Source organism: Vicugna pacos, chromosome 16 (assembly GCF_048564905.1).
Source record: "Vicugna pacos chromosome 16, VicPac4, whole genome shotgun sequence".
NCBI classification, from domain to species: domain Eukaryota; kingdom Metazoa; phylum Chordata; class Mammalia; order Artiodactyla; family Camelidae; genus Vicugna; species Vicugna pacos.
Genome location: NC_133002.1, coordinates 62,821,889 through 62,923,095, shown reverse-complemented (window position 1 = coordinate 62,923,095; position 101,207 = coordinate 62,821,889). Strand labels below are relative to the sequence as shown.

Genomic DNA, 101,207 nt, shown 5'->3' with positions numbered 1-101,207 from the left:
GGCTGTGAGCCTGGGAGGACTTGCTGCTGGGGCCAGGGCTCCCTTCTCTGCTGGGCAGTGGATGGAGTGAGCAGCCAGGGGGCTGATCCACTGACCACACCACTAGGACACTGCTGTGGTGGGGTGACAGTGCCCTGAGTGCCACCAACAGAGACAAGGAGAAGCCCACGCTGAGCACAAGCCCCTCCCCAACCTTGAGGGGTGCTCAGAGGTAGAAGGTGCAGGCCCCCCAGGCCTGATGGTGGGCGCCTGGCCTCAAGGCTAAACCAGGCCCTCCCCTTCTGTCTCTTTCTGTGGTTTAACTGGAGGTCTCCTATCAACTTTATCTGGAAGGAACCAGATAAAGTTCCCAACCCCTTGTCCCAGAGCCCTTCCAGAAGCCTGGTGTCCAAGAGGCCTCATTACAGACAAAGGATACCTGGGGCCACCAGAAGCTGGATGAGGCAGGAAGGAGCCCCCCAGAGCCCTGCCCACACCTGGATTTCAGACTCTGGCCTCCAGAACTGTGAGAGGCAAATTTCCACTGCCTTAAGCCCCCCAGTTTGTGGCCATACGTTACGGTGGTGCCAGGACACTCTCACAACAAAGAAATGTTATACTTCGCAGTAGAAAGTGGTATTGCTAATCAAAGTGGCATTTCTGTAAAATAAAAAGAAACCCTAATATAGAATGTATTTAAGTGCAACTATGCATGTTTTGGTGGTGAGCACCCAGAAATCACAATTGAAATGTAAACTGAACCTTAGAGAAGCCGCTCTCAAAATTCATCATTTTCTTCTATGGCCTCACTGCTGGGAAAATCCACCCAAAATATAAATGGGAGCACCAAATTGTGTCCCAGCTGTTTGTAATTCTCTTTTCAAGCATCTAGATTCAAAATAAATTATGTACAATTATGTCTTCAATTGCCCTGTGACAACTCCTGCAAAGCAGAATAATTTCCTAGACAGAGAGCTTCAACTGTGATGAGGAGTGATCTGGGCAAACACTGAATTTTGGAGAAAATGTTTATTACAGGCTTGATGATAGTTGTTTTGCCAAAGACACGGAGATGTAGAAGCTCCCCTTTCCCAGAGAAACCCTGTCATCTAAGCAGATGTGGATTTGAGAAGTGGGCCTGAATGAAGCTGCTTGTGTGCGGGAACCGGGGAGAGGCTCTGAGCCGTGGAGCTGTCGAGCTGTCGTGGGGGCGGGACCCTGTGCTCATTGTGTTCATCCCCTGCCCTGGACATACCTGGACTGCAGGTGTCTGGGTGGGAGGCGGAGATAGGACGGGCACAGTGAAGGTGGAGACCAGATGGCTCGCTGGGCAAGGAGCTCAGGGCCGGACGCTCCTGCCTCCGTGGCCGCTTGTGTTAGAACAGGACCGCGTGCCAGCTCCTCCTTATCCGGTGACGGGCCGTGTCCCGGAGCTGTGTGCCGGCGGCTCTGTGTGTCCTCGCGGGAGAGTCTATACATTCATTTGACCCTCGGACAACGCAGGCTTTAGGTGCAACGACCCTCCACACAGTCACAAATCCGCGAGTAACTTATAGCTGCCCGCCCATCCGCCGGATCTGCGGTTCTGCAAACGTGGATCCAACCAACCACGGTCGTGCAGTCTGTGGCGTTTTCCATGAAAACACTCCGCTGCTGAGAGGCCCCGCGTTGTCCAGGGGCACCGGTACTCCCATTTCCCCACTTCTGTCCACTTTGCTGTTTTTGCGTACATTGTACTAGCATATCTGTTAAAAAAACCCATAATGCACTGTTATTTTTACAGAGATACTGATGGATACTTTTACCAGTTAAAAATGAAACGGCTCTTACATTTACTTTAATTTCCCTGATTTCTGGGAGGGCTCAGTTACCGTGGGCGTCTGGGTCCTGTCTGCTCCTGAGGGTCCCTTTGAATCGTCGCCCCCATGGGGCTCAGTGTCCTGGGGGTCTGCTTCGTCCCCAGCAGGTGGTTCCCGCCCTCAGGCCCGCCCCGCCCCGCCCCGCCCCGCCCCGCCCCCGCAGACGAGGTCCCGCCCCCAGACCAGGCCCCGCCCCAGACCGCCCCGCCCCGTGGACGTGACGCTCTCGGCGCTCGCTCCCCGCCCTGCCAACCCCGGTGGATGCTCTCGGCGCTCCGCGGCTCCCTGGCTGCGCGCGCAGGCGGTGGGCCTCTTGCTTCCGGCCGCGGCGGCCTCGGCGCTGGCGAGACGGACCCCGGCGGCCGGCCTCCCCGAGCGGCATGCGGCGCTGAGGCGCGGCGGACCCCGCGGCGGCGCCATGAACCTCCTGCCCTGTAACCCGCACGGCAACGGGCTGCTCTACGCCGGCTTCAACCAGGACCACGGTGAGGAGAGCCCCCGGCGGCCCGGCCCTCCTGCCGCCGCCGCTCCGCGCGGGGTCCCGCCCCTCGGCCGGTCGCGCCCCGGGAGGGCACCCGGGGCCTGGCTGCTCGGCGCCCGCCCCGGCCCCCCGCTCCGGGCCGCGCTCCCGCCCGTCCGACGGGGAGGGTTTTCCGGGGGGCTGTCGGGCCTTTCCGGCTGGGTCGGGGTCTTAGCCCTCGTGGCGCCGCGCCCGCGCGCCCGGGACCGCGTCCGCCGAGGTCCTCACCTTTTCTGTGGGCCTGGATGGAAAGCGTCGCCGGCCGCACTCTCTCCTTGTGCCGAGTGGAAATTGAACTGTCCAGCACGCCGCTGGGGCCAAGGCAGTTTTCGCGTTTCCGAGTCGGGCGGGCCGCGGGGCCGCGCCCCACGTTCACCCGAGAAGGGGACTCGCGTCTCGGCTGCTCGACTTCGCTTTGGTAGCTGCTTGAAAGAGAACCCCAAAGCAGGAGCTGCAGGACGCGTGTTTGTAGGGGTGGTTTGGGGAGATTTTAGCAGAGCGGGAGCGGGTCGCTTTGGCTCTTGGGGTGCTGACTGCGAGGTTCTGACTGTGGCGTCCCAGGAGCCGAGGCGAGGCGGCCTTTTCATTCCGGGAGGAGCCCTGAGGTCAGGAAGGGTCCTTGGAGGGGCTGGGCTGGGCTGTGCTGGGGACCGCCAGCGCTTGGTCCCACTGCGGGGCCAGCGGGGTGCTCCTTGGGGGCCGGATGTTGGACCTCGGGCAGTGTGTGGCCAAAGACTTTGGCGCTTGATTTCCTGAGGAGGGCCAGTAGGTTTCTTTTCTTTTCTTTTTCTTTGTTTAAAACAAGTTTTGGTAAAATTGAGAACTCTTTAAGGAGTTAACAGCGATATAGCAACTCCTTAAGAAATGTGCTTTCAGTAGACGTGACTGGTGATAGTGATGGAGGGGAGAGGCAACTCTGAAAAACACACACAGAAGCAAAAAGCTTATTGACTCCGAGGCCATTAAATGCAAAATCTTTTACATCTGTGTTAGTGCCAAACGAGGGACCTTTGTATTAAGTTTCAGCGTAAAAATTGAGTCACAGAATGATGCTAATTATTTTGGAAACCAGTGAAGTTTATGACGTCATTATAAAGTTCCCATCAAAGATTATTTTAAAAGTACAGCTTTGGCTTTTAAATGGATATATTCCGTTGTCTGAAAAATCTGTTTTCACTTTCCTAAAACCACGTTATTTCATTGCAACAAATAACAAGTAAAGCTTATAGTATTGTTGAAAAAAATATGCTTTTATACTTAAACTCCTGGTTACTGTTAGGTTAATTTCCTATAATGTAAATTTATGCTAGATTGTTGAGTTCATTACATTTTTTTACTTATACTGATTTTTAATTTTTACTTAGCATTTTTTGCACTCTTGTTGCAACTTCAGGTTTAGAAATCATTTTTAAAAGAACATTTGCTCATAATTTTAAATTGTTCAAACTTTTGACTGGTTTTCTCCTAAAGATAATGTGCATTACAATTTTCAAGATTCCTGCATGTTAATATGAACGTTTCTGTCGTCTGGGTGCCTGCTTCTCTTTCTCTTCCTTCCCATGGGAGCCCTGGGTGTTTGATTACATACACCTTCCCTGTTCACTGGCTTGTCCTGCCTGGACCAAGCCTGGGGCCACAGGCTGACCCGGTGGGCAGGCTCTTCTGTGGTTCTGGAGTATGGGTGAGGAGTATTTGCATGTGGATTGCACGTGCTCACGTGGAAGGACGCCCTGGAGTGATTCTGATGCTCTGTTGCCAGGCGGCTGCCCCAGGGGTGTGCTTGGCATCAGCTGCTGGGTTGGGACTTTTCTGTGGGAAAAACTTGTTCAGAGAGTAGGAACGGGAAGATTAGTGCCAGCTTCTGTGTGATAACCTAGTAAAGTCAATTCATCAATCCCTCCCACCAAATAGCGAGGATAATCCCCAGCCTGTGTGGAGAGCGGTTTCCAGTCTTCCGTTGTCTATAGGGCCCTTTCTTGTAGCTTTTGTGTGAAGTACAGTGTTCTTACATAAAGTGCATGTGTCCTGAGCACTCAGCCTGAGGAATTTTCCAACTGAACACACCTTCTATGGCACCCAGGTTAGGAACCAAATACCCACCATCCTGTGCCCCTTCCCACCACCTCTCAATCTAAGGTCCAACGACCTAGATTAGTTTTGCCTGTCTCTGTACTTTATTTCTGTTTCTTGCTTTTTCACTCTGTCATGTTTGTGAGATTTTTTCCATGTTGCTGAACGTAATTGTAGGTCGCTGTCATTGATGTGATGTTTCTTTGTGACTGTGTCACAGTTCGTGTATCCATTCTACCATCGGTGTGCATCGGGTGGTTTCTAGTTTGGGGCTGTTCTGAGCATAGCGGTGCTTCCGCGAGTGCTTGCAGTGTCTTCCCTGAACACAGATCGTTGTCCCTGGGAGGCAAGTGCGCCTAGGGCAGCACTGACAGCCTGCTGGCACGGACAGCTCCACTGGCTGCAGCGCTTCACCCGCCTCCAGCAGGCCCATGCGTCCCTGGGCCTCCGCACCCACCGTGCCCGTGGCATTTTCCAGCCTGTTGGCCGTTCTGGTGGATGCGCGGTGGGTCTCACTGTGGTGTCTGTGCGGCTGTGTCTGCATTTTCCTGACTCAGTGTCTTTACTGACCGTTTGGATGCTCTCTTCTGTGAACCGTCCAAGTCTTTTTGCTTGTTTTTCTATTGGGCTCCTCTGTCCAGATTATGTGGTTCCAGTAAACAAAGAGGGAGTTACAGCCCAGAGTAAATTAGAGATAATGAGTGACACCTCACTCTCCAGTGAGTGTCTGACTGCAGGCGCAAGTAAAGTGCACCTCAGAGCCTGAGAGCTGATCGTGCAACGGTCTCCCCTCCTGGGGAAGCGGCCTGGTCCTTGTGGTCTAATAAGTAACTTGGACAAAAAACAGAAACATGCTTTTCACATTGGGAGGGTGGCTGATAGGATAGAGTAGTGTGGTCCCAACGCTGGAACGTGGATCGGGACCAGAGGAGAGACCCTGAGGGCGGCTCTGACAAGTCAGACCTGTGGAGCGGTCACGCTGTGAGGGGCCAGGCTCTGCAGCCTATCCTGTGAAGATCGTTGGAGGGTTTGGTTTTTCTCCTTCCAGCCACAAGCCTCATTGAATCAGCACTTGGACATGGTGACATTTAAGGTCACACTTAGGGAATGAAGTCCAGGTCACAGGACCATCTTGAAGTTTGAGTGTCTCTTTCCTAATGGTGCCTTCAACTGAACCATGAACAGTCTGTTGTGTGAACTGGGATGGTGACTCCTGTGCCGGGTTCAGGGAGTCAGGGTTAGTGACAAGGGGGAGTATGGTCATGGAGACCTCAAGCTGCCTTCTGAAAGGCCATCCCGTTGTGGCCCGTTTCCCCTTCCCCACTGGGTGTGCCCACACCTTCTGGGGTTGCACACTTTGTGGCTGTTCTCCAGGAGATGGGGGCTTTCTTGTTTGTCACTGTGCCTCTAGGACTCGGTACCTGACACAGCCCGGCAGAGATGTGTTGGGAACTGAGAGGCCTGTGTGAGCACCGGAGGCAGCACTGGAGGGAGATGCCAGGCGGCAGAGTGGCTGGTGCAGGTGGCTGGAGTTAGGGGTGGGGCAGAGCCTGGTGCCCCACAGGGCCTGGTGGGGGAGGTGGAGCCAGACTGGGGAGGTGGAGCCAGACTGCGAAGGCTCCTTTTGCTGGTACGCGCGCAGCCTCTGACCCCAGTGTAGGGGAGTCGTTTGTGTGGTGGAGAGGCCGCTTCCTCTGGACCCCCTGCTTGTGCCGCTCAGGCCTGGGGAGCCCGTCGTCCAAGCTGAGAGCCCAGCAAGGTGCTTACCGTGTCTCTCTCACTTTAGGGTGCTTTGCATGTGGGATGGAGAATGGATTCCGCGTGTATAACACCGACCCGCTAAAGGAGAAGGAGAAACAAGGTAAGAGAGATCGGAATTTCTGGGCTCCTCCTCTTTCCTGGTCCTCAGAATCTAAACTGTATCCTGCAGGTGGGGGGGCTGATTGTGAGATGTGAGTGGGGTTCGTGGCCCGCCGTCAACGCGGACAGGGCTGTCCTGGGGCCAGGGCACAGGGGTGGGTCAGCGGGCTCTCCTGTGAGGCTAGCCCTGCGGGCCCTGCGGAGGGGACATGCCCCCCTCCCGTCCAGTGTCAGCCTTGGGAGAGCGCTGGGAGGGCTTTAGCCACGCACATAGGACTCTGGCTCTTAAAATGACCCACGTTTAGAAAATACTATTCTTAGCAATAAATTACAGTTGCTTATGTTGATGTATTTCAGTGTCTTAAATTATGTTTTCATGGATTACAAGTTTTCAGTGCTGGAATCAGGAATTCTCTTGGTGAAATAAAATAATGGTGGTTATATTCCCATTTGACAGGAAAGACGTGTAATTTATGGGTAGAATCTTTGCAGTTACTTCTACTTCATATTTTTCTCAAGCTTTTAGTGTTTCCTGGTCCTTACCTGCCAACAGGTGAACAAATCTCATAGTCATAGACAATGAAAAACATCCTTTTTCTTCCTGCAGTTGTGCTTTGGTTTTTATTCAGTGTGCAGGCTGTATTTTTCTTTCCTTTTTCTTTTTTCTTTTTTTTACCCTTAATATGGATTTTATTCTGTTGATGAAGGCTGTATTTTCTGGTGCTGGAACTGTTTCTCCTCTGTAGGAGGAAGTCACTGAATGCTGGGCTCCCCCCTCAGGCCCCTTCTGTTTTGACAACTAATGGCAGTGGACCCCCTTTGCCAGGTCAAACCTCCCACACAACTGTGTGTGTAAAACAGTGAGTGGTGCTTTGTGTCTAGGGGTTTACTTTGTAAGCTGATGTCTGTAACTTTCATTTACTAGAGGAAGACAGAGTAGCCCAGTAGAGAGGGGTGCAGACTCTGCACCCACACTGTTTAGATCCCAGTCCTGCCCTGTCCCTGTCGGATTGCTGTGTAACCTTGGGTAAGTTCCTCACCTTCACTTGGCCTCAGTTTCTTCATGTGTAGAAGTGAGGATGACAAATGTCTACGTCCTCAGGCTGCTGTAAAGATAGGTGAGTTAGGACACGTGAGGCACGCAGGTGGGAGCCTGGCAGACACCCCATTGGTGCGTCAGTGTTTCTCTACGAGGGTGGTCCGTGGGCTAGAGTCACCTCCCGTCAGTCTAGCCGGCTTCTACTCTTTATTTTGTTCTCGTGGCATAGTGAATTAAAACAACTCTGCTTTATACAGAAAAATAGTTACAAAATATTTTGAGAAAGGTTAACTTGCAAATTTCAGGATACTTTTTACTTAAATTGATCCAGAAACCTAGTAGTTACAGACTTAAGTTTCGTGGAATCATTAGTAGCATATTAACAACTGTTTCTTAATTAATGAAATGTTTTTGATAAACCTTGGACTTCCTAGAAAAATAAGTCACAGTGCTGTGTGTGTTCCCTTTCCCTGCTCAGCTGCACTGAGTCTGGGACAGGCACTTGCGAGCTCCTGGTGAATTTGACAGGGACCCGACGGGGCCATGCGGTTCTTACTGGTGGTGCATTTAAGAACCTCCTGTGTGCACTTGCAGGTTAGCTGCTGCTGCATTTCTGGTGGCTGACTCAACAGAAGATCTGCAGAAGACTTGACCTTGTTCCTTTTTTTATCTGTGAGCTTGCTCTCCTGAACAAGGAATGAACTGTGCCTGCGTTGTGGGCTCATCTCCGGGGTGCCTGTGGCTGTGAGAAGGGGCCTTGGTGATGGGTGGTGAGCAGGCGCCTCATGTGGGTGTGCCCACCACAGCACGCGAGCCGGCAGTGCCGGGAGTCGTCTTGGGCGTTCTGGGCCTGCGTGGAGGTAGCTTTCTCCTTTGAGGTGTTATGGGTCCGGCGTCTTGTGCTCAGAGCAGCACGGCCCTGCTTAAGGAAGGCGTGGAGCCCTGGGAGCACAGCTGTGTGTCCGTGCAGGGTGCTGCGGGTCTGGGTGTAGACTCACACACACACCCTCCAAGCACCTACTAGAAGGGAGGGTCACATCATAATCTGAACGCAGATGTGTCGGGGAGATACATCTGGATAAAGTGCTATATCCAGCGGTTGCAGAAATAAAGGAGTACCTGTAAAAAGTCAGTTCTGCTCTTCGTTCAGAAGCACAACCGTCTGAATCCTGAAGGTGACTGGAGCTGCTATAGCCCCGGCTTGGGGAGCTTGCAGGGCACCAGTAGGGGCAGCGGGGTCCAGAGGCGTCCCCTGGTCTTCAGCAGCACTCACCTTCCCCTCTGTGCGGCCAGTGCTCACGCTTAGGACAATGGCAGCCACGAGCAGGGGCAGAAGGACCCTGAGGCCCGGGGGGGAAGCTGTGACAGGCGGGGCAGCGGGCAAAGCTCTCCTTCCCGGGCCTCTGGGTTCTGCGTGGGATGCAGTGGTGAGGAAGGTGGGTGCCAGGTGTCTGGAGCCTGTTTCGTGTCCTCCTGGATCTGTCTGCTGTGCGGCCCATGCGGCCAGGGGCGTCTGGAGAAGCAGACGTTGTGGAGCATGCCCACCTGCAGCAACTCGCCCGCGGCCCTCTCAGGACCAGCCCTTGGGGCCTGGGGCGTGGAGGCTCTGGTGGCAACCTCAGGCCTCCCTTTGGGAGACCCTGCCTCTCCAGCAGCAGGAGGTGGGGGTCAGACACCCTCAGGTGCTGTGGAAGGTGCTCTCTGGGGTGGCGGCCGCTGTGGGGCTGGGGCTTAGACGTGCTCCCTGACTCTCCTGGATGTGGGGTCTCCCTTTGACGGCTTCTGCTCTTCCCCAGAAAGCCTCTTGTGCCCATTTCTCTGCCTCTTTGGTTGATGCTGAGAAAGCTGCTTTATTTTTTTTTTCTTTCCAGAGTTAAATCTCAGAGACCAAAGGTGTTTACAGTGGTCAGACTGCTTGTTTGTCTTAACTCCTAACTCTCAACATCTTTGTAATCTTGATATTGATGTGTTTTTGAATTGCATCTGAGTCAGCCAGAAATAGGCACTAAGGTAAAACAAAATAGTTCTGATTTCATAAAATACTGGTTTTTCTCTTAGAAAGAGACTTAGAGAAAAATTACAGACTGTATCATTTAAATTAAAACTTTTAAAAAACTTTACAATGGAACATATTATGCTTTTAACAGAAAATTTAGGTGATGTCTTCACGCGAAGTACTTCAGCTTCACACCCTGTCTGGTGGGTTCTCCGTCTGGGTCACACTTTGAGGCTGATGCCTGCTGGCCCGTCTTCATCCTCCTGTGAACGTGGTCACATCTCGCTAAAGGAGTGACTCACTGCCTTTAGAACCCGAGAAGACTTACGATGCTGACAAATCCAGCATTAATAAGTTTGAAGCCTCAGTGCTCACGTAGTGTTGTTTATAAAAGTGTTAAATGTTCTCCTTTGGCTGGATCGTATTTAAACAATATGTGATTACCTTTTGGTATGATTCACAGGTTTCTCTTAATAGATTTGATTCTAGAACTTACTGAACCTGCACTGGGGAAACGGTTATACTCCTACTGGGTCCCACAACTCTTCGTCTTGCAAAACTGAAAGTCTGTCCCCATCAAACACTGACTCTTCCTCCCCCAGACCATGGCAACCACCATCCTACTTTCTGTCTCTATGAATTTTTTTTTAATTGAAGTACCGTCAGTTACAGTGTGTTAATTTCTGGTGTACAGAACAATGTCCCAGTCATGCATATACATACCTATATTCGTTTTCATACTCTTTTTCATTAAAGGTTATTACAAGATATTGAACGTAGTTCCCTGTGCTATACTGTAGAAACTTTTTTTTAAATCAATTTTTATATATAGTGGCTAACATTTGTAAATCTCAAACTCCCAAATGCATCCCTTCCCACCCCCTTTCCCTGGTAACCATAAGATTGTTTACTATTTACTATGTCTGTGAGTCTGTTTCTGTTTTGTGGATGAGTTCATAGTGTCTGGTTTTTTATTTTTGGATTCCACATATAAGTGATATCACATGATATTTTTCTCTCTCTTTCTGGCTTCATTTAGAATGACGATCTTTAGGTCCATCCCTGTTGCTGCAAATGGCATTGTTTTATCATTTTTATGGCTGAGTAGTATTCCATTGTATAAATATATCACATCTTCTTTATCCAGTCATCTGTCAGTGGACATTTAGGTTGCTTCCGTGCCTTGGCTATTGTAAATAATGCTGTTATGAACATTGGGGTGCATGTATCTTTTCAAATTAGAGTTCCCTCCGGATATATGCCCAGGAGTAGGATTGATGGATCATATGATAAGTCTGTTTTTAGTTTTTTGAGGAATCTCCATATTGTTTTACGTAACAGCTTCACCAAACTACATTCCCATCAGCAGTGTAGGAGGGTTCCCTTTTCTCCACAGCCTCTCCAGCATTTGTGGACTTTTGAATGACAGCCATTCTGGTGATACCTCATTGTAGTTTTGATTTGCATTTCTCTGATAATTAGTGATATTGAGCATTTTTCCATGTGCCTATTGGCCATTTGCTTGTCTTCATTGGAGAACTGTGTTTAGGTCTTCTGCCCATTTTTGGATTGGGTTGTTTGTTTTTTTCTTATTAAGTTGTATGAGCTGTTTATATATTCTGGAAATTAAGCCTTTGTCAGTCACATCATTTGCAAATATTTTCTCCCATTCAATAAGTTGTCATTTTGTTTTGCTTATGGTTTCCTTTGCTGTGCAAAAGCTTATAAATTTAATTAGGCCCCATTTGTTTATTTTTGCTCTTATTTCCTTTGCCTGGGTAGACTGTCCTAGGAGAATATTTCTAAGATTTATGTCAGAGAATGTTTTGTCAATGTTTTCTTCTAGGAAGTTTATGGTATCTTGTCTTATATTTAAGTCTTTAAGCCATTTTGAGTTTATTTTTGTGTATGGTGTAAGGGAGTGTTGTAGCTTCATTGATTTACATGCTGCTGTCCAGTTTTTCTAACACCATTTGCTGAAGAGGCTGTCTTTATTCCGTTGTATATTCTTGCCTCCTTTGTCAAAGATTAGTTGACCATAGGTCTGTGGGTTTATTTCTGGGCTCTCTGTTCTGTTCCATTGATCCATATGTCTGTTTTTATGCAAGTACCACACTGTTTTGATTACTGTAGCTCTGTAGTGTTGTCTCAATTCTGAGAGGGTTATTCCTCCAGCTTCATTCTTTTTCTTCAATATTGCTTTGGCAATTCTGGGTCTTTTGTGATTCCATATAAATTTTAGGATTATTTGTTCTAGTACTATAAAAAATGTCCTGGGTAATTTGATAGGGATTGTATTGTATCTGTAGATTACCATGAGCAGTATGGCCATTTTAACGATATTGATTCTTCCCATCCAGGAGCATGGGATATCTTTCCATTTCTTTAAGTCTTCTTTAGTTTCCTTAATCGGTGTTTTTTAGTTCTCCATGTATAAGTCTTTGACTTCTTTGGTCAGATTTGTTCCTATTTTATTGTTTTGGATGCAATTTTAAAAGGGACTTCTTCTTTACTTTCTTTTCCTGCTCATTCATTGTGAGTAAAGAAATAAATTGGCTTCTGTGCGTTAATCTTGTACCTGCTGCCTTGCGGGATTCTTCTGCCAGCTCTAGTGGTTTTGTGTGGGGCTTTTAGAGTTTTCTACATATGGTATCATGCCATCTGCATGTAGTGACAGTTTTACCTCTTCTCTTCCAACTTGGATCCCTTTTATTTCTTTTTCTTGCCTGATTGTTGTGACTAGGGCTTCCAACACTGTTTTGAATAGAAGTGGTGAGAGTGGACATCCTTGTCTTGTCTTGGGTTTTAGTGGGAAGGTTTTCAGTTTTTCACCACTGAGTACTATGCTGGCTGTAGGTTTGTTGTAAATGGCTTCTATTATGTTAAGATATGTTCCCTCTGTACTCACTTTGAATTTTATCAAATACTTTTTCTGCATCTATTGAGATGATCATGTGGATTTTGTCCTTTCTTTTGTGGATGTGGTATATCACGTCGATTGATTTGTGTATGTTGAACCATCCTTGTAACCCTGGAATGAATGCAACTTGATCCGGTGTATGATTTTTTTTATGTGCTGTTGGATTCTGTTTGCTAATATTTTGTTGAGGATTTTTGTGTCTATGTTCATCAGTGATACTGGCCTGTAATTTTCTTTTTTGCTAGTGTCTTTGTCTGGTTTTGGTATCAGGGTAATGGTGGCTTCATAGAATGAGTTTGGGAGTATTCCCTCCTTTTCAATCTTTTGGAAGAGTTTGAGAAGGACCGGTATGAGTTCTTCGTATGTTTGGTAGAATTCCCCAGTGAATTCCCCATCTGATCCTGGACTTTTGTTTGCAGGGAGATTGTCTCTATGAATTTGACTCCTCCAGGGACCTCATATAAGTGGAGTCACACAGTATTTGTCCTTTTGTGATGGCTTACTGCACTTCATATAATGTCCTTAAGGTTCATCCATGTTGTTCCATATGCCAGAATTTCCTTTTTTAAGGCTGAATAATATTCCACCATGTGGATGGACCGTGTTTTGTTTGCCCCTCAGTAGATGTTTGGATTGCTTCTACCTCTTTGGCTGTTGGGAATAATGCTGCTGTACACACGCATGTGAAAATATTTCTTCACAACCTTTCTTTCAGTTCTTTTGAATATATACCAGCAAGTGGGATTGCTGGTTCATGTGGGAGTTCTTGTTTTATTTTTTAATTTTTCGAGGAACTACCTTACTGTCTCCGGTAGCAGCTGCACCAGCAATGCTTAAGGGTTCCTATTTCTGCACATCTTTGCTTGTTAGTTTCTGGGGATTTTTGTAGTGACTGTCGTAATGGGTGTGGAAGGGTATCTCGTTGGTTTTGATTTGCATTTCTGTTATATTATTGATGTGCATTTTTTCGTAAGTGTCGGACACATACTGTCTTTAGAGAAATGTCTACTCAAATCCTTTGCCCGGTTTTTTAATCCAGATACTTGATTTTTCTGTTTTATTGTTGTTGGGTTGTAAGAGTTCATGTTTTTTTGATGTTAACCCCTTTCCAGGTATAGGATTGCAAACACCTTCTTCCATTCTGTAGGTTGCCTTTGCACGTTAAGTCCTTTAATGCACCAGAGTGTTTAAGTCTCACGTGGTCCCCTTTGTTTTTCCTTTTGTTGCCTGTGCTTCTGACATCATGTCCAGGTCCCGCATCATGAAGCTTTTCACCTTTGTTTTCTTCCAGGAGTTTTATGGTTTTGGGTCTTGCATGTAGGTCTTTAACCCATTTTGAGTTCATGTTTGTGAGGGGTAGGCCCCCTCTTGTGTGTGGGTGGAGAGCAGTCTTCCCGGCAGAGCTGCGACCTCTCCAGTCGTGAGCGTCCTCGAGGGAAAACCCAAGGCTCAGGGTTGACAGCGCTCGTCTCCCAGGCCTGGTGAGGGCCTTCAGGGGACAGGTGGCGCCTCTGTAGGTGGAGGCGTGTCCTGCACCTTGGGGTCCAGGACCCTGGGCCGGCAAGGGTCTGCAGCCACACGGCGAGCTGCGAGGGGTAAGGACTGGATCATTGAGGTTGTGGGGCTTGGACGGGGGCTCGTCCTGTCACAGCGGAGTCCCTGGGGTGGCCAGTGCGTCAGGATGTCAGGTCGTTTCTGTGGATGACGCTCAGTGCGGCGTCTCCTCCAGTTTCCACCAGGCCTTGGAGCGTACATTTCTCCTGGAGCGGGCGGGGGACTCTGGGACCATCTTGCGCAGCCCTGATGAATGGGCAGAGGTCGAGCTTAGGCTAATGTGATTCTTGGAGGTTTTGGTTCCTCTCTTGCGCTTTGTTGTGCCCTCCCTACCCCAGAGCTCGCGGTCGTGACAGGTGGCTGGGGGCTCAGGGACGAGGGTGCTGGTCCTCTCCTGTCCTGTGCACTGCCAAGGCCCCGTGGACGTTTGAGGGCACGTGGGGTGTCCAGAGGGGAAGGTGTTTGCAGTGATAGAGGAACCTCAGCTTTTACATCAGGGCTTTGGCAGCCTTTCTGAGAGCTCACCGATTTGGGGCACCTTAAGATGTGGTTTAGCTGTTTCATACCTTCTGCTGTGTTGCTGCTCAGGTGCTCCGGGTCCACACAGGACACAGGACACAGCCCTTGGTGACGGGGGCCGAGAAGTCCTAGCCAGTCCCCATCAGTTCCGACTGCTGATTAAAAATCACATGCTGACCGTTAGGTTTTTCCTTTCTTCTTTTTTTAATTGTAAATCTGCACCCTGATGTCTGGTTATCGTTGCAGAGTTTCTGGAAGGAGGAGTTGGCCACATCGAAATGCTCTTTCGCTGCAACTATTTGGCTTTAGTTGGTGGAGGGAAAAAGCCCAAATACCCTCCAAACAAAGGTAAAGTAGTCATGCGCGTGAGCAGTCACGTCTCGAGCTTCTCAGAATCTCTGAGGCCCTGAGATTGTGAAGGACTAGTCACTGGGGAAGAAGCGTCTGGAAAGAGAGGGTCTTTCCCGCTCCCGGGAGCAGAACTGCGGGACAAGGGTCCTCCTTCCCGTGGGCGCGGAGCACGTGCTCTGCAGTTAGTGTCAGCTGCACACGCGGCACCCCGAGCCCCGATCCTGTTTTGTTCTGGGAGTTCTTCTGCGGTTGGTATCCTGGGTCGTGAGTTCAGTTTGAAGCAAGGTGTGGGGAGGCTCTTTTCCTTCAGAGGAACACAGACAGGTCATCACGTAGAACAAGCCACAGACTCACAGAAACACACGACAAAGAACCACGTTGGCGCTGGGTCGAGGGGTGTTTTTCTTGGTGTGCGTGTGAGTCGCGTGCTCAAAGCGACGGCTTGTGTGAAGGGCATGGTCTTCTGAAGGGAAGGAGGAACAGACCCTTCACAACTGTGTAGCTGTGTAAGTAGGTACCACTGGGGGAAGAGGAAGAAACGTAGGAAAGGGGGGAGCCACAGGAGAGGTGCGGGTGGGCCCAGACCCCACGGACCTCGGTGCCAGCTGAGGCTGTGGTCGGGAAGAGTGCCATCGGGTCTGAGACACAGAGTGTACGGCTGGACATTCTCGTCCAGACTCCGAGGTTGTTGGCAGGAAGGGAGCCATGTTCGCTGAAAGAGGCTGGGGAGCGGAGCAAGTGTGCCTGTCGGGCAGATGCTGGAGAGAGGAGGGGTCGGGGTGGCCCTGGGACCAGTACAGACTGCTGGGCACCCCAGTGACAGGTTCCACAGTGTTGGGGCAGTGGAGACCACCCTCTCTCGTGGTTTGGCGGGGAGAGAAGGCATGTGGTGAGGGAGGGCCCCCCACAAAGAGTGAAGATGAGAGTGAGCAGGGCCTGCGTGGGCCCGTGCACGGGGAGCAGCCCGGGCAGCAGCGGGGACGGGGACTAGGCGGCCAGGGCCCGGCTGGCAGCTCTCAGTGGAGCCTTGGGGTCGTGTGGATGTCCTGTGGGAGGTGGAGCTGGAGGCTGGAGGGCAGGAAACCTGGCTGCTGTCCAGTCTTGCTAGCCTGGCCACACAGGCAGAGCCGTGGCTGTCGGTCCTGGAGAGGCCACCCAGAAGTGACACAGAGCACCATGCTGGGGCCGGGAATGGGTGCCTGACTTGGGGATGGGCAGGGAGTCCTGCTGCTGGGTCAGTCCTTGTCTTATGACTTCCAGTGACCACTGATCGTGGACAAGGTGGGGGGTGGGGAGCCTGGCCCGCCTGTGGCACTGATGGAGGAGGGGTCGCTGTTCCCCCCCAAGGACTGGATGACCTCTGGGGTATCTTTCATCTGTAACATCTTATTCTCAGTAAAAAAAAATTCCAAGACGTGAAAGAGCCTCAGAAGCTTTACTGACTCAGGAGAAAGCTACGTACTAACCAGATGTTTTGAGGAAACTTAAAGCTCTCTGTTGAGTGCAGTTTTTAAAGAACTCGGTCGTAACTCCTTTGTTCTTTCAGTGATGATCTGGGATGACCTGAAGAAGAAGACCGTTATCGAGATAGAATTTTCCACAGAGGTCAAGGCTGCCAAACTGCGGCGAGATAGGTAGGTTTGGCATCTGAGTTTTACAAGTGGGAGAGTTGCTTTCTCTGCAGATGGCCGAAATCATTTTACGTTGAAGGAAGAGACGTGTTCAGGGAGACGCTGTGTTAAAATGTGAGCCTAGTTCACGGCCAGAGGTGCAAGGGAGGCAGTGAGTTTCACTTGTATCTGGGGATGGCTCAGAGGTGAGCGGCTGGGGACAGCGCGGACCAGGGACTGAGTTTTGAACCTTGAACTGCCTCCCGCGTCCACGCGCACCCAAGTGCTGCCTCGTGTTTCAGTGTGAAGGGAGACTCGGGGACTCGCCCTGAGGTGGTGGTGCGGAGCCTCAGCTGGTGAAGGGAGCGGGTCTCAGCCGCACCTTCATGGCGTGAGGACAGCGTAGGCTTTTCATCGTATGTTGAGCAAAGCTTCATTCATTTGCATTTTAACTTGGTGTGATTCACATGTCATGCGTGGCTTTGGGCGGACAGTGCTGAGCACGGAGAGGTCCTTCCAAACGTCAGCACTTACGGGCTCGTGATAATGTGCGTCCTGCCAGCAGCTCGAGGGTCTTCCCCTCGCTCACACTTCTGGGTGAGCGAGACGTGCTGGGGTGTGTCCGGGTGGAATGTCACCTGTTCTTCTCGGTCTCTCCCCGGGAGGGACATCTGACGAGAGGGCCCTCACCCGTGAGGGGCTCTCCATGCTGAGTGCCAGCCTCTTGCCCGCGCTGCTTGCCAGCCCACTTCAGGAATGATCCTCTGTGTGTGCTAGTTCAAGTGCTGCTAAGTCTTAAAGCGATGAGAACAAAACTCACAGACTGTGAGTTTCACTCTCGGGGAGAGAAGTTCTGATGGTGATTTTTTTCTCTCCAGAATCGTGGTGGTTTTGGACTCAATGATCAAGGTGTTTACATTCACACACAATCCCCACCAGCTGCACGTCTTTGAAACCTGCTATAACCCGAAAGGTAAGAAGTCAGAGGAGGGGGAGCTGGAAACTGGCCAGGTCCCGCAGGCCTGTCTTACGCCGTAGCGACGGGGCCTGGGGACGTGGCTTCCCCCTTCGTCCCTCCACCTCGTCCAGGTGAACCTCCCACCGCCGCACCCTGCAGCCCGGCCTCCTCCGGGGGGTTCGAGACCTCGCCTCTTAGCAGAATCCAAGGGGCTCTCGGGGCTCTGTGGCCTGGCGCGGCCGCTCCAGCTCCGTGGGACCCCGGGGTCTGTGCTTCATCAGGTTCTGGGGCGTTTTCTTCCCTTTCTCTGCTGGAGGGAGAACTGCCTGGGTGACCTTGGTACTCACTGCATAGTCTTAATTTTCCTCTTAGAGTTTGGGGGCCTTTTGTCTCGGTTTGTTGAGGGATAATCTATGTAGAACTCGCTCAGTCACAGTACGCCATTTGACGACCTTTAGTCGTGAAAGTGGTGTAGCCCCCAGCGCGGTCCCGTCACCCAGAAGAGCTGCTTCAGGCGGTGCACGCTTGCCTTTCCACGAGTGCTGGTGTCGCTCTTCGATTCTGCCGCGGCTCTAGCGTGTCCGCACTGCTGCGTAGCGTCCACCAACGCCCCGCCGGGCCGAGCCCCGCCGGGCTTGGCTGCTGCGCACGTTCATGGACTAAGTCTTCGTGTGGATGTATGTTTTCAGTTTTCTCGGGTGACTACTGAGGAGTTCAGTTGCTGGGTCATCCTGTAATTAATTTTTAGATTCCACACACAGCATTTGTCTTTCTTTGACTTGTTTCAGTCAGTGTAACGCCCGCAGGCCCATCCATGTTGTTGCGAATGGCAAAATTTCATTTTTCTGGGTGGCCGAGTGGAAGTCCGTTGTGTATGTCTCTGCTCTGTGTCTTGACTGGAGCGTTTAGTCCACTTACGTTAAAGTCATGACTGATACGTGTTCTTGCTGCCACGTTAATTGTTTGGGATTGCTTTCTTAGTTCTTTTTTGTTCCTTTCTTCCTTTGTTTTCTTGTGATGTGATGACTGCCTTTCGTGTTATGTTCGGATTCCCTTCTCTCTGGTGTGTGTATCTACTGCAGGTTTTGGTTTGTGGTTGCCATGAGGTTCGCGTGTAGCAGTCTGTATGTCAGTATTTTAAAGTGCTGATCTCTTCATTGCAAACGCATTTGCACTCCCCTCTGCCCATAGTTCCTGTTTTTGACGTATTTTATGTTACTCTGTTTTGCGCTGCGTCCTTTAACTACTCGCAGCACAGGTCGGCGATTTTACTGCTCCCTCTCAGCCTTCGTGACTAGTGTGCTCGTGGTCGACCTCACTGCCTGCGCTGCAGGTTCTGCCTTTACGGCCCCGCTTGTCCATGAGCAGTTTCACGTTTCTCATCGTGGCCTTTAGAGAAGTTTCTTTACCATTTGTGTAAAAGCCCTTTTTTCTGCATAGGATTACCTTGGTACCTTTTTTTCATATATATATATCAAGTAAGTGTAAGATTTTTCCAGACTCTTTACTCTGTTCTGTGGTCTGTGTCTCTGTCCTTGCCACCCTGACTTCTGGAACTTCAAGATAGTTCTTGAAATTAGGCAGTATGAGTCCTCTAAGCGTGTTCCTGTGTTACAGGAATTTTTCTGGCTATTCTAGGGCCTTGTCTTTCTTGTAACTTTCAGCGTCAGCTTGTCTGCTCGAAACGCCTGCAGAGTGTGTAGTTGTGGCTGCACTGACTGGAGAGGATGCAGGTTCCGCCTGTCACAGGGCAGCTATGCACCGACCAGGTCTTTCTTTGGTTTTCCTTTGCCAGTTGCGAGAATCTTTCACACCTGCCATTAAACTATTCCTGCATATTTTGTTTTTTTATGTTATGGTTAATGGATTCAGTTTTAGATTTTACAATTTTGTATTCTTGGTGGCTGGCACCCCAGAGGTGGGACATTTGGTGAAGTTTATCCAGTAACAAGTTCAGCAAATATTTCTGATTATGACGCTGTCTCCCAGGAGGAAGCGTGCCTGGCCCCCAGCGCCCTGTCCAGTGACAGGACTGTGGACAGTTCTGACTTGGTTGCAGGACCTGGAGGGCAGGCAGAGGCTCCAAGCCGTCCTGAGTCCCTGACAGGCGTCTCCTCTCTGCTCAGGCCTCTGTGTCCTGTGCCCGAACAGCAACAACTCCCTCCTGGCCTTCCCGGGCACGCACACAGGCCACGTGCAGCTCGTGGACCTGGCCAGCACCGAGAAGCCGCCGGTGGACATTCCCGCCCACGAGGGCATCCTCAGCTGCATTGCTCTTAACCTGCAGGGAACAAGGATAGCGACCGCATCTGAGAAAGTGAGTGGGCGCCCCCACCCCGCCGGGGAGCGGCCCTCGCCCCACTGGGGAGCGCCCCCACCCCTCTGGGAAGCGGCCAGGCTCCCGCGTGGACTCTCGGGGCTGAGAACCAGCCCTGCCCTGAAGATCCTGTGCCTGAGACTCCTAGTTGGCACAGGGGGTCCAAAGTCACTTCACTTGGTTGCGCCCGTTTGGCACGTAACAGTGCTCCCTCTTCTCACCGGCTGTGTGAGTTACAGTTAAGATGCCATCTCCCTCCACAGTGAGTGAGCTGACAGCACCTGGGGCTCCGTGTCCGCCAGGGGCACGTGCGCCTGGGCCTGGGGTCTCCCCGACCCTGTCCTGAGCCATGCCCGGTGCTGTTGGCCGGCCGCAGAGCCCTGGTCCACTCGTGCTCACAAGCAGAGGGACAGCCGAGTTTCAGATGATGTGGGTGACCTGGGAGAGGGTTGGATGGGCTAATGTTTTTGTGAATATAAATCATTTCAAAAAACTAAAAGTTGTGAATCTTTGATAATGAAACACTTCACTGTTTTTCAAAGGGGACCCTTATAAGAATATTTGATACTTCATCAGGGCACTTAATCCAGGAACTGCGAAGAGGATCTCAAGCAGCGAACATTTATTGGTAAGAAGCACGTCGTTTTGCCCAGGAGGAGGCCTCTGCTCGGGCCTTGACGGGCCGTTGCGGCTGGGGGTCACCGCCTGTGAGGTGGGCGGGGCTGCTGTGCTGCCAGGGGTCGGGTTTCTTGCTCGCTTGTCACTGAGTCTGGCTTTTTATTAGGGGAACACACAAGGGCGGAGAGGCTGTTAGGCTCGCCACCATCCACCACCCTGCCTCAGCACTCGCCCGTGTGTGCGTTTGCTTCGTCTCCTCACCGTCCCGGCTTCCTCTCTGTAGCGTTTTAAGGCAAACGCTGGAGGCCTTGGTGACGCATCTGTAATCACTCCCGTCTCCTGTGAGACTGAACCGCTTGCTGTCGATGGTGGTTCCGCGCCCCACAGCGTCTGCAGCTCTGACAGGCCGGCCCTGCTCGGCAGGACCTCATGCTTTGCGTCTGTGGCCTTGGCACGTGTGGAGCTGCATTTGGGCCTGTGTGATGAAAATGTAATTAATTAGTACCTGGATTTGGTGCTTGTGCCCAAGGGGCCCTGTGGTCTGTCTGCTCGCAGGCCCCTCAAACCAGCCTGTTGATGCCCCCCTCCAGAGGGGCCACGGTGGCTGGAGGGGAGTTTTTCTCACCTGAGTGGCATGCTGGGATGGCCTTGGGAATCCCAGCTGCGTCTGCCCCAAGGAGGGCCAGGCCCTGGCTTGGACCCTCTGGTTCCGTGGTGAATGCTGTCGGCTCATTGAGGAGGCAGGTTCTTAAAGCTGCTGTCTGAGTGCGGGCCTGCTGAGGGCGGGGCTGGGCTCTTCTGCATCTGCCAGAGCCCAAGTTCCATCTGGTTTCTCTGCAGCATTAACTTCAATCAGGACGCTTCCCTCATCTGCGTGTCCAGTGACCATGGCACGGTGCACATTTTTGCAGCCGAAGACCCCAAAAGGAATAAGCAGTCTAGGTGGGTTTCCCAAACAAGGAGGGCTAAGTGTTGCTGGAGTGCCGGCAGATTCCACACGAGGCACTGTCGGGACCTCTTTCATGGTCATTCCTTTGATTTTCCGAAAACCAGTCCTTGGTGCTGGAACAGTGGCGTCATTACGTCCCCTGCCGTCAGCTCCTTGGAAAATGTCCGAGGAGGGTCGAGGCGCCTGCCCCCAGGATGGGCCTTGGTCCTGAACTCCCGCCGCTGCCCCCGTGCTTGCTGTCCAGGGAGTTACGTTGGTGGCAGGAGAGCCTCTGCCCTCCCGCTGCCCTTGGTGTCTAGTTTATTGTAAAGCCAGTCGTGATGGCTTAGCTTTCTTCATGAGAAAAATTAAAGTTAAAAGGGAAAGTGGAATTTAAATCATGAATGCTAATGTTACATTAAAGAGGGCTGTGTCTTTAACTTTGTTTTGTGAATGTAATTCATTCTTTTCTTGTTTTCCTAGTCTGGCGTCAGCCAGTTTCCTTCCAAAATACTTCAGTTCCAAGTGGAGTTTTTCCAAGTTTCAGGTTCCCTCAGGCTCTCCCTGCATCTGTGCCTTTGGAACAGAGCCAAATGCTGTCATTGGTAAGTGGTCCTTCTGGAGGGGAGTGGCCCCAGCTCCACCAGCCGCCCTTCCTCTCTCCAGGGCCCATGTGTCCCTCTCAGGGTCTGCACGCTCCTGCGCTCAGGTGTCCCAGGCAGGCGCTGGGGCAGATCATTTGGTTTTTGAACTGATGACCAGAGAGGGTTCCCCCCTGCCACTCTGCCTTAGTGAGCACAGCACCCCCAGGACGGGGTGCTTGGTTCTGTGTGGCCGGTAAGGATGGGGAGCCCGGCCACCCACAGGGCACCCGGAGCTGCTCAGCCTACGTGGAGCCGGTGCCATTCACCTCAGGCGGGCTGCAGGCTTTTAACCTTGAGTAAAATGGTATCCTTCTGTCCCAGCCATCTGTGCGGACGGCAGCTACTACAAATTCCTCTTCAACCCCAAGGGGGAGTGCATCCGGGACGTGTACGCGCAGTTCCTGGAGATGACGGATGACAAGCTGTGACGCTCCCTGGGCACCAAGCTCCCGGGCTGGGGCCGGGCTGGAAGACGGCCTGCGACCTTGGTCTCGAAGCCTCCCGTGGCCATCTGTTTCCTGAGCCAGGCTTCCATCTCCAGGGTCAAAGAACCTTCTTAGGGCACCATTGGACGCTCACGCCCAATGCTGGCTTTACCTTTAGTTCAGCTGTGACGCTCGCTTCTGCGGCTCCACCGCTTCCCCCGCTGCAGCTGGGGCTCCGCACACACTTCAGGGCGCTGAGAAAGGGAGGGACGGAGCGCAGGTTGTCTGTGGCGCCAGATTGCATCCTTCGACTGAGTCTGTCGTGGGGAAGTGAAAACACGCGTAGGTTAGCTTGCGCTTTCTCGCCGGATTTCAGTGGATGACAATCCCAGCGGCCTCAGAAGTGGGAGATGACAGCCTCTTCCCGCCTGAGCATGGAGAAAGGCAGAGAACCCAGGCCCGCACCTCCCGGGAGCACGTGCCCCCCCAGGAGCAGAGCCACGCACAGGCTTCACCAGTGGGGCCTGGAAGCAAGCGCCACTTAGGGTAGAGGCTGCGAAGGGAAGCGCTGGGCATCTCCACGACTGGCGCCTGCTTTCTGTCGCATCCGCCAGCCACCCACTCCCCCTCCCGAAGTCCGCACACTAACCTCCCGGGAGTGAAGGGCACACACTTTTCTTTAACGTTTGGTGACTAGAGTAGGTAACGGGCTCTATGTTGTTAGTGCTACCTGAGGTACATATTTAATTTTCTTAAATTCCTTTCAAACTTAATTTTGTGTTTTGATTTCAGGTTGCAAACGTTTAAAATCTGCAGCAGCAAGTTCTTGGTTTTGCCAGTTCCTTACTGTCATGTGATCAGCTAACTTTGTGGGTTTCAATGTAAAGTATGCATGTTACTTTTACGTGTATTTAATCATGAAATTTAATTTTGCACACTTATTTGTAATTTTTCTTTTAAATAAAAGTGACTAATTTTGTTGTACTCCGTACCCATCAAGGGAGAAGAATTGTATGTTACAAAACCAACCCGCTAGTTTTAGCCTCTCGTTGGACTGGAGGCTGCAGGCCCATTGCGCCTTCAGGCTGGACTGTCCAGGGCTGCATGGGGGTCAGGTGGACACTCTGCCCCTGGGGTGACAGCCTGGCTGGGGGAGCAGAGGGGAGAGGGATGTTCATTACCGGTTCCTGTTGGGCCTGATGGGGAAGAGCCGTCCCTTTGTGGGGACACCGGTGGTGTCGGGCCGCCCACCAGTGTCCACCTAACACTGGCCCAGTTCTGGGCCCAGGAGGAGGAGGGGTCCTTCACATTTACATCATCTCTGGTTTCTCTTTTCCCCAAACACAGTCCCTTCAGTGTGTCCAGACACGGGAAACGAGGGGAAAGCTTCGTAAAGGAAGTGTGAGCGTCGGTGCGTGGAGATGCTCAGGGCTGGGGGGACGCGAGGCTGGGCAGGGAGCTAGGCTGCTGGCCTGGGAGAGCCGGGCCCCGGCCCCAGGCTCCCTGCCCCCGAGAAGTGTCCACCACGTGGGAGCAGTGTCGCCTCCTTTGTGAAGTGACAGCAGGACACCCTGGATGCTGAGAGTGAGCCCTCCGGGCCTGTGCTGCGACGTGCAGGCTTTCTCTGGGGACAGTGGGCACACCTGTCTCGCCTGGGAGATGCCCAGAGGGGCAGCCAGGCCCCACTCCCGCCAGCCCTCGCTTTCCCACCTCGGTGGGTGTCGGCAGAGCAGTGCCTGCAAGGGGCTGTCAGGTGACCGTTCTGTGGTTCATTCAGGGCAGCGGGAGACTTGGTTTTGTTTGCAGCCTGACGAAGGGAGGGGGTGACTCTTGCCAGGCCTGAGTCTGCCGTCCAGGGCGTCCCTGAGCCCCACTTGCAGGCTGCGCTGGACAGGCTGGTGTGTTGCTGCCCCAGGTGTCAGTGTGAACATCCAGGAACCGCCTCCCGTGACCCTACTCTCCAGCCACGGGCCATGCCACCCACGGGCCTCTGATGTCTCGGCACCCGGCAGCCTCCCCACGGCCTGGGGCTGAGGCCTCTCCCTCCTCCCGCTGAAGCTTGTGCAGCCAGAGCTTTTCACACTTGTGTTTCCTTTTGCACCCAAACCAAGCCCAGCTTCCAGGTGAGTCACAGAGGTGACCGCATGCAGCTTGATCCCTGGCCGCATTCTTTCTGTGAGGGGCGTCTGACCGATGACAGCACTCCTGGGACCTGTGCTAAATTCTGCTCTTTGAAATGGATCAGAAAATACGTATGATCGAAATACAAATGTTCGTTATGAAACGGAAGAGGCCACACAGGCGGAAGCAGAAGACCGTGGTGCCGCGCCTTGTGGGGCCAGCAGCGTCCTCGGGACTGTCCTTTCACTCTACGCAACTCACGAGCGCATCAGGACACACCTGAATTGCCCAGAGATGCCCGTGTGTGTGTTCTGCTGTTTTAAACATTTTGGAAATGGGAATCCTCGTGCTTGCCCGCCTGTTTCTCCAGTAGCAGAACCACAACTGCCAGGCCGAGGGTCTGCGCCTGGAAGCCGGAACGTTCGCCGCCTCCCCTGCCGGGGATCCTGTCGGTGTCCACACCCTCACCCTCACCGGGACCAGCTCTGTGCAGAGTCCTCCTAATCTGACGAAGAAAGAGATCACCGACTTCTGTCACGCTGGACATTTCAGAATACGTTTGCTGGCCATCTGTAGTATTCTGTAAATCGCTTATTCAAGTCTGCCTGTTTTTCTGTTGGTATATTTTGCCTTTTTTGCTCATGAGAATCTCTTACATAACCACCCCTTGTCACTTTTTTCACTCTTTCAGTCTGAGGGTTTTTACTTCGCTGTGTTTGTACCTTGAGTTCTCAGGTGGTCTGATCCGTCAGCCTCGTTCTTCATGGTTTCTGGTCAGCTCGTGATTAAAACAAAGCGGCATTTTCACGGGGCACTGTTTACGGGTCTTGTTTTCACAGTTCACGTGGCGTGACCTCCAGGTGCGTAACGAGGTAGTGGCCCCGTGTCCCCCCACACTGGGCAGTCAGGCACCCGCTGCCTGTCCAGGTTCACGCCACGGTCCTGCCATCCCGTCCAGCTTAGCCCTCTTCTGGTTTGGATGAAGTTGTGCTTTGCTTGCCACTGTGGGCAGGAGCGCTCGTCAGCCGGGTCACCTGTTAGCTGCTGACGGACAGCACTGCTCCCGGAACAGCTGTGCTCTGCCTTCACAGCTCTGCTGATCTGAAGCACTTGTTTTCCAGGTGAGCTTTAAAGTAAATGTTAGAATAGCTAAAAATAAGCAAAATTTTATTGGAATCCCAAAAATGCAAAGACGATTGAGTCTCAGTGCTGAGGCACCGGGTGCTTCAGGATTTAGTCAGCGGCCGTGTGGGAACGCGCCCAGTGGCACGGGAAGCGTGATCCTTGGCATCTGCTGGTTTTTAAATGACGTGGAGCCCTTTGGTCTGCCTGGGCAGGCGCAGTAAGTCTCTTACGTTCTGGTTCTGTCCCGGAACGAGAGCTGGTGGATGAAATCACGGTTTGGAAACGACTTGTGTCTGTGTTTGGCTTTGTGTTCATCACATATGGGGCTTAAGGACCTTCTTGAATCTAGATTCATGGGTTTCACCAAATTTGTGAACATCTCAGCCATTATTTCCTCAAATAGTTTTTCTGCTCTTGTCTCTTCCCTGCTGGGTTTCGGGCACGTGTAGCACCTTCCACTGACCCACTGACTGGTCGCTGAGCTGGTCAGGGATTTTGTAGTGTTTTCTCCTGTTGTTAAGACGAGGAGAGTTTTTCCCTACCATCAACTCTCCTGTTACTGCCCACTCTGTGGTAAAGCCTGAACCATGTAACTGAAATTGGGGGTGAATCCATCAATTCTAAAACTGACAACTCCGAACTGCTCGTTGACAGAAGAGTCCCTCTCCGCCCCTGCGTGTTTGCAGCGCGCGAGGTGAAGTCTCTGGCAACCCTCCCGTCTGGGCCTTCTGGGAGCAGGGCCCCCGGAGTTTGCTCTGTTCTGTGTAAGAGTCACGGCAACGCGTCTAGTCCTTCGGGGTTGCCGCCTGGATGTTCCAATGGTACGCTGTAGATATTACGGATTCTGTTGTGTTTCTCTGAAGAAAGTAGATTTTTGCTTTGCTAAGTGTTTAACCACGCTGAACCGGCCCTGCCCGGGTGTGAGCGGGCGGGGCCGAGATGAAGGGGCAGGCGAGGTGCTCACGCTTGGCTTCCCGCTGCTGGGTGGGGTCACGTGCCTCCGCTGTGACTTCCGAACGTTCAGCCAGCCCTGCAGTCTGAGATGAGCCCCGACCTGGTCGCGGTGTGTTAGCTTTCTCCTGTCCCTCAGGGGCTGTGCATTTACTGCTGAATTCAGCTCACTGGTGTTTGTGGATGTGTGTGTAGAGAGACTCATCGCTGATTGTCTCGTAATGTTCCTGCCACACTGTGGCATCATGCATTTCAGGTTAGTAATTTTGTGGTTTGGGCATTAATTTTAAAATGATTAGGTTTATGCAGCTGCCACCAAATTATAAACACAAATGGATTTTAGCAAAAGCAAAAGACCTAAGGGACTGAGGAAACACCCAGTGAAATGCGCTTTCAGCAGCAGCGTCTGAGAGCAAAGCCCTCCTGGAGAGGCCGTTTCCCCCGGACGCCCAGGCCTCCAGCCAGGCCTCCAGCCAGAGCTCGAGTGAGGTCTTTATGATGCTGAGTTGGTCTTCCGGGGGAGTGAGCTGATGGCGTGGGTTACCCCAGAGCCCCTCTGGGGCAGGCACGGGCGGTGACTGTCGCGGTCTGGCCAGACACTATGGAAGACCATGTCTCGGTGACCTTCAAGCAGACACGTGACTCCAGAAAGTCACAGTGACTCCTAGGGGTTCCGACACCTGCTCGAGAGGCGGACTGCTGTCCACCCGGTCCAGCTGGCTGCCTGTGTGCTGACAGCAGCTTGTCCTCTCGGCGCCCTCTGGATGCGACCTGAAGACCACTGTTCCCACGAGCAGGCGCTCCCCGAGCCCCTTACATTCAAGGCCGCCTTGTCCTGTGAGTGGAGAATAAGAGCCACCATTAGGCTACGAGCGTGTGAGGTTTCTGTGCTCAAAACTGAGGCCAAAAACAAGTTACTGCCTCCACGGAAGGGACCGTCCACTGCTACTCCAGGCACAAGCTCTTCATGTAAAAGCGGTTTCGTGCTGAAGGTCTTTCGAAGATCACTGGAGGGCACTATTCAAAGCTTTCCGAAAATGGTCCCCAGAGGAGGGCTGAAGGCCGAAGCCACCCAGCCTCAGCCTCAGGGAGAGGCCCTCATCGCACCCGGGAAGGGTCAAGACCACCGGATCCGAGAACGGCGCCGAGCAGAGTGCAGGTGTCTCCTGGAGCTGCCCCGGGAAAGCTGCAGCGGCCACGTCCCAGTCTGTGCCTGCTCGGCAGGGGAGGGGGTGCACAGGGAGCCGTGCTGTGTGGGGAGGTGGCCCTGGGTTCCCCGACTTCTGCGTCAAGGCGCTCCCAGCCATGATGTGACGGGGCTGAGGCACAGGGGCCCGTGGTGGCCCGGCTTCCGTGTCCGTTCCCAGTCCAGGGTCCCCGCAGAGCCACTTGCCAGAGCAGGCGGCTGGCCTTGCTCTTGGCACTGGGACCCTGGGCAGACAGAGGCCTCCAGTGACCCCCATCTGGCACCCGACCCCTCGACCCCTGCAGCAACTCCTGGTGGCTGCACTGCGGCCCATCTGGAGACGTGTCAGCCTCATTATGGAAATCGTACTCGTACCTCCACCTTCTTCCAGGTAAAACTTGAAAAACTGTGATAAAACGCACATAAAATTGACCATTTGAGCCATTTTGAAGAGCACAGTTGATGCGTTAAGTCCATTCACAATGCTGTGCGGTCCACCTGGCCCAGACCCTCTCCTCACCCACAACGGAAGCCCTGCACCCATGGCGACACCCGCCCACGCTGTGGCTCTGGCTCTGTCCCAGGTGGGATCACCAGGTCAGACTGGCCCCCGTGCGGAGGGCAACCCGGGTCTGGCTTCCCACACGCAGGCACCCGCCGCCCCAGCGCTTCGCGTCTCAGTCCTCGCCGTCGGCCCTGGAGGCCGGCTGCGCATGTTCAGGCTCAGGCTGTCAGGCGAAGGTGAGTTTTCTTTTCTGTTCGATAAACCGTCGGGACCAAGGCCGCTGAGTCATGGGGCAGAACTTGCTGGCACCGCACTGGGCGTAGGTTTTCTTTATTTTCATTGAGCGGAAATTCTCGCAGTATTCAGCCCACCATTACAAAGTGCCAATCAGTGGCATCTCTTGTATTCAGTGTTGGGCAGCTACCACCTCCCTCTAGTTTCAAAACTTCATCCCCCAAAATCACCTCCTACCGACTAGGACATCACTCCCCACGTCCCCCATCTCCCTGTCTCCTGGTAGTGAGATGTGCTTCCTCCAAGGATCTGCACTGGCGTTAGTTCATTCTTTTTTATAGCTGAGTAGTATTCCATTGTATAAATACACCACATCTTCTTTATCCAGTCATCTGTCGATGGACACTTAGGCTGCTTCCATGTCTTGGCTGTTGTAAATATTGCTGCTATGAACACTGGGGTGCATGTGTCTTTTCAAATTAGAGTTCCTTCTGGATACATGCCCAGGAGTGGAATTCCGGGGTCATACGGTAAGTCTGTTCCTAGTCTTTTGAGGAATCTCCATACTGTTTTCCACAGTGGCTGCACCAAACTGCTCTCCCACCAGCAGTGGAGGAGGGTTCCCTTTTCTCCACAGCCTCTCCAGCATTTGTCATTTGTGCACTTTTGAATGATGGCCATTCTGACTGGTGTGAAGTGATACCTCATTGTAGTTTTGATTTGCATTTCTCTGATAATTAGTGATATTGAGCATTTTTTAATGTTTCTATTGGCCATTTGTATGTCTTCATTGGAGAACTGCTTGTTGAGGTCCTCTGCCCATGGTTTGACTGGGTTGTTTGCTTTTGATAGAAGAGCTGTCTGAGCTGACTGTGTATTTTGGAAGTTAGTCCCTTGTCAGCCACATCATCTGCAAATATTGTCTCCCGTTCCATAGGCTGTCCTTTGTTTTGTTTATTGTTTCCTTCCCTGTGCAGAAGCTTCTAAGTCTAATTAGACCCCATTTGCTTACTTTTGCTTCTGTTTCCATTACTCCACCAGACGGATCCAAAAAATACATCGCTGTGATTTATGTCCAAGACTGTTCTGCCTGTGTTTTCCTCTAGGAGTTTTACAGTCTCTGGTCTTACATTTGGGTCTTTAATCCATTTCGAGTTTGTTTTTGTACGTGGTGTTAGGGAATGTTCTAACCTCAGCCTTCTGCAGGCAGCGGTCCAGTTTGCCCAGCACCACTTGCTGAAGAGACTGTCTTTTCTCCGTTGTGTGTTCGTGCCTCCTTTGTCGTGGATTAACTGACCATGACTGTGTGGGGTTATTTCTGGGCTCTCTGTCCTGTTCCACTGATGTGTCTGGTTTTGTGCCGGTACCATGCTGTTCTGATCACTGTATCACTGACCCCCCCACCCTGATCGGAAGCACAGGAAAGCTGGACTCGGTGACAAGGCGTGGAGAGCCTCTGGCACGTGCTCTGGCACGCACCCCCTGGGAGAGGCTGACCCCGAGCCTCTCTGAGGCTTCTGCAGTCATGTCAGCCCCCGTATTTTTCACCTCCAGAATCTCTATTTCGTTTCTTTTATAAATTGTGTTTCTTGCCTGTTGCTCATACACTGTGCTGATTTCTCTCAGTTCTTGCTCCATGATTTCCATCAGCTCCGAGCGTGTTTGAGGCAAAGTCCCTGTGAAGTGCGTTCAATCTCAGGCTTTCCTCATGGATGGGTTCTGTCAAGGGTGGTTCCATGAATGACCCATAGTTTCCTGTGCCTTTCTGTATTTTGTAATTTTTGTCAACAACTGGACATTTTGAATACCGCAGCATGGCAACGCTGGAAGTGAGACGCCCCCTTGCGAAGGCTGCTCCTCTTGCCTGACGAGGGCTGTAGTCTTCCAAGGTTGAGTGACTTCCAAAGCGTCTTGCGAAGACTGTATTTCTTGTCATATGTGGTCACTAAAGTCTGTCCCTTTAGCTTGTGTTCAGCTAACATTAAAAAAAAAAAAAAAAAAAGGAAGCTCCTCTGCCTTCTACAATCCCCCAACCCCCGCTGCCACAGAAGCTACTTCAGCTGTGGGTGTTGAAATGATACCCAGACTGGGAACCAGGCCCTCTGCAAACTACCAGGCAGCTTCATATACACAGCTCAGAGTCTTGGTGGAAAAAGTCCCTTTTCCACCCTGGCCTCAGCAAGTCGTACCAGCAGCGTGGGATGCGGTCCCCATGGCTGCGTCCCGCAGGGCTGGATGAGGGGCTGGTAGCTGCCACATGGAATGCCAGAATTCACAGAAATGCACCAGAGTTCTCTGTCGGGCACTCCCCCGAAGTTGTGTCCTGGGTGCCCTAGTTCAAGACAAGTAATTCTGACACTTCCCACAGGCTCGGTCACCAGTCTGCGGGGACCGACCCCAGGAGCGTCCGGTCGGAAGGCTCTGACTTACAAACCCGACTTCTTGGCAAGCCTGCTCGGTCTGTTCACTCCTTCTTTAGTGAATGTTGACGGCTTGTGCACGTCAGGGACTTTGTCCCACCGGAATGTCAAATTCACGAGCATTTCCCACAGGGTTCCTGTGTCAGCGTCTTTGCAGGTGCGGGTGTCGTATGGAGCCTGGAGTGAAGGTTCCACGTCACGTGCTGCCTGGACTTCCAGTCCAGCTGGGAAGGCCTGGGACGGCCTGACGACGAGTCCCCCAGACTCTGCTCCTGCGATCGAGTCCCCGTCACACCTCCCTCTGAAACAGGCAGACCAGGTCCAGCTCCTGTTTGTCCCTGGGGAGGTGTTTCAGTTCCCACCAACTCATGGGACTGGTCCCCCTGTGGGCACGGCCCCCCACACTACAGAGCCTGCCTCCTGTGGCCCCCGTGTGACCTGGCCTGGCTCACAGTGTCCCCTTTCCTCAAGGTGTGAGAATATGGCCTGATGAACTGCCTACCGCCCGCCTCGTGCACCCAGCCGTGCCCGTGCGCGTGGGGTGGGAGCCGGGCCCCGTCGCCCTGGGGCTCCCCGTGACAGTGGTTGTCTGCACCCTCCTGTTTCCTCGGTCATTCCAGCTTGAGTTAACTTCTTTTTCAGTTTTCACCTATTTGCTATGGGTTTATCTCATTCTTTTCTAGTTTAAGGGAGAATCAGTTCTGGGCCTTCTTTCCTCATGTAAGCGTCTAGTGCTATAACTTCCCTGCAGATCCCGTGTCAGCTGCATTTCACATATCTGGTTGTGTTTTCATGTTCATTCTGTTAGCTGTTTTCTGATTCCCTTTGAGTCTTCCTCTTTGAATCATGGATTATTTTAAAATGTAGTGTCTAATTTCCAAACATTTGAGGATTTACAAAGTATCTGTTACTGATTTCTAGTTTAATTCCCTAACTGTCAGCATAATTCCGTGATCTTAGTTTTTTAAACCTTTTTTTTCCTGACCACGCTTTGGTCTGTGCTGGTGAACTTCTGTGTGCACTTGAAGGGAATGTGCGCCCTGGTGGGCGGAGTGCTCTGTTGTTGCCTGGGGTTGCCCAGGGCTCCTGTGTGCTGGCTGACGTTGGCCCCCTGTCTGGAACAGTGCTGAGTGTCTGGTGTAACGTGGGCCTGCGGCTCCTCCGGTTCTGCCGGAGCCTCGCGGAGCCGGCCTTCTGTCTGGCTGCCATGCCTTTCTGTATCAGTGGCGACCTGCCGCGCTTTGAAGTCGGCTGAGGGTGAAATAACGACTCCTGCTGTAGCGGCATCAGCTGGTGTCTTTCCCTCTCTGTGTTGACAGTGTCTTTGTGCGCAGCTTCCTGCAGACAGCTGTCGCTGGTCCTACGTTTTGATCCCCTTTCACTGGAGCTGAGAGCGGCTGCTGGGCCGGCTGGACGGACACCTACCCGCGCTGCTGGCGTCTGTTCGCTGCTCTCGTTCTTCATTTGAAAGCGTCACGCCGAGGCTTGCTGTTTTGCTTGCGTTTATCCTGGTCGGTGTTCTCTGCGCTCCTGGGCCTGCTGTTTGGTGCTGACGTTAGTCAGGAGAGATTCTCAGTCACTGTTGTCTCAAGTATTTCTTCTGTCCCTCCCTTTCTCCTTCTGGTGTTCCGCGCCGGTCCCGGGATGGAGTCCGCTCCCGAGTCTCTGCCCAGGAAGCCACAACTGCCCCGGGAAGTCCTCGCCCACCGTCTCCCCTGTCTTGGGGGCAGTGGTTCGCCGTGTCCCTGCCTCTGACAGATCCAAGAAGAGTCGCTGACTTTCAGGCTATTGAGCTGTTTACTTATTAGGACGAAGCGGCGACGTCCCAGCTCCTCACGTGTGGAAACTGAAAGTGAAGTCCCGCCTCTTTTACCAGGGCCTGCGGTCAGGTGCTCGGATACGGGGCCTGGCGTCGCGATAAGCTGAGCCTGTCCCACCGGGCACTGTCCTTCCACGTGTCTGGGAACCTTCCTTATTCGGAGCTCCACCCTGACATCAGTAGAGCCACCCCAGCTTTCTTGCGAGTGTTCGCTCGATGTCTCCTGCCTCCTGTCCTTTCACTTTGACCCCACCCATGTTATCCGCCTGACAGCCTCTTAACTGGGGTGTTCAGACCACCTATACTGAATGTAATCATCGGTAAGACCCCCCTGCACCACTGTTTCTGCTCGCCCCCCGCCCACTTTGGTTCCTGTCCCCTGCCTCCTTTGCATTACTTCACAGTCTGTGCAGCAATGCATCCTAATCCCCCTTGGCTGCTTATTCTGTCGGTGCAATGAGCTGTTGCACGGTGGTCGCAGCGCACAGTGCCAGCACCGCCACTTGCCGCCGCCGGCCGTCCTGCCTCCCGCGGGGCTGTCAGCGTGCGTGACGTTTACACACACTGAACACCCTAAAAGACAATGTTAGAAGTTTACACTGGAGCTTCAGAATATTCTAAAGAATTTAAGAGGAGAAACTAATTTACTGCGTTTGCTCAGAGGCCCATGGCTCCGTGGGCCTCCTTCACGCTGAAGTCCCAGAGTTCCTATTTCCCTTTTGCCTGAAGACCGGCCTTCAGCATTTCCTTCTGAGCAGCTCTCCTGGCTAAGAAGTCTCAGTTTTCCTTCATCTAAGACTGTCTTTCTTTCCTCCGCACTCCTGACGTCTTCTGCGGATACAGTATTCTAGATCGAGTTACCTGCAGCCCTTTCCGCCTCTTCTTGTCCCATGGCCTCCGCGGTTTCTGATGAGAAATCTGCACTCACACTGGTGTCACTCTGTGCAGCAGGTCACCGTCTTTTGCCGCTTTCAAGACAAAACACTTCAGGTTCAGCAGAGTCGGTGCTGTTTCTCCACATGGCTTTTCCTTGAGTTCAGCCTACCTGGGGTTCACTGAGCTTTGTGAATCTTTACATTCATCTTTTCCCAAACCTGAGACATTTTCAGGCATTATTAAAAAAAAATTTTTTAACATCAATCTTTCTCCTTTCGCTGGAATCCGTTAACCCAGAGTACTTAGATCTTTTTATATTGCCCCACAGTCCCTAAGGCTAAGGTTTGTTTCCAAACATTCTTCTGTTCATCCACTGAATTTTTCACTTGTTATTTTTAACCTCTATAACTTTTGGTCCGTACTTCATGGAGAATGGTCATAGTAATTAAAACCAAAACAGCTACATCTTTCTGATTGTTCCAACACGCTCAGGTCAACACCTGGTGATTTTCTTTCCCCATCAGACTCTCCTGGCTCTCTGTACCGCGTAATTCTGGACTGTGTCCTGCACGTTGTGAGCCTGAGTCTTATTAAAATCCTCTAGGGGATGCTGATTTATTTTTTTCAAGCAGGCAAACCACCTGTCTAGGTTCAGACTGGACGTGCTGACCTGCCTTCTGTGGGCTGTGGTTCTACGTCGGCTGTTTCCTGGGCTTGGCAGTGCTGTCTGGGGCCATCGTTACGGGAGTTCAGCAAGTAAGCCTTTGCCCTGCTTCCTCAGGTCAGTTCCCAGCATGTGCAGCTCCGGGTGAGCCAGGACGTCACACGGCATCAGGGGACCTTGCTCTGCCCACCTCTTGGCCTCTCTGGCTCCACACCTCCTGTGCCCCGGGGACCCCTTTTCCTGGCCCTTGGCCCACAGGCTCAGGTGTGAACCCCCCTGAGACACTGCACACTCCTTGGGGCCAAAGGAAAACATCTCTCCCTCCCACCCCCACCCCCTCTGGACTGGAGCCGCCCCTTTTCCCCTTCCTCTTCCCGGAGTCCCCAGTGCCCCTCACTGTGCCCACGGGGCCCTTTCCTCCTGGTCCCTCTGTGCACCCCCGACAGGCACTCCTGGAGTCCACACCAGGAGACGCCAGACAGAAAGCACTCAGGAAAATCTCCACCATCTCAGTTCTTCCAGGTTTAAACCCTGCTAGTTTTCTTCTCCGAGGGCCGAGACAGCTGCTTTCTTTGTTCTGTCAGCGGCCAAGTCCCGGGGAGAGTGTGCTTACAGCACCGGGACCTCAGAAGGACGTTTCTAACCCCAGAGATTCTATGCCTACAGGCCTGGTCCTCTCAGCAGAGGTCAGCTGAGAGCCATGCTGCACCTCCCCTTGCTGCGGCCATGAACACGGAGGCGGAGCGGGGCCCGTCCTGGACCAGGACTCCACAGGACGATGAGCTCGGGCCTGCGGGCCACAGTCGGCATCACCGCAAACTCGGGGGCGTCTCCCCTCCCTACTTAGGCCGCAGCTTACAGTCCGTGACTGCACACAGGCTCCCGAGCCCAGTGTCTTCCCACCAGACGGCGTGGCCCTCAGCGTGGCGCTCCCGCTGAGGTGCTCCTGCTGCGTGAAAACCTGTTACCAGAGTCACTGCACTGGTTCGTGTATCTGAAGTCCTCTTCCCTGCAACCAGCCTTTTTCCTGGATAAAGGGAGGCCATCCTGTTTGACTCGGTTTAACCTCAAGAAGGCAACACGAATGAATCACCAGTCGCTCTTCCCGAGCGAGACTGGGTTAAGACCTAGCGCATTTTAGGCACCGGGTGATGTAGAAAGGGCAGCACACCTGAAGACCAGGTGTGAAGGCATCCCTCTGATGGGAGCGTCTCTCAGCCGTGGGGGCTTCTTTCACGCACATGGACTGTCCCCTAGCCAGGGCGGGGGCTCTCCCTGGGAGCGCCCCTGGCACACAGTCAGCTGCACTCGGCTCCTGGGGGCCCGTGTCACCACATCCGGGGCCCCTCCAGGACACCAGTGGTCCTGGCCACTGGACGATCAACGTGTTAACAGTGTGGCAACTTCACCAGCCACGTGCCCCCTTAGAGAAGGTCCTTCTCTCACGGAGGACGATCTCGAGTTGTTGCAATGAGCTTTCTCAGGCCGAGGGGCAAATCTGCAGAAGAAATGGTAGCAGCAGCTTTAAAACTCCAACGTGGTGGACAGAAGCCAGCAGACGCTGTCATCCCTGCCTGAGGCCCAGGGCCTTTTCCACGTGCAAGCGCTCGGGCCCCTTCTCGTGGCCGAGCCTCCGAGCCTGCACGGCCGTCACCACAGCAGCGCCTTCGAATACTCGCACCAGCACGCTAGGCCTCGATGCTCAGAAAGGAGCACCACGTCTAAGAGCAGAAAGGCGGTGCCAGCGTGAGCTCACCACAGCGACAATGATACTCGATGCAGTTAAAATTGATAAAAATATTTTATTGAATTTCAGGACCTTGGTACTTTTAAAATTCCAAATCTTTGCACACAATCACCACTACACTCTCCAGAATAGTGGAGGTTAGGACGTGAAGATTGTCACTTGTCTCCTTGTCTCACACAGCACAGGAGTCCCGAGTCCTGACACCGCCCGCTTCGGACCATGACCTCCGCCTACCCTGCTGTTCCGGGAGGACGGCGTCGGGGTGGCGCGTGTGCGGAGCTCAGCCGTCCACGTGGAGGCTCCAGACGCGGGAGGAAGCTCAGTCCCTGGCGTGCGGATGCTCCCTGGAATGCGCCACCTCGCTCAGACCACACGTGAGTTTCCCTTTTGTATTTTTGTCTCGTTCCGGGCAGAGCAGCTGAGATGAAGTTTCTAGTCCCTCGGGGAGCTCAGAAGTTTGGCAAAGGTCAGAGCAGAGACTTTGAAACAAGACATTTAGGAACCGCCGCTGGGCGGCTGGGAGGGAGCGCGGTGCGGCAAGACGGCTGTAGCACCAGGGCAGGCTGGGCGGCGCCCGGAGTCGCGGGCTCTTGGGAATTCGGAGCCAGGATACGGTGGTTTGCTCATCTGTCTGTCCTGCCCTCTCCCTGACAGTCCTCAAGTTCTCCTTCTGCAGACGGGAGAGCGAGGCCCCCGGCCCGGGCAGAGGCTCCAGCTCCTTACGGCAGGTGCTGTCCGCTCTCCTTCAGTTTGGGAACTGGGTCCCTTTCTCACCTAAAACCCTGCAGCCGTCTCTCCCGCCCCATGAAGCCTGTATCTTTGGCTCAGGAATAACCAGCTGACAGACTGGGCCATGGTGGGGAGTGTCTCCGGGAGGGCCCAGGAGGTGTCGGCTCAGTGTCGCTGGGCCCTCTCCCCAAGGTGGTCCAGTCACCAACCTGAGCCCGTGGGCGGCAGCTGCAGGGCCGGGACACTCAGCAGTGACCCAACCCCCACACAGGACACAGCGCAATCCCAACTATTCTGCAAACTACAAGCCTTCTGAGTAAACAAACAAAAACACAAGTTCCAAGGTGCCTGTCAAGTGCCTGGGAGGTGGGACTGCCGCCCGCGCCCTAGGCCGCGAGTTAGCGTTCGCTACCGTCACACACGCGGTCTCATTCACGTGATGGTTTCGTCTTTATTTTTTAAATGGCTGAGTTATAAATCCAGCTAATGTGCAGTAATTTCATAATTTTAATATGCATTATCTGCAGTAACACTGTGACAGTGCCATACCGTGGATTGACACACAACACTTAGAACAGATTTATCATATTTGGTCTTCGGGTAAATCATAAATGTTTTAAAATCGCCTAAATATATCATTCTGAGCTGTTTCATTCCACCAGGAAAATACAGGGTTTTTTCCTCTCTTAAAAAAAATTAAATACCAAAATAACTACATTTAAATAAATAATGTTATGATGATGACATTTAAAAATTCACAATAGGGCCGAAGCCCTCTGTCTGCACGGCTGCTCAGCCCGGGCCCCGGGACAGGCGAGTGCTTCCTCCCGGAGGAGCGGGGCTGAGGCCGCAGGGCTCCTACCTCCCCTCTCACCTCGGTTTCCCTTCCTCTCGCTCTTGTTTTTCGTAGAAGAGACGGCAGCCTTGGTACTGGACTCAGTTCTGGAAGGTTGGTGGGGTTTCCTATTACACATCAGAGAGGGACCAGATGTTTCCCACGCTTTCCCGAAGGGCACCAGCCTCCGAGACCCTCATGTTAACGCACAGCTGGACGCCGTGCAGAGCTGGTGACGGCAGCTGCCACGGCCAGCGTGCCTCAGAGAGATCTGTGACAGGTTTGAAAAGGATGTGTGATAAAAGATCGAATCTTGTTTCCGATGAAGGAGGAATAGTTCTGCGGTTTTAAACATACACAATGCGCAGGAGACTTGTTTTACTTAGAGTGGAAAATTATGCCAGGGACACGTCAACACAAAGAAACAAACAACAAAAAGGAGCAAGAAAGAGACGGGTAAGTGCAGCCATTGGGTCACACGTGGCCAGCGGGCGTCTGTCTGCGTCTGTCCGTCCCACACACGGAAATGGAGGTGCATTAAATTCATCAGGCAACTGCTCTAACCGGGAAGATCTGCAGACGTCATCAAGTAGCTCCCTCTGACTTTAACGGGACAGACAAAAGTCAGTCATTCCATAGGCTGGAAACAAATAAAAACAAACGAAACTGTTGTTTCTTCCCCAAGTGAAATCCACACAAAAGGTCCCGTGTGATTCCGAATTTCCAGAGTAGAAGTGGAGTGATCTGAAATGTCAAAGACCCCGTTATTTTGTAAAGAATGAAAGTGCACCTCAAAGTACTCGAATTCCACATGTGGACAACAAAATACTGTCTGGTCTGCGGGTGGCAGGGCGGCTCCGGCCCAGCCCAGCAGGTCCGCTTGCACCGGGCACGTCCTCATGAGAAGGACCACGAGTCTCAGAGTTGAGAGCTAAGCGCGGGGCGGGGAGACGCCGCCAGGGCCTGGCTTCGATGTGGTTTGTTCAGGTGTGACTTGTCTTTAAATTAAGGAGTTTTAAGGCCACCTGGGTTTTGTGTTTTCAGTGCTGAGGTGAAGTCCAACCGCAGGGCCCTCCGCCCACCGAGAGAAGGCGCTCCGAGCGTCGGTGAGAGGCAGTGTCTCCTTTTGGCACCAGAGTTGACGAGGAGGAGGGCGCCCGGCGCTAGTTCTGGACGCCCTTCTCGCGTGCGGCTGCTGGCGGCGGGTCCACGCTCAGGGCGATGACGATGCTTTCGCCGTCCTCCGTCTTGACCCGCTTCAGCTCTGGCTGCTCCGCCGGGTCGCCGTTCTGGCGCTTGGTGGGCAGGGAGGCCGAGGCTGAGGCGTGGGTCGCCAGCATGTGCAGGGGGCTCGCCGCCGCTGTGGAGAGACGGGGGGGGGGGGGCGGTTAGAGCCCAAGCGCCTGTGAACCACAGACCAGCAAGGGTCCCATCCACAGCCGCCTCCTTCCCGCATCCAACCACGTGGGCGCCAAGCCCGGGGGATGGGAGGAGGCTCGCCCCTCCCTCTGCCTGAGCTTGGCTCGTCTCCATCTCTGACCTGGAGGACCCCACCTGCCTTATGCTCTGCACCCCTAGCTGAGCCCAGCAGACGAACCAAGAAAGCAGCCCCACACTTAGAAGTGCCACTTCCTCCAAGGCACTGGGATGTAGGCCTGGGCTGGAAGGAGCCTGGAGCCGACGGCACCCTGTCCGGCGAGACCCCTGCCCTCCCACCTGCCGTGCGAGCACTGACGGGGCGGGCACCCTGGCGGCGGGCGGCCCACTTGGGGGTCTCACCCACAGGAAGCCTGGCGTGCCCCGAAAAGCCTGGACGCCAACCCCCATCTCCCGAGCATGCGGACTCCCAGAGGGGACGCTCAGGTCTGCTCTGCTGCGTAAGAACTTCCACCAAACCCATGACCCCATGTATTTTAATTTTAGTATACTGCTTTAGTGGGCTGAGAGATTACAGCATTTCCTCCTAAGAAAAGAAGCCTGGAGCTGAACGGAGACACGAAGGAGGGCACGTGACGGGCAGCAGACAGGAAGCCCCAGGGCACAGGCTGTGGTCAGAGAAGGGGAGCCCTGACTGCCAGCACCTCCACTCTCACCTCCAACAGCCCCCTCTGATCATGGTCCCAGCAGGCTTGTGCAGGAATCTAAAACTCACGCAGGTTAATTACACCTCAGTGAAGCTGGAAAAAACCCACGTGGAAACGCAAGGGGCCTACAGTGACCAACACAACTTTTTATAAAGTGCCAAGTCGGAGGCCTGACGCATCCCGACTTCAAGACTTCTTACAAAGCCCCAGTAACCATGATGAGGCATCGGCCCTTGGACAGGCACGCAGATGGACCCAACAGAAAGGAGCACCTGGGCACAGACCACACACCTGCAGGGCAAGTGATTTTTGATGAAAGTACCAAGGCAATTCAGCGGAGAAAGGAAAGTCTTTTCAACAGACAGTGTTGAAACAACTTTGACTTTATACAAAATTAACTCAAAACGGGCCACAGACCTAAACGTAGGAGCTACAACTGTAAAACAATTAAAACAAAACAAAGGAAAAAAATCTTAGTGACCTTGCGCTTGACAATGACCTTTCACTTATATTGGGGTGGGGTGGGGTGGGGTGGGGGGTAGGAACAGAAATTAAAGGAAAAAAAATTGACAAACTGGGTTTTATAAAAGTGTAAACATTCTGTTCTTCAGGAGACTTGAAAACAAAAAGGCAAGCCACAGACCAGGAGAAATACCTGCAAAATACACATCTGACAGAGGACTTGTGTCCAGAGTGCATCAAACTCCTACCACGCAGTTGAAAAGGAAAACAACTCAATTTTTAAAGTGGGCAAAAGATGTGAACAGGCCTTGCACCACAGCATGTATTACGATGTGAAGTAAGCAAAAACGAGGGTGCCCAACACCAGTAATCACTAGGAAAATACAAGCTCAAGTCAATTAAAAACACCGGGCCAGCTGAAGGAAGACTGGGCACCCCACGCACCGGCGGGAGCGGAGATGCTGCAGCCGCCTCCGGAGGCCATCAGACAAGTCTCTGAAGTTAATCACCCCACCAGCGGGTGACGCGCCGCTCCCCTCAGGCGTTCCCCAAGCCCGTCTGACCACCGTGGGGAACGACCACTGGGATGACAACACACCATCACTGACTGTCCACTCAAAGCGGCCGGCACCGCCCGACAGCCACCTGCTGGCACCGGCCTGCATCCCGGCTGCCCCACCTCCCGACCTCTGAGGGGGATCAGCAGGTCCTACACTCAGGAACCGGTGAGTCCCGTGGGTCTTGACTCCCCGCACCCCGACAGCTGGAGACCAGGAGGGAGCCCCCGGGAGCCGGCTGCTGGGCAGACCGGACTCTGCACAGCGACAAGACCCCACTGTCTGCTGGCGCCTCCCGTCACCTGACCTGGCTGAGCAGTGCCGGGTTCCTGGGGCAGCTCCTCCGAGGCCAGCCATGCCTCAGGTCTGGAAGGGTGCCCTGGTGGGAAGCCCGCTCTGCAGCAGCCAGAGGGCATTATTCCTGGGCAGACAAGGCGCACAGGGATGTTGAGGAAAACCCAGCCCAAAGCAAACAGGACTGCCGGCATCTCTGGGAGACAAGTAAAGAACAGCCTGGGCAAGACCGCCCCTGCTCCTGCTGCCGCCCCCCCGACCCCCGCCGCAGGCCTGGATACGGGGACGCTGGCCTCTTGGTGGTTGGTTCCCAGTGGCCACAGGACCCAGGGACGACTCCCCATGGGAGGGGAGCCAGCGGGGTGGCTAAGGGGATGGAGGGAAGGAGGCGGGTCAGGGAGCCATCAGGCTTGCACACAGCTGTCCTGGTAACGTGGAAGAAATGGCAGGAAAAGACGCTAGGCTAATTAAGATGCAAACTGGGAACTGGACAGCAGGGCCGCACAGACCAGGCCCAGCCCTCTGGTGCCTCCAGGAGGGTGCAGAGGGCCCACCAGGCAGAGCCACAGAGCAGTGCTGCAGATGGACCGCCCTCTCTGTTGCACTGACTCAGAAGAGCATCCAAGTCATGGCTCCCCTCACGCCCCCAGCCCCCCACCCATCACTGCCGGCTGCACACTCATGAGACAACACCCGCCTGGGTCCTGGCTGGGCCAGCTACGTGCAGAAGCGACCTGTCAGGTCCTGGCCACTGGGTGACCACACAAGGGCAGCCTCGACCCCATCCACGACACCTGCTGGGCCTGGCCCGACAGCTTTGTGCTCACTGAAGCCCCTTCAGTGACACAGGGACAGAGAGAGACCCCACCTGTCGGGCAGCGGGGACCCTGGAGGCTAACAGCTACCCAAACACCGAGGTTGGACACCCTAAGAGCTGTTAGCCTCCAGCCTTGAAGGGAACGGGGCCCCTGACCTAGAGAGGATGCTGAGCACTGGCTCTGTACGCAGCCTCGCCATCTGGGAACAAAGGGACCGGCAGCTGGACCCTGGACAATGCGGGGCCTCTCATTCACCTCCACACTGACTCGCCAGAGTGGCTGCTGTGTCCCTTTCCTGCACAAGGGCCTGTGTGACACGGGGGCAGCATGCCTGCTGCCTGGCTTCATCCAGCTGGGCAGACACATCCCCACCGTGGAGGACACGGCAGAGACGCAGAGCCCTGGCCTAGTTTGGGAGCCGCAAACCTCTGGCTCGAATAAATGCTATTTCAGGAGGACAGAGCTGTCATAGACCCAGAGCAGGATGGAGTTAATGTAAGGTCAAAGCCTGAGAAACGATGTGAACGCAAGATGGGGCGGGCAGCTGTGGGCAGGGCCTGCTGTCTAGAGGAAGGGGTGCAGCGTGGGTCCTGGGCCATGCTCACAGTGACCTGAAAACCCCTAAGAAGGGTGACAGAAAGGAAAGGAGAGGACCAGGGCCGTGAGGAAGTCTGAAGAGTGGGAGGAGAAGTCTCAGCAGGAGACGTGCAGAGGGCGGCTCCAGGCCGCAAGGAGCAGTTGCAAGGCCAGCTAAGCTCCAAGCCCTGGACAACGCCGGGAAGCAGTTTAAGAAAGAACACGACCAACCATCACGGCGCTAGTGAGCCCTGCATGGGGACTGGTGACAGAGGTCGGAACCGGAGCCCGCCCCACAGCGGGACCTGTGCCCTCCCCTCCCCGTGCCTGCGGCGGCCAGACCCAAGCTCAGGGCCCTCTGTGCTAAGCGTGAGCTGGGCACGTGCCTGGGGGGACAGGCTTCCTCCCCCAAGACTGTGGGGCGAAGCCTCATGAGGCCGCCTGGGAAGGCCCCTGCAGAGCGGAAGACACCGGGCTCCCACTCGGGGACGCTCAGCCCTCGGCCTGGCCCCCGGCGCCCGCACCCACCTGTCCATCAGCTCGGTCTGGTGGGGAGGCACCTGTGGGGAGGAGAGGCTAAGCAGTGGCCAGACCACGGGGTCTTCTGTGAGCAGCCCCACACACTGCCAGGAAGACGTCCCACCGCGCGATGGCCTGGGCTCACTCCCAAGTTCAGGCGCTACACTGACGCGGAAGCCGCCAAAGGCACTACGAGAAAACCACAGGCCAGTCCCGACGGAGCCTGACAACCATCTCCAACAGAATGCCAGCAAACCGCGCTCAACACAAGTTAAGCGATCACACGCCAGCACCACGTGGGAAAGGGGGGTTCAACACACAAGCTTAACGGAACAGAGGGATCATCTCAACACGGAAAAGGCACGCGACGGAACTCGGCACTCGGCAAGTCAGGGACGGAAGGGAGCTCTCTCCACGCGGTAACCGAGCGACAACCCACACCCGAAGCCGCTCCCCCTCAAGGTCAGGATCAAGTCAAGGACGCTGGCCTCGGCCGCTGCTGGTCAACGCTGCACTGCAAGTGCCAGCAGGGCAACTGGGCAGCAAGGGGAACAGAAGGCGTCCGAACGGGAATGGACGCGACGCTCCCTCTGCTGGGAAATGACGGGACCTTTACAGGAAGAACATCCTAACAAGGCCACTAAGAAAGCCCCCAGGGTGGAGAGCTCATACAATCAACAAATGAACTCAGCAAAGCTGCAGGGTGTAAGATCAACATACAGTCAACGGCAGCCTTACACAGCAGCGACGAGTAATCTAGAAGGAAACTATGAAAATACCATTTAGAAAACCATTCAAAAGACACAGAGCAGAAAGAAATTTAACCACGGCTTAAACACTGCAAGACTCACATACTGAAAACCATAAAACACTGTTGAAAGAAATCAAAGGCCCAAACAAACAGAAAGACATTCCGCACTCAAGGACCAGAGGACTTAACACCGTCGGGACGGCAGGACCACCCCAAACCACCTGCACAGTCATACCGCCCCTACCAGAACCTCACTTCTGATCTAAAACTTCCCCTGGAGCTGTAAGGTGTCCCGAGTAGCCAGAACACGCCTGAAAAAGAACAACGCACACCTCCCGATTTCAGACCTCCCTGCAAAGCTACAGCAGTCACAGCAGCGTGGCTTTGGCACAAGGACAGACACAAAGATCAATGAACTAGAACTGAGACATAAACCCACACACCGGAGGTCAACTGATTTTAACAAGGGCGCCAAGGCCACTTGGTGGGAGAGCACCGCCTCCCACAGGTGGTGCTGGGGCAGCTGCACTTCCATGAGCAGAAGGAAGAGGCCGGGCCCTCACCTCACACCACGTGCAAATAAATTAACTCCAAATGGATCGAAGACCTAGACATGACTCAACTGTAAAACTCCTAGAAGGCACAGGGTAAGTGTAAGTCTTCACGACCTCGGATTTGGCTTTGGACTCTTAGATATGCACCAGAAGCACCCAGAAACAACGGGAAAATAAGTTGGACTTCATCAGAATTAAAAACTTCTGTGCATCAGAGACACTATCAAGAAACAACAAAGTATATAAAATAGATAAACAAGTTCTTCTGTACAGCACAGGGAGCTATGTTCAATCTCACGCAGTAACCTATAATAAAAAAGAACATGAAAACAAGTATATTTATGTGTATGTATGGCTGAAACATGCTGTACACCAGAAATTGAGACACTGTGAACTAGCTGTACCTCAATAAAATTTTCTTTAATTAAAAGAAGAAGGTCCTATGGCATGTACAGAGGATTACTCTCAGTACCTCACAATGGCCTACCATGAAAAAGAACATGGAAGGGAATGCATACGTAAATGAATCACTATGCGGCACACCAGAAATGGACCCAACACTGTAAGTCGACTTACTTCAGTAGCAGTCAAAAAAGACACCGTCAAGAAAGTGAAGAGACGACCCACCGAGTGGAAGCAAGCACCTGAGACCACACACAGGCTCCCCGGCTTTTCCCAAGTCCCTCTGTGCCACTTTGCTTTTACGGAAGACCCGCGTTAGTACCTGTTTCCACTGATGGAAAGACATCCAGATGGGGTTTTCACTTCTAAGGAAACAGGGGAAATGCTGTGCAGGGAGCTGGGCGAGAGGCAGCGGCGCCCCAGCAGAGAGGGACACCACCATGCTGCTGCCGGGGACCACGTGCAGCAGCGCAGCCTCCAGCCACTGCAGCTGTGAAGCACGCCTGTGCTCTGCCTCGGCTCTGCATCCATTAGCAAGACGTGTCCTCAGGTTTCACAGGAACCCCTTACTTTTGGATGGCAGGGAAAACCTGTATTTGATCAGGACCTAGTATCCAAAATATATAAAGAGCTCCTACAACTAAACAACAGAAAGACAAATAAACCAATTAAGAAAATGGTCGAAGAATGTAGACGCTTCTTCAAGTGTTGGAGAGGATGTGGACCAATCAGGACCCTCACACTGTCACTGAGGATAGAACGGAAAACGTAGCCACTGTGGAAAACAGTTCGGTGGTCGCTAAACAAACACGGAATTGCCACATGACTCAGCAATTCCACTCCCAGGTACGTGCCCAAGAGAAATGACAGCAAGGACTAAAACACGCCTGTACACGAACGGTCGTCGTTCCCAGCAGCCAGAAGGTGGAAACAGCCCAACTGCCCATCACCTGACGAAGGAACAAACGTGACGGAAACGTCCTCAGCCAGGGACTGGCGTACTGACACGTCAAGCCCGCCCGTGACGACCAAGTTACTCACAGAAAGAAGAATGAGACCCAAACGGTTTTTAGTTACTTTGGAGACACGGGGCTTGAGGAAGAAAGCACTTTAAACAGGCAACTGATTGTAAATTTCTCAACTTATCCACAGGTTGCCGTGTGTTACCTGTGATTTAAAAACAAAAACTTCTCAATGGTTAGCCTTCCCTAGAAAACGTTCCAAATCCTTCCTTCCACGATACTTGGGTGGGCAGGGTGAGAACCGCGATCACATGCGGCCCCACAGTCTCCACCCCGTGTAAGCTCAGGTAGGCATCAGAGGTCAACATAATTAAGCCCCCTGTTCCGAACCCTCTCTCCAAGAAAGTCAGCTTGGGCCAGCAGCTTCTGATTCCACCACGTGAGGTCCTGTGGGTCCCTGGATCAGGACAGCGCGGCAGCGTGACAGCCCACACGCCTGGACGTCAGGCACTCCCAATGTGGGCCCACAGTGCACGCGTCTGAACACCAACCCCAAAGACCCCAAACTCCCGGCGACTTACAGCCAGCTGGACTCCTGCCCTTCACACGGCTCCCTGGGACCAAGCGGAACGCGGGTCTCTGGGCTCTGGGTTAAAAGCCAAGCTCCCTCAGTCTCATCTGCGTCAGAGCGCCAGGCTTTCAGAGCCAAGAGCACGGGAGAGCGGCAGCCCCTGCTTCCACTGCCACAGGCTCAAGCACACCCAGCCGCCCCCCGGGGAGGGCACTGCCAGCGGGAAGGGCAGCTGTGACAGCCCCCAGGACATTTCAGAAGTTCGGGTCTGTCGCCACCCCTCAGGCTGCTTCCAGGCCACCCAGAGGTCCACAGAAGGTGGGAGCAGTGGCCCCTCGAGGTGTGCAGACGCATCTCTTCAGATGGTTCCTCCAACCGGAGTCCCAGGGCCCGGTCCCACCCCCACTTTCCGGTCTCCGAAGGATCATGCACTTTCCTACAGTCTGGAAATGCAAACACTTCTTCACACAAAAATTAAAACTTAATACTCAGAACCCAAATGCTCTTCATAAAAGGAGAGCAGAGAGAGGGCACTGCTTACCGCTGTTCACCTGCCCGTGGACGGCGGCGGGGACTGGCACCACATGAGTCCCATTCTGCGTGACAGTTTTTACTGGAAGCTGGTGCTGACCTAGAGGTGCCTGCTGCACTATAGTGACCGTCTGCACAGGGGCGGCCGGGGACGTCTGGATGAGCCGGCCGGCGGCACCGAGGGTGGCGTGGCTAACTGCAGGAATAGGTTCCACTTTCACTGAATTAAAACAAAAGGGAAAGAGAAGAAATGACACCAACTGGCGTCACAGGGAAGCGCACAGGGGCCCGCGGAGCTGCGCCAGCACGAGGTCAGGGCCGTGGCTGGGAGGGCGAGCGGGCGGCCGGGGCAGCCGGCTTCTCAGCAGTCGCTCACCTTTCACTTCTCTGTGGTCTCCGTTCTCCTGCGGCTCTGCCTTGGGCGGGGCCAGCACGGCCGCCTGAGCGACCACGGCCTGCCCGGCAACGCTGTGGGTGCTCGCGGGGGCCAGCGCAGCCACGCTGGTGACGGACACCGCCGGGATCTGGTGGACGACATGAACCGTCTGCACGACGGGCTGCTGGGGGGGGGTGGTGGTCGCGGGGGCGGCAACAGCGTAGGTGACGGGCTTGACCGTGGGCGGCAGTGGTCGCTGCACGGCGATTAGGACAGGCTGACCGGACAGAGGCGAGCCTGCCGAGGATGGGGCGGGAGTGAGGCTCGTCACCCGAGCCAGCCAACCCAGCCCCACCGGCAACAGGCAGACTGATGTCGGGAAACAGGACGGGGCCCTTTTCACCCGGTGGTGCCAGAGTCACTCGGGTATTTCATGGGGATGCTCGAGTCTAACGCTATGACCCCCGCCCTGCTGAGGTGTCTCACCACCTCTCCCCAGTAGAGAGGAGCCGCCCACCCAGGCCTGAAGGAGGCGCTGTGCTGGCCAAGGTCAATGCCTCCGGCTTTCGCTGCGTGGACAGCTCGGGGACAGAGCCAGGGCCACCATCAGCAGCGAGCCTCTGCTCTTTCTGCTTTGGGCGTCTGGCCTGGGCTCAGAGTGACGGGAAAGGCCCCAACCTGGGTGCGGGCGGGAGCATCACCAGCACAACCAGCAAATCCAATACATCAAAACGCACGTTCTGCCAGCCAGCCCGGAACCACAGTGGAATGACTCGGACACATTTCCACACTTCTTTTTTTTCGTTCCCCAGGGCACATATTTTTATCCTACATGGTGGCTTTGTAAGCACACTGAAAAATGCTCACTTACTTGTTACAGAGACATTTTTTGCTGCCAATCAATGTCTAGTTTGTCTAATTATGTTATTTCTTTTGAGGGGAATCTTTTCACATTTTTGAATGATGAAGCAGATAACTGACAAAATAGGTTAACTCTAAATTTTTCAGGTACCTGCACTAGAGTCACAGAAAAGAACGTTCACAGATCTTTCCCCAGTGCTACTAGCTTCTCAGAGCCTACGAAAGAACACTCGAGAAAGCACCTGCAGAAAGCACCAGGCATGAGGCAGGAAGGAACCAGGGCCTCCCCTCTGTCTTGGACGAGCCTGCTCACCTGCCTGACTCCCCCGCCACCTGCCCCTGCACATCTCACCTGGAGCGCTCTGGGCGAACCGTGCCTCCTGGATGACAGCGAGTTTGGGCTGGGCGGCACCTGGCTCGGGCTCCAGGGGGGCCGGCGAACCCTCCCTCGACAGGCTCTCGGGGGTCTGGGCGCCACTGGAGTGAGCAGACAGCACTCCAGCATGGTTGGGAGAGGCTGGAGCACTTCTGTGTTACCAAAAAGATGACAGCGGAGTTTTACAGTTAAAGCCCTCATAAAGCTGCCTCATTTAAAAAGTGCATTTTGCAAAAAGGGATGTCATCTGTCTTCTGCCAACCAACTACACATCTATAAGTCTGACTTTCTCTGTGAACACCTGATACCTGAGACAGACACTCAGTGAGACTGGCTGGACTATGACACAGCCACTGTGCCCAGGCTCTGCTGCTCCAGCTCCGCACAGGCTGTGCAGCCTTGGGCTGGACCGGCTGCCCTCCACCCAGCTCCCTCCCACAGTCAGGCAGCCGGGCCGGCAGTATGTGCGCCGGCTGGGGCTTAAAACTCATGTCAGAGTCATTTCATTTTTTGTTTGTTTAAAAACAGTATCTATTAATGAAGCTAAAAATATGTAATTTTTAAATCAGGCAATTAACATTGCATACACCAATCTTGACTTAAAGCAGCTAAGAGGTAGCTTTAAAGAGCTTTTCACATCCCAAGGAAAAGGCAAAAACACTGTCCATCAGCGTGGCACTGTTACATTGCCAACTCGTCATACTGACAATGTGCATTCAACAAAGCAACAGTTGTTACATGGGAATGGATTTAAGTAAAACTTTACATCAGAATTGTTTCAGACCACTAGAAACAAAAATACATGGGTAGCATCCAACAGTTTTTTCAAATCCCATCCCAACCTTTAATCAAAATGCATTTGGTGATTTCTTCATTTTCAAAAGGAAAATCTACCAATACATCAAAGGTAAACTCACTGAGCATTAAGTGGGGTCTGTGTGCTTGTCTTGTCCTTACCTAGACGAGAGAGGTCCCAGAGGGGTTCTAAAGCAGGGCACGCCCCTAGGCCGTCTTTTCCTAAAAGCCTGCTCTATTAATTTGCTTTCAGAGGCGGGGTCTATCCTCCAGAATGAGCCTTTGCCTGGTTCTTCCTGGGAACGTGGTACTTTGATGAAATAACGATTCAGAGAGAGATTGTGGCGAATTGAATTCTATGAAACATAAAAAAATACGTAGAATTCATATACTTCTTTGCTGAGAAATAAAAACGCACCCCAATTCTCGTGCCCTGCCAAGCCGCAGCTCTGCACTGGAAGGAGGCGGCCCTCCCTGAAGTGTGGGGGGCTACAGGCGGGACCGCGGCTGGGACCACTCAGCCCGGGGGCTTCTGCAGAGGAGAGGACACCAGGATGCCGGCAGGGTGACAGCGTGGCAGAGTGGGCACCTGAGTAGGGAGGGGAACTGGGGAATGGGGGGGGGCAGGGGCTATTCCAACAGGGGAAACATCAACTTCCACCTTTCTTCCAGGTAGGAAGACAACGACTATCACTGGTCACCTGATCTTTCCTGCTGACCTCTCCCTGTCTGGAGCCGAACAGAGCCAAGATCAGCCAAGATCAGCATTCCTTTAAGATACTTTTTGAAGCACAAAGTTAGCTTAGAGAATCTGTCATAGCCGTTAGAATGAATTAACCCAGCAGAAGGTATCTGGCAAACCAGCAGAGGAGAAGGATCAGCCAGAGTGAGAAGCACCACTGACACCCCTGCAGTGAAAGAACTCCCACGCGCTTTACTTCTCTGATCCTCAGAGTAACAGTGTGAGGCACAGAAAAGAAATCTCTCTCAATTCCTAAGTCCATTCTTCCACCACAGAAAGCTCTGATCTGAGCAGAGCTCCCAAATCCTGAGGCCTTGGAAATGTCAGGAAAAGCTGGATGAAAGCCATGCGTTCAGATCATTCTGTGCACTTACATTAATGTTCAAGTTTAAAAGTAATAAATGAAACTGTTAAAAGTTTCAACTCAAACTAAAATTTGGGGCTATCCAAAAGTCATTTCTAAATCCCTCGATTAACTTTCTGACAGAACTGCTAGCCATGACCTAAAATTCTGACTGGCCAGAGGTGGCTCAGAAATCAAAACACGCCAATACCACTATACAGCCAACCCAAGGGACTGCCCTCTGGACATCAGTCCCTCCACTGGCAGCACCTCCTCATGCTGGCTGGGCCGTGTCTGTGACTTGTGAGACTGTTTATAACGTGTCATACGAGAGTGGGGATATTTTAATAACCACAGATACTTGCTATAATGTTTTATCAGAGTTCAGCTGAAAACCAGCCAACAGCTCTCTACCCACTCCTCCAAAGAAGACTGGCTCCTACTGCTGCCCCATCAAGACAGAGAAGGCCATCCTCCTCCAGCCGCACTCAGACCTTCTGAGTGTGGAGCAGAAGGCGGATTCCAGGACCGCGGGCTGAGAAAAGCACGCCCAGACGAAGACACTGAAGGACACTCTGTGTGACAGGTGTGAAGCCGGCGCCCAGCAGGAAGGAGCTCAGGAGTGACTGCCAAGCCCCGGCGCTGGACGACCCAGACACCGGGCTGCGCTGACCGAGGCACAGTGGCCCCAGTGCGTGCCGTCAGGAGGAAGCGTGGAGGTGAGTGCTACTGCAGGGGATGGGGCGCCAGGATTTCTACCCTGCTCCATTACCCCTCACACCCCCAACAGGCTGTCCAGTAAGTTCGAAGATCGGGGAGCTGGAGCTTCTGTTCTGAAAGTGGGAAAGAACCCAGGCTGGGCCTTGACAAGAGAGACGACCTTCCTCTCCACCCTCACAGCCTCATAAATGGTCACCATGACCCTCCAGCCAGCATGACTCTAGAAAACAGGACATAACAGGAGACAAGGAACAGAAACACAAAGTAACTGTGTTTCTAAGGTAATTGGAGGCCTTTGTAACTTGATCAAACCAAGCTACACGCATTAAAACCACACCGATGCAGATTCCAGCAATTCAGGAAGTATTAGGAGGTACTTAGAGAAGGTGGGTTATTATTTAAAACTAAAAGTGAAGAAAAAGACCCTTCCTGACCTGACTCACTCCCTGGGAGACTGAGGCGGGAAGAGGCTGCCCTGTAGCCCCCACTAGTCTTTAAGAAGAAACCTCATGAGGCACAGGCTCAGCCCCACACGGGTGTCAGGAAGCACAGGGCGCGTGACCGCAAGGGCAGTGCCAGGCTCTGCAGAAACACTCACCCCTCTTACAGCCCAGCCCACCGGCATTTCAAGTCATCAGAAGCCCTCACACAGTGAGCCGCCCCACCAGCACCGAGCCCTCACCTGCCCGCACCTGGGGGCTATGTCCCACCTGCAGTCCCCAGACATGGACAGACGACCATCTGCTTCTTGTGTTACATTTTCTTCGAAGCACAAGTGCACTGTTACAGATTAAACACAGTGGGTCCCGCTAGGATGTACCGTACAATGCGTTAGGGACCTGCCAGGTAGCTGGGCACGGAAGTGCTCTCCAAATCCAGCATCTCTCTCCCGGCCAGCTAAGAACAAGAGGGCAGACGGGGAAGGCTGCATCTTGTACCTTCTACAACTAAAACCCTTACATGACTGCAGACTTTTACAAAGGAAATATTCAGGATCTGACTGGTGCACTATTTTTATTAGAACATAGTATATGTTCTGTCTCCCTTCGGTTAAACAGAAAACGGTTACCACCCCCCACCACTCACATCACCTGGTTATGCTTATGGGTCAACAGAAACACTTTTCAAAGGATCATTTACTCATTAAGCCTCAAAGGAATTCTGTAGCCATTCCAGGTTACTCAATGAGTTAAATCATGGATGTCTTTTTCCTTTCATTGCACTTTTACCGCTCCATGCGGCAAACAACCCTTCCCTGTGCTGACTTAGCAAGGCCCTACGAGCCATGCAGTAAGTGACCACACACAATGCGGACACACAGAACGGGGAGCACACACACAATGTAAGGGTGTAAACATTTAACCTAAACAATGGAACAAATGCACCAATTTCAAGGTGTCCTCTGAGGAGGCCACGGTTCACAGACACCCTAGGAACAGGCTGGAAGGACAGCTGGACGAGCAGGTCCCATTTAAGCGGGCAGTGCTGTGTCCATCTGTCTTAGATGCTGGCCAGCTGGAGACGATGTCTTTTGAAGAAAGGGTTCCTTGGTAAACCAGTTTGAAAACCATCCCTGTCCAAAATTCAAAAGGCTACAAGCGTCAGGTGTGGATGAGGAAGACAGGCGCATGCCAAGGGACAGGGTGCACTGGCTTTTCAGCCCTCCCTCACTCGAGACACACGGAACGAACTGCCCTGGTCAGAGAGAAGCCTCTCCGGCGACCGGAGCCTGCCCCGGCCGTGGGGACCGTGACAGGGAGAGACAGAGACTGGGGTTTCTCCAGAGCCGCGCCTGCTCCCACCCTGCACAAGAGGCCTGCAGCCTGCCCTCTGCACAGCAGCTCAGTCCCCTCGGCCGCCAACCGCACCTGCGAGACCCGCAGCAGCGGCCTCAGCAGCGAACTGAAACCGACCCACCTGCCAGCCCTTGTCCGCCGTCCGGTAGTAGGGGTAGTTTTTAGTGATGTGCGTGTAAATCCCATTCAGGGTGAGCTGTCTGTCAGGCGCCATCGTGATTGCTTGTACGATTAATTGTGCATAGGAGTAAGGTGGCTTTGAGTCATCCTGCATTTAAGTCAAAAGAAGTAAAGAAGTTATCAAAATTTTTACTAAACTTGCCGAAATTCAGGAGTCTCGATGTTTTTAAGCATTCCTGTGATAATGCTAAGTTTTCCTTCCTACAAAAGTAATATAATTTAATGGGAAAGCATTTGGAAAATTTGGAAGAAGCAAAAGAAGGTGTGCACACAGCATAAAAAAAGAACAGTAAAATCACTTCAGGAGAAAGTCAAAATGGCAAAAACGAAAAGAACAAGAAAACGAGGAAAGCTGCCTGACCTCAGGAGAGTCTAGATCAACACCCCCACACCACATGGGTCCAGCGGTCACCTGGAGGGCTGGCACGGCTCCGGGGCCTCAGAGGGCCTCGCATGCAAGGATGATGAGCACCACAGCACCAGAGGGACACGCTTAGAACCACTGAGCTCTCCTCCTGTGAGAAAGCCCTGCGCCCAGGTGAGCCCCAGGAGCCAGACTCAGGTTGCCACCCCAGGGGCCGAGGCACCTGGGCAGATTGTTCAGGTGTGCGGGGGTGGGGGTTGCGCACATCCCTGGTCCCCGCGTGCTCAGAGCCGCCAGTGGCTCCTTGCCACTGTGACGAGTCAGACCCCATATGCTCTGCACGGACAGGAACCACCCACAATCCCACACCCACTAGTAAACAGCCAGGGCCTGCCCCCCTGGTCTCCCTGAGCGCGTGCATGCTGGGCTCCTGGACGCGGGGCACAGGGAAGGGAGGGTGGAGCTGAAGCCCCCGCAGGCCAGAGCAAAGCCCTCCTCACTGTGCTTACGCTGTTTGGGGGGATTTCCTTGTTATCTTTTTCCCATACATTTCAATTTTTTTAAGCTTTTTTTTTTTTAATGAAAAATGTAACACAGAACAGCCCATAACACATCCATATCAGCTGAAAACAAACTTCTATAAAGTGAACAGAAGTACAGCCAACAGTGGGCTGAGAGAGAACACAGCCCACATCCCAGGAGCTTCCCTCGGCCCCTCGGCCCCTCCCTCCGAGAGGCCACCTCTGTTCCTGACCTTTCATACTGATCACGGTCGTGCTGACTGACCTTTTACCATCTAAGAAACATCTGAAACAATTCCACTTAGTTCTGCCTAGTGGACAGAGGTGAAATCCCACCGAGGGCGCCCTCCGTGTCTGCCCCTGCCTGGCACCCCGTGCCGAGGCTCCTGGCAGGGGCGGCTCATCCCCACGACTGTGCTGTGTCCTCGCAGGTGAACCCAGCACGTTTTATAAATGTGTCCTCAGAGGAACACTTCTCAGCACTGCATCCAGGGTGCTTCCAATGAGCAACATGGTGCATGACACCCCAGCTCAATCACTCTTTCCTCACAGGGCACTTAGACTGCTCTCAGTTTTCCGTGACCTTCTGTTGGAGATGTGCGTCCACTTCCCCCAGATGAAGTCCTAGCAGGGACACGACTGGGTCAAAGGGTGGAAGCAGGCAGGTCCCCTGTGGGCATCTACAGTGACCGTCAAGAAGGGGACTCGTGAGCGTCTGCACGCAGACGAGCGTAAGAGGGCCTTCAGACGCGGGTGTGTGCAGCCTTCAGCACTTGGGGGGGGGCAGGACTGAGCCCAGGGACGTCCTCGGACACCCCAGTGAGGATGAAGGGTTCAGGACCTGGGCCCCAGTGGCTGCTGGGGAGAATCCAGTTCTGAGCGACTGCAGGAAAGCACCTGCGAGACTGCGTCCATGCAGATGTCAAGTGAGGACAGATGGCAACCCGGTGGCCCAGGGGGTCTGTTCTGCGGTTGTAAAACATTTACCTTTGGGCTGTCTCCACCTGAAGCTTCCTTCTCGTTTTCTGGCTGTGAGCTGTCGGCCATTAAGTTGAGGTCAGATGGTATCACACGGCCCATTTTGTATCCCGAAGACCCTGCTCCCCGGGGGCTGGATGGGCAGGAGTTTGCAGCACTGTGGGAAGAAAGGTTGTTCCCGTCAGTCTATGACAGAGCACACATCACACCGTGTTTCAGTAACTGGCTCTTATTTCAAGGAAAACAAACTCAAAAAGTAAGCATTTCCCGTGGAAAAATGGACTCCCTTTTTCTCTGTGAAATTTAATATCACCCCAAGAAATCAGGTATTTGCTGCCCCTAGTGTCATCTTAGGAACTTACAGGACATAGAGTGGAATGTGAGGCCAGGGTTCAAGCTGGCAGAGGGGCTGAGCGCTGCCCCCCGCCCCGTCCTCCAAGAGCTGAGGACAGGCTGGGACGAAGGACACAGCATCCAGCAGCACCAGAAAGGCCAGGGAGAGCCTTGGGGGGCGGGGGGACAGGATGCACAGAAGGGGGTGAGGGGACGAGGCCGGGGACACACACACACGGGCAGGCGCAAGAGGGGCCACAAAACACCAGCAATCAGACACTGGAGCCCGTCCTTAAACGTGCACTTTCTCCCACAAGACAGGGCTGGGCTGTGACGCTGAGAATGTGAGGGTTCTCATCTCTGCTGCCGAAGGCCACGTTCATTTGTAATGATTCACCAAGTCACACATTCACCCTATGCGCCCCTTTCTGTACAGTGTTACACTTTAAAAAAGAGAACAAGCCACTGAAATGGAAGGAAACCAAGGTAAGACTGTGCAGAAATCCAGTAAATATACGACAGTGTGTATGGTTCCCCTCACTTGTGCTTTGGGTAAAAAAAAAAAAGACAAGTGTTGCAAATGTATAGATATTTTCTGGGAAAAATTCCTAAGAACAACTCAACATCAGAAAACCAAACAACCCGATTTAAAAAGTGGGCAGAAGAATTGAACAGAAATTTCCCACAGAGGAAATGCAGATGGCCGCCGGGCACATGAAAGGCGCTCTACACCACTAGTCATCAGGGACACACAAATCAAAACCACAATAAAGTATCACTTCGCATCTGTCAGAATGGCTGTCACCAGAAAGAACACAAATAACAAATGCTGGCGAGGACGCGGAGAAAAGGGAGCCCTCATGCACTGCTGGCGGGAACGTAAATTGGTGCAGCCACAGTGGAGAACAGTGTGGAGGTTTCTCAAAAAGCAGAAGCAGAACTACCATATGAGCTTCCAGTTGTGGGGGTACACACACACACACACACACACACACACACACACACACATACCGCCACCAAAACCCCCCACTATTTCTAAAAGATGTATGCACCCCAGTGTAAACAGCAGCAATATTTACAACAGCCAAGACATGGAAGCAGCCTAAGTGTCCATCCACAGACGATGGGATAAAGAGGATGTGATGTATACATACAATGGAATACTACTCAGCCAGAAAAACTGACAACAGAACGCCATTTACAGCAACATGGATGGACTTGGAGGCATTATGCTAAGTGAAGTAAGTCAGACAAAAACACATACTGTACGATATCACTTACATGTAGAATCTAACAAATACAACAAACTAACGAATATAACAAAAAAGGAGCAGACTTGCAGACACAGAGAACAAACCAGTGGTTACCAGTGGGGGAGGTGGAAAGGGGGAGGAGGGAGGGGAGGCACAAACTACTGGGTGAGGCAGGCTCGGATGTGCTGCACAACACGGGGAATCCAGACAGTATTCTGTAATAATGGTGAATAGAAAGTAATTTTTATAAGTATGCATATATATACCCACACACATACATATATACTTTTAAAAACACCTAAGAAACTGTGGTCTTCTCCAAAAACCTGATCTGGAAAGGAGGGTCCGGCAGGTGGAGCGACATACTGCACCCGGCACTCTGCAGCCCCGCTAGCCCCTCCACGAGTGCGTGTCAGCAGCATCCACACTTGAGCGCCCACTGCGGGCCAGGAACGCCTCTTAAAGCAGCGGAGAGAAGGGAACAAGACAGCAAGACCGCTCAGAGCTCAGCTCCATGACCTGAAACCCAGCTGACACGGGCGGAATGTGGACGTGTGGCAGGAAGGTGACCCCACTGGCCGGACAGTGGGTTTGAGAAGGCAGGTGGGCGCCACGCCCCAGGCTGTTGGAAGCTGGGGCCACACTCGGGCTCTCCCTCTGCTGAGGGGCAAGCAAGGACAAGAGGGAGACGAAGCTAGGTGAGGAGAGGCGGGGTCAGGAACTGACCAAAATCCTAAGAGTTCCAACCACCCCTGCTTCCCTGAGCGCCCAGGGACCGTCTCCACGTGGCTGTGCAGGGTCTCGGTGGCCTGATTCCAAGGCTGCTGCTTCCACCGTGGGCCGCCGTTCCACTTGGGTAAACACTGGCTTGTGCCCCTTCCTGGGTGAACTCCACACTGCTCACACAATGCCGACTACAAGTCTGGCCACAGGGCTGCTGGCTTTTGCCCGCCCACTGACGCACTTACTGCTTGGTCCACCTGGTCCCACGTGAACAAATTCGACTAAGTGGGAGAGGCAGAGGCAGCATCCTTGGCAGAGCAGCTGCGGCCGGAGTGGAGAAGGGGCCCGACCATGGACTCGACTCGGGGCCAAGCAGGGCCAGCAGCCAGAACCGTCCTGACACTCTCTGCAGAGTCCCTTCCAGAAGGCCTACCGTTGACACTGGTTTTTAAGAGGATAAACAGAAGTGTCAATTGAAAGCTACAACCCAGAGCTGCTGGCACTCCCTCCGTGCCCTCTTTGCTCTGATGCACACAAGGTCAGCCTGAGTGGAAGAGGCGAGGCCTTCCCACCTCGCAGCCATGTCCTGTGGACACACCGGACAGCAGGAGCTCGGCCCCTGAGAAAAGTAAATGTGTTCGTCTCACACCTAAGTCTAACATCACTCACACTGAAGAAGATGCCCTAATACGTACTCTGTGCTTCTAAGACCAATGGAACAGAAGAGGACTGACTGGCCCGAGCCCACCCCACGGTCACAGCGGACCCAGGGGGACAGCGGAGCCCTGCCTCAAGCACAGTCCAGCTGGCTCCAGGCGCGTGTCCATGGGTCCCGGGGCGGCCCTTGACTCGACTCTCAGCTGCCGTGCCCTTAAGCCTGGCACAACAGAACCACCTCACGCTGGGTTCCGTGCTGGAGAGTTTGCCTGGAAGCCACCATCCTCCACTTCCTGAGGCTCCCAGTCTCTTTTAGGACCTCAGGACAAACACAAGTTTGTCACTTCACTGTTGTCAGACTCAGTAATCCAAAGTGTAAGTCATCAGGATTTACACGAAACTGCAGCAAACCAAGATGCAACTGAAAACCCCTCTCAAACTTTAGACCAATATGACAAATCTTCTACCCCTTCAACTTATATTTAAATAAAAAGAACCCAAAAGCAAAAATCCAGGAACATTTGGGAGCTGTGCTTCATACACAGGGAACTGAGAAACCAAACAATATTCTAAGTGCCCTCAGCACCCGCACTCCACGCAGATCAGCATCAGGAAGGAGAGAGGGCCGGCCACGCACTGCTGCCTTCACTGTGACTGACGGCTTCTCAAAGCCCCAAGGCAAGAGGCAGGGAGGAAACCTGGACCGGGTGCACCCACAGTGACTTCTGTCCGCCCCAGAAGCAGCTGTACCTGATGGTTCCCGTGGGGGAGGGGAGGGGGCTGATGAGGTGGGCCATGGTGTCTGGAATGTTGATGGTCAGGGGCGAGATGTGAGCCTGCACCGGCTTCACCGGCGACTCGGGCGCCTCCTGCTTCTCCCTCTTCTCGCTGGACAGAGCGGTGAACGTTATCTTGATGTTTGTGCTCGGGAACCGGAACGTGCACCTGAAAGAGAAGAGCCGACTGTCAGTGCCCACCTGCCGGGTGGGGGCGAAGGTCCCATCCCAGCGGGTCGCAGGACTCACATGTCCCCAGATGCACTGGGGCCTCGTCTTGTGTGCCAAGCTCACCTCACGTGTTATAAGTCACTTAACGAGTGAAACCACAAATGAGGCCTGTCATGACTTAAAAACAGCGGTAAGCAGAAACATTCAGACCAGCCAAATGGGGGGGGGTATACTGGACTCAAAAATGACTCACATACCGCTTAATTTGATCATTCCTTTTAAAATTAATAAACACATATACCTACATCATTAAGCAACAAGTTTTGTGGCTGTTTCTTATTTAAGAAAGACTATTCTTTTTCTTGAAAAAAAAAATCCAACCCCCTTTTCACTGAGCAAACAAAAGCCAGAGATAATAAATTTTGGAGGAAAAGGTTTACCATTTAACACTCTGGTTCACCTTTAACATAGCTTCCTTGACAAGACTCAGATGTGTACGTATTTTAAGTAATGCAAGCCAAACACCTTCAAAGAATAAAAATTTAAAATAGCTGCACAGACCATGGCCTCCAAGTCTCAATGCCACATCCAGCTGAACAGAGCCTGACCTGTGCACATACGAATGGCCCAACCACCAGCCACCCGCTGGTGCTCAGCTGACCTCTGGGCTTCCATCCCAGGCACCTGCCTCAGTGGCCAGCTCTGCCCACCGCCCTGCCCTACCTGGTTCCTGCCAGGCAGGGTCCAGCAAGTGGAGGTCACACCCTCCAGGTGTGGTCCCACGCTCTAGCTGGGTAGAAAAGACGCCACTGGGCAGGTTTCGACACTACCTCCCTTGACTCCACCGCCAGGAGCAGAACCAGATGGGCACGGGGCCCGCCCCTATTCCTTGTCCCAGGGCTCCTTCTCAGTCCTGTGTGCCCTCTCCCCCACACCCCCCCAACCCAGCACACTAGGCCAGACCACAGCCTCTGTGCCTCTCCATCCATACCCACTCCCCAGCTGAGCTCATCCAGGCCTATGACCTTCAATTCCCCACAGGCCCGCATGACCCCAAAAGCCACACTTCCTGCTCTCTGGACCCCGTGTCCCCACCGGACCCCTCCCCAGTGCTCTCTCTGACAATGAATGGAGCCACCCAGCTGCTCCGGCCAGAAATGCAGGATTCACTCCAACCACCTGCTGAGCTGTCAGCTTCACCTTCAAAACACACCCACATCAGAAATGAGACTGTCTGCTTTGCACTGAAAAGACAAGCTACCTTCTTGCATTATGCACCCTCTAGGAGAGAATTTTTACAAATCACATATCCCACAAAGGACTCAAGTCCAGACTGGTGAAGATCTATTTAAAGACAGCAGCAAGAAAACAGACAGTCCACTTAGAAAATGTGCGAAAGACTCGAGAACCCACTTCATCAAAGACACAAAGATGTCAAACAAACACACGAAGCGACGCTCACCCTCACTAACCATGATGGCGGAGCAAACTTAAAGCTTGGCGTGCCTTGAGGACAGGCAGGATCTGGAAGTCTGACGCCACCAAGTGACCGGGGCGGGGGGGTGTGTGGCGGAAGAGCTCGCTCCTGCAGTGCTGGTGGTGTGGCAAACGGTGCGGCCACCTGGGAAGTCAGCGCGGTTTCCCACGAAGCTAGACACACACGTATCACACGACCAGGGAACCGCACTCCCGGGCACTTTCCCAGGAGAGACGCGCACTGGTGCTCAGAGGACTGCACACAAATGTGCACAGCGCCTTCATTCCTAGCAGCCCCAACCTGGGAACTACCTGTGTCCTTCAGCGGGAGACACTGTGCCTCGTCCACGTCACAGAACGCAGCTCGGCAATAAAAAGGATCAAACAACCCGTACAACAACCACTTTGCAGGGCACCGTCCTGGGTGAAAAAAGCCAGTCCCCAAGTTACAACCTGTGTGTTATAAGATTCCATCTATATAACACTCTCAAAATCACAAAAAAATGGTGGCCAGGGGCTGGGGGGAAGGGCATGTGTCCCCAAAGAGGCAGCACCAGGGAGTCCTCTGTCATGGAACCATCCACAGCCCCATCATCACACAGTCACAGGAAACTGTACACGTGACAACATGTTAGAGAAGCACAAAGACACACCAAAAAAAAAAAATCAATGTAAAAACTAGTGGGAGAAGCCGTGTATCTACAGCCCCAAACCCCCAGTGCCCACACCTGCACCCCACGTGCTCCTGGTGGTGGTTCTCAGCCCCCAGGGACACCGGGCAGTGTCTGGAGGCAGGCTGTGGGATCGGGAGGTGCACTCCTGGCGTTGGGTTGGGGGAGGCCAGGCGGGGCCGCTGCTAACCCCACAGTACGTGGTGACCTGTCACAAGGAGGCGCCCCTGGCCCGCCCTCCCCTGCCGCTGGCCTCTGATGACACCTCCTGCCTGGTCTGTCTGCACTCAGGTTCCCACCCCATTCCGTCTGCACCAGGAGCCAGGGTGCAGGGTGTCCCTGAAACATCAGTGTCGTCCAAAGATACAAAACCTCAGAGGGACAGCCAGCCTGTCTCTCCCGCCCTCAGGCACAGCCCCCAGCTCAAGGTCCTCCCATGAGGTCCCCAGGGTGCTGTTCTTCCTCCCCTTCCAAGCCCAGAGGCTCCCACCCCATTGCCCTGCCTCCTGTTCATTCCTCCCTTAGTTCAGTGCCCAGGGGCCCCTCCCACCCCTCACTGCTGCCCTCATCTTCATTCCACTCTGGCCACCGACTCTGGTTAACCTCCTGCTGCCTGTTGTCACCGCCAGAGAATGCCACCTCCGTGAGAACAGAGCGCTTGCCCGGGGGGAACCTGCCCCTACGGGGGGCCAGCCAGTCCCTCGACCACACAGAGAAGGCCCTCAGCACACACTCGGGGCACACGTGCAAAGTGCTAAGTGTACATGAAAAAGGTAATTAAAATAAGCAAACCACACGAATAAAACAAACGAAGAGCTCACAATTAAATCCCTGCACCTGTCACAGCATCAGACTTGAGAGATCAGCTCCAGGCTCAGAGAAGGTGAGGTCGAGCCCCCAGGCCTTAGTTTCCAGCATGACGTATCCGACAGTCACGGGGGAGAGGAAGGGTGCTCCTGACTCTCACGTCTGCACTCCCAGCCCTGTCCTCAGACTACCCGGCCGTTAGAATGAGCCCGGTCACGCGACACTAGGGCCTCCCGGCCCGCAGAGCCCAGTTTTACCTGTGCCCACAAAACAGGTGACGGCATCTCCTTCTGAGTGTCGGAGGATTAATTCACATATTTAGCAAACACTCAAATGTTGACTGAAATGAAAAAACCAAACTACCTTCAGCCCCACTGTGAGATGTCAACACTTACTTTTCCTACAGTCAGACGCCCGCCCTCCACGGTCCCCAAGAACTCAGAGAAACCCGCCTCCACCAGAGAGCAGCGCACACCTGCCGGTCCTCACGCACTGCGCACCACCCCATGGGACGCGGGGATGGGGGCCCCTCTCCCCCGAGGGCCCCTCCCTGTCCCGAGGGGCTTACTTCTGTTTTTCACAAATCAGGGCCACAGCCCCCATGCTGGCCCCAGTGCCGCCCACAGCGACCCTTCACACACACACACAGTCGGCCGGGCGCTACCTCAGACTAGCACCGCCACACCCATGGCATCCCTCTCTGCCTCCTTTCCCCAAAGCTCCCAATTACAGACGACCGTTGCCGCCATGGCACCAGCGCCGCCCGTAAACCTCGGGCCCCAAGGGCACGGGGCGTCAGGCCAGCTGCTGACAGCCCGTGAGCGTGTCCTGGCCATCAGTGGACACTGCTGCCCCCGATAGGTGAGAACAGTGTCTCTGTGCTTGCATTAAGAGTGAACTTCTCATCTCACACGAAACGTGAAACACAGTCAAAAGCTACCCACGTATCCTGGTGACTTTCTGTTTTCTAATCTGGGCCCTGGTTACTTGGGTGAGCTCCTATCGAAAACTCGAGTTATATGTAACACACGCACTTTTCTGTACACGCAGCATACCTCAATAGACAGGCTTTTTTAAAAATAAAAAGCCACACGTAGATGGATACAGAAATTAGCAAAACGTTAGTAACACGTCAGGGGGTTCACAGCGCATTTCCTGTATTTGGAGTTAACAACGGCCTGTTTCTTTCTAAACTGTGATTCTATGGGTACCCACGTTATAATTATAACTGATTTTCTATGTAAGTTACATTCAAACCAGAACACATCAGAACGGCTTTCAGGTTCTTTGTGTCGTTCAATTAGCAATGACATTTTTGTTCCCCTTTAGGGTGGGTAAGTGGCCACCACTCATCTTTCCTAAGCTAGAAATAAAAAACAGTGGGATGATTCTGACTGGTTGTTTCACAAAACTAAAAAGAGCAGCAAAACATTATAGCAGCAGATAAAGCCAGGTGAGTGCCGGACCCCTGTCCTCCCACACCACCCCTAAGGCGCCGGGCTTCGGGGCCGGGACCCGTTCTGCGTGTGCGCCCTGGTCCACATCCCTGCACCGGCTCCTGAGGGGCCTCCTCCCTGGGCCTGCGACTTACTGCCATGGAGCACGCCGGGTCAGGGCGGGCACGAGGGACTACTGACCGGGAATGTTCAGAGCAGGCTGCCGTGCCCCACGCCGCTTCACACCATAGCAGCACGGACACGGTGGGCTCTTTGAAAACTTTTTAAAAAAATTTCTAGCACCTTTACTGTGGTAAACTACACATATTTCAGATGTACACTTTGATGAATTCTGATAGCTGTGTACACCCAGAAAACCACCACCACAGCCAAGATAGCTAACACTTCCAGCACTCCCCAAGAGGTGCAAATTCTAAACTCCCTATTTATCCCCTCCCACCCCCTTTAGCCCCAGTAACCAGAGAAAACACTGTAATGGATTCTGAAAGATTTGTAATAAAGCTCAGTATAGAAACATTTATGTATTTATGAGAACTCTGAGAAATATGACAGAATGACAGAGAAAAGGGAAAGATTTAAAAGCTGAACAGTAAGAAAAGCCAGGTGGCCAGGAGCAGAATCACAGATCCCTAAGTAAAAACTGCCCAGGTGCCGAGCACCCGACAAGCTGCACGACTTGGCCACAAACCACAACTGACAGCGACACAGCAGCTGGCGGCTCCAAACGTCTGCAGAAGGCCTGACGAAAGTTAAGTGTCTTTTCCCTGAATAAACACTCACCAGCTTTAATACGGCTTCAGAGCTGCAAATGCCCGTCCCCTGACCTGCCGCTATTCTCCTATCCTTGGGGACAGGCCACTTTCCCTGCTGGAATCGAAACCCTTACAAACGAGATATGCACGCCAAGGGCTTGGGTCTAGAGCCCCGACTTTACAGACTCACGGAGAAGCTCTAAGGATTCTGAAGATTTGTTCTTTATGTACAAAACCAGGCCTTGCTGCCAATAATTCAACATTATCTAACATCATACAGCTACACAAAAATAAGCCATATTTAAATAAGTCTCCAACCAAATGGAAAGTCAAATGCAAAGTAAGTTCAAACAATTAACCAATTAGGCAAACTGGTTCCTAAAACCAAGTTTTAGAAGAAGTCCAGCTGGGCGACCCGGGGGTGCGGCTGGCCTCAGGAAGGTTGGCTCCCGTGCCCTTTACCTACAGAGGAGACAGGCCACTCAGAAAGGTGAGCGCCCACAGGACAGCAGGTGGGGGAGGCGGCTGCTGTGCCGCGCGCGCTCCTGTCATCCTTCTCTGTCGCAGCACAGATCACTCAGACACACACTCCCGAAGCTGGAAAAACCTCCCCACGAGCAGGCTCCATTTCCACCTACTCAAAAAGCACATCTGAACGCAAACCAGACGGTCATTGCTGGGGTAACAACCCTGCAGTCCCTTGGGGGATTTTTGTTTTCTTTTAATTTGCAAATTTTTTTTTTCCTGGTGTGCATATGTCTTTTATTTATTTATTTTTGTTGAAATAGTCAATCTACAATGTTGTGTCAGTTTCTGGTGTACAGCATGGTGATTTATTTATACACACACACACTCCTTTTCACTGTCGGCCATTACCAGGTATTGGATATAGTTCCCTGCGCTGTACAGCTGGACTTTGTTGTTTATCTATTTTATACCCAGTACTTAGTATCTGCCAATCTCAAGCTCCGACTTATCCACACCCCCATAACCATAAGTTTGTTTTCTATGTCTACGAGTCTGTCTCTGTTTGGTAAATAAGTTCATTTGTGTCTTTTTTAAGAGTCCACATATAAGGGAGTCCTTCAGTCTTTCAGAAGTATTTCAGAGAATTTAACGGAGAGGGACCTGCAGGCGCCTCCCTCGCGGCCACAGCACAAGGCAGCAACAGGGTCCCTGCTGCGAGGCACTGAGGACACAGCCTCACTTCTGGGTTTCCCGCTAAAAATAACGAGCCCGGATCTCCCAAGAAGAAACATCAAATATCCAACAAAACAACTGGCCTCTCCTCTGCTAAAACGTCAGCGTCACAGAAGACAGGAAAGCTCAACGCACTCGTGACCCGACTCTAGAAAAGGGGCATCGGTAAGCAGCTGCTGGGGCCCAGGGGTCAGTGGGTCAGGCCACAGGGCTGTGTCCATGCTAACTGGAACGGTGCTGTGCTGCGGTTATGGGGACGCCTGTCAGGAAATACACGTGGAAATAGTTTAGAGGTAACAATGCACCATGTGCGCAAATTACTCAAAAAATTTAGGGAAAAAAGAGTGATACATCAAGTGTGGTAAGTGTTAACATTTGGGAAATCTGGAGGAATGAGAATTCTGTTCTATTTTTGCAGCTTTCTGTAAGTCTGAGCAATTTCAAAGAAAAGGAAAAAAAAACCTGGAAACTTTCAAAATGTTCAATGCAAAGCTAGACGACGCCGCTCTGGTGTGGCCAGCCTGTGCGTCACCATCCATGACAAGGTGAGCTCAGACCCAGGGTGGGTGGAAACCGCTCATTCATCCAGCAGTTTATCTGATTACATTCGACAGACGGTCCGCCATGAGCTGCACCTGCTCCTCGGACAGTATGCGAGTCCTATTCTGGGAAGCACCCTCCCATTAAGTCCCACAACAAGTCTGGGACATCCGACCCATTTGTGAAGCGTCACCTCACTGCAGTTCTCATGGATTCCTGAGCCTCCTGCACGCCCTGTGTGTGTCCCTAACATTAGCCCCAGGCTAAGCAGGGAAGCACAACCCCAGTTCTATGGTGCCCAGGACCGTGTCACGGCCACACTCACACAAGTGACCTGGCGTCTGTGCGCCCGCTCACCCCGGCAGTCTACACACCACCCGGTCACTGGGCTTCTAGATTATGACCCAAGAGGCTGTGGTCTGTGGTGACACCATACTCTGGCCTTTGGGTCTCCTCTCCCCTAGGAAGAACACTCGCCCCATCCCACGCACAGCAACGTCCACAGAGCACACCACCACCAAGTATCCTAATCACCAGCACAGGCTGGACCCTGCCGTGGTACAACGGCCCCACGTCTCGGGGGCTCAGGGCTAAGGTCCGGATCCACCTCCGCCATCCGCCCTCCTCACTCAGGCCCAGGCAGACGCGGCGGCCCCGCTGAGGACATCAGTGGTCCCAAGGCAGAAGGAGGAGTCCCAGGGTCACACCTGCGGTCACTGGGCAGGACGGCCCACAGGGAGGACCTCTCCCCACAGCATAGCCTCCCTGGTGTTAGCAATCCCAAAGGATGCCTGGAAACTGATTTCAAGTCTTTTCAGGGGGAGGGTACAGCTCAGTGGTAGAATGCATGCCTAGCATGCACAAGGGACCCAGTTTCAACCCCGGTACCTCCACCAAAATAAACAGATAAACCTGACTATCTACACCACCTCCAAAAAAAAAAAAATCCTTTCAGCTGTGCAACTGGCCCCAGAGACACCAGCTGAGCTGCTGACCTGCTCTCCAGGGGAAGAAATGAGAGGGAACTTACGATACAATCCTTACTGAAGTGTAGCTGTTAATTAAGCAAATGTGTCAGTGACTCATAAATGACTCCCCCACCTCAAGCTGCCTTTTCTGTGGCTCCAGGAGCAACGTGTACACACCACCGGTCAGCCCTGCCCTCTGGCCATGCCGAGCTGCCCCACCACCGGCCAGAAAGGGCACCCCCTCGCCCCAGAAGGGGGTCTGCAGAGGGGTGGTGCGCCCAGCTCCGGGCTTTGGGAGGCCACCAGCCACTTGAAGAGCACAAGTCCCAGGTGGAGAGTTCCACCCACTCTAAGACAGGTGAGGATGATGAAGACTACACTGGAAGGAGTCAGAAACCCTAAACAGTCCACACTTTCCATTGTCGCACCTCAGCAGTCACCCTCGAGCAACGCCACTCACCTCAGCTCGACCTGCAAACTGCAAAACGCTGCAACGCTTGTTTTCCATGAAAACTCATGAAACACAAAGGGGTTTATCAACAGAGGCCACACTGTCATAGTTTCTGGTGGGCTGAGCAGGAATCTTCTAGCCAGATTTTCTAAAGCCCGATTCAATAAGATACCTGCAACCTGGGCTCAGGGCTGAGTTCCATACTTGAGTGAAGCATTCTGGCTGCACGTCTGGCTTCGAGGTGACTTGGAAACTGCACAGCACACGAGACAAAGCTCTCACAGGTGGGCGGGGCACGTGGGCACGTGGCTAGTTAGCGCAGGCAGACAGTGCTGGCTCAGAAAGGCCCACAAGTGAGGCTGCATGTTCTCCAGAACCACCCTGACAGGCCAAGTCACTTCACCCTCCCAGGCTGTGTGCTGAGTGAGCCCAGCCCAGGGCTCAGCTCACACACATATGGCCTCCCGCACCCTCCCCTCCAGCCCATCCTGTCTGGGACGGGCCTGGACAGGGCACCCTGGGCCTCTCAGAGGGTCTGCACTTGCCAGACCAGTATCGCTCCAAGAAAGCTTGATATTAAGTAACAAGTAAAAACATCACAGCAGGTTGAGAGAGAGAGACCAAAGAAATGAAAAGCTTTCTTCAGCTTTTTTAAAAAACTGACGTATCGTTTGATGTACCATATTATATAAGTTTCAAGTGTACTACTTGAAGTGTACTTCAAGTTTCAGTTGTTAAAGGTTCCACCTCATTTGCAGACACTAGATACTGGCCACATTCTCTGAGCTGCCCAGTATATCCCTGTAGATCTGCGCAGCTTTCTGAACCCTCGTTTTCACTCTGCCCTGGACCCCAGGTACTGGGGAGCTGGCCCTGGATCCTAAGACACTAGGACATTAGGAAATGGTGCATTTCCACAGCTGGATCTGCTTCTGTACCCTCAGACCGGGAAGCCTTGATCCCAGAGACATTCCTGACCCGACTGAGAGAACTGGTGTTGGGTTTTCCAGCAATCCATGCTGCAACTTTACAAGTGTTTTTCTCTGAGCTGGAGATAATATTGTTTGTTTTTGCCTATTTGCTGCACAGCGATTCCATCAGTGAAGGTACTGGAAAGAGCCGCCTTACCCACTACTCTGTGTGGCAGTTTGCTGTCGGATGAAAGGCTGGTTCAGAAGAGCACATCGGTTAAGAGCCTGATGTCAGGCTCGGGGTGAGGGCAGCAGTGGACAGCAGTGCGGTCACTGGGATGCTTTGTGCTTCCAGCTTATTAAGAAACATGGCACAAATTCTACTTTATTTTTCAGCGCGAACTCTTACGTGAAGCCCCTGGCAGCAGCTCAGCTCCCTCCTCCTCCTCAGCTCACAGCAGGGCCTCCTGCTGATGCAGAGAGCAGGGTGGCCAAACGTGTCTGATTGCACACGTCTAAGGGAAAAATATGACTAACGCCATCACGAAACAAAAAGGGAAGGAAAGAACTGGAGAAACAGTCACAACACACATCTCACAGAGGACCTGTGTTCAGGATAAAGAACTCAGACTTCAGTAAGAACACAAATAACCCATTAAAACTGGTCAAACAGACCCTTACTAAAGATACAGGAATGGCCAACAAGCACATGAAAAGATGCTCAACATCACTAGTCACCAGTGAGTCCCAAGTCAAAACCTCAGTGACAGACCACAGCGTATCCATAAAACGGCAAACGTAACGGCTAGCAAAGCGGGTGGGCAAGGCGGCAGAGCAACCAGACCTTTCTCACTGCTGGCAGGAATGCAAAATGGTGGGAGTGCTTGGGGGAAGTCTGTCGGCTTCTAGCAAAGCCACTCCACTCTTAGGCACTGGACCAAGATGAATGAGAGCACCTGACTCCTTCACAAATGTTCACAGCACCATGATTCACAGCAGTTCCACCTGGAAACTGCCCAGCTGTCCAGCAACAGGTGAATGGATCAACCCATTGGTTAAGTCCATACAAGAGAATATTTCTCAAGTACCACTCAACACATCACACAGGAACAAACTGCCCCAACAAGCAACTGGGATGAATTTCCAAAACACGTTAATTTCAAAAAGAAAAAAGCCAAACTGCAGAGTATACACTGCATGACTCGGTTCATAAGAAATCCTAGAAAAGGTGTAACTCGTCCATAGTGATGAAAAGCAGGTCAGTGAGTGCCTGGGGCTTTGAATGGGCGGTGAGGGCAGAAGAGCAGGAAAGGGGTTTGGGGAGAAAGGAATGTCCTATTAACTTGATGGGGGTTTTGGTTACACAGATGCATGCATGCATCAAAACTCTTCGAAAGGTACCCTTACAATAGATTTGTTTTATCCTACATAAAGTATACCTCAAAAAAATACATTTTTTAAGAAAAAATCTGGCAACAATACATTCATATACACCTAAGTTATATTACTGCATCACACACTATAAACACAAAAGTAGCAAACAGGATGAGAAAAATAACCAGAAGCATATTTTCTTCCAAAACCCTAAAAGATCATCTTGGTCTCCCTCTGGGTCGCACACACCTACTTTGGAGACCAATGTACTAGAGAAAACATCACTTTTGTTTTACCTGTGAGGTTCCAAACACAAAGAATATACTGTCTAGGATTGTGGATTGTTCTTGTTATACTGAGCTGTAATATGGTGTAAGTTTCAGGTGTACAATTTAATGATACGCACACGTAGTGCAGAAGGCCTAGCAGAATAAAGTTAGTTAACGTCCATCACCTCGTACAGTTACAATTTGTGGTGAGAACTTTTAAGATCTACTCTACTCCCTTAGCAACTTTCCAATTTATACTATAGTATTGTCACCCACGGTCACCATGCTGTACGTTACAGCCCTATTCTTCTCACGGCTGGAAGTCTGCAACTTTGACCACCCCCGCCACCGTAGGGCTGTGTTTTTTAAGTCATTGATAAGGCTGCCAATTACACAGCAGTCAGAGAGAAACTGTATTGATTCCCTTAAGAAATGGGGAGGTTTTCCATATGTTCAAGATTGAAGCAAGGCATTCCTTTCTTAGGGCACTTTGTGAAAAGGTTGATTTCCTCTTTACAGCTGGGGAAGCAAAAGCATAACCCAGGGAAATTTGAAGTGTGCCTTCCGAGTCAGCAGTTCTGATCCAGTGCCGAGACACTGCAGGTGAACAGCGAACACCTGCAGGTGAGTTTAGACCCTCACTTTCCAGTTGAGCTGCACACAAGATGTGTCCGTGTGCTGGATCTGCACAAAGGTCTGCTTAAAATGTGTGCTGAATGGCTAATAAGCACACGGAAAGATCCTCAACATCAGTAATCATCAGAGAAACACATTAAGCCCACAGCACACTACCACTGCACACCCACTAGAAAGCCTGAAATGAAAAAGAGAAAATGCCAGTGCTGACAAAGTTGCAAAGACGCCTGAGCTCTCTCTTACAGTGCCGGAGGGGCGGAACCTGCCACAAAGCATTCTCCAAACCGGCTGTGCCCGCAGAAGATGAGCACACACACTTCCTGCGAGCCCCTGGAGCCCACCCCACAGCAACGCGTGAGTGACCATCAAAACAGCTACAGGAGCCTCAGTTAAGCTTTCAAGTGGAAAAGCCTTCCCACTAGAATAGAACTCCATGAAGTACTCACAGTGGCATCATCCGTTAAATAGTCCGAAGTAAAACTACCTAAGTGTCCATCTAGGGCAGAATATCAAATTGTGGCATACTCACATTATTAAATACTTTACAGCAATGAAAATGAACGATCCAAAGCTAAGTACAAAACTACTTATCTCAAAAACATTTTATTCAGTGAAAAGCCAGCACCATCCCCTGAAATCCATTCTGTGTGACCCCACAGGTATGAAGTCAACAGCAAGCACTCTGGTTTAGCCTCAGGACGGTGGTTCTGTGGCTGGGAGGGCCACAGGCAAAGCTTCTGGGGTACAGACAATGCCGGTTTCTGGGGGCAGGTTACACCATGGGTTCTCATTAAACTTTACACTTAGGGTCTTTTGAGTTTTCCTGTGTGCAGATGATACTAAAAACAAAAACAAACTAGAGGGTGACAAGACTAGAGACCAACTAAGAAAGCTCTCTAGAAGTCCAGGTGAGAAATCGCTAAGCCCAGAGCCACGCAGCAGGAAGGGTAAGGGACAAATGGGAGAAGTGTTCAAATGGAGCGAAGGGCGCAGAGCAGACCGAGAAGAGGGCAGGTCCGCGGTCCTGAGTGGACAGTATCAGCTCACAGGGGAAAGGGGCACTTTGGAAACAGCAGGACTGCAGGCGCAGGCCTCAGAGCTGGAGGGACAGCCAGCTGTCGGCATCGAGCACAACTACCTGCCTTCAAGCAGCCTCTACCTCATGCAGGTCCACAACCCCTTGTTCACAAATTCCAAAATGCAAACAGCTCCAAAACCCCTAATCTGATACAATGTGTAGCCAGTTCTGACCTGCACTGAGAAGGAGCTAATTACAGCCTTAAATTACCGTACGTAGAACACTCGTGTTTTACAACAGAAGTTCTACTGTGTTGGACTACAGGGTGCTGGGAGTGTGAGACAACATACAGTACACACACCGCACCACTTTTCCAAAATCCAAACTACTCTGACTCTGAAACACCTCTGGTTCCGTGGGTTCTGGGTGGATCTGCGTATGTACTTACTGTCTGCTGAGCTGACCGTGGTGCCACTTTCTTAAGAATTTCCCCCCAAATATTCTGACTGAGTAAGGGGAGATCAGATAGCTTATTCTACAAAGAATAAATCCATTAAGCTATTGTCCAGAGTGGAATAGAAACTAGTATTTTTGTTGTTGTCATGAACAGGCAATAAATGCACATGGCATAAAATTCAAAAGTAGCAAAAACAACAAGACTCCCTCCCACAAAGGCCTCCCCACTGCCCCAGTTTCCAGTGACAGCTCTCCAAACAAGTGAGAGTGCAAAGAGAAGTGCTCCAAGGCCCTGGGCTTCAAGCAGACATGCTGTGTCTGCCTCTCTGCTGCCTGCCCGCTCCCCGACTCCCCCCACTCCAGAGGCGCTCATAAAGCCCCTAAACGAAGTGTTCATCTGTATGCAAGAAGCTCTTGTCACCTACGGCCTCCCTGGTAACTAGAATACTATATATGAATCATATTTGACCCTTAATAAATTGATCAAACGCCATAAATGACCAAAATGCAATTAAGTTTTTCTTTCTTAAAAAGATACTTCATCAGAAAATTCTGGCACAAGCTACAACATGGACGAATCTTGAGAATATTACGCTAAGTGAAATGAGCCACACAAAAAGACAAATACTGTATGATTCCACATGGAAGTCCCCAGAGTAGTCAAATCCACAGACACAGAGAGCAGACTGGCTGCTGGGGTTGGGGGTGGAGAGTGGGTAGTTAGTGTTTACTGTGGGCAAAGTCTCAGTTTCATAAGAAGAGAAGTGTGTGGAGACGGGCAGTGTGGATGTCTTCCTGTCACTGAGCTGTGCGAGCTGTGCAGGTGAACTTCGTTACGCGTGTCTCGCTGTACACTCACGGAGCATTTACAGAGCACTTTCACCTGTGTCGGGGCACCGTAAGACTCAGTAAATCTAGCTGCTGCTTCTTTCTTCTTCTATTTTTTTTTTTAAAGAAATTTCATCAAGAGAATTCCAAGACAAGCCAGACTAGGAGAAAATATCTGCAAAAGACACACCTGATGAAAACCTGTTACCTAAAGCATACAAAGAACTCCTAAAACTCCAGTAGAAAATAAACAACCTGACTTAAAAATGAGCGAAAGATCTGAACAGACACCTCACCAATGAAGACACGTGGCACGCCCGCTGCGGCCACTCTCCACTTCAGAAAACACTCAGAAAGTGAGCACTCCATGAAATCTATGATGTTTCGTCCCTAAACCTCTTCTTAATATGACAAATGACATAAAGTAAATGTACTGAATCCCAAATTACTAACTTTACTGAACTATCGTTGTCTTTTCTTCAGTTCTATATATAAGCAAAAAAACTTAATATATGATTCCTTGTAGTTCATCGCAATGTAATTAAATTTTAAAGCTTAACATTTAAATTTATATCCAAATAAAAACTTAAGCTGTTGACACAAATTAAAAATATTAGTAATTTCAAATAAACCAAAGTTAAATATAAACATGTGATCTAGCAGTCAGTCAGCTTCACAGCTGTAAAGCTTCAGTCCTCTTCCATCTCCCCCTCCCACCCTCACATCAAGTCTTCTACTTCACAAAGAGATGTTATGGCCTTCCAGGTTTAAAGAAATCCTGAACTATTTTCTCTCTCATCAGAAAACAAACCAGGAAAGCAAAGAAAATGAAAGTTCTCAGGGACTCATCACGTCTGCCCAGGTGGGTGGGCTGCGACCCCTCCTCACGGGGGCAGGGGTTGGGGGTGGTAAGCCCTGCACTGGGCTGTCCCTGGCTGAGCCTGGCTCAGGCAGCGCCCAGCTGGGGAGGTGTCTTAAGTTTGCTGGGGTTTTCACTCTACAAAAAAAGAGTGAAACACTTCGGTTTTTCATTTTATACCAAAGTGATGCACAGTGGAGCCCCAGGAGTGGCCCAGAGGGCAGCGGGCCACCCACGACCTTCACGCGCAGAGTCACTCGCAGAGGACGGACGAGAGGACCACCGGAGGGTTCTGGGAGGATGGGGAGAACTGCCAGTGGCGTAGGGGCGGGACGTACTCTCCTTTGCACGAGGAACTTAATGGGGCTACTGTCTTCTAAATAAGAACGTTTAAAACAAAGATGTGTATTTGACACAGGAACACCAACTCTGAGACTCTAATAGTTCAAAATTCAATTACAGTATCTTTAAACAGCAAAAAATTGTTAATCTAAGTGTTGAACAACAGGGGACGATAGGGTAATTCACAGCGTGTCCCACAGATAGATGCTCCTGCAGCACGTTTTAAAAGGGTGAACACGAGAAAACTAACTGATGACGAGACAAAAACCTACCTGCAACGGGAGTCTCTGCTATTTAAAAGCAAATTCAAACCTATTCATATAATAATAAATATGTTTTGTGTTAACAGTGGCCACTTATAAATGGTGAGATGATGGGTAATTTTTTCTAACCATTTTCATTCACTGTTTCAAATGTTCCATAGCAAGTATCATGTTATATTACCTTAAACTTTATAATATCCTAAAATAAACTTTACTTGATCATTTAAGCAAGACTACCAGCATCATGCCAATTCAGTTCAACGAGTATCTAAATTTCTTGGAAATAACTTTCCTAGCTCTGCTACCACAACTCTAGCCCACAGTCCCACACAGCAGCCAGCAGATGGTCGGCCCTCAACCACACGCCTGGTTCTTGACGCGCCAAGAACCTTCTGCACCAACTGCTGAGTCTCACATGCTTTTTCCTGAACAGGGCTTTCGAACCTCAGGTGCCCAGCGCAAGCAGCTGTAGAGGTTTTCCAAAGTACATACAGATACACACACGGACACTTCCCCTAGTGCTCCCCCAACACCAGTCTCTGAAGGGGAAGGGAGGTCCAGGTACCATTTTTTAAAAGACCCTCATGGGATGGTCATGCTCACCCCTGGTAAAGAGCCAAAGGTTGGAACAAACAAACCTGGGCGTCAGACACTTCACAGCCCATCCCAGTGAGGGGCTGAGCCAGCCAGGGCCCCCTCCCCACCACAGAGCGGGGTTTACTCAGGTCCTTGGCACCAAGCAGGGCCACCACACACCACAATGGCCGTGATGAGGCTAGGGTGGGACCTAGCCTCATCAGGGGAGGGCAGGGGAGTGGGTGCAGGGGCTGAGAACCCCGAGCCCGGGCCAGGCACTCTGATAGTGGGGGCCCACAAGTCTGAGCAGCCAGCTCAGCTTCCGATGCACATCCCCTGCTCCTGACCAGGCTGACCACGCGAACGCTGGGCCTTCAGCGGATGTCAACACTGGGAAGGCCAAAGGAGTCTGTGCCTTAGTACGACACTGGAGGTTTACTGTCACCTCAAAGTCAAAATGACCAAAACAAACCCAACCACTTCCCAGCGGTTAGGGCGGCTGTGCGGTGCAGCTCACAGCACTCAGACCAGGCACCCCTCACCCACGTGGTCCTGTCGAGGCGCTGCTCTCAGCAGCCTGTCCGCTGCTGGCGGTGGCCCACGCTTCTCCTACTCTGAAATGGGACCTCCTGGGAGGGCAACCTAGAACCCTCCCCGCCCTCCAACCAGCAGGAGAGTCACCTCCCAGGAAGAGTGACTAAAGACCCCACCGCTGACAAAGACCACAGAAGACAGGAGGATGGAGACGTCACAAGCCCCCAGAAGCACCGGAGACCACCTAAGTCCATCCTCCTCCGAGGTGGAGCTTCTGCTTCACCCGGCTTGATTTCTAGCACTCCACAGGTCCAGACAAGAAACACACAGAACAAAGAAAGTACAGTGAAAACTACAGGGCAGAACCAGAAAAAAACACCAGACCAGAACATTAATGTCAGAAGGAAAAACAGAAGGCATCCATGAAAGAGCCGTGTTACTCTCTCAGACAGGGCTGAACACCTGCCCTGCCTCCCACGTGCTCAGCCCAGTCAAGTGCAACAAGACCATCCTCCAGCCCGTGAGGTCCACCTCATGCCCACATGCCCCCCGGCAGCGAGCTGCACCACACGGCATCCCTGCTCTGTCCCTCCCTGCAAAAAGCACCTGCAGGTGCCCGCTGACCCACACTCCATACTCTGGGCAGCCAGGTAAGGCCAGGCAAGAAGATGCACAGGAGTGCTCACCCTGCTCCCTGGAATGCAGTGGTAACGCTGACCGCTGAAAACCATGAAGGCAAAAGCTGTAGTAACTTAGTGTTTTTAAAATGAGAGAAACACACTTCTATGGGTCCACAATCCCTCACTCACAATTGTGAATTCCCCATAGCCTGGTTTGTTATTCATTTGGCCACAAAATCTGATCTGAAGGTAGGCATGTGCCTGTTTCTCTGCAGACACAGGACATGTCTGAGGGGCGGCGCTGCCAGCCTCCGCATGGGATCCCAGGAGTTGAGTTATGCTAAGCACTGGCCACCTTCTACAACCGCAAAGAATTTGGAATTCCAAGGGATCCCTGCCCCGCAAGTCGGCACGAGGCCCCCCAGCCCTGCCCCTGTTTAAGGCCCCGCTAGCTCCTGTGTCTGGTCACGAGCAGCAAACCCAGGCCTGGCCGTGCCATCCATCTCCAGCCTCTTCTTCTCAGATGCAGCTATCCCCCCACGCCACCCCTGCTGTTGGGTCATGGTCGTCCTTCTATTCAGACCACCAGAGCTCCCTGGTTGGGGAAAGACAAACTCGGGCAGGCGGACTGCTCCCCTGCCTCAGGCCCCCTGCCCGTTGGTCCAGACACGCCACTTTCTAGTCTGTGCCTGACTCCAGCTCCCCACACGCCCCCTCCCATTAAGGCAGGGCCACATCCACTTGGCCCTCGCATCGCAGCCCTGCACCACCACCCTGTGAAGAAGCTCAACCACTGGGCCGTGAAAGGGCAGAGCTTCTTCGTGGATTCTTTTTGTTTTTTATTTTTCATTTTTACTGAAGTGCAGTCAGTTACAGTGTGTCAGTCTCTGGTGCACAGCACAATGTCCCAGGCACGCATATACACACATATATTCGTTTACACTAAAGGTTATTACAGGGTATTGAATACAGCTCCCTATGCTGTACAGAAGAAGCTTGGGGTTTTTTTATCTATTTTTATAGATAGTGGCTAACATTTGCAAATCTTCTTGTGGATTCCTGCTCACTGTAAGGGGAGACCTGAGATCAGGGAGAGACAACACCGCACTTCAGTTCAAAGTACTTACCTCTCTAAACAGGAGAGGTGCCGCAGCTCGGCCCCACCTTGCTCCCCATCCGAAGCCCCCTGGGCCCACCCCGACCAGGGCAAGGGCAGTTGCCCAGACGTCCAAAAAAGACAGTTACTACAGACTAGGAGAATGACCTTGAACCGTCCAAAGCATGGATGCCTTGGATGGTCTGGGGCACAATGAGGGAAAGTAGCCCCTCTTTCCTCTCGAAAGGAAAAGGGAAGCTTTCTTTGCCTGAGCCTACAAATAAAAACTGGCAGCACACGCCCAACAACGAAACAGTTTATCTCCAATGAATCAGATTTTCCTCGTTAGCAATCAGGAAGTCAGAACTAAAGAATAAACTCCCCGTGAGACTGCCCTGTGAAGGCGGCTGGGACGGAACAGAGATCCTGGCACGCGGGGCCGCGGGGCCTCCGCGCCAGCAGCTGACCCCGCCTCACGTCCCTCAGGGCAGGTGGGCACCCCAGATCTGAGTCGGAGGCTGGTTCTGAATACTCACTCCTGAGAGCTGACAAGCAGTGACATCACCTACTGATGGGCACAGGTGCCGCAATCGGTGGACACAGCCTATCCTAGGAACAAGACAGTATTCCAAACAAGATTAAATGTTCTTCCATGTCAAAAGTGTAACACAAAGTCAGAAAACACCTCCTGAAGCATCACAGCCCCTCAGCCTGTTCCACGCACACACAGGGCACTGCAGTCACAAGGCAGCCACATCAGGCCCAGAGGCCACATGGAGAGCACTTCACTTGCTGTGGAACTAACACGCCTGAAGAATACATTCACCCAGATCTGAGCAGTCAACTTCTAGATGCAGCATTTCATCAAACAGAAACATACGCTCCTTACAGAAATTCTGTTAAAAAGGAAAACAAATGTCAACCCACGATGCCCATATGAAGATACACATTTTTACTATCTTGACAGCATTTTAAGTGCAGGTATGTGTCAAGTGCGCTGTACCCTCCCCCACCACTTCTGAGCAGTAGAGTCACACCACACTGTCCTGAACTTCCCTGCCCAATATGGGAACTCATCTCTACATGGACGTACAGACTTTAAGAACTAGATGCTATTCATTGACCATGAGTAATGCATATAATCTAAATGCAAAAAAACAGATTAACTAGCTCAGCGCAATTAGAAAGCCTACTTAGACTGACTTGTAGATTCTCCCATCCTCCAGCCAACGGCTTTTTCTTGGCCTTGCGGAGAACTTAGTGGTTTAAAACACTGGCTAAAAAGCTGGATGTGGGTTTGAATCTCAGCTCTGCCATTTCTTTGCTAAGCAACTCTGGGGTGGGTTACTACCTCCAAGCCTCGACTCCAACTGGAAAAGGCACAAGAATGATCACGACAGAATTCACAGAGCAAAGGAGAGCAGGAGCTGCAGGTCTGGCCCTGCAGCCGCCTCCTGTCCTCAGCACTGGCAGCCAACACACGGCAAAAGTTTAAAACATCTGCCATACCTTAAAGGCAAAATTACTTCTTACTTTATGCTAAAGCAAAACATCCTTCCTAAGACTGCAGGTATTAGGAAACATTTCACAAAACTATTATGGTCTTAGCTTTCTTCTGACAGATTATAAGAAAATGAATCAACTTCATCCAGTGTTAAGACTACTGAAGAATTTCATATTTTTCTGATTCAAAGTATGGACAATGGACCCTACATTCTTACACACTGTGTGCCAAAAACATAAGTTACAATTACTTTTTGAATCCTACAGTCTATTGTGGGGTCACAAAGTCACAACACTAACTTTTGTATTTTCTCATAACCTTACCTTTACTGGAGATCTTTATTTCTTCTTACGGCCCTGAGTGACTGTTTATTGATCTTTCACTTTAACCTGAAGGACAACCTTCAGACTGTCTTGTGGAGCAGGGCTAGAGTTAAACTCCCTCAACTTTTGTTCATTAAGGAATGTCTTAATTCCTCCCCCATTTTTGAAGGACAGCTTTTCCTTTCAGCACTGTAAGCGTCGTCCCACTGTCTGCTGGCCTCCTGGTTTCTGATGAGAAACCAGCTGTTAGCCTTGCTGAGAGTGCTTGTGCTGACAAGTTACTTCTCTCTCACTGCTTTCAAGAGTCTCTCCTTGTCTTCTGATGGTTTTACGATAATGTCGCAATGTGGGACCTCTGAGTTTATCCTACTTGAAGTTTGTCGAGCATCTTGCATTTGAAGGCTCATGTTTTTCACCAAATTTGGGACATTTTCTGTTGTGCTTTTCTTCAGCTATTCTTTCTGTCCATTTCCCTCTTCTTGTGGACACAGGAGCTGAGGAGTAGAGCTCTACCTGAACCTACAGACAGTGCAGTGATGCAGTGACTCACGAAGGCTTGGTCAGATGCCCGAAGTCAACCTGCAGTCAAGCCAGGATGCCGTTCCAATGGCCTGAGGTGTCCTCCGAAAACCATAACCAAGGCCTGCTTTAACAAATAATGGCCCAAGTAGAGAAGCCAGTCACTGAACAAATAAAAGTGGGCAAACAATCGCCATTCCCAAAATACCAAAATCATTTAAAAATTATTTATAAAAGCAAAGATATTCTCATTAGAGACACAAAGGAAAAGAAACCCTGAACATCAAATGCTTGGTTAGTAGGAACCCCCAGAAGGTATAAAGAACCAGGTATTTTTCAAAACTGTGACTAACAGATATATTTGTGTCGACAAGAAAATGTACACGCTGAAAACCAACTTTTAAGGGAACAAAGTAAGACTGATGGAAAATAAAGTACAATTTTCAGCACTATGGGGGGAGTGCTACTTTCAGTGAGTTTGGTGATACTGCATAAGAGGAGACAGGATGGACAGGTGATGAAGTCACAACATGATGGGACGAGCATGGGGATCAGAGCTAGACTACCTCACTGAGGGGCTGTGAGGGCCAAGGATGTGCTCAGGTTTGGGCAATCCCAGAAGGATCTCCTCAGGTCTCTGCAAAATTCTTCAGCCAGAAGGACCACCGGGAGCCTGCCCCTCCTCCAGCCCAAGGCACGAGGCCACAGGAGCCAGAGTCTGTGCATGTGCTCTGTGGGGGGAGTGAGGACATGTCTGCAGGGACGAGGCAAGACAAGACACCCTGCCCAGCACTGAAGAAAAGCGCAGTCCGACTGCTCGGAACGCACCTATGGGGTGAGCATGCAGTGTGACAGCAGCTACGTGACCAGTGCTCATCAGCAAGAACTCTTTTACCCAACTACAGGAGATTCTGTTCACGTGCGTCCAGGCTTCCTCACCCCCTCCACGTATCAATCAACTTTAACTTAAAAAAAAAATACAATACAAAACCAAAAATGCCACTTGGATGATCTACCATCAATACGAACAAGAAGAAAAGTGGGGTGAATTATAGAATCAGAGTGTATTTAATTTTAGTTATAAATGTTCTATCTTTTGGTGCAATATCTACCAAATACAAACTTAAAGCCTACATCACACAAATTTACCAGCAGACATTTGAGTCCTATCAAGTACGTGATCTACTCAAGGTCACTGAAGGTCACAGGCCACAGTCCCAGTAAGTGTACAGGATGAGCCAGCCCAGCCCATGGACACCTGAGCCAAGGTACAGAAGATGAAGAGTGTTTAACACCACATGTGGGCAAGTCCAGGGCAAGACGAAGCAAAGTGGGAACACGAGACTTAAGGAGGAAACGGAATGGACCACATCTTCCTCCTCCCAGCTCAAACAGCTGTAAAACTGATGCTCAAATTCCTAACACCCTCCCAAAGTTTAGAAGCGGCAAAAAAAAAAAAATAGTATTTTAAAAATATCACTTATGCACTCAAATGCTATTATGGTCTGAAAAAGACCAGAAAAACACAACAGTAAGTCTCCAATTTACTTGTTCAGGGTTTTCTGTATCCCATCTGCTCAAGAGTCAAAGGAGGAGTTCCACACGCCGCTCACTGGTGACTAAGCAGCACGAGAAGAGGGCGTCTGGCAGCAGCCTCAGCCGCAGGGACACTAACGCCACACTCCCTCACATCCTCAGCTGCTCATCTTCCAGGGGGCAGAGACCACGAAAACCTGGAGCAACTCGACTAGAACAACTCGCTGTCTTTTCTTCTCATGAACCATAACTGTTCTCAGAATAGTCTTATCAGCCTAACTAAAGCCACTGGACATGCCTGAGCTACACACTCCAAGGAGGGGAACATGAGACTCTGCTTAAAGTGCTAAGTCCAATCTTCCTAAAACCTGGGTAAGATTTGGAATCAAGTCCTTTGACTGTCCTTCCAAAGCTGCAAAGGGAGCGACGCCAGCTAGGCATCTCCACCTCAGGCTTCCTTTTAGAAAGGTGCTGACACTAAATTTGAAACCAATGCTTTGGAACCTTAAAGGCTTAATAGGTACCATTTGTTAAGTTATTAAAATTTACCACCAACGGGACTAAGACTAACATCCCACCGTTACCGCCTGCTGGCTACCACTGTGCTCCAGGGTCTGTACCTTCCCACTACTGAAGCCTGGGGCGGGAGCATTCTGTTGCTGGAGGGCTATCTGCTGCATCACAGGATTTCTAGCAGCCTCCCTGGCCCCAGCCCACTAGATGTCAATAGCAACCCTCCCAGCTGCGCCAACCTAGCGTGTCTCCAGATGTTGCCAAATGTCTTGGGGAAGGGACGTGCACCCCAATGAGAACCACTGTGGTTCTGATACCTTTCTCTATATGAGACACAGAAGCATTCTGTCCCGAATGACAAGCTACAGCAGAAGCCAATAATGTCTAAAATCCCAGCAGAGCACTAAACATACACCCCAGAAACGGATGCATGCCCGGAAAGGTGGCATCCTGCACGGTGCCTCCTGATCTCACCGCAGCCACCTCCTGGGTGATGGCGGTAACCCCTGCGCGGCCCTCAAATGGCTTCAAATCACAGAAAGGACAATATGTGCCTCCAACATGCCCTGGGATATTGTGTTTTCTTAGCAAACTCAAACATCCTCATTACAACCTGGGCCCAGAGTGCGGGAGCCGACTGGCTGCATTGTCATTACCTAAGACACTGTAAACTGCTCCAGAACCCACACACGAGACCCGAGCTACACAAACATGTCCAACAGAAGAGGATAGTACCCAAAATGCTAATGGCGATCATGAAAAGCTTCCTTATTTTAGAAACCCTCGTTTCTTCGTTTTCAACCCCCCCCCACCACCAAGCACCACCTCCTGCTCGGCTGCAGTTCCACAATGGACAGGCCCGCTGTGACCACAGCAGCCCCGCACCCAGACGGGGGCCCAAAAGGGGGGCCAAGTCTGACCGGAGTCCTGTCGCTAAATGACCAGCACTTGAGAAAACTCCTGCAACAGTGATGTCCCCGGTCAGCGGGAACACGTATGCTGTGTATGTATCAAAGGATGGCGGCTCTGTGCCATTTCCAAGGGTACAAACACATACAGGCCCCGGTCCCCACCCTGGAGGACCAGCTGGGGACAAAGCCAAGCAAGAAGATAAGGCACAGCACAAAGAGATGAGGAGGGAACATTTCCTCAGCCTGCGGGAGAGAGGGTCGCTAACAGGCGAGTCCCAAGAACCAGTTCCATGACCCACTCCTCCGAGGTACAACAGAACTACTAAACCCCAGATAAAGTGGAAGCAAGCTGGTTGTTACTTTAAACTTAAAAAAATTATGCTAAAATAGCTGCACTGTTTCCAATGTCTACAATCAGTGATAAAAATGTATCTCAAGTTACCAAATGAATATATATTATAGCTTTTAAAGGAAAATACACAGTGGTCATTAAAAAGCAATTAATTTGTACACTGAGCACTTTTCCAAGTGCAAAGCGCCTCTGCCCAACATCCATTCCTGGGTCCTAGAGTCCAGCTGCCGGACCCTGACTCTCGGATCTGCATACAAGCTGGTCAGGGTCTCAGGTCATAATGTAATGCAAGTGCTTCAGCCACCTCAGCCCCCAAACAAGAACACACTCTGGACCTCACGAGTGGGTCTGCTTAGGTCTTCAAAGAAGATACGCTCATTTTATCTTCTGCTGGGAACTCTGTGCCCCTCACACCTCAACTGTGTGCACCCTACATTCTTGGGGCCAAGCTCTGTCTCCCAGGGCTTCCCTCACCACTTCACGGTGGTGACCCATAGGGTTGCCACTCTTCCTAACCCTAATCTCACCTCGGTCCTCCCTGCAATAACCACCCCGACTCCCTTCTGGCTGTCTTCACCCAGGAGCCCACACCCAGTCTCCTCCCTCATCCTCCAAAACATCCTAGCCGCCAAGCCCCCAGCTCCCCATGGAAGGTGACGCTGCAGGTCACGGTCCTTTTCCCGAGGCCCTCCTGGCGCTCCCCCCTTCCAACTTCCCTCCTTCTGGTACTGGGATTCTCTGGGAGCCCTGGCTCTGCCCAACCCCTCCAGCAGAGCAGGGTCCAGTCACCTTGAGCTCCTTCGGTTCTCTGCCCCCAGTCTCCACCAGCAAAGGTCCAGAAGCCACTGCCTGCTCACCTCTCTCCAGCCCTCACCTCGGAGGGTGCTATCTCTGATGTAATGAGAGTCTTCAAATGTGGCATTAGCAAACTTCATCTGCAAGTTAAAACATGCTACACAAGAGAGGGGCTGCTGTATCACCAGCCGACAGGCAGTTAATTTAGCACCAGAACCACGTCACTTTTCTAAATAAACACAATTGCAGCTTTACATGTCAAATAGTTTTGGGCTACAGTAAATTCAACTTGTTCTACTTATGACTGGCTATTAGACATTTATGATCTTACTAACTGAAAAATACATCAAATTCACTTGACATTTCAAACTGTAAGTAACTGTTAAAAAGTTGTTTACTTTTATTTGTAAGTTGTACTCAGCATGCTACCACAGCCACACCAAGAGCAACAACAGCAAACTCAGGCTCCCCTGCCCAACAGATCTTCCTAAAACACTCAGAAGATCACTCAGGCGCCAGACCAGGTGCTTAGACAAACAAAGACCCTGTCCTCAAAGAGAACATTCTTCATTCTCTGGCTGACCTCAGTGAAAACACTGCCCCACCAGGCCTAGGCAAACCTCATGCTCCACAAACCTGCCCCAAGGGCCCTTCCAGCCTGAATTCCACCTCCTCCAGTACCAGGCTGCCGCCCAGCCGCACCAGCAGGGCCACCTGCACCTGCCCACTTCAGGAACCCGGCCCAGGTGCCTCAGGGCTCTCCTACCTAGACCACTCCACAGAGGAAAAAGTTGCATTTCTGTATATACAGACCTGCATACTTGGCCAAAAACCAAGGATTTTTTGGAAATCACTTGTTTTCTGGAAAACCACGTGCTCTGGCACTCGAGTACATACTCAGCTCCCACCCCAGGCCACATAGGCAAGGAACTGACCAACCACAACGGAAAAGGTGCTTGAAATCAGGTCTTATTCAAACCGTTTAAAATACTCATGACAGCCAACATACAGAATCACAGCCCTTTCTCTCTTCCCCCACATCAATACTTTATTATTTTAATAAAATAATAAAACATACTTTAAGCCTAAACTACTTATGTACTCTTTCAAATTCTCTGTATGTAAATTTTTTATACTAACTACAAAACATAAATTCATTTTAAAGTTGGAATTGGAATACAATCATTGTCATTCAAATAAGAGATCAACCATAGGTTGCCATATTTTAAAAATTCTACAGTGATTCTCAATTCGGTAAGCAAGTCTGAAATGATGAATAAAGTTTCAACCTCTGCATAATTGCTCTAAATTACATTTTATTTTTAAACAGGGGAAAGTGCGAATGCAGTCCCCCACTACTACAAATTATCCAGTCAATTTTCCCACATTTGGGGAAATTGCAGGGGTCAGTACATCCGGAGTGTAACGGATAAGCCTCGCCCTGGAAAACCACCTTTGTGATCATGGTATCTCCCCTTCAGGTAAGTATTACATGTGTTTTTAAATTGATACAATTTAATTTTTTTAATCTTAAAAAGAACTTGTAACATAAAACTGAGTTGAATTTCAAGAAAAAGGTTTTTAAAACAATTTCTCTACATTTAGGTAGCACCAATTGTCTTTACAGTTTTTTTCCATTACATACCTGTTACCATCCTACACCAACAACTTAGAAATAATGCTTTACAAAAAAGGCATTTGCCTTAAAAATCCTAACAATTATCCACTCATTTCACACTGTAAAAATGCTAAAACCCCTTCTGTGGAAAAAAATTACTCCCATCTGTCAGTGCAAGCAGAGGTCCCCAGGCCCGTAAGAAGCCCAGGCTCTGCCCTGTGCACCAGCTGGAGCTGAAGGCTAGAGGCCCTACTCCTGCCCACCACCTCTTGTTCATCATTTCTACAAGGCTCACTTCACCCTTCAAAAAAGTCTCAATTCTGCTCCCTCGCGGAAAGCTCCACTTATTTCCATGTTTGGAATGTCAACACAAATAGTTTTGGCTGAATGATAATAAGAGAATTTTCTTTAAAAACCTCAAAATTCTCAGAGGAAAAATATAATACCCTTTGTTGTGATGTCAAGTTATCTGTAAACAAGTCAAATTAAAAGGCAGCCGTTAGGTCCCTACCACCCATTTTACGCACTCTTCAGTATAAATACACACAAAACTGCTTTAAGTTTGAAAAGTAATGTTGCTTGAGACGCTCCCATCAAGGCCTAGGGAACCAGCTGGTGCGCTCTGCAGGCCACGCAGTAACGCAGCACACGTGCACAAAAATCAAGCAGTGAAGACAAGCAGCACTCTTATCCGCACCTCCAACAGCTGGAAGCAGACAAAAATTCCGGTTTGTGGAGAAAGGTTCTACATGGAATAATCTAGAAAGTCCCCGAGGAATAATTAGCATTTTCTAGAGAGCAAGTTTGTTTTTCAAGCAGAGTAAATGATAACTTCACAAAATCAGAGAACCAGCTGAACTGCTTTGTAGCAGGACTGATAGTTCCTCATGAAGCTCCCTTAATTACCACTCTATAAGACCTTATAAGAACTTCCAAATAATCAAGCGACTTTTAAAAATCATGTTGAAAGTGTACAGCTTTCCCCAAATTTTAAGGTTCAGAGCACAGATTTGAAAATTTAGCACTTTTCAAGAGTTTTCAATTTTTAGGCAACAAAAAATAAGGTAAGAAAAGGGAGTTCCTACAGCTTAAATAATTCTTGAAATAATACACTACTGAAAACATCCAGAACAAAAAGGAAGTAACAGATAACCCATCATCAGTGAAGATACAGATTTTGGGCGGTTCCACACGCCAGAGTTGAACACTTCTGCGCTGTACTACCTCCGTGCTAGTTACGAAAAATACATGCAAACTCGCAGAACGCACAGAGAAGCGCAGAAACCCTCAGCCCACGTGCACAGCTGCCTGAGCCTCCAGCTTTGGGAAAGTGAGGATGGGACCTGCGGCAGGGCTTGTGGTCTGCGTTCTGGCCATGGGTCGGGTGGATGAGGCGGCGAGGCTGGGGTCTGGAGTGGGATCCGGCCAGGGTCACGGGGTTGGGGTTGGGGTCGGGGTCGGCTAGGAGGTAGACTGAGGCCAGAGACCGCGATCTAGGTCCTGGATGGACGAGGCCTGGGGTTCCAACTCGGGGTCCGGACTGCCTCCTACATGTGGGGAGGACGTGGGCTGCGTCCTGACCATAAGACGTAGGTCGGGGGCAGCGGGGCTGGGTGGTTTCAGGGCCTGCCTGGATCTGAGTTCTCCTGGTCCTGGGTGGGCCGCGGGCCGAGTCGCGCATCGGAGGCGGGTTCTAGGTGGGGTCGCGGGGTCGGGGTCTGGGTCCAGGTGGGGGTTCGGGTCCCAGGCCGGCCGGCAAGGCCGCAGCCCCCAGCCCTCGTCCGCCCCCGGCCCCACTCACACGCGCGGCAGCTGCAGCGGCGGCGCCCCGCGCCTCTGGAACACACCGTCCACGAACACGCCGTTCTTGCCGAGGCAGCGCAGGTAGAAGTCGCCGCCCGCGTCGGGCCCGGGCTGCGCCGACGGCTCCGGGGCCGCCCCGCCATGGCCGCCGCCGCCCGGGGGCGTGAAGATCTCGAGGTGGCGCCGCGAGATGAAGCTCGAGTGGCCCATGCTCACGTCCACCGAACCCTGCGACGAGTTGCGCCCGATGGTCACCGAGCGCTTCTTCATCAGGTACTCGAACTCGCGGCCCTCGAGGCGCGCCACGGCCCAGCCGCCCGGCGGGGACCCGCCGCCCGCGCCCCCGCCGCCCCCGGCCCCGCCGCCCGCGGGAGGCCCGCCCGCGCCCGGGAGCGCCGCGGCCGCCGCCATGGGCCTGCGAGGGCCCGGGCCGCCTTCCGCCGCCGCCACGGAGCTAAGGGCCGAGCGAGGCCGCCGGCCGGCGAGCGACGAGCGGCGGCGAGGGGCGGGACACGCGCGGCGCGCCGCGGGCCGGCGCCGGCCCGTGACTGACGGCCGTGCCCGCCTATGGGGGCGGTGCACGGCAGTGGGGCTACCGGCCGCCAGCCAATGGCGAGGCACGCCGGCTGTGCGTCCGCACGTCGGCCGCGGCGCCCTGCGCAGGCGCGGCTCCCGGCGGCCTGGAAAACCCGGGGCGGAGCTGGGCCGGCCGCGGAGTCGCGGAGCTGCGGAGCAGCCGCGCCGCGCGGGGGGCGGGTGCGAGGGCTGGGCCGGGGGCGGGTCAAGGTCGGCGCGGGCGGGCGGCTGGGGGCCTGCGTATTCCGCACCCGGCGGCGCGCTTTGTCGCTGCTGCCTCGCGCGCACCCTCAAGTGTAGCCGGATCCTGCCGCGTGCTGGCAACCGAAACCCAAGCGTTTCCACGGTTGCAGTGGCTGTGGGACCCCACGGTGTCAGCCAGGAGGAGAGAGGGGAGGAGAGGAGAGCGAGGAGGGGAGGGGGCACGGGAAAGGGAGTGGGGAGAGTACGGGAGGGGCGGGGGAGGGTGCGCGGGCAGGGCGCGAGGAGGGGAGCGGAGAGGGGAGTGGGGGGAGCGGGGAGGGGAGGGTGCGCGGACAGGGCGCGGGACACGCGTGGCTCCGTGGGCCCGGGGGGAGCGGGGAGCCTGGAGAGAGGCAGGTCCAAGTCCGGCTCCGCTGACACAGCCCGCGCTGGGGGCCGCCGCCGGCTCTCCTCGTTCTCTGTATAGAAAGCCCTTCTGAAGAAATGGAAAAAGTTACCATGTCCCTCTGAACGCGACATCTCCCTGGCTTGTCCTCCAGAGATGCGTTTGCAGTTACGGTACAAACTCCGGAGGGTTCACACGGCTTCGAACCAAAAGGGCGCAGTCCGTCCTAGACAGGACAAAAAGTCGTCTCGTGAAGTACTCACTCACGTACGGGAGAGATTTCAGGTGGTGTGGAGACAGGAAGGGAAGCGATCGGTGGAGAAGCCTTTCATCCACGACAAAACACAGCTGATCAAAGGAAAGAGCGTCTGATCTGGTGTAACGGATGTTTCCAAACCAGCTGACAAGTGACTGTCGGGTGTGTTGTCCCGGCGTCCTGGGCCCTGGCTCTGTGCTCCTCCCGGGGGACGGCCACTGCTCTCCCCGGCATTCGGAAGCGGCCTTGTGATAAAGTAACTGACTGTGTTTGGAGGGCATGCTGTTAAAAACTCAGACGACCCTACAAACCACTGTTCACGGTGTCCACCACACGCAGGGAACCCAGGCCTGCAGGTACCAAGAGGGTGAGCCTGTCCTGTTGCACTGATGTGTCTCAGCTGTGCCCCGACTGTGCCCACACGAGGCCCCTGGATGGAAGGCACACGGTTAGGGCCACATGAGGTCACTGACACGAGGAGTCTGACGAGGCTCCAGAGCAGGAGGGCTTGCGCTCGCCCTTCCATCCGTTCCCAGTGCTCAGTAAGCACCTGCTGTATACCAGACACAGGCCAGGGTTGGACCAAAGCAGAGAGCAGACCCGGCAGCCACATCCCATCAGCGCGTATGAAAGAAAGACTGATCCAAAGCAGCACGGAGGTGCCCTCAGGTGGGCACGGAGCTGAAGGTGGGATGTGGAGGAGACACACCCAGGGCTCACGAAGCTTTGTTCCCTCAACCAGGAGTGTGCCCGTGTAGGACACAGGTGCCAGAAGAGAGCAGAGCGAGACCATGGGGCACCTGCCAGGTGCTGCTGGTGGAGGACCCGCAGTACACCTGTGCACATACAGGCACAGCCCAGGGGCAGCATGCAGAGCAGGCAGAGAGGCCAGAGAAGGACACCCTTGACCTGAGGCTTCAAGATCCTGAGCTGGGGCCACGGTGACCTCCAGGCAAAGAGCAAGGGCAGTGGCGCAGCATGGGAGGATGCTCAGTGTGTCACAGGCGTGAGGGAGGAAAGACAGCCGGGCTGCAGCTCCACCGGCCCCCGTTACCTGAGACAGGAAACCACTGGGTGTTTCAAGCAAGGAGTAACATGACCCAGTTGAAGTTCTAAAAAGATCAACCTGTTTGCTGTGTGGGACAAAACCAAAAACAGGGAGGCCCAACTGTGTCCCTTGTAATGATTTAGGCTACAGAAAAGGGTAGTTGGATCCACGAACCTCAAAGCTTTTTGCAAAAGTACCCAGGAAGCTAGTTTTCTGAAAATTTGTTAAGTTCCCACATTTAAGGTAATAGTAAAATTTCCCATCATATTTAAATAGTTGCAATGAGGCAGGGAGGATATAGCTCAAGTGGTAGACTGCATGCTTAGCATATACAGGCCCTGGGTTCAATCTCTAGTACTGCCTCTAAAAATAAATGAATAAACCTAATTCCCTCCCCCCCAAAAAATTTAAAAAATAAAACTAAATAGTTGCAATGAATGTAATTTCCCAAAGATTAACATACTGCCTTTTAAAATAAAACCATGACATCATTCCCTAACTGTAGCAAATGCATCCTGAATGCCATCGTGATTCGAAACCTACTCACATGTTTTATAAACATATAAACAGTCTCTTGGTTAACAGTCAGGAGTTGTGTTAAATCCTTTTCTCCTAAGCTCAAATTCCCCCACAAGTGTTCACACTTGAACATCATTTATTGATGACACCATGTTTATGCCTGGAGAGGGAGATACATATATATACACACATGTCTTTAATGTGCAATTTGCTGTAAATTTAAGTCTCATGTTAAAAATACTTCTGGGTTGAATTAGTATTATAGCTATTATTAATACATTACTGATGAAAACATAAATAAATGCAAGTTTTGATTAAGACTAGAGTTATATTGGCGATTTCTCTCTTAATACCATGTCTGGGGCTTTTTTCCTCCTGACAGTCCATATACCCACTGAAGAGAGTTACTAGGGTGAGGCAGGGCACAGAATCAATATTATCCCCATTTTTTCATAAATGTACACACACAAATAAATTAAGCTGGAGGAAGTGATCTCATAGCAACTAACAGTTCTTTGAACCTCTTCTGACTGCAGGTGCCACATGGGAGCTGAGCAGAGGCCCCAAGGCCCCGCAGTGCGAGGGGTCTGGAGGCAAAGGGAGAGGTCTCGTGCCACCCAGGCAGCCAGCTGGGGCAGCAGAAGGGCCACACCAGGAGCGAGGGCTCCCTGCCAGGAGTCGCGGAAAAACAACAGTCTCTGAAGAGAACTCCTCGACTTGCCAAGCACCAGACTGGGTACAGCTGGAGAGAGGAAGTTTCAGCTCAGCCACATCAGTAGAAATCATCTCAATCAAAACCCTGTAAGAAAAGGTGGGGGGTAAATCAGGAGTTTGGGACTAACAGATAACATAAAACAGATAAACAAGGACCTACTGCATAGCATAGAGAACTATATTCAATTTCTTGTAATAAGCTCTAATGGAAAACAATCTGAAAAGTATATATAATGTATACAGGTAACTGGATTGCTTTGCTTTATACTTGAAACTAACGTTGTAAATCAACTACACCTCAATAAAAAATAAAATAACAGGAAAAAAATGAAAATAAGGAAAACAAATAACAAAAGACTATGAGAGACCTGTGGGACAAGATCAAAGGGTCTAATGTCCCTAAAACTGGGCTGTCAAAAGGAAGGGGAAAACGGAGCAGAAGAAATATTTACAGAGAGAACGTGTACAGATTTTACACACTGGTAGGACTCAATCACCCCACAGATCCGAAAAGTTCAGCAAAGCCCAAAGAGGACAAATTCAAAGGAAAACAAACGGAGCTGTCTCATAGCCCAACTGCTGGAAACCAAAGATGAAGATAAAAGCCTTAATGAAGACAAAGGAAAAAAGATTAACTTCCTGGGAAACCTCAGCGAGAATGACTGCTGACTGCTTATCGGAAGCCGTGCTGCCAGAGGAAAATGACACTATACTTGTAAAGTGCGGACAGGAGACTGCCCAGGTCTTCATGACTGGAATCGAACACTCGACAAAAGCATCTTTCACGAATTGAGGGTAAATCAGAGCTGGAAAACGTCACCAGGGGCTCAGCCTCCAACAAGCTGAAGGGGAGCAGCCTGGCGGAGCCCCAGGCATGCTGGCGGGAACACGTCTGTAAAGGCTGGGGGTGCTCGGCGGGCACGAGGCTCTGGCTTCCATCCCCAGCACCTCCTCTAGAAATAAATAAACAGGCCTAATTACTTCCCTACCCCCAAAATAATAAAAGACACAAGATTATCGAGTGGAGGCTTAGAGCAGATCTTAGAATCACATGTTGCAGGTTTTGATCAGCGCTGCCCAGCACAACACGGCAGTAATGGAGCAGCTGGGCCTGTCGCCGCCAGAACCCCCACCCCGGGGGCACTTCAGGTGTGTGGCTGAGGAGCTGAATTTTAAGGTTGTGTTCAGTTATAATTTAACCTTATATTTAAATAGCCGCATGTGGCTAGTGGCTACCAAATTAAACAGCAACCTGTGGAAATAAAAACTATGACAGGAGAACCAAGAGCAGTAGGGAGTTACGGTTATTCTGCGTTCTAACTTTCTTACCTGGTTGATGGAGTCATGTAATACAACTTCAGAGCGGACTGTGATCAGTGAAGGGCACGTTCTGTAACTTCCACATCAACCACGGAAATAAGTATAAATATGCATGTTATATACACAAATATCAAACTGACATGCAAAACGTATATGAACATATTAATGTACCAAAAATACAAGCAGAGATAAAATTTTAAAAACACGTGAATAATCCAGTAGAAGGCAAGAGAGCAAGAATAAAGAGCAGATGGAACAAACAGAGCAGCAGGGTGGTGGCTTTAAACCCAGCTGTGCCAATCAACACACTGAATGTAAACACACAGAGCTCCAGTTAGGAGCCAGAGACTGATGGGGGAGGAAAACACCACCTAACTTACAAGTGTACAAAACATACACTTTAAGGCTAAAGACTAAGACAAGATGAAACTATGAAGCGAGAAAGAAGCCGTCCAAATGCGAGTCATAAGCAAGCTGGCTGCCTTAACCTTGGAAGAGGGGGCTCAGGGTAAGGATGACCACACGAGGAACGAGGCGCTTACTGGTGTGGAACAGTCATGGATGTTGATACTCTTTAAGAAACAAAAATTCAGAGGGAACTCCTGCACTGCGAGTGCTTTCATGTGGCAAAACACTGTGAACACCCCGTGATTACAAGTCCTGTGGTCTTGAGAAGGTGACACTGGGTTTCGTAACTTTTCCTCCTAGGAAGCCTTCAGAAGCCCGCAGTTTGCACCCAGATGAAAGCCAGACCCCGGAGCCCGCATTTCCTCCTGGTCCAGCTCCGCCCGACAGTCCCCCTTCTCACTGCCCATGTGTGCCCCCCAGATGCCACCCCGTTGCACCCCACCTTGGTTCACACGCACAGCTCTCCGGCTGCCCCCAGGCGCCCTGTGGCATCACCCCAGTCCCCTCTCTTTGCACAAAGTATTCCCTTGCTGTGGCAGCTCTGCTGGCACTCTCCAGGACCCGGGACTCCCTAACTTGTGCCTGTTATTGGACACTTAATAACTTCCTGTCTCCGCTGCATTGTTACTTTCTTTCTTGTATGGTTACTTTTCTTAGCTCCCTGACTCCAGTGCTGCGAGGCCTGGCGCCATGCCTCTGATTCACTGTGCTCCTGACAAGACACAGCTGCCTCGTGAGGCCGTCTCACACGGGGCTCCAGGGGCTGCTTTCAGGCCGTCCAGGGCTGTGGGTACTCTGTCCACTGCAGGAGATGGAAGTAGCACTTTGAACTGCATGAAAATAGTGTTCAGAGAGGAGAGAAATATTCTTATTCTGGCCAAGTGTTCAGGAAAAAGTAAGGTATGTTCATTCAAATATGGCCCTGCTGGTAATCAGTACCATAAATCTAAAAGGTCTTATCATGGATGTAAGCATTATGTTGAATAAATGATAAATTTCGCACTTCTGGTTTTCTTCTTCACAGAAACTCAAATACTCCAGAGTAAATACCATAAACTAAGTGTTCAGTTTGATGAAACGTCCCAGGCAGGAATACTGCTGAGGCAGGAGTGTGCCGCACCTGTGTTCCTAGCGCCACATCACAGCTGCAGGCCAGCAGCAGGTATTTGTCAAATCGCAGAAGTACACTGAGGTCCACTTGGTAAGGAGATCCACAGCCATCATCTCACTGAGGTTTCAGATAGCTGTGGTACAACCACAGCAACGTGATATCAAACCTCACTGCTGGGAGTTCCTCCTCTTGACAACTCAGGAGGCATTTCAGGCTCTCACGGAGCCCAGAGTCAGAATTACGGACACCGTCTTTCCACCACCAGGCTGTGTGCGGAGATGCCCCTGACAACACAGAGCTCACCCTGACCGACTGAATCAGCTGTGTTGCTGTAGGGCCAAGTATTTGCTTGAGGACTGATTTGCTAGGTTGGTAACATTTGGCCCGATTGATCTGTAGAGTCAGTATCACCGCAGTCCAGTCCCCAGCTGGCTTGCTGGTAGGAACCAACAAACTGATTCTAATATTCATATGGAAACGCAAAGGACCACAATGATCTTGAAAAAGAAGTTTGAAGGACTTACAGCTATCTTAACGTAATTAAAATAAAGCTGTAGTCACCAAGTGAACATAAAGCTCCTCCTCTAACTCAGCTTTCACGAGAAACTCAGTCACACAGTGATCTCCGTACAACCTGCAGCTGGTAAAGCACGGAGGCAGACCAGCACAAAGCTCCGCTGACCAGCACTGTGTGGTGCGGGAGCAAGGACAGATGCATCAGGGATGGGTCTCCACGCAGTCAACCGACTGCGACAGAGGTGCCAGAGGTAGTCAACCGGGAAAGGACAGTGTGACATAACACATGATACCCGGTCTCTGTCCTGGTCCCTGGCCAGAGCTCCTGAGTCCCTTGAGTTTCCTGGATGACAGGAGCATCCTTTGCTCTGATGAAGCAACTCTGGGTGGGTGCCTGGATGGGGCGGGACCAGAAAGACAGATCAGGGTTAGAAATGTTAGAAGTGGAAGCTTCAGCCCCACCCCCGTCCTCTGGGAGAGAAGACGGGCTGGAGATGGAGTTAACCATCAGGACTGTGATGAAACGTCCATAAAAGTATCTCAACTGTGGGATTCAGAGAGCTTTTGGGCTAGTGAACACATCCAGGTGCCGGGAGGTGGCACCCCCACCCCACGGGGCAGGAGTTCCGCGTTCGAGACCCCGCTGGGCTTCACCCTGTGTGTCTCCTCAACTGGCTGTTCATCTGCATTCTTCAGAAAAGGCTTCGTAACAAGCCAGCCAACATAACTCAGTATTTCCCTGAGTTATGTGAGCCATTTTAGCAGATTATCGAGCCTGAAGAAGGGGTTGTGGGCATGCCCGAGCTGTAGGCAAGTTGGATAGAAGCGTGGGGACCCTGGGGACCCCCTACTTAAGGGTGGCGCTGGAAGTGGGGCAGCCTGTGGGACAGAGCCCGCAGCCTGTGGCGTCCGCACGCACCGTGCAGCTCGTGTGAGAACCGGCTGAGACTGCAGGACACCTGCTGGCACCCACAGGGAACGGGGAAAACCCACATTTCTGGCGTCAGAAGTGTTGCAAGCAGAGGTTTCTCTTCGATCCAGTAAATAATGCTGGAGCAACTTGGTATCTGAGTCATTACGACAAGTGAGAAGTCTGACCCGCACCTTACACCACACAGAAAAATTAATTTGTGATGGATCACAGAGCTGTCTGGAAAAACAAAACAAACTACCAAAAATAAAACATGGGAAACTATCCTTGTGTTTCTTTTTTTCTTGTGTCTTTTGGGTCCCAGGACCCCAAAAGTGAAAACCATCAACAGGAAAAAAAATTGATAGGGTTTTGAAAAAAGTTTACATTTTGCTCCTCAAAAGATGATGAAAAACTTGAAATCGTGAGCCACACACTGAGGAAATATTCACAATATATACAGAGTCTGACAGGACTCCCTACACAGAATTTAAAAGAACTCCTATCACTCCACAGCAAAAAGGAAACTAAAATTTCAAAGACAGTCAAGAGGCCTGAACAGCCACTCCACAAGAGAAGATGAGCGGTCAGCAAACACAGGAGATCTCCAGCGTCAACCGTCATCAGGCAAAACGCAGATTAAAAGCGCAACAAGGTACTAGAGGAAGAGCTGAAACGAGAGCGACCCTACCACGTGCAGGCAGTGATGTGAAGCCACTGGAACGCCCCTGCGCTGCTGGTGGGAACAAAGTGGTGCAGCCGTGCTGGGAAACAGTCTGGCAGCTTCTTAGATAAAGTCCCCACACACGCGCACACGCGCACACGCACGTGCGCACGCACACACACCCCCACCACCACATATGTGTAGATCCAGCCATCCCACTCCTACCCAGAAGAAAAGAAAGCAGATGCCTGCAAAATGGCTTGTCTAAGAATGCTCACAGCAGCTTTATTCGTAACAACCAAAAGCTGAAACAACTCAAGTGCCTTCAGCAAGTAAGAAACAAACGCTGGGTGACTGGGGTGGGGGCGCCCACCTGGCCAAGCCCTGCCCTTGGTCCCTGGGAGCTGGTGCACGCTCTGTGGATGTGCCCTTTTGTGCTTCCTCGCAAGCATTTTGTGGAAAGTGTTTTCTGAGTTTCCAAAAAAAGCTCGTTCAGATCTAGTGAGGCTTGACGGGTGGTGTCTTCTGACCCGTGGCTCCAGGTGTGGGATTGACACATCACCAGCGCAGCCGTGCTGGGTGCGGATTCCCGCTCGGCTTGAGGCAGAAATCCTCACGGGACTTCCACGCACACCAGGGGCGGCCAGCTGAACAGCCACGAGGACGTCCACCCACAGAGAAGGAGAGAAGGGGCGAGTCCGTGGCAGGGGACGCAGTGTGTGTGCTGTGGACGGGGCGGACCCACACCTGCTCAGCAGGAAAGGCCCGAACAGCTCCCCCAGCGGCTCACAGCACTCCCACCTCTTGGGATGATGCCGTTTTTCCTAAAGCAATAGTAACAGTAAGCATGTCTCACTTTTCTATTTTCAACTTAAAACTGCATTCTAATGACAGCTGGAAAACATAACTGCATCACTTAAAAGTTAGAAACTGGTAACATGTTTTAAAACATGCCTGATTTTTGGAAAGAGTGACATTTACAGATGAATAGTACAATTCTAATTGAATTTCATTCTAAAAAACAAGAGCTTGAGAGAAATCTTATAATACCAATTTTTAAAGGAAAATACCAAGAGCACCCTTAAACTTGCTGACATTGGCTGGGCCTGAAAGTGTCTTTCTAATCCTCCTCCGTCAAACCCTCTTCTCCAAAGACCCCCTTGCGGAGCTCTGGAGGCCGGGGAGACCTGTCTCCACTCTGTGGACTCCTGGAGGCAGGAAGGGGTCCGTGGTGTGTCCCTCTGTGCGTCCTGCACACCAGGCACAGGGCTGTCATGTGTGGCTGGGGGCACTTACCTCCCGTGTGAAGGCAATGCCCCCAGAAAGGCAGCCCCTGGAAGGCACCCTGGGGCAGGCAGGCCCTGCACAGCCGTCCTCAGCCGTCCTCTGAGCCAGGCTTAACTAAGTTTGAGAAGATACCAGGGACGCCTGGGAGTTGCCTAGGGAGGTGTGAGGCGAGTGCCCCTTGGAGTGACCTGTGTCCCACACCCAGACCCGCTTCAGCTGCCCTGAGCATCACCGTCCAGCAAGTCTTCTCTGGGTCACCTTTCTGGATCTCTGTGCTGAGGCTGGTGTCCCTCAAAGCCCACATGGAAAACATGTGAAACGCAGACAGCGGGACAGACTAATTCAATAGCTAAAGGCTGTTTCTGAATAGAGGAGCCTCTGTTGCTGCTGCTCAGGGCCCTGAGCTCCCCACCCCCACCCCCCCCCCCCCGCCCCAGCCCAGGAGCTCCCTGTGGCTTCTCCCTGCCTTTGTTTGGCATCCTTGGTCCTCACATCTCCTGAGCTCTAAACCTCCAGGCTAACTTTGCCTCCTGGTTCCTCATTGCCCATTCATTCATTAATTCATTCGTTTCCTCTTCCACTCATCAAACAGTTCCTGTCTCCCGCCTCATGCTGGGCCCAGTGCTGGCTGCCCAGGCCCACAAGGAGCAAAGGGGACACAGGCCCTGCCTTCATCGGGCCAGGGAGGGAGGCAGCCTTGATTCAGTCTCCTCACCTGGATCAGCACCCTAAATTCCCTCACACGTGGCCAGCCCCCTCCTCCGAGCCCCCCCACCCCCACCCCACATGCTGGCCTGGCCACTCGAATGCAAGATGGGGCTCCCTCAGTACCCCCACCAGCCACACTGGCCCTCTGCCACACAGTGAGAACTGACGCCCCCCCCCCCCCACCGCCCGAGCTGCTCAGCCTGGGACAGTCACTGTGCACAGACGTTACTCCAACAGGACTCTGAGCCTGGCAGAGTATGGGCCCATGTGGAAACCTCCTCTGAGCTTTAGTGAAGCACAGACTACTGAGAGGAAATATCTGCCTCATCCTGCAGCCCCGCTTAGGGACGAGAGACAGGGGAAGCAGGAAAGTCAGAACGTGAGCAAGGGCACTGATGCCGCTGTTTGGAGAGAATTCTGATGGTGAACCTCAGAGCTACAAAGATGAAAACGGCCTTGACCCACGAATCCAATGGCAGTTCAACGTCACTGGAGAGCTTCATCCGTAGGAGACACTGTGCTTCATTTAGGAGATTTTTAAAAATGAGAAGACAGGGATCCTGCCTCTAACAAATCAAATACCACAGGTTTTAAAAGTGGGCAAATCAGTAGCAGAGAGCATGCTTAGCATGCATGAAGTCCTGGGTTCAATCCCCAGCACCTCCATTAAAAATAAATAGGTAACTAAAATTAATTATCCCCCCAAATAAACATAAATAAATAAAAGTGAGCAAAGATGATTTCTCATGCTGTAGTGTGAGTTACAGAAAAGCAAGGAGGGTCTAGAGGAAACCATGTGGTTTCGGACTAGAGCTGGAAATTTCAGTACCAACTCATTTCAACCCTCACAGGAGAGGCAGAAGGGCCTTAGGAAGTGTGTCTTCTTTCACACATTCACCAGTAACTGTGTGTGGTGCATGGTTACTTTATTACAGTCATGGAGCTCAGCACACGTACGGAGGACAATTTTTAAATGCACGTGAGTTGTATTTGCCTTAAATTCAGATTAAGGTTGTATACTTTTAAAGAATTACTGATCATACCAAAATTTAAACAGAAGGAAGTATCCTACTGGAAGTGGGGTGGAGGGGGGAAGAAAACAAGTCTGGTAGGAACTTCAGTATCAGAAAAGTGTACCACAATGGAAACTAAAGATAGTAGTGGTCAGAGTCACGAAGGAAAACATTCTTGACAGCTAAGCGAGTATGGGTGTGACGGCACAGAGCGAAAGCTACCAGGACAGTCAGGACACTCCTAAACAGGAAGCAAAAAAGCAGAAGGAAGAATAAAGCCGGAAGGAAAATGGCGGTAACAGAAAGGAAAACCACAAGGCACCCCGTCGGCAGGACACGCCAGGCGGCCCTGCCCACTGCTGACTCCATGGCTGACAGTGACACTGCCTGTTAGGACGCACAATACAGTAACAACTCCCCCAACCCTGGTGAACAGGAAGTCCATTTGTTCAGATTGTGATCCCATTTACAAAGACCAAGTAAAACGTACAATGGACCAAAGAGATGCTTCCCGAAACATTTTAAAACAGTTATTTTCTAACAGGAAAACTGCTACATGACACTGACTAGCCTATACGAAGACTAAATTTGGCCTGTGTTGTTTCACTTGATACAGATTTCAACAAGACAGGCATTACATCACAGAGACTTTCACATCAGCGAGTATCTTTGCAACCATCAAAAATCACGAAGGCTGCACAAAGCAGATGAATGTAATGTTTCCTCGTGTCGCAGACAAATCACATGAAAACAGAGCAGGCCCCTTCAGCAGGAGGGCAGACCCACACAGAACCGACTGGATCCAGTCACTGAAGACGAGGACAGCAAACACAGAAAGTGCTTTCCATTTCTTCCTGATCTGACACGAAATGCAAACGATGAAATGCCTGACACAAAGCTCCCAACAGGCCACCTTGCCAGTTAGAGGCGAGTGCCCGTGTGCAGACGTGCGAGGAGCCGAGGCCCTCCAGCTCACCGCGGACAGGTCTGGCCAAATCTGATGACAGTTCCCGGAGTAGCATCCCCAGTAAGAATGCGACCATCTTCTCTAAACTTTTCAATAACAAGCAAAATTAGATCAGCCCTGCTAAAGGAAGGCCTGAACTATATTTGCCCGACACAAACAGTATCACCAAATCACTGCCATATCAAGATTCGCACCCGAACTTTTAGGGAAGAATACGAGCTAGTGGTGTCCTAACCGCCTGAAGCTTGTGGCGGTTCGCTGCGACGGCGTTCCTTACTCTAACCAGCATTCACCTCCGTATCTAATTTTGTCTTATTTTTCTTAAAAGGGTGCTCCAAACTGCCCAGGTCGAAGACCCCAGCCGCCCCCGGGGCGCAGGCCCCCGGACTCCGCGCCCAGGGCGGGCGCCTGGGGACCCGACCCGCGAGCGTGCAGCGTCCACACGGTCGGCGCGAAAACCAGCGCCGCCCCGACCCCGGCCGGGCGCGCGCCGGCGAGGGGCGGGGGGCAGCGCGCGCACGTGCCCGCCGGCGCCGGGGCCCCGGGCTGCGCTGAGCCTCCCGCGGCGGCCGCCGAGTCCGGGGGCGTCGAGCAGCCCTGGCCGCGCCTCCGCTCCGCGCTGTCCGCGGAACAGGCGCGCGCCGCCCCGGGCTCCGCCCTGGATCGGCAGGCGCAGAAGAGAAAACTGGCTCCCCGCGAGCGAAGGCCCGTTGCCTGCTGCGGTCGCCGTCAAGTGCGGGCTTTGGCCGAGCGGTGGCGGGTAGGGTGCGAGGGCAGTGGGGTCCCCGAGGGACAGCAGCTGGGTCCGGGTCCGGAATCGGGGTCTGTTCCCCCGCTGCCTCGCACGCGTCCCGCAGGGGGCGGGCCAGGGAAGCCAGCTGCCCTCGGGGGCCCCCTCTGCCCGGCCGCCAGTCCTGGGATGGGGGTGACCCCTAGGACTTGCAGGTGGGAGCCCGCAAGGGCAGGCTGGGGGGAGTCCCTGTTGCGCGGGCAGGACGCAGCGTCCGTCCATGTCCCCGCCGCCCTTGGTCTGAGCTAAGCGGGCTTCACTAGGGTGGCTGGAGAAAGGGCCTGAGGGACTTCTGCAGAATAGCTCGTTCACCCGATTCAGGCTTTCTCACAGCGCTGTAGAGCACAGGGAAATACACACAAGATCTTACGGTGGCTCACAGAGAAAAAATGTGACAATGAATATATACTGTTCACGCATAACTGAAAAGTTGTGCTCTACCCTGGAACTTGACACAACATTGTAAAATGATTATAAATCAATAAAAAACGTTTAAAAAAGAAGACTTTGTCACAGTGGAGAATTTTGATGAGGTTTCACGTGGGACATGAATTTTCTCAAATTCTGGGCCCATTCCTAGAAGTCCATCCCCACCCCCCAGCCTGGTTTTACCCAGTCGCTGCCTGGGGCATTGATCAGAGGGGTTCCCCTCTTCCCCCAGCCACCACCTTGCTGCCTCACTGTGCACCTGTGTGCCTGGACTTCTCAGGCTCCCACAACGCCCTAGACCTGGGGGCGGACATTCAGGCTTCCGGGGAGCCCCGGGTGCGGTTCAGGGAGCCGCACGCCCCAAGGCAACTGCTGGTCTGTCAGGATGCTCTAAGCCAGGGCCTGCCCCTCTGGCCCCTTGTGCTGGGTGTGTCACCAAAGCAGCAGGAGTCCCTGCCCCTTGGCTTGGCCTTTGCTGACGGTCCTCCCTCATCCTCCCCCTCCCCCCAGCACTCTGGCCGTGGGTGAACCTCTGGGCTTCGCGCTGTCTCCTGTCACTCCAGGCGTCTTCAGTTTGCTCTCTAGATCCACCTCTACCTTCCTCTTCCCCAAGACCAGTGGGAGCTGGAAGGCAAGAGAGCCGAGTGGCTGCAGCCCGTGGGAGGTGCTGGCAAGGAGCTCAGAGCGGTGGGAGAAGGCCTGGCTGAGGGTCAACAACCTGCTAGGGGAGGCCGCAGCTCCGGTTCTGTGTCCAGGCCTTGGGACTCTCCCTGCTCAGGGACTGCCTGCCCTGCCTGTTGGCTTCCTTTAAGCCTGCTCGCAGGAATGGTCCGCTAACTCCGCCGTGTCCTGAGTATCCTGATTGTCGTGGTTTGGCCACAGAACTCCCAGCAGTTCCAGTCTCTGTTTCTTCTTCCCGATCACTGCTGGCTTTAGAGAGGAGACACCCTGCTATCTGCAGCAGCAAACTCTAGGGACA

General features: G+C 52.2%; 2 protein-coding genes, 2 long non-coding RNA genes and 1 other non-coding gene across 6 annotated transcripts; 2 read left to right on the top strand and 3 right to left on the bottom strand.

Moving 5' to 3' along the window:
- The first annotated feature begins 2,103 nt into the window (after positions 1-2,103).
- Positions 2,104-23,158, top strand: WDR45B (WD repeat domain 45B). Of its 2 annotated transcripts, none has more exons than XM_072939942.1 (10): positions 2,104-2,323; positions 6,215-6,289; positions 14,563-14,664; positions 16,214-16,301; positions 17,156-17,250; positions 19,362-19,552; positions 20,095-20,180; positions 21,011-21,112; positions 21,582-21,703; positions 22,064-23,158. In XM_072939942.1, exons 1-10 carry the CDS (start codon positions 2,257-2,259, stop codon positions 22,168-22,170), a joined length of 1,035 nt encoding a protein of 344 aa, XP_072796043.1. In that variant the 5' UTR covers positions 2,104-2,256; the 3' UTR covers positions 22,171-23,158. The 2 variants fall into 2 exon arrangements, with proteins under 2 accessions (XP_072796043.1, XP_072796042.1); XM_072939941.1 differs by having other exon boundaries at positions 2,126-2,323; positions 22,111-23,158.
- On the bottom strand, positions 20,158-22,078 carry LOC116279620 (uncharacterized). Its single transcript, XR_004188949.2, has 2 exons — positions 20,796-22,078; positions 20,158-20,645 (listed from the first exon to the last, which is right to left on the bottom strand). It is a non-coding gene; the product is annotated as an uncharacterized lncRNA (long non-coding RNA).
- Positions 23,159-36,975: 13,817 nt separating the features above from the next.
- On the bottom strand, positions 36,976-86,829 carry FOXK2 (forkhead box K2). The gene is made up of 9 exons (XM_072939940.1): positions 86,402-86,829; positions 58,229-58,423; positions 54,522-54,669; positions 52,591-52,737; positions 49,031-49,224; positions 48,050-48,225; positions 46,837-47,133; positions 46,471-46,680; positions 36,976-38,739 (listed from the first exon to the last, which is right to left on the bottom strand). The coding sequence occupies exons 1-9, from the start codon at positions 86,812-86,814 to the stop codon at positions 38,543-38,545; spliced, it is 1,977 nt and encodes a 658-aa protein (XP_072796041.1). The 5' UTR covers positions 86,815-86,829; the 3' UTR covers positions 36,976-38,542.
- On the bottom strand, positions 84,310-84,471 carry LOC116279621 (U1 spliceosomal RNA). Its single transcript, XR_004188950.1, has one exon. It is a non-coding gene; the product is annotated as a U1 spliceosomal RNA (small nuclear RNA).
- Positions 86,830-89,167: 2,338 nt separating the features above from the next.
- On the top strand, positions 89,168-94,657 carry LOC140686231 (uncharacterized). Its single transcript, XR_012059910.1, has 2 exons — positions 89,168-92,733; positions 92,858-94,657. It is a non-coding gene; the product is annotated as an uncharacterized lncRNA (long non-coding RNA).
- The last annotated feature ends 6,550 nt before the right edge of the window (positions 94,658-101,207 follow it).

Excerpts from the sequence above, each read along its gene's own strand:
- WDR45B (XM_072939942.1), top strand. The coding sequence starts at position 2,257 with ATGAACCTCCTGCCCTGTAACCCGCACGGCAACGGGCTGCTCTACGCC. Across the intron at positions 20,181-21,010 it reads CAAGCAGCGAACATTTATTG|CATTAACTTCAATCAGGACG; the intron begins GTAAGAAGCACG and ends GTTTCTCTGCAG. Across the intron at positions 21,113-21,581 it reads AAAAGGAATAAGCAGTCTAG|TCTGGCGTCAGCCAGTTTCC; the intron begins GTGGGTTTCCCA and ends TTGTTTTCCTAG.
- FOXK2 (XM_072939940.1), bottom strand. The coding sequence starts at position 86,814 with ATGGCGGCGGCCGCGGCGCTCCCGGGCGCGGGCGGGCCTCCCGCGGGC. Across the intron at positions 48,226-49,030 it reads CTGGGACCTCTCTCGTCTAG|AAGTGCTCCAGCCTCTCCCA; the intron begins GTAAGGACAAGA and ends TTGGTAACACAG. Across the intron at positions 46,681-46,836 it reads AGACCACAGAGAAGTGAAAG|TGAAAGTGGAACCTATTCCT; the intron begins GTGAGCGACTGC and ends GTTTTAATTCAG.